At 44.6% G+C, this 139,774-nt stretch overlaps 15 protein-coding genes across 20 annotated transcripts in view; 9 read left to right on the forward strand and 6 right to left on the reverse strand.

The window, feature by feature from the left end:
* The first annotated feature begins 6,046 nt into the window (after positions 1–6,046).
* On the forward strand, positions 6,047–12,506 carry hao2 (hydroxyacid oxidase 2 (long chain)). Of its 2 annotated transcripts, XM_056579603.1 has the most exons (9): positions 6,066–6,154; positions 6,720–6,778; positions 7,155–7,307; positions 8,743–8,894; positions 9,267–9,556; positions 9,861–10,079; positions 10,714–10,872; positions 11,739–11,808; positions 11,999–12,506. In XM_056579603.1, exons 3-9 carry the CDS (start codon positions 7,177–7,179, stop codon positions 12,052–12,054), a joined length of 1,077 nt encoding a protein of 358 aa, XP_056435578.1. In that variant the 5' UTR covers positions 6,066–6,154; positions 6,720–6,778; positions 7,155–7,176; the 3' UTR covers positions 12,055–12,506. The 2 variants fall into 2 exon arrangements, with proteins under 2 accessions (XP_056435577.1, XP_056435578.1); XM_056579602.1 differs by lacking the exon at positions 6,720–6,778 and having other exon boundaries at positions 6,047–6,154; positions 11,999–12,505.
* A 536-nt stretch (positions 12,507–13,042) lies between these two features.
* si:rp71-68n21.9 (kelch-like protein 9) lies at positions 13,043–24,956 on the forward strand. The gene is made up of 11 exons (XM_056579598.1): positions 13,043–13,612; positions 16,009–16,062; positions 16,425–16,582; positions 16,809–16,987; positions 17,546–17,678; positions 18,527–18,723; positions 19,478–19,553; positions 20,069–20,662; positions 20,987–21,166; positions 22,210–22,323; positions 24,080–24,956. Exons 2-11 carry the CDS (start codon positions 16,058–16,060, stop codon positions 24,574–24,576), a joined length of 2,133 nt encoding a protein of 710 aa, XP_056435573.1. The 5' UTR covers positions 13,043–13,612; positions 16,009–16,057; the 3' UTR covers positions 24,577–24,956.
* A 1,654-nt stretch (positions 24,957–26,610) lies between these two features.
* Positions 26,611–29,411, forward strand: hsd3b1 (hydroxy-delta-5-steroid dehydrogenase, 3 beta- and steroid delta-isomerase 1). The gene is made up of 3 exons (XM_056579999.1): positions 26,611–27,197; positions 27,554–27,718; positions 28,207–29,411. The coding sequence occupies exons 1-3, from the start codon at positions 27,047–27,049 to the stop codon at positions 29,013–29,015; spliced, it is 1,125 nt and encodes a 374-aa protein (XP_056435974.1). The 5' UTR covers positions 26,611–27,046; the 3' UTR covers positions 29,016–29,411.
* Positions 29,412–43,152: 13,741 nt separating this feature from the next.
* Positions 43,153–53,713, reverse strand: slc40a1 (solute carrier family 40 member 1). The gene is made up of 8 exons (XM_056579869.1): positions 53,369–53,713; positions 53,148–53,215; positions 52,485–52,644; positions 52,045–52,160; positions 49,741–49,867; positions 48,833–49,078; positions 47,759–48,418; positions 43,153–46,909 (listed from the first exon to the last, which is right to left on the reverse strand). The coding sequence occupies exons 1-8, from the start codon at positions 53,400–53,402 to the stop codon at positions 46,587–46,589; spliced, it is 1,734 nt and encodes a 577-aa protein (XP_056435844.1). The 5' UTR covers positions 53,403–53,713; the 3' UTR covers positions 43,153–46,586.
* Positions 53,714–57,353: 3,640 nt separating this feature from the next.
* LOC130373188 (ASNSD1 upstream open reading frame protein-like) lies at positions 57,354–58,270 on the forward strand. Its single transcript, XM_056579491.1, has 4 exons — positions 57,354–57,554; positions 57,695–57,748; positions 57,909–57,984; positions 58,181–58,270. The coding sequence occupies exons 1-4, from the start codon at positions 57,483–57,485 to the stop codon at positions 58,219–58,221; spliced, it is 243 nt and encodes an 80-aa protein (XP_056435466.1). The 5' UTR covers positions 57,354–57,482; the 3' UTR covers positions 58,222–58,270.
* asnsd1 (asparagine synthetase domain containing 1) lies at positions 58,247–64,572 on the forward strand. Its single transcript, XM_056579489.1, has 3 exons — positions 58,247–59,665; positions 59,845–60,026; positions 62,946–64,572. Exons 1-3 carry the CDS (start codon positions 58,247–58,249, stop codon positions 63,190–63,192), a joined length of 1,848 nt encoding a protein of 615 aa, XP_056435464.1. The 3' UTR covers positions 63,193–64,572.
* Positions 61,568–66,130, reverse strand: zgc:136439 (uncharacterized protein LOC678627 homolog). The gene is made up of 8 exons (XM_056579490.1): positions 65,654–66,130; positions 65,302–65,391; positions 64,938–65,017; positions 64,707–64,822; positions 64,410–64,507; positions 64,008–64,076; positions 63,865–63,923; positions 61,568–63,594 (listed from the first exon to the last, which is right to left on the reverse strand). The coding sequence occupies exons 1-8, from the start codon at positions 65,843–65,845 to the stop codon at positions 63,474–63,476; spliced, it is 825 nt and encodes a 274-aa protein (XP_056435465.1). The 5' UTR covers positions 65,846–66,130; the 3' UTR covers positions 61,568–63,473.
* A 148-nt stretch (positions 66,131–66,278) lies between these two features.
* sympk (symplekin) lies at positions 66,279–88,593 on the reverse strand. The gene is made up of 27 exons (XM_056579488.1): positions 88,389–88,593; positions 87,848–87,965; positions 87,548–87,613; positions 87,088–87,141; positions 86,860–86,933; positions 86,332–86,458; positions 85,763–86,012; positions 85,125–85,295; positions 78,621–78,860; positions 78,010–78,161; positions 77,484–77,634; positions 76,857–77,070; positions 75,726–75,876; positions 75,000–75,235; positions 74,778–74,859; positions 74,411–74,524; positions 73,625–73,772; positions 73,026–73,186; positions 72,549–72,657; positions 72,145–72,245; positions 71,829–71,919; positions 71,360–71,461; positions 70,444–70,631; positions 69,972–70,148; positions 69,496–69,585; positions 67,191–67,601; positions 66,279–66,713 (listed from the first exon to the last, which is right to left on the reverse strand). Exons 2-27 carry the CDS (start codon positions 87,896–87,898, stop codon positions 66,540–66,542), a joined length of 3,885 nt encoding a protein of 1,294 aa, XP_056435463.1. The 5' UTR covers positions 87,899–87,965; positions 88,389–88,593; the 3' UTR covers positions 66,279–66,539.
* Positions 88,594–89,750: 1,157 nt separating this feature from the next.
* osgepl1 (O-sialoglycoprotein endopeptidase-like 1) lies at positions 89,751–93,554 on the reverse strand. Its single transcript, XM_056579457.1, has 7 exons — positions 93,110–93,554; positions 92,305–92,692; positions 91,827–92,031; positions 91,370–91,518; positions 90,977–91,107; positions 90,654–90,725; positions 89,751–90,117 (listed from the first exon to the last, which is right to left on the reverse strand). Exons 1-7 carry the CDS (start codon positions 93,316–93,318, stop codon positions 90,033–90,035), a joined length of 1,239 nt encoding a protein of 412 aa, XP_056435432.1. The 5' UTR covers positions 93,319–93,554; the 3' UTR covers positions 89,751–90,032.
* Positions 93,555–93,600: 46 nt separating this feature from the next.
* On the forward strand, positions 93,601–98,233 carry adat3 (adenosine deaminase tRNA specific 3). Of its 3 annotated transcripts, none has more exons than XM_056579460.1 (2): positions 93,601–93,665; positions 95,672–98,233. In XM_056579460.1, exon 2 carries the CDS (start codon positions 95,694–95,696, stop codon positions 96,771–96,773), a length of 1,080 nt encoding a protein of 359 aa, XP_056435435.1. In that variant the 5' UTR covers positions 93,601–93,665; positions 95,672–95,693; the 3' UTR covers positions 96,774–98,233. The 3 variants fall into 3 exon arrangements, with proteins under 3 accessions (XP_056435435.1, XP_056435433.1, XP_056435434.1); XM_056579458.1 differs by lacking the exon at positions 93,601–93,665 and adding an exon at positions 93,754–93,832; XM_056579459.1 differs by lacking the exon at positions 93,601–93,665 and adding an exon at positions 95,294–95,375.
* Positions 94,287–95,006, forward strand: alkbh6 (alkB homolog 6). The gene has a single exon (XM_056579461.1). It carries the CDS (start codon positions 94,287–94,289, stop codon positions 95,004–95,006), a length of 720 nt encoding a protein of 239 aa, XP_056435436.1.
* ormdl1 (ORMDL sphingolipid biosynthesis regulator 1) lies at positions 97,008–101,587 on the reverse strand. Its single transcript, XM_056579462.1, has 4 exons — positions 101,445–101,587; positions 99,918–100,097; positions 98,458–98,609; positions 97,008–97,958 (listed from the first exon to the last, which is right to left on the reverse strand). The coding sequence occupies exons 2-4, from the start codon at positions 100,089–100,091 to the stop codon at positions 97,823–97,825; spliced, it is 462 nt and encodes a 153-aa protein (XP_056435437.1). The 5' UTR covers positions 100,092–100,097; positions 101,445–101,587; the 3' UTR covers positions 97,008–97,822.
* Positions 101,588–101,779: 192 nt separating this feature from the next.
* On the forward strand, positions 101,780–118,025 carry pms1 (PMS1 homolog 1, mismatch repair system component). 3 transcript variants are annotated; one of them, XM_056579455.1, is made up of 13 exons: positions 101,780–101,863; positions 102,936–103,086; positions 104,008–104,190; positions 105,115–105,217; positions 105,656–105,819; positions 107,951–108,067; positions 110,639–110,761; positions 110,876–111,022; positions 111,329–112,152; positions 113,871–114,368; positions 114,619–114,749; positions 117,107–117,270; positions 117,373–118,025. In XM_056579455.1, exons 2-13 carry the CDS (start codon positions 102,955–102,957, stop codon positions 117,574–117,576), a joined length of 2,790 nt encoding a protein of 929 aa, XP_056435430.1. In that variant the 5' UTR covers positions 101,780–101,863; positions 102,936–102,954; the 3' UTR covers positions 117,577–118,025. The 3 variants fall into 3 exon arrangements, with proteins under 3 accessions (XP_056435430.1, XP_056435431.1, XP_056435429.1); XM_056579456.1 differs by having other exon boundaries at positions 101,803–102,055; XM_056579454.1 differs by lacking the exon at positions 101,780–101,863 and adding an exon at positions 102,063–102,633.
* A 12,762-nt stretch (positions 118,026–130,787) lies between these two features.
* mstnb (myostatin b) lies at positions 130,788–133,398 on the reverse strand. The gene is given in 5 exon segments (XM_056579887.1): positions 130,788–130,892; positions 130,894–130,946; positions 130,949–131,168; positions 132,152–132,522; positions 132,927–133,398. Coding segments are annotated over 5 exon segments (1,158 nt in total). The 5' UTR covers positions 133,336–133,398.
* A 645-nt stretch (positions 133,399–134,043) lies between these two features.
* LOC130373417 (small membrane A-kinase anchor protein-like) overlaps positions 134,044–139,774 on the forward strand; it is a 6,663-nt gene continuing 932 nt past the window's right edge. Inside the window, exons 1-2 of the mRNA XM_056579888.1 lie at positions 134,044–134,821; positions 136,051–139,774. The exon at positions 136,051–139,774 is cut by the window's right edge and continues 932 nt beyond it. Of these exons, the coding sequence (XP_056435863.1) occupies positions 136,395–136,685 (291 nt within the window). The 5' untranslated portion in view covers positions 134,044–134,821; positions 136,051–136,394 and the 3' untranslated portion in view covers positions 136,686–139,774. The remainder of the gene's footprint in view (positions 134,822–136,050) is intronic.

Raw genomic sequence — 139,774 nt, forward strand, 5'->3', positions numbered from 1 at the left:
ATTAGCAAGTGGCAAAACCTGGTGTGGATCTTCAGAGAGTTGGTTGCTCTTGAGCAATGAAAACAGAATGGATTCAGTTAGAGATGTGACGTGTGAGGGAATTCAGAAACCTCAAATGGATTTTCAGAGAGGCGGCTTCTTTCGCCCAATGAAAGCGGAATGGATTAATTTGGAGAACTGACTTGTGAGATGATGGTCTCTAGGGCGGTTTGACTTGGTTTTCACAAACTAGATTGCATTCGCACAACTTAAATAATTTGTTAGAGGATGTTGTAGCACATCAAATGGCTGATTGTTTTGTGGTTTCTCGGATTGATCGACATTTTAGTTTGGAAAAAGTTGAAAAATAATAATTGAGCTTATGATAAAGTGAAATTTGCATAGATTTGCTAGCGCCAACATCGGGGAAAAGCAAGACAGCTAACTATATGCTCTCATAAAACAGACATAATAAACCATATGTGCTTATGAGATGAAATTGTCTGTCAACCATCACTGGCTTGAGGTTGTTTACATATGTGACAAACACAATCTTGAGAAAAGTAGCCATGCATATTCCAAGAAAACAAAAGCCTATACCACATAGATGATTGAAAAAAAAGATGTGACATGGATGAGCATAATGACAATCTACTCAGACTGCATACATTTTAGCAATTTGCAACAATACCACTGTATGCAATTGTGGAATGCATTTATAAAGCAGGCAGTCTTTGACTTTGACTAGCCTTAACTCATAAATCAGTATGAGTAAAGTGAGAGGAACAATGAAGGGGGCTCCATCCTTCTTTGTGGCAGTAATAAAGCTCTCCCTGTAATTTCCTGACAGGGTGGAGGGCATCAGGTATACAGAGGTTTACAGCTCTAAGGGGTCAACTTGGAGTTAGCTGAGTCATGAGGGTTCATCTCAGTGGCAGCAGAAGAGATGTAAATGAGTGACACGTGGAACGTCTCTCAGAATGTAAGCCTTCGTTGACTGTGTTTTTTCAACACTTATTTTCTTCATATGCAAGATAATGCTTATACTTCATTTAAACTTAGGGTCAATTTCCTCAATATTGAATCCATTTAAATGTTCATAAATATTTGTTGATTTCCTAGATGCAAGAGGAAGGAATGGTAGAACAGGAAATGTCAGGGCCAAGTGAGACACATGTAATGGAATATCAGAGACGGCTCACAAGTGTACGACAACTGAATAAATGAAAATGGCTATTCAGGCTCAAAGTGTACTTGGATCCCCATTCCATTTAATATTTCACTCATACCACCACCATGTGATCTCTCAAGATAAGTAAGCCTAAATAGGCCTGTAGATATAATTATAAAATTAATTAATTAATGAATTCTGTGTCTCCCCAAGATTCAAAATAACTCCTGCACCAATGCATTTAAGTACCGGCGTGCCTTGCACCCTCCTGTGTCTTTAAATGGTAATAGTATTGCCTTCCATACACTGTACCTATTGAAACATACAGAATATTGCACTGTATATAGCACCGAAATGAATGTGTGAATGGTGATCCTTCCCTGTGTGTGTGTGTGTGTGTGTGTGTGTGTGTGTGTGTGTGTGTGTGTGTGTGTGTGTGTGTGTGTGTGTGTGTGTGTGTGTGTGTGTGTGTGTGTGTGTGTGTGTGAGTGTGTGTGTGTGTGTGTGTGTGTGTGTGTGTGTGTGTGTGTGTGTGTGTGTGTGTGTGTGTGTGTGTGTGTGTGTGTGTGTGTGTGTGTGTGAGATTGTCTGTGTGTGAGTGTCTCTGTGTGTGTGGTTGTGTGTGTGTGTGAGGGTGTATGTGTGTGAGACTAGAGAGGGCAGGGGGGCCTGCTGCTGACAGAGGGTTAACTGGTCCTGCCTGGGGGGGCATGGGGTGTGTGTGTGTGTGTGTGGGGAGGGGGGTTGGATGGTGTAGCTGCAACCAAAAAAAAGAAAAGAAAAGCAAAAGCGAATAGAGAGAGGTTTGCGGCAGCCAATCAGGGCGCAGGGCAGCGGACCTGGGCCCGCTAGGGTCACACTAGAGAGGGCCTAGCACGTCAAGCTACACAGCAGCACAGAAAAAGGTAAGAGACTTCTGTCTGAATTCAAATGCTCCTTTACCGTTCTTATAGAGCTGGTTAACATGACGCCCCAGGCTGAACGATGAGTGACATCTGACAGACGCCAGGGGATGTTTAGTTCCACAGGCCGGTTGTGTTGTTTATTGTGTCTGCCATCTGTCTGCCATCTGTCGGCTAGGCTAAAGGATACCTGTCTCTCCACCTCTGTGTACCTGTCTGTCTTGTAAACAGAATGAGTCTGTTTCTTGTTCTAGCTTCCCTGCTTACCACATCGAATGTCCAGGCCTAGCCAATAGTTCCCGGTGTGTTGGTGAATGTGGTGTAATATGTGAGCAGTGAGGTGGGTAAACGTGGTAGAGATGGACAAGGTGATAACAGAGCAGGTGTTTCTGGAACAGTGACGGGGACAATGCTGTGAGGAGCCATTCAGAATGAGCGGTTGACTGACAGCTGGTGGGCCCGCCTTTAGTTCAAAACAGGACAATGGAGGAGGTTTAGTGAATTGGTCCAACGTGACGTTTCCGTAGTTTATTTGAATGAACTCATTTATGATTTATTATTAATTTCTTTATTAAATGAATAATCTTATGAATGTGAATTGAATCCTTAGGTATTTGAATACCAAAAAAAGAATACAATATGATGCTATAGTGAATTACGTAATAGAAAACAATAGTATTGTGCCATGGATGCTGCATTAATTAAATATTTTGTTTTAGAAAGAAAAAGGTAAACAAATAACGACGTGTTTTACAGTATAAGGTTCTGCAAGCATTTAACAACTGTATGTTAAACTCATCACCCAATACACTAAGCTTAAAAATGATCTTGACTATCTTGATCTTGAAACTATTGAACGAATGTAAAGCATTGCAAGTGTTTGTGTGCATGCGTGTGTGTGTGTGTGTGTGTGTGTGTGTGTGTGTGTGTGTGTGTGTGTGTGTGTGTGTGTGTGTGTGTGTGTGTGTGTGTGTGTGTGTGTGTGTGTGTGTGTGTGTGTGTGTGTGTGTGTGTGTGTGCGAGTGTGTGCGTATGCGTGCCTGCATGCATGGCCGTGCGTGTCATTGTGTTGCGTGGGGCTCACCACGTTACTACCTGTACATTGGCTGAAATTCTATAGGGGCTATAGGGGCAAGAGACAATAGAGCACAGTACAAAACATTGACCGCCGACGAGAGGTTCTCTTTGTTTACATTGTACCTGCTGTGGAGGAAAGGCAAGTGAAGTGTAGTGTAGAGTGAGCTTGGGGGGGCGGTGCGGTCTCACACTGCCATCTTGTGGTCAAACCAGCAACGAAAACAAAAGATCTCTATGGGTTGCAGGATAAAATGAGACAAAACAAGATGTACATTAGTCATAACAAACCGAAAGTCGAGAAAAGGTTGAAAGGTAACAGTAAAAAGCATGGACTTTCATGATAAACTAGTAAGTCTAACGCTGTGTCAATGTGAGGCCAATCAATGCGTCTATATTTGAGCTTGGACAGGAAGGCGTGCTCTACCCTTTGGCTCTCTCTCTGCTCTCTGATCCACAGGTAATGAGTATCCTTAGAGTGGACGACTACTAAACAACAATGAGCATCGCAATCTGTAATAGGTAAGAACCCACACACCTGTACATATCTACACACACACAAACACACCTGTTTGGACCTGTGCACGCCTGTACACACCAGTATGTAGACTAGCTGTATGTCCACGTGCACACCTGTTTACCTGGATTTACCTGTGTATATACACCTGTACATACCCTTATGCCCCTTATACACAAGGTAACCGCTGTATATACCTGTAAACAGCTTTATAGAACAGTACACATCTGTATATATTCTAACTGTATAAACGTGCATACACCTGAATATATCTGTACACAGCTGTATATACCTGCACACACCCATATATGGGATACATAATCATACACAGGTGTATCCCTGTACATGCAGGTAAACAATGCCTGTCTGTTGGACAAAACACTTACAAGCCGATCAGAAGTACACCAAAACATTAAAGAATGCTCTTTTTAACCCATTTAATTAAGACTGTTTGACTATGGCGACACTATAAAAACAAAGGCAATATTAAGTCGGACTCTGTTACAGCAGAACGTATCACGACAAAACCAAACAGCATTCCTTGTGTTCCTTACTACAGAAACAATGTAGCAGTAGCAGTAATGTTTTATTTGTGCACGACATTTAGAGAATTATAATTACCGCAAATAGACGACGAGCCAGGGCCAGGACTCAAAGACCTAAGGCTGCCTTAGACAAACTATGAGGCAATGGATTATGTGATTTGTAATGTTTCATTAGTGAATAGCCTTCAGTATGTGTGATCAAGGCCTACATTCAGGATCTGAATTCATCTTGGTTCCAATTCTCATGTCAGCTCCCTCCAAGACATGCCGGCTTGACGCAGTTGAAACCCTTTAATATCTTTCTTATTATAGGGTCAATTGAGTCCTTCCCACCCCACAAGTATGAATCCCTCCCTCCATCACTGACACACTATGGTGGGAAACAAAACGTTAAACTCACAAGAAACAGCGGTGGCGTTATAATATAGATTGTGAATGTTATGTCAATGTAGCCTATGCATTTTCTGTGTGTGGGGGTTTGTGTGAGTGAATGAGTGAATGAGTGAGTGAGAGGTGAGTGAGTGAGTGAGTGAGTGAGTGAGTGAGTGAGTGAGTGAGTGAGTGAGTGAGTGAGTGAGTGAGTGAGTGAGTGAGTGAGTGAGTGAGTGAGTGAGTGAGTGAGTGAGTGAGTGAGTGAGTGAGTGAGTGAGTGAGTGAGTGAGTGAGTGAGTGAGTGAGTGAGTGAGTGAGTGAGTGAGTGAGTGTGCTTGTGTAACGCCTGAGCAAGCAAGTATGTAAATGAATTAAGTATAGGTCTAATTGGATGTAATCTTCAGTGTGCATGAGTGTTATGTCCATTCCTTTTTGCAGCAATGTGTGTGGGGTCTAGTTTGTGTGTGGCTGTGTGTATGGAGTGTGTTCTGTACATCACTATATTATGGGCTGTAGGACGCCATCTGGCCCACAGTCACAATCAGCACATTTTCAGCACGTACACAATAAGAGCAGGGTCACGGGCAGGGCTGGCTATGGAGGTCTGATTCCCATCCACACAAAAGCACTGCATTGGCTCTACGGATCGTCATGGAAACAGGGATATGTTTCTGTTTAAGGGAAGTAATCTGAATTACTGTGGTGAAATGGCACAGCTGGATTGGTGAGTACTTTCAAAGTACTAGTCATACTACTATTGGTGAGTAGTTGGTAGGATAAGATGCATTTTGTTTATCCCAGATTGGAAATTCCGGCAGTACTAGTGGTACTACTGTGTTGGAGACTAGTTGAAGAGTGGTCTGATACTACTGTGTGGTTGAGTACTTCGAAAATACTCGTGTTATTATATTGGTACGTCGTTTTAAAGTGGTAGTGATACCCATCTTATAGTGAGTAGTATTAAAGTGATAAAAATACGACTGTTTTAGTGAGTATTTTTTAAGTATTGGGTAATACTAGTGTATTGTTTTGTAATCTTTTGTTGTGATGTAATGTATGAGAGGGTATAGGACATGTGGCAGTGGGAGTGCTATATCGTTGAGTATTTTAAAAGTACTAGTGTTACTATATTGGTAAGTAGCTTAAAGAGGTAGTGATACTAATGCTATAGTGCGTAATTGTAAAGTGGTGGTGATACTAATGGTATAGTGAGTGGTATTAAAGTGGTAGTAATAATACTGTGTTGTTGTGTAGTTTATGTGATAATGATATTATGTATGAGAGGGTATTGGAAATGTGGTAGTGATACTGCTGTATTGGTAAGTAGTTTTTAAAGTATGTTTCATATTATTGTAGCCTTTTGGTAGTACTTGGTAATAGTTAAACATTTCTGCGCCTACTCCTGTATTTGATAGATGAATGCCGGTGTGGTTAGCTGTTTGTTTTTCCCCTGGAACGGTTTGGTCATGCAGTTGTTTTTAGATTAGCTTCACAGGGCAGAGTTCAAAGTCTCATAGTGAGTTATTGGTGAGGAAACCAGGGGCTCTGCAGCAGACTGGATCTGTCTATTTTAAAGGTTTTGTTTATATTCGAGGTATGTTAAATAACTTTCTTCTAATCTAATACTATAGTCTACTAAATGTTGGACTTTTGTTTCCCATTTTTACTGCTTATGTTTTATTAAAACAGAAATCTGTGCATGCGCAATTCATCAAGCTATACACATGAGTTATTGAAAGCCAACAAATTCAATACTTTAAACAGTTGAGCCTCTGGATGACTGCTTCTCCCTAACTGAAAGGTTGTTTGGTAGCTAGGTCAGTATGTTATACTATGAAGATGATGCAATAAGCCTCTTTGTTATGATGAGGATACGACTAGTGTGTTGCATCTCTTGCACAGTTAAACAGTCAAAAGTGAAAGGTGGAAAGTGATCTCTTAAGTCAAGTATGATCCTTTTTATTTATTAAGTATTCATTACACATATGTATATATGTGTGTGTGTGTGTGTGTGTGTGTGTGTGTGTGTGTGTGTGTGTGTGTGTGTGTGTGTGTGTGTGTGTGTGTGTGTGTGTGTGTGTGTGTGTGTGTGTGTGTGTGTGTGTGTGTGTGTGTGTGTGTGTGTGTGTGTGTGTGTGTGTGTGTGTGTGTGTTTATAGGCTGTCTTAGGCTGTATCAACGCTGCACTCTTTTATATTGGAACTATACTACCCTCCAGGTGGTTATTCCCATGATGCATTGAGATCTAAACGCATTGGAACTTAACAATATCTAACGTGATATCTACATTTAACCATCTCTAACGTGATATCTACACCTAACCATCTCTAACGTGATATCTACACCTAATCATCTCTAACGTGATGTCTACACCTAACCATCTCTAACCTGATATCAACACTCAACCATCTCTAACCTGATATCAACACTCTCTAACCTGATACACAAACTTAACCTCAACACATTATACCTCAACTTAACCGTTTCAAATTGCCTTTTAAACAAAACCATTTCTAATGCATCATGAGAAATAAAGTCCAGATGAGTCTGTGAAGCTGCTGTCCCTCCTAAGCTGCGCTCTGCGCCCCCTGCAGGGAGGGAGGGCGCTGTGCAGAGATGGCACTAGTGTGCCTCACAGACTTTGAGGAGTATGCCAAGGAGCACCTGTCCAAGGCCACCTGGGACTACTACGCTGCCGGGGCGGACGAGTGCTGCACCCGCGACGACAACCTGTTGGCCTACAAACGGTACTCTCACACTACTCTCAGGTCCATCCTCAGTCCGACCATCCTCTCCCTTACAGGGCTCTCAAGGTTTGAATTGAGTTCAGAGTGAGATTTTGTCGGGGGGGGAGGGGGGTGTATATTAACATGTGACTGCATACAAATGTGGTGCCATAAGGACATGCTGACTAATGTACGATAATAAGCATTATTGGCCCTTAACACTAATATTCAGAAACAACACTGCCTCAAAAGGCTATTGGCCTAAGCAACACCAGTAGAGGCATATACTTTTCCCTGAACTTGTAAACATTACAAACGTGCAAACAATTAGATATTTATGTGGCATTCAGTCCAATGCTTAAAATATATCTGTGGCATTCAGAAGGCCAATGCTGTGTTAAAGTGTGTGTAAAGTATGACCAAGTGTTTCTTTCTGTTCAATAGAAACAACTACATCAATCCCCTGTAGGAGAAATTTGTTAATGTTTGACCCTATAAAACAATAATGCTAAAAATCAAAACAAACATAAAGTCGCTTCCACCAATGCAAAGAGAACAGAGTAGGGGAGGGCGTAGCCTAACTTGTTTGTGAACGACCCGGAGAAACGCAACGTTAAATAGCGGTGCAAGTTGGTTGGCGCTATCTTGGTAATTTCTCTGAGTGAGAAATATGAAGTGTGGCGTGCGAGCGTGTGCATGGGTTGAAATGCGTGTGTCTCATGCCAATGCGTGAGACTTGAGAGCCCTGCCCTTATCCACCCATATATCCTCCAGTCATCCATCCATCCTCCATCGACCTACACACCCTAAATCCAACCATCATCACCCTATCCATCCTCTCCTTTACCGACCTATCCATTCATCCATCAACCATCCATCAGTCCATCCATCCTCTATCAACCTATCCATCCATCGAACCACAAGCAACTAAGAGGACCTTGCAACCTCTTAGATGCAATTCCCTCCATAGAGTGCCCCATTCAAGAAAAAAATATGAATCTGTTTGTATTTAGTTGTGATAAACTTACTGTCCATAGAGGTGAAACATTGGTCGAAACAATCCGATAAGGCTTATATTTTCATGAATATGCCACTCTGTGGCTCATTGGAACTAAGAAGTTGCAAATGCTTTTGCAAATGTGCTCTTACAGGAGAATTTAGTCCTCTTGCAGCTCCATCCATCCATCCATTCAAACAATTCATCCACTTCTTCACCATCCCAGCATCTTGACATTACCATTTTAACTAGGCCTACTACTTTTGTCATAAAAAAAATACCACTGATTATGGAAAGGACACAGTACAGTATACAGCACGGTATAATGCCCTTCTATTGTATATTAGAGATGTAATTCTAAGCTATGCTAGGCGTCAAGACTACATTCTGAATTCCTCCTTATGAATACTCCTCCTTATGAATACTCCTCCTCACTGTTTGCCTGTTGTGCCGCCTCAGGATCCGTCTCAGGCCCCGCATCCTGAGAGACGTATCGGTGAGTGACACCCGGACCACGGTGCAAGGCACCGAGATCAGCTTCCCGGTGGGAATAGCACCGACAGCCTTCCACTGCCTGGCTTGGCACGAGGGCGAGGTCGCCACAGCCAGAGGTAATGGACCGTTGTTAAAGTTAGTATTTTAGCTTGTGTGTATGTGTTCTTTGTAAATGGAATGTAATCTAAATGGTAGATCACAAATAGTGAGCCGGACAGATTGATAGACAAATTGAAGGATTTGAAAGGGGCACTCTTATATTTTGATGCCTATGGACTTGTTCCAAAGGCATCAAGGACGTTTTGGAACCAAGTGTCAACTGACAACTATAAGGCAAGGGTCAGGGCAGGCTCATTCATAACTCTAGTGCGCTAGAAAAATCTTGGGTAAGGTGTTCAGGAATGTGACACGGAAAAAATAATAACATAACATGTTATATCCATGTTTAACACCTTCAAAACGTTGCCACTCCTGTGTCGTATCTCCAGCCACGGAGGCGGTCAACACCTGCTACATCACCAGCACCTACTCCACCTGCTCCGTGGAGGAGATAGTCGCCGCGGCGCCCAATGGCTTCCGCTGGTTCCAGCTGTACGTGTACCGCGACCGCAAGCTGTCGGAGCAGATCGTCGCGCGTGTTGAGGCGCTCGGCTACAAGGCGCTGGTGCTGACCGTCGATGTACCTTACACCGGCAAGCGGCGCAACGACATACGCAACCAGTTCAAACTGCCGCCGCACCTCAAGGTCAAAAACCTAGACGGGATGTTCCAGGTCACGGTACGTCAGAACCAGACCTTCCTCTGGACGAGATACAATGTTCTGGAACAACACGTCTACTGTCTATTGGGCAAACTGGGTCGCTAAAGGGAGCTCACAATTGTATTACTTTTGTCCAAGGTTACATACAGCTAATTCATATACAGTACATGACAGGAGTAGAATCAGGATATGTTACAGTAATTGTATATTAACAGTAGTAGAATCAGGGTCAGCTATAGTAACGGTATATTAGCAGTGTTAGAATCAGGATAAGCTACAGTAACGGTATAAATCTGAAATAGAGTACCTATCTGTGGAACAGGAGTTTACGGATTCCGAGGAGTATGGGATCCCAGCCAACACCCTGGACCCATCCATTAGCTGGAAGGACATCTACTGGCTCCAGTCCCTCACCCGCCTGCCAATCATCATCAAGGGCATCCTGACCAAGGAGGATGCCGAGCTGGCCGTGGAGCACGGCGTCCAGGGGATCATAGTGTCCAATCACGGGGGGAGGCAGCTGGACGGCGGCCCAGCCACGGTACGGACACCTGTTGACTCAACTCGACTCACCTCTTCTGCATATAACCGACACTTACTGACCTACAGGTCACCTCCACCTCACCTACACCTCATCTACCTAACCTTACCTACGTCTAACACAGGCATTACCTGCACTGCGACTACACCTAACCTACATCTGTCTGTCCAAGCCCAATACCTGTTAGCTAAACCCAAAACCTGTATTCAAACCACAAAACATGTGATATAAACCACAAGACATGCTAAACTCAACACATTTGAACTAAAACCAACACCATTGCTAAACCTGTTGGCAAACTCTAAGATCTGTTCGCTAACCTGAACACCTGTATGCTGAACATGCCAACTGTACACCGTCCCACACCTGTGAGAGAAACCTGCTAGCTAAACCAAACACAATGTTAGGTAAACACCTGTTTGCTAAACTTGTTGGCTAAGCCCAACATATATTAGTTGAACCAAACACGTTTAAACTAACCAAACACTAAACACAAACAAACGGCTAAACCTGTCACAAACCCTGTCATAAAACCTTAGGCTACACCTGTTAGCTAACCCGTATGCTAAACACACCAACTGTACACCTAACCCAACACTTAGTTATACCTGACCCACACCTGTCTGCCCTACAGATCGATGTGCTGTCTGAGATTGTGGAAACGGTGCAGGGGAGGATCGAGGTCTACCTGGACGGCGGGATCAGGACAGGAAGTGATGTGTTGAAGGCCCTGGCCTTGGGAGCCAAGTGTGTGTTCATTGGCAGACCAGCCGTGTGGGGGCTTGCCTACAAGGTAACATAAGGTCGGGGGTTAAGAATGCATCTGTGTGTGTGTTTGTGTGTGATATTTTACTGTAGTGTTTGATTGAATGCCTAATGTAATAGTTGTCAAGGGTTATCGTTGGTTTAGTCACATTAATTACATGAATACAACATTAATAACTGCGTTCTGACTAAACTCCTTGGAATTTTCCGATTTCGATTCATCATTAGTTTGTTTTCGTGATTTTAATTGTTTAAGTTAAGTTTAGTGTAATGCGTGCTGTTGTTTATGTATGTATCTGTTGTTTGTGGTATGTGTGTGGCTTTTTATTATGTATCTATATCTTGGTGTAATGTGTGCTGGTGTTTATTGTATTTCTCTATAGCTTGGTGCAATGTGTGTTGCCATTTATTATGTATCTATAGCTTGGTGTATTGGTCTTGTATTTAACGTTTGGTGTAATGTGTGGTGATATTTATTGCATGTGGCTATAGTTTAGTGCAATGTGTGCTGGTATTTATTATGTATCTGTAGTTTGTTGTACTGTGTTATGGTGTTTACTGTATCTGTAGTTTGTTGTTTTATGTGCTGGTGTGTGTATCTATAATTTGGTGTTGTAATGTGTGCTGGTGTTTACTGTATCTATAGTTTGGTGTAATGTGTGCTGGTGATTACTGTATTTTTTGTTTGGTTTAATGTTTGCTGGTGTTTAATGTAAGCCTATGTATCTATAGTTTGGTCTAATATGCGATCGTCTTATTGTATGTATCTAAAGTTTTGTGTCATTTGTGCTGATGTTTGGGTCTTGACTATCTGTAGTTTTGTGTCATTTGTGTTGGTTTTTGGGTCTTGACTGTATCTATAGCTTGATGTGATGTTGGTGTTTGTTTCAACAGGGAGAGGAAGGAGTTAGAGAGGTCCTGCAGATACTCAATGATGAGTTTCGCTTGTCAATGGCTCTGTCTGGTGAGTCAACTCTGACAATATACTGATTTAATATAAAATTGATATATTAAAATAATATATAAATAATAATAATTTACATAAAATATAATCGGTTAATCTAAATATTGTCAAGTTTTTTCCTCTATAATATATTTTTGATATTTGAATACATCAAATCAGGCTTTAAAAACTTTTCTGTTTCTAATGGCAGGATGCAGGAATGTTGCGGAGATTAACCGGAACCTGATTCAGTTCGCAAAGCTCTGACCACCAGGGGTCGACAGTGAGGCCGACTCACACTGCACCACATCAGAACCAATATGTATTTAAAAACAACCACAACACATTAGACATGTGTTTAACATGAAACATGAAAATTAAGAATCATCGATGATCAGATCATGGTTATTAATTTGAGGCTTTTGAATTGCGGTTGTGGTTAGGTGAAGAGATTTGATTAAATATTGATTAAATACGTTTGGGAATATAGTTTAACATGATTACATTTCGGCATTAGGTCAAGCAGGGTACATTACTGCTAGGATGCAAATCATTTCCATTTAACTGAGGTGGCTGGAGAAAGTGCACACAATTGCAGAAGGCGCTTTTTTCATATGGACATACTGAGGATGGAGGATGGTGGACAAACTCAAGGAGGGGTGGGAGTGTTTTGGAGAGCATTTGTGGAAAAACAATAAAGTATTTTGCATTGTGAAAAACAGCGACTGTGGTGTTTGTTGACCAATGGTTCCAGTTTGATTAGGGGGCTCTTGAGGACCGGTCTGACCAAGTCGGATGACCAAGGGTCCGAGACAAACGGTATTTATAAGTAAAAACAGCGAGGGGAAGTCAGATTAAAGGGTGTGGTTCTTCATGTGAGACATTGTGGTTTAAAGACGATCTGAAACAATTGAACTGAAAGTAATATACAGTCTCCTACAGGGACGCAGCTCATAGTCATCCTAATTAATAAACAATAAATTATTGTAATTATTATTATATTATATAGATTGAGCAAATCATGGAGGGTAACAATCCTTTAAATCCATTACTTGAATTCAACCAGTAGTATTTAGATAACCTAGTGTTTTTACCTCTCAGGTAACCATATTGAACAACTTACATGAAACACGGCTAAACAGTATATTATTATCGATGAAATGTATAATTGAAATGATCAAAACCATCAAAACACAAATGAAAATTGTGTTTTGACGCATTAAAGTGCATTACAAGTTTCAAGTGCATTTTTTCAGTGGAGAGAGAAGTAGAGAGATGGTGAGGGTAAGAGTGAGAGGTGGTGAGAAAGTTAGTGGTAGAGAGAAAGAGAAGTGACACAGGAAGTGAGAGAGTGGTTAGCTGAAGACAGAAGAATATTCAAACTTCGTTGGAATCTACATGTCCTTTCTCTTAATTGGTGATGTGAGATAACATGGTGGTCTCTCTCTCTCTTGCTCTCTCTCTCGCTCTCGCTCTCTGAGGTTAGTCTTTCAAGACAAGCTCTCTGTTGGACGTTCAAGATCACAAACGAAGGCTTCCTCTCTCGAAGGTACACAAGCTAAAGCTCTCTCTCTCTGAGGTGCCCGGGTGAGGTCAGACTAAGGCTCTCTCTCTCTCTGAGGTGCCCGTGTGAGGTCAGACTAAGGCTCTCTCTCTGTGAGGTGGTCGTGTGAGGTCAGACTAAGGCTCTCTCTCTCTCTGAGGTGCCCGTGTGAGGTCAGACTAAGGCTCTCTCTCTCAGTGAGGTGTTCCTACGGTGCCACTGACTGAACGTCAGGCTGGAGGGGGGAAACAAGACCAGTCTGTTTCAGAGGATTTCCTTCAGGTAAGTTCATAACTTCATATTCATAACATGGATGTTACTAAGTAAGGAGATTTATTTATGTAGCGTCGTTCCAGATATGCAATCACAAAGTGCTTAGCAACTATTGAAAACTTTGTTGCTCAAAAACTGTTGTTTACATTCCAGGTTAATAGGATTCTGTGATGTAAAAATTTGTTGCAGTTTTTCATCGTCAGTGTATTGAGTAGAAGCAGAATACTTCACAACTGCTATCATTAAACATTTATTGACATGCTACTGTACCAGACTAGAGATAAACAGTTGAATGCCTTTTTTCTATATTAGTTAAAGGGGACATATTATGAAAACAACCCTTTTCCTGGGATTTGGGGTGTTGTTTTGGGTCTCTCGGGCTCCCACACACATACAAACTTTGACAAAAGTCTGTACATGATTCCTTGAGTGAGATATGCATTTCTGAAAGTACCCTGCCTACAGTTACCAAACGAGCGAGTCATTTTCGGCGCCCCCTCCTACGTAGGAAGGGGGTGCACACTCCCCTCTAATCAGAGCATAGCTACGATTTTGTGGACCAGCGGACGAGCGCTGGGCGGCGATGTTTCAGAAGCAGGAATATTCCATACAAAAATAGATGTCTAATTTGTCAGTTTGCCATGTGACTGCCTGGCAGGGAGCCCGGCGGAGCTGCCGGACTGCCGCCGAATCTCTGGCGGCAGTCCGGCAGCTCAGCTCCGGGAGTACAATCCCTTTCTCCTCCATGTCGTGGTTCAATATTGGCTTCAGAGAGTCAAGCCAAGTTCCTTTCCCCCAATTCTTCTCAATCATGGCCGAGATAACCCCCATTACGAGTCTTTACTTGTTGTGGAAGTACCAGAGACGTCAGACGCAGTCTTTATGATTCATAATATCATCCGAGGCGCACATAGCTTTTGGCCGTGATATTATATATAATATTATATAAATACCTATATATTATATTATATTATTATTATTATAGTATATTATATTAATATAGAGCTCCAGGTAGTCTGCAAACGGCAACAATCACTTCTCCTCTATGCTGTGGTTCACACTGACAGTTTATTGGTCAATGGGAAACAGCTCATTTGCAGTAAAGCTATTTGCAAGTAAACATAGTATATGAGTTACAGCAAACAGCTTCAAAAATATTCAAAAAGTTTTCTGGAACTCCTATACTATGTTTACTTGTTGGGAAAACACCATAATATGTCTCCTTTAATTGGAATATAAAACTATCCTTGACTAACGCATCCACAACACACAATTTTCAGATACACTTCATGCCGTCTGGGGATTTAATAAAGTTGTTTTGTATCGCATCCACAACACACAATTGCGGAAAGAAGCAAATACATGATGTTAGCTGGGACCTGGCCGTGCACCGCCAAATAAACGGTCTGACTGGTATATATCATGCTACATGTTATATCACAGAGACAAGTCATTGAGGAGAGGGTAGGAGGTTAGGGCGTGTTGCTCACGGATGACTAAAGGTTAGGCTGCAGACATTCAGGGTTGGATCACAGAACCTTTGACCCTACTCACTTTCTCGCTTTCCTGCAACCCTACAAAGTATGGTGAATGATCGGTCATTTGAGATTACAGTCTACATTGTGTACTGCTGTCTAAAGGAAGTGATGAGAAGAATGAAAGGTGGTGAAACACCACGTTCTCATTACGAGCATCATCTAGATGCGAAACATCCCCACATCTTCAGTGTAGCCCTCCTAGCCATTGCTGGAAAGGGGGGATCGATCCATCTTATTTTCTTTCTCAAGGTTGCATGGTTCTTCTCAAGGTGTACTTTTTTAAATTTTTGTCTGTTTATTTACTGTAAGACAACCACATCAACTTCGACCTAGAAACAGATTTCATTTGTCTTATTTCGTACCACATCAGCCTCCAACCGTCTGAGATTACGGGAAAGGATTCACAGGATTAACAAGAAAAACTTTGATCTGCTGTTCGTGTGTTTGACCATTGCACTGTACTAGATAATAGTATACCTCTTCAGGTGTCATAAAGATAAGACCATACCATCCCACATTGTATCAACTGTCTTTGCAACGGAGAATGACACATAAAAAAAAGCAGAGGATAGCAAGGAGATAAAATGCATAAAGACCTGGATTAAGGCGTGATTCTCTGATGAAGTCTCCAAACTATTGTATACTACAATGTAAATCTTTGGCTGCCGACCCGATGGGTTTTGAGGAGACTAAATCATTCATGGGACGCCTTGATCGAAGTTTTACAACCGAACGCCTCTGGACAAATGTATTTAGAAACGTTCAAACTCCCTTCTATGGGATTGACAAGATAAACATGTTGGAAATATTGCATGGGACTGACTTCAGATAGCTGTTCTATTTACTCTTCTCTTTGTCTGCACTCAGGAATTCTTCACATCGTGAAAACAACCAGCGTCCCAACGATGGCAATCAGATGGGGTAAGATAAGATAAGATGGGGGGTTAAGTAAAGGGATATGACCTAGTCTACTTTATAAAATAGACTGTTACCTAGCATGTAGCCTTTATCAGCTGGCCCGCATCGGCTAGCCTTCAACCTAGCCTATAAGCTAGCCTACGTTACTGTAACTGGCCTGCGGTGAAAAATGGCTTGCATAAGATCTACAAAACCATTAAATGTGCTGACAAATCAAAACTAATACAAACATTAACTATGAATGACTATTTGATACTTGTGGCACATATCAAGTAACATTTGTTAAAGCTGTTATCCCAACATAGTAAATGATGATATATATAAAGTCCTGTAGGGGATAATGACCTGCTCCGTGTCCTTCATAGCGGGGGTGGGAACGACAGTGGACCCAGCAGGCTCCACAGGACACTGTCCCGTTTTGGGAGCAGACACTCCCGGGACCCCCAGAGACAGGCCCGGGAGGCCCCCAGGCCGCCTCCAGAGGACCCACCAGCTCCGCCGCCGAGACCCCCTGCTGCCCAAGGTATTACCTACTGAACCCTCTTAGTATATGGTACATCATATGCTCAATATATTTGACAAATACAACACAAAAACAATGTTTACGAACCTTGTAGGCCTATTTATGATTCCCATGGCTACTTTGTACTCTTTAGAAACTAGGTCATGCAGCATTATCATTTTTTTAGACTATTCCAACAACATGAAATGAATAAATAACTTGACTACATGTCTTTCTGATCTCCCAGCTGAAAGGCCCGCTCCTCCGAGCCCAGGACCCAAGCCGGCACTAGCCCCTAAACCTCAGGCCTCTGCTCTTGCTGAGAGGCCACCCAAGCAGTCAACTTCTAAACCAAAGCCCAGGCTTCCACCAAGGCCTCTGTCAAAGTTGTTTACCAGCAACAAGCATGGTGAAAACCTCCTGCAGGTACAGTGGAAGCACACAATGTACTGTACAGGGATGGAAAGATAAATGGATGACTGGATGGATTGATAAACTAATCAATGGAAGAATGGATGGATACATAGATGGATATATAGATGGGTAGATGGATGGGTAGATGGATAGATAGATAGATAGATAGATAGATAGATAGATAGATAGATAGATAGATAGATAGATAGATAGATAGATAGATAGATAGATAGATAGATAGATAGACAGACAGACAGACAGACAGACAGACAGACAGACAGACAGACAGACAGACAGACAGACAGACAGACAGACAGACAGACAGACAGACAGACAGACAGACAGACAGACAGACAGACAGACAGACAGACAGACAGACAGACAGACAGACAGACAGACAGACAGACAGACAGACAGACAGACAGACAGACAGACAGACAGACAGACAGACAGACAGACAGACAGACAGACAGATAGATAGATATTGATGGCATGAGTTGGACAGGTTAATGATAGAAAGATGGGAGAGAGATACATGGCGGATACCCTTTGACAGCTGACTCTGTAAAGGGTTTGGATTGTTTCCGCGGCGACACAACCCTGTGTGATGTCATCCTGGTTGCCGGCGACGCCAGCGAGACCTTCCCTGTTCACCGGGTCATCATGGCCTCCGCCAGCGACTACTTCAAAGCCATGTTCACCGGTGAGACAACCGCTATTGTCCACACCTCCAGACACACAGTACTGCAGATGCACAGAGTTACACAGATCCACATCAAAGAACACAGTACCAATGAACTACCACAAACCCAGTCGGCATCACATTTACATTTTCTAACAGCTACCCAAATACACACATTACTACAAGCTTATATTAACTACAAGAATACACAGGAAAACAAGCTAGCACTACGTCTTTATATGAGCTGGATAGAGGACACAGGCGCCCACAGGGCTACATCACCCCCACCCCCAGTCCCCACTGAGACTGTCTCTGCCTGTGTCTGTGAGGAAAAGAGGAAGTGTGGACATATATTTGTCATGTGATCTGCATTTCTTTCAACAGTGACCCGTCCTTATCACAAAGCCAGAGAACAGTACCACATCTCAATAGTGAGTGACTGGTACAAGTCTCTCACTCTGTCTGGTTCTTCCTAAGTGTCTCTGAGGAACTGAGAACAATTATATTTATAACGCGATTAGACTACAGACACCCACCCCATTCATCACTTTAGGCTGGAGACGTGTAGCCTGTTTATATATATATATATATATATATATATATATATATATATATATATATATATATATATATATATTTATACATATATATATATATTTCATATTTAACTATTCTATTTTATGCAAATAATGTACTGATTGTGAATAGGTGCATAATACAAGATACATAAATTGATATGGCAATGCCAGTTTATGAATATTCAAATGAACAAATGATGTGCTACCTGTAACATGTCCTACCTGATGGATGCGCTAGAGTCAAGGCTCCCTTTTAACTCTGCTTTGTTTCTTCCTTCGGCTGTGAACCAGGAGGCATGCGGGAGCAGGAGATGGAGGAGATCAAGCTCCATGGCGTGACCAGGGCCGGTCTGAAGAACGTCATAGACTTCATCTACACCTCCAGGGTCAACCTCAACATGGCCAACCTGCAGGACACTCTGGAGGCGGCCAACTTCCTTCAGGTCATGCCCGTGTTGGGCTTCTGCAATCAGCTGCTGAGCAGCGAGGTGAGGCCCAGGGCACTGGCACTCTGATCGTAGCGCACATCTACATCACAGGCACACACAAGCACAAGACACTTTGGATAAATGACCAGAGGCTGAACATGAGGCTGAGAACAATCAAAGCATACAATACAACACACAATGATATGCCATATTGTTTAATAGTATGTTAGTGTAACACTAGATATCCATTCTCCCTCCACCCCAACATGCAGAATTTATGGAACAAAGCCCTCAGTGTGGCAGCCCGCTAGAACTACATTTTTGGACATCCTGTGCTCTCATTATTTTCTGTTCCTGTTTGTAGCATTCTGCTACGTGTATAGAGTCCTTTGGGCCCTTGAAAGGTGCTAAATTAAATTACTATTATTATTTCCAAATTTCACAGCAGTTTCAACATTTCTGAAATCCTACAAGGTGAAACTTGAAAAATGTCAGTCGTATTCACCTACTAGCCATCTGGGTACCTCTTGGTTCTGAATGCCAGCTGGGTGGGGGATTTAATGTGTTTAGAAACTAGACAGACGGTATGTGAAAAGGGCCTATGGATGCTAATACAACCGGCCTTATGGATGATGGATAAGTGAATGATTCATGTGTGTGTGTGTGTGTGTGTGCGTGTGCGTGTGTGTGTGCGTGTGTGTGTGTGTGTGTGTGTGTGTGTGTGTGTGCGTGTGCGTGTGCGTGTGTGTGTGTGTGTGTGTGTGTGTGTGTGTGTGTGTGTGTGTGTGTGTGTGTGTGTGTGTGTGTGTGTCAGATCACGGTGGATAACTGTGTGGAGGTGGAGCGTGTGGCAGTTGATCTGCTGCTGGAGGATGTGCAGGAGAACATAGGTGTGTTTTTATATTACCTCTTTACCTTACTCAAATAGTATCTGCATTAACTCATGAATGTTTGGACTTCTCTCCAGACTGTACAGTGGCGGTTTTAGGCACGGGCAAACCGTGGTGCCATTCCTCGATGACGTGTGGGGGGCGCCACGAGCAGTTAAAAAAAAATAATAATATGCGCCGCAAAGTATTTTATTTGTACTATTTCACTATATGGTCATTAGGCGGACGCTGTTATCCAAAGCTCCTTACAGTGAATTCAGATACATCTCATTAAGAAGCCGGTAGGGTAACGTTACCTGATTTCGGAAATGAAAAAGGGGGACGTTTGTAGTTGGACGGTACATCTATACACAAAATATCTATAATATTTCGAAAAATATGGGGAGGAAAAATATATATATAAAAGAATGGTGGTACATTTCAAAGGAAAGCTTCACACGGACAGCTTCAAACCCAGAACCAACAAATCCCCCGCCTGAACTAACTAACTCCTAACCCTAACCCTTCCCGTCCAGGTGAGTTTGTGATCCAGAACCTGTGTGAGCTGGTGCAGAGCGGCCGCTACCTGGAGCTGTCGGCCAGAGGCATGGCCCAGGCCCTGGCCAGTGACTCCCTGAAGGGCTTCTCAGAGATGGAGCTGTACGGCATCGCCCGCGCCTGGCTCAACCACGACGCGCCCTGCCGCCGGGCCTCCATCTACACCCTGATGCGGCACATCCGCTTCCCCCTCATGACCCCCGGCCAGCTGATCCAGATCTCCCAGTGCGAGGACGAGGGGGACGAGGAGGGAGGAGGGGCGGGGTCGGCGGCGGGCAAGGAGACGCTGATGCGCAGCGACGCGGCGTGCGTCAGCCTGCTGCTGGAGGCCAGCAACTACCAGATGATGCCCTTCCTGCAGCCCACGCTGCAGACCGAGCGCACGCGCATCCGCTCAGACGCCACGCACCTGCTGGCGCTGGGGGGCGTGATGCGGCAGCAGCTGGTGGTCAGCCGCGAGCTGAGGCTCTACGACGGGGAGAGCGGGTTGTGGAGGGCCCTGGAGCCCATGGTGGTCCCTCGCTACCAGCATGGGGTGGCCCTGCTGGGGGGCTTCCTCTTCATAGTGGGAGGTAGGAGCAGCAACCACTGTGCACTACTACACTACCTACCATATAGTGGTAATGAGTTAGGAGCATCCACCCCTGTTGGAGATATGGACAAATAGGGACATTCACAAACCTTCATCTTGCAACTCGAATGCCTAATTCTGCTCCCAGGTGCAGTGCCTCACCTTCTGTGCCAAGCGCTCCACCATGTTTGCACCTGTTAGCGAACTCCCCCACCTAGTGCTCTGAGAAGCTAAATATATAAACGTAAGCGAAAAGTAATAGATGTACCGCACGCAGACAACAACGGCTCTGACCCATTTCCTCCATCCTCCGTCTCCCCCTCAGGCCAGAGCACCTACGACACCAAGGGGAAGACGGCGCTGGACTGCGCGTACCGCTACGACCCGCGCTTCGACCGCTGGCTGCAGATCGCCTCGCTCAACGCCAAGAGGACCTTCTTCCACCTGAGCGCCCTGAAGGGCCAGCTGTACGCCGTGGGGGGGAGGAACCTGTCTGGGGAGATCGGTGAGGCTCTTTATAACCTGACCTTGTGATGCACCTCTCATCTGCAGCACGCAAACGGTCGATGTGTTGGTTTTCATTTCCACTGATTTAAAATGATTTTGGAGGCTTTGAATAATATTAAAAGGGCTAACAAAGGGGAGGCATTGTAAGCCCTGGGTTAAGTCTACACCTTTTCAGTTGATGTTGAGAAACCTGTTTGGTATACATGTATCAGAAAAGATAAGATACAATTGACTTTATTGTCCCCAGGAAAATTGGTCTTATCTGCTGCATTTATTATCTGCTAATAAAATGTAAATAACAAAAGTTTATTGACCATAAAGTTACACACTGCCCATCATCCAACACAACAAAATGATGTAAATGTGGATCAATGATACGTATGTTTGTATACGTATTCTCTTTATATTTTTACTCATTGATTTAATCCAAGTGCCCACAGAGCCATCATGTCACAGAGGCTGTGACATGATGATCGGTAAAGATCGGTAAAGATCTAAACCAAAGAGAAAACATTGGGTTTGGGTAAACAAAGCTTAACTCCTAACCTTGACCAAACAACACTATGGGAGCAGTTTGGGTAAGGCTCTCGACCCGAGAGATCAGAGACCAAACCAGCAATCTTCTCGTTCTAACAACCTACCACAGAGAAAACAGAGTTAACAAATAAAACAAATTCAGATCCAACAATCTAATATGGCGTCATCCTCAGGCCCTGCTGGTTTTACAAGGCCATGAGCTGGGCCTGACTCACTCAGAGATTTTGCTTGCCAGCTTTTTGAGATGGTATCTGTACAGTGTAGTAGTGCTCCAGAATTGCTCTGCACAAGTTTCAAGTACCTTGCCACAGATGTTGCAGGTCTGACTTCAGTGTCGGATTAAGTTACAGAGAACACTCTTTACATCAATATTAACTGATTGACAAGCCTTGTTCTTTTCCCTTATCTTGGTCATTTGTGTTGTAAAATCATGATTATCACAAATGTTTAATCCATCAGAAAGATATTTTCTGAATCCATCTCGATCTCTTCCTCCGTTTCCAGACAGCGTGGAGTGTTACAACCTGAAGAGGAATGATTGGACATTAGTGAGTCACATGTCTGAACCTCACTACGGACACGCTGGATCTGTGCACGGTGACCTCATGTATGTCTCAGGTAATGAAGGAACAGTTCACCTCTTGTATGTAAGTATACTGTGAAGACTAAACTAATACCAATGCAAAGGTAGTGCCCTGTGTTGTACTTATAAAAGGTATAGTGTAGTAGTAGAATAATATAATGTAAACAAACTTAAAAATGGTGCAGCAGCTAATAGTAAAATATAAAGAAATCTCTGTTTCCATACCCAGAGAGACGTAGCGTGTTGGATGAGCCGTTGGGAACCCCTTCTGGGTCCAACACAGGACTCAGTGCCTCTGGTCTGTGCTGTGGCTAACCCCGGGATCGGTTTACTAGCAACCCTGCATGGGAGGTTAGAGTGACAGGCTGTGAGAACAGAAGTGAGATACAGGAAGTAGCGAAGGCTGTGGTTAAAGTGGGTCTGAATGGCCTGGTGCTGTCTGAAGGGCCTGGCCGTCTGAAGCGCATGGCGGTCTTAAGCCACAGGTCCTGAATGTGTCACGCACCAAACTGCATGCAGAGGAAACACTACAGAGAACCGAGACCTTCCATTTAATGTAGCCACTATTGTTTTTATTTAAGGTCCCTGTAAGGCAAAAAGGAAAAAGACAAAATGGATATAAACAACGTCTTGTTTTAATTTCCCCATTGTTTGACATCCTTAGGGTGGTCTTGAAACAACAACAATAATATGTTGAGTAGAATTGACTGTTCAACTGTAAACCTCCTCATTGCACCCAGAATTTTGGAAACATAAGATATATGAATATCAAAGCAACTTTTGTATTAATTCAAATGGTCACCAAAGTCCCTGTGTGACTCCAGGTCATGGTGTATGAAGATTTAATCGTTTATATAAAGAGCAGCTTGTGAATAAAAGGGCTTAGGAGTGCTCTGGCATCAAGAGGCAGAAGCTCAATGGGAGCAGGTGCGTGAAGTTTTGTGCTTGTCTATCGGCCACACATTTCAGCCCACTTCCTTCCTGTTTACGCCAAATGCAACTGCATCTCTGAGCAGTACAAAGACCTGAGCGATGAACCGAGAGAGTGAGTCAGACTGAGATCTGGGTTTCCGCTTCTAAACGTGAAAAAAACCTTGAGAAAAGAGTCATGAACAAAACAAACATATGACATAATCCAGCAAGATACAACAACACATGGCACCAGAAGAGCCCTGCTATCTTGAAGAAAGAACCCAAAAAGAGGGGAAGCTTGGAGACACGACCAGGATTTGTTTAAAGTAGATCACCAGAGACAGGGACCGCTGCATTGTTACACCAGAGGCCACCATTCTAATGGCCTTGGGTGTGCATATTGATAACACATGCACAAACACACACACACAGTAACACACACACACAGTAACACACACACACACACGGACGGACGGACGGACGGACGGACACACACACACACACACACACACACACAATCAATGGACTATGCAATCCGCTGTTTAAATTATCTATTTTAGGAATTATTATATTAATCTTAACTTTAGAATTATAGCGTCACACATTAGATGGGCCACCAGCTGAATATGACTTGTCAAACTTACTAAAAACGGTAAACACTTGTGTTTTGAACTACACAATGCAACACAACAATTTAATTTAACACTGTCCTAGTTTGTGGATTAATTATCTCCATATATATCATAGCAGATAGCAGATGTTTGTTATTGGTCTAGTCAGAGCCCTGTTCGTCTGGGCCGCTCCCGGGCCAACTCTGATCACCATGCTCCTCCTCGGCCTAACCCTCCACGTGCCCCCCCCCCCCTCCCCCATCCCCAGGCGGCATCACCAGGGACACCTTCCAGAAGCAGCTGTGGAGCTACGACCCGGCGGCCGACGCCTGGACACGCCGCGCCGACATGATGGAGCTGCGGGGGCTGCACTGCATGTGCGCGGTGGAGGACCGCCTCTACGTCATGGGGGGCAACCACTTCGGCTCCACCAGCGACTACGACGACGTGCTGAGCTGCGAGTTCTACAGCCCCGCGGCGGACCAGTGGACGGCAGTGGCCCCCATGCCCCGGGGCCAAAGCGACGTGGGGGTCACCTTGTTCGAGGGGAGGGTCTACGTGGTGGGGGGGTACTCCTGGAACAGCCGCTGCATGGTGGACATCGTGCAGTGCTACGACCCCGAGCAGGACGCGTGGGACAGGGTGTTCAACGTGCTGGAGCCCCTCGGGGGGATAAGGGCGTGCACCATGAGGGTGCACGTGCCAGAGGACTGCGTGGACGAGGCGCGGATACAGGACTGCCCGCTGCCCACCGCCAAGAGCTGACTGAGGGGGGTACGTCTCAGAGCCAGAGGAGGGGGGCGACCGTGGCTCTGTTATCAAACTGCTTCCACAAAGAGATTACAAGGACGTTGACAGAAAAACACAGGGTTGGTGACACCCTACAGGATATTGTTATGTCTAACGGAATGTGATTGCCATTCCTGATTGAAAACATCAGACCCCACCAAATTCAGATTTCAAAGATATAAACTATCTAGAGAGAGCTCCTGTCTTAAGGTCCTTTTACATCAGGCGCATAATTACTAAATGACACGAACATGCGAGAAAAAGAAAGAAAAAAAAATGCGTTCAGTGTAAAAGGACCTTGAGTGTTTTGGATCACACACCAAACAAGATTGAATAAATAAATGTAAATAACAAAACCCCCAACGTTATAATTTTTTTACTATATCATTTACAAATATTTGTAATATATTATTTTGCTTTTTTACCGTAGCAAAATAAGAATATTTTAAATATATTCTTGATAACTTTTCATTCTGTTATAATGCTGTAAAGATCCATTCTGCCATTGGCAGAGTTTGGGTTGGTTATGCCTGCCGGAAGCTACATAAACAGCTAATATTAACATGCTAAATTATTCTGGGGTGGTGAATCAACTCTTGAGTTTTAATATGTATGTTGTCAGATATACTTACATGACTTATAACTTTTATAAATTATATTTTATTATGCTTTCAAGGGCAATTTGTTAAAATTATTCTATGCTTTTAACATTTAGTGTTACAAAAAACGTTTTGATGTGAAGGGAAGAAGAATAGTTAAATTCTTAGTTGACATAGGTTGTTACTCTGAAACCAGCAAGACATTTTTACAGTGAACTCGTCAATAAGCAAGGGTATTTGTTTCAGCTTAATGTAAGTCATAGCTTAACTGTAAGTGTAGTTAGAAGCATTGATTTGTTTATTCTTTCTAACAGTTGTCCGGTTGATAATGTAGAGATATTAATAAAAGTTGCATTACATTAAACAGCAGATCTACCTATCTATCTTGTTAAACATTTCATCATCATAATGTGCCGTGGAAAAATGTATCCAAATAACAAAAGTTTTACAACCTTCTTTACTTTATTCCTAATTAATTCCAAACACTTTCATCTGATTCCCCCTTGCACCATCAGACGCATTTATTACCATGCATATTAAGTCTTATACTGCCACCATTTCCCTGACTTCTGTATCAGGCCCATTGCTTAAATTGTCTAGCATACTTGCAGACATGGCCACTCCCCCCAACCTCCCCTGTATTGCAAATCAACCAGCCTGACTTACATCACTAGACCAGCCGCTGATGTAAGATAATGATGTTGCTGTGGCCTTGGTTCCTCATCCTTCAGTGGGGTGATAAGAGGAGGAGAGGCGAGATACGGACGTCTGCTAGGCCAAGGTCTACAAACAAAGCAGGGATCCGACCGAAAACACGTCCTTGGATCCCATACTGTCTTGTGGCAGAAGTCACCATCAACACAGCCATACTGAACCAGTGCCAGTGATACTCCTGTATTGTACACTTTACATTATTTTGGAAGGGTTTGTATTGTATTAGTAAATTAAACTAGACTCCACTACACATTTGAACAACCCCTCCTACTATTAATCACTATTTGACTAGCCATGATGCTTGCTTTTAATCACTAGAAGGAGGGAAACCTTGTTCTCTGTCAGATAACCCATCACCTTGAAACTGTTCTTTACAGCCTTTAACAGAAACAATGTAGTTTAGCACTTTTTTATGAAGCTTGCATTTCTGAAAAGCTTCAAATGTTCTTGTTATTGAATATCAGATGTCAATTTCACAAGTTTAATGCCCAATAAGGCATTTATCTGAAAAGTATCTGCATCTGCTTAATTGTAAACATAGTCATCACTGGACTTGCTTTCTCAGTAGAGATTTACTGAAAGCTTTAATAAAGTTAAAGTTGACAGTCTCTCCCATATGTCATTGATATCCTTCTAATGAGCCCATTGTCTGAATGATCTGTACACCCAGACAACGTATCTGGCCCGGGATGTCCTTGGTAGATACAAAACATACACAAGCGGTGCGCTGAGAGTGTTTGGCTCTAGACTGCAACAAATTCCTCCACCACAGGGGGACAGAGGGACTGTCCTCCATCCTCACTCTGGGACAGAGATGAATAAAAGGACAAGGCCACAACGGGAGCGGACAGAGGTCCCAGAAGCACTCCTTGGCTTGTTTAGCAGCAGCAGGAGGGATCCAAGCAGCGGTACAGAGACAGAGGAACCCTTTCACCCATCGCCAAGCTGTCAGTCCTGGGAAAGATACACTGAGCTGCAAAGGCTGGACGACCGACGAGGAGACAAAAGGAGATCAGGGAGACAAGGAAAGAGGGGGACCACAGCCAGGGTTCTGATTCCAGGTGCATGGTTCGCAAACACTACGTTTGTGGGTACACTCGTCCAGGGTCATACTGAGCACGTGCGGGCCAGGGATGTCTCTGAGTGGGGACGTGTGTCTGGTGACTGGGGCGGTTGGGTTTTTGGGACGGAGGCTGGTCAAGCTGCTGCTGGAGGAGGAGAAGCTAGCGGAGATCCGTCTGCTGGACCAGCACATCCAGCCTCAACTCCTACAGTCTCTGGAGGGTAAGACATTTTTTTAATTGAATGTGAATTGGAAACCAGCTCATAGCCATAGGTCTAGATGGAGGAAAGACCTATGGCATTTCAAATTAGATGTGAACAGGAAAGAGACATAGATGCTGGTGAGCTAATTCCTTAAATATCTTGTCTACATAAGGATGTTAAACCAATGAAAGGAAGTACAAGGTGTTTTTTTATGTTGTCTAGTCCAAATCCATACACCTAGTAAATTCGTCCTGATGGCTGAAACTTTCTTGCTTGAATTGTCAATAAATCTTAGTTAAATCAGAGGAAAGAATTAGGCAATAAGCATGTTTTTTAAATTTGTTGTTTGGTTGTTGGCGTATTGTTGTCCCCAGAGGCCCGGGGTGAGACCCGACTAAGTGTGCTCGAGGGGGACATCAGGGACAGTGACTTCCTGTGCCGGGCGTGCCGGGGCGTGTCCGTGGTCTTCCACATTGCATCGCTCATCGATGTCATCGGGGCGTTGGACTACAGCGAGCTGTACACCGTCAACGTAAAAGGTACTGCAGCGTATCAACCGCTCAAGGCTTTCTTTGGGCCTGATAGTCGCAGATAACTGACGCAATACAGAACTGGATTCCATTCCATTTCTGACAGGGGCCCACAATGACTTCCAGTGTCAAAGAAATGATAGCAATGGGCCCTTTTCAGTCCCGGAGTGGCTAATCGGGAGGACCGGGACAATTCCCTGTAGGGCAGGCTGACTTTTGGACCCCGCGAGGACCGGTGTTCAATTACTATTTTTATTTGTATTTACTTTTGGCCGCGGTATGGGGGCACCCCTAGTGGTAGGAGGCTCACACTGCGCCAGTGCCCACTTGGAGTTGTATTTAGGTCACGCGATGAGCAAATGCCCCCCCCCCCCCCCCCCCCCCCTCCAAAGGATAATATAACCAAAAGATAACCAATAGGTAATAACAAAAATATATAGGTAATAACCAATAAATAATCAATAACCAAGAGATAATAATCGATGATGTGTTCCTAGGCACCCAGCTCCTGTTGGAGGCGTGCGTACGGGAGAACGTTGTCTCCTTCGTCTACACCAGTAGCATCGAGGTGGCGGGACCCAACCCCGCCGGGGACCCCGTCGTCAACGGCGACGAAGACACGGCCGACGCCTCCACCCTCAAGTTCGCCTACAGCCGGACCAAGAAGGAGGCGGAGCGCCGGAGCCTGGAGGCCAACGGCGAGCGTCTGCAGAACGGCGGCCGCCTGGCCACCGTCGCACTCCGGCCCATGTACATCTACGGCGAGGGCTGCCGCTTCTTGCTGGGCCACATGGCCGACGGCATCGCCAACCGCGACGTGCTGTACCGCACCTCGGCGCGCGAGGCCCGGGTCAACCCCGTGTACGTGGGCAACGCCGCGCTCGCCCACCTCCAGGCGGCGCGCAGCCTCCGCGATGTGGACCGGCGCGCCGTCGCTGCGGGCAACGTCTACTACGTCTCCGATGACACGCCCCCCGTCAGCTACAGCGACTTCAACCACGCGGTGATGGCGCCGCTTGGCTTCCGCATCCAGGAGAAGCACATGCAGCCGTTGTGGCTGCTGCATGTATTTTGCTTCCTGCTGGAGGTGCTGAGGTTCTGTCTGCAGCCCTTTAAGCACATCGCCCCGCCCCTCAACCGGCAGCTGCTGGTGATGCTCAACACGCCGTTCAGCTTCGGCTACCAGAAGGCCAAGAGAGACCTAGGATACGCCCCCAGGTACACCTGGGAGGAGGCCCGCACACGCACCATGGAATGGCTGGCCGACCAGCTGCCCAAGGAGAGGGAGCGGCTCAGGGCCAAGTAGCTCCTCACATGTGGTCAATAATAGAGGGATCCTGGATGATGGTCAAGACAAGCCACCGCTTCAGTCTCAAAGGGCTTCAAAGGTTATACGACACCCCTCTATCTTGGAGCCCGCTAAAGGGATCCCCAAACCCCAAGAGAAGAAAAACTGGGAAGGAACACAGGAGAGGAAGCCAGCCTTCCAGAGTCTGTAAGGAGTGCGATAGTAAATGAATGTGCACACTGTGTGCCACACATAGTAGACATATTTAAGCAAACAAAGGTTAAAGTATGATTACAATTTTAGAAAGAAATTATTAATGAATTCATAATCAATCATGAATATGGGCTATGTCTTTATTCTACATGTCAAAAATCTATTTGTTTCACTGTTTGAATTCAAGCTATTAAAAATGCATAAAATTGTTTCTCCTTGCACAATTCTTTATTTTTAGTCTTGAGAGACTCCCTAAATACGGTAACTTCTGGGAGTTTGCTGCCACCTATGGGTTAAAAAACAGCTGAAGGCACCTCCACACATTTCCAAGTAAACTCGGTTTGAGGGTTTTTTCAAAGAAAGACAGTTGAAGGTAAGGTCAACGTCTCACAAGATGACTCATCATGTGCACAGACTTTACACATAACCTATCAACCTGGCTTTACCTGCCTCCATTGAATGCTGAACATTAGAACAAATTAGATGAATTTGCTTCCTTGGATGGATTTTAATGGAATAAATAGCTGTAGTATAAAAAGTGACATAGTGCTCTGTAATATATGTCTTATATTATCTTGAGCCAAGCAATCAATTTTAACAGGAACAATTTCAACACTTCGGTCAACAAAGGATGAGGATGTGGATAATGGTTTATCTTACTGAGAGACGTATGGCGGTAGCCTAGGACTGGTCGATCGGCTGTGTTAGTGGTGACCCCTGTTGGTTAGCTTGGACCATCGCTGCCAACACATGAGAGACTGAACAGGTAACCAAAGAAACAACAGTTCAGAAAAACACGTGGGAGCAGAGCCGTTAGTGAGAGAGCTGTTACTGCTAGTGTGCCACACACACGCACACGCACACACACACACACACACACACACACACACACACACACAATTTATAATATTTTACTAATGTGCTTCTAAGATGTATACATTTTACAAGTACACACATAAGGAAGGCTATTCCAGGACTGTACAAGCAGTTCTGAATCTGTCATAACCACAACAAAGGAGAGTTGGATTTTTTTTGTATTGCATATATACAACGTGTTCTGCACATAACTTTATTTAAAACCAAGTGTGTATTTATTAACTTCAATCAATGCAGTAATATACATTTTAGTTATGGAAGACATTTAGCCAAATTACCCCAACTTTTATTGCAGTGTATCTCTTTATCTAATCTAGTCTCCCAGATGTTAGGGTCTATGACAGGTGAGTCATCTCTGGAGCAAGGCATCGGAAGGGAAGTACTGCTGGCCCAGACGCTCTGAGCTGGATACTATTGGAGTGCCCTGCTGTCGGGGTGCATCTGGAGAGATGCATTCAGCTGAGCCAGCAGGGGGGCCACAGAGCTGGTTCTGCTGGGGGTCGGCCGCAAGAAGCCGGGGGAGAGGTAGCTCCGGTCTGGGATACTCTCTGAGGAAACCCTTCCGCTGCAAGGCAATCTGGTGTAGGCCTACTATCCAAGGGAAGTCATCAAAGAAAATGTTTTATTCAATGTATCCCAACATCCCCAAAGTAAACATGGTGAGCAAAAAAAAGGGAGGTCTTGCAATATCGGGAGTTGAGCAACCCAATGCTCCCCTAGGTTGGCATCCCGGTCACAACAGGCCAGAATGTGGATGAATCATTGTAAGTCGCTTTGGATAAACGCGTCTGCTAAATGCCCTATATTTACATTTAAATATAAGTGTGGAAGTGGCAGAGATCGTCGAGGATCGCAGAGTCTCTGCTTAGACACTGGTAGGCAAGTTAATGACGTGCGGACGGGCTGGCCTTGGTAGAAGCACAAAACCAGGCTACGACAAGGCGAAGGGGAAGGACAGGAGGGCCATGATCCAGGAGGAGGTGCGAGTCAGTGAGGAGCCAGCCAGCCAGATAGTTGTAATGCGGTAAGCCTGAACAAGATGGGAGCAAGCGGCGGAGAGAAATGTGTCATGGCCCGCGCTTTGGAAAGCAGAGCCCCACCGCATCAAGTTCTTGATCTAGATAGATTCTAGACTCTGTATGACACATCTGAGGGAAGGTCGAGTCCCCAGCATGCACTCGGTGCCAAACACTGGAGCATATCCTGAGCTCGAAAGCCCTTTGGGAGGAGCCATACTGTTGGCGTCATGACCAAGTCCTCGAGGTCATTGCCGACATCCTCTGCAGCGGAGTCCACCACTGCAAGCGCGTCCGCCCAGCGAAGAAACTCTCGCTTACATCAGAGCTGTTCAGAAGCCAACAGCAACTTCCAGGACCTCGTCCTCCAGTCTGCTATCAACAGCAGAAGACTGTCACCGCACTGAGGCCGGACGAGGTGAGGCTCTTGGAAGCCTCAAAGCAGGTCATTCTCTTGGAAGTACGTCGAGCTGGGGGAGCGGTGCCGCTCGAATGGGTGGCGAGCGGTGAGCCGATCGAAGTAGAGAGCAGAGGGCTTGCTGGCCAGCCCTCCTGTAGGGCAGTCACCATTCTGGGAATCACAAAAGCAAGCAATTGAAGGGCCACAAAAAACTTGTCAATGAGGCAGCTGAAGTTGCCTTAAGGTGGCGGTGGATCAGGAGAGGGTAGTCATGGTAGAGGTAGCGCTACCTGGACACAAGCTTAGACTTTATCAATTCTTGCTGGGTCACCTGTGTGAGGGCGTCCGTTGCAAGAAACAAAGCACCTAATGACCCCAAGACACAACACTGAACATGTGTCCAGGTGCATCACAAGATGTATTCTACAAAACTGTCTTTCAGTAACTATGACATTTAATCGCTATGACAACAACAATAATGTATAATGCTCATCATCATACATTTTTTATATAAAGAACAAAGGAAGCAACTTACCCACTTGGGCGACAACCAGAAGTCCTTTGACTAAACACTGATCTATTTTATTCTTTGTATGTTTGACAACTGACAACTGTAGAGGAACAGGTGTCTTACATTGGACGCTGTGGATAAATACAATTCATAAAAGCAAATAATAGGTGTATTTTTTGGATAAATACGTTATTTAGTCTATAAAACTATAGGTGATAATTTACAAGTAACGTTTATTTTACAAGGAACATGATTGTAATGGCCTGCACTGCACACAAAAGATTTATATTTGTGCGGTAAAGCAACAACATTTAAATGCACCAGGGCCTAATTCTGACGGCTCTGGCCTGCAAATAAATCACTTCAGTGGTCCATACTGGTAAACTACATTCATATACCTAAACATTATCGCTAACCGGGACTGAGTTGATCATTAATCCTGTGAGCAGCAGCCAGTCGGATCTACAGGACAGTGTTTACATGCACAGCGGTACGTGAATATAATGAGGTTGCTTTGGATACCACGACGGTCTGTTTGACCGTGTGATGGTGGACCCCCACTTAGGCCCTGCTGCTCAACCGGAACCCGGAGAAAACTAGAAGCCAGCTGCAGTTCTACCCCCTGCAGCGACACAAGCAGCTGTAGACATAAGCACCACCGTCTCCACCATCAGCCTCCTCTCCGCTCAGAAGACACGACAGCACGGATCTCCACTGGTCGTTAAATCCAAGCGCCTGCACGGAAGCATGCTGCCCTGTAGGTGGCAGCACACTCACACATAGGCATATAGACCATATACATCTTATAGATAGACGGAGCATTGGCTGCTGGGACCATAGACATCTTTGTCTATGGCTGGGACGCGAGAAATACGGCCGCCATCTTGGAGTGGTCAACCGGGAGCAGCAACAGCAGCAGAAACAGGATGCCGGGCTGTTGTTCAGCGTATTCCTGCTCAAATCGGCGGACAATCCATAATAGGAATCGGGGGATTACTTTTCACAAGCAAGATTTAACATTACCGTACTATTGGTATAATTAGTATTGAATAATAAAACACGCCAAACCATGTGGCCTTTATCATAGCTACACGTATGACAAGAAACCGCATGAAAATCAGTGGTATTCAGTGAGGTATGATTAATTAAATGCGCTGACAGTTCATTGCTCCAGCCAAACGGATTACACTGAGTGGAGCGGATGACCACTCCAAGATGGCGGCCCCGCGTCTCGTCAGCGCCAGTAGGCGGTAGTATTCGATGCTCCGTCTATCATATAAGATGTCTATGATATCGACAGTCTAGTTTCTGTCTTTTGCAATGGTGCTGGCGGATACGTTCGGTTAGGCTGAGGTGGAATCTAAAATAAAATATAATTAAAAAAACAAACAAGGTCGGGTCCAAATAAGTCAGAATAGGCCTACAAAAACAGAAGAGAAAATAGCTGTATCAAATTGCTAAAATATTAGAGACTATAGCCTCATAATCTGCCAATTTAAAATTATTGATTCACCTATTGATAATTATTTCCATTCATATTTTAAGGACATGAACAAGATTTGATTTGTTTGTGTGTGTGTGTGTGTGTGTGTGTGTGTGTGTGTGTGTGTGTGTGTGTGTGTGTGTGTGTGTGTGTGTGTGTGTGTGAGGGTGTTTGTGAGGGTGTGTGTGAGGGTGTTTGTGTGTGTGTGTGCGTGTGTGTGTGTGTGTGTGTGTGTGTGTGTGTGTGTGTGTGTGTGTGTGTGTGTGTGCGTGTATGTGTGTATGTGTGAATGTGCGCCCCTGTCACATGAGAAACACTTCTCTTTCCAGGTTGTAGGTCTTCTGCTCGAGTTTAAACCAGTTTTTCACTCTGGTTCAACAGGTTCTTACAACCTTGGGTCATGCCCAGTTCAGCTTTTGCTGACCACCACCATCGCGGCCCCCCATGACGCCCTGATTAGCGAGATGTGCTCCAGCCGCACCGGCCCGACCACCTCCGTTGGTCCCGTTCAGCCTGGACAGACACTTCAAAGTGTGGCAGCGGACCCAGCCAGACCCAGTCCGACCCCATCGCCGGTCAGCCGTCTGGTCCCAGCCAGAGCCAACACCAGGGCTTTGGATTTGGGTTAATTAAGTCTGGTTCTGAAAAGTAGAGTTTGATGTTTTGAACCATGGTAAGGACTTTGGTTTCGGAGAACCTTGAGGTTTCCACACCTTGGGTTTCAGCTGTGGGTGTCGTGTCGGGCCCGAGCTGGATCAATTTAGCTCTTATCTCTCTAAAAGTTTTTTGTTGCTTTTCTGAGTTGTTCCTGCGCAGACCAACAGACATTGAGTTAATGTCTTTGAATGTGAATAGGAATTAATCACAGTTATGGTCTCAAAGGGCTTTGTTGATGTTTGCAAATCAGCAGCCCATTACAGTCATGGAGGGGTTGGTTTTATACAAAAAGGCTTTGGTTTAAGGGGAAATTACTTGGCAGAGTTCTACGGTTCCCATGCCGATGAATCAGCGCTTCCTTTTGATGTTACCTCCATCTACTTTCCTCAACGTCTTGCACTTTTTAACATGTATTTTCTTGAATGTATATTTAAAGCAGAATGCATTTAATAACATGCTTAAGTATGTTGCAGACCACCTCATTTTATATATATTGTATATATATATATATCATTACACTTCACTGGGTTAACACATTACATAACTTCAACACCTACACAGAATAACTTAGTCTAAGTAGTCTAGGTTAGTACTTAACTAAGTCTAATCAATGTAGAATTCTACATTACCTTGTATTTTTATCTATACTGTGTATGTACTGCATTGGCCCAACCTATTTGGTCCTAACCTATTTACTATTCTTTGTTTTATTTGGACCTAAAATGTTCAAGGCACAAGTTGACTTTTTTTGCTGGTGTTTGTTACTCAGATTTATATGTGCCCTCAATACGGGTGTGATAATGTGCCATGACGTCTCCATGGGGTTTAAGACGAAGCAGAGGAATATTTCCCAGCTTGTTGTTTTTCTGTTTCTTGCTGTTTCATTCTCTCCTTTTCTCTGTCTCTGTCTGTCGCATTTCTTTATCCGTCGTCTCTATCTGTCTGTCTAATATTCACTCTCTCCGTCTTAACCACCAGGGGCTATCCAGTAAGACCACACACCCATACACTTGCAAACACAGAGACATACATCACACTCACTTACTCACTCATTTGCATGCTCACTCACTGTTGTTGCACCAAATATACACACACTCTGAATAACATTTTAAACAAAGAACAGAAGATTATTTTATTAGCACCTTGAACTGGGGTTCTTAAGGGTTTTTAATAACAGGGGCAGGATAGTCAGTTAAAGTGATACGGGTGTTTGATCCCCAGCCAAAAGCTATTGGGTTCAATTCTTAAACTTCAAAATGCCAGCATGCAGCAATACGCTTCTAAACCCTCTGCTCTCCAGGGGCAAGTATCTGAATTCACTCTAGGATTTGGTTTGGACAAAAATGCAGTTCTATCACCAAATCTACTGACTTAGCTTTTTCCTAGTAATGAGCTGTGGCAATGTCTGGTAGCCCTCTGCAGCTGTGAAAACATGGGGTCTCCCACCTGCAATTGACTCCCAAAACCACTGTACCTTCATAAGTGAAGCCCTTTAGTATCAGATTGAAGTCGCAAGAACAGACCAGAGCTGTTAATACACCCCCTCCTCAAACACACACCCACACACACGCACAAACTCACGCATGCATGCATGCATGCACACACACACACACACGCACGCACGCACGCACACACACACACACACACACACACACACACACACACACACACACACACACATACACACACACACACACACACACACACACACACACACACACACACACACACACACACACACACACACACACACACACACACAAACACACGATGACAAGCTAAAGCAACCAGCTGTTTACTGTCTGCTGTGTGGAAGGCAGTTGCTTCATCGTTCACTGAATATCTTTGAGCAGTAATTGACCTATGACCTCCTTGGCGCAAAACCAAAGTGGTCTCCTACTTTCAGAGTACAGACGGAGAGGGGAGCAAGGGAGGGAGGGGGATAGCCATTCTGAAAAAAAAAGAAGCAGAGAATGTTCTGCTTGCCGGTCGAACTTGGGTGCATTATGCTGACACTTTCAACCCCCCCCCTCCCATCCTTCCCCCCCTCTCCAACTTGACACAGAGTTAACGACAAGCTCACTAGTTTCTGTTCTCCTTGAGTGATATTCACCACATCACTCTGCAGACATGAAGAGAATATGCCTCGAGTGCAGCAGCTCTTCTCCATAGGAGTAGGAAGTGGTATTTTCAGAAGGACTCAACATGACTGTGCGTTTTATCACTCATGTGTATAATACGTTTGCATCAATCCTAGGCATAAAGCGAAGGCTTTTTCAAGAGCGGCTTCTAAAAGAGATGCTCAAAAAAAAATGTATATATATAAGGTTAAAAAAATACGCCACGTGTTGCACGATTGGACAGAGTGGCTAGAGAAATCATAAAGTTAGTAAACATTTTATTTATTTTTTTACAACTATTTGTATTGTGTTTTTTCAAATACAATACAAAAGACCCAACAAAAAACAAGACAAGGCACATTCATTTTTTTTTTCAAATATGCATACATTAGTGATACATTCTGCTTGTGGTAACTGACTATTTTTCATCACGGCATAAAAGGGAAAGGAAGGAGTATTAGGAATCGTATGTTAGCACACTTAACGGTCCCTCAAGGAACCTCTTTCACAAGATGAACGTGTGTTGTGCAAGGGTTATTCATCGAAACCAAGGCCAGTCACTCCTCTGAGGCAGTGCGGAGAGCTCAGAATAAGCGTTAATGGAGCCATTACAAACATGAAGGCCCTATTTTCTGCTTTGTTTGGACGCGAAAAGGAACCCACGTGGGCCCCGGCCTGGCCTGTAATCTAGCGAGGCAGAGAACTTTAAACATGCAGTGGTTATCCACTGTTGTTGTGACAGCTTCCCCATGCACCTCGTGGCAACCCTGCCCCCTATAGGTGCCTTTGCTACGGGCCTCTGAGTGGGCCTCCGACCATGGACACATGGTGGATGTGGATGTTTCCCTGCCTTGGCCCGACATAGCAGAAGACCCAACATTGCTTGAATCAGAGGAAATATGCGTGTGAGGCGTGGGTAGCCTGTACACGCAGGACTGTATTATGTTGTGTGTGTGTGTGTGTGTGTGTGTGTGTGTGTGTGTGTGTGTGTGTGTGTGTGTGTGTGTACTCCATCAAAGTTTGCATCAGCTTTTGAAGTCACTGTGATTTGTGTGTTTTAATGAGAGTGAGACGAGCCTCATTCGTTCACATGGTGTTGTCCAATTGCAGTCTTGTTGGAGCGGTTTAACTAGATCTATTGTGCTTCATTTTTTTTATAAAACATATTTCCATTGCTGGTTCCTCCTCCCTGGTTCCTCTTCCTCCCTGGTTCCTCCTCCTCCCTGGGTTCACCTCCTCCCTGGTTCCTCTTCCTCCCTGGGTTCTCCTCCTCCCTGGTTCCTTCTCCCTGGTTCCTCTTCCTCCCTGGGTTCTCTTCCTCCCTGGCTCCTCCTCCTCCCTGGTTCCACCTCCCTGGGTTCTCCTCCTCCCTGGTTCCTTCTCCCGGGTTCCTCTTCCTCCCTGGGTTCTCCTCCTCCCGGGTTCCTCTTCCTCCCTGGGTTCTCCTCCTCCCTGGTTCCTCTTCCTCCCTGGGTTCTCCTCCTCCCTGGTTCCTTCTCCCTGGTTCCTCTTCCTTCCTGGGTTCTCCTCCTCCCTGGTTCCTTCTCCCTGGTCCCTCTTCCTCCCTGGGTTCTCCTCCTCCCTGGTTCCTCTTCCTCCCTGGTTCCTCTTCCTCCTCTGGCTCTCTACAGCAGAGGGAAGCAGCCTCCTGGACATCAGTCTGCTAGCTGGCTGATGACCACACACACAGCTTAAGGTGGACCTCCAGCACCATGGCTCTCTTCTGCGCCAGGAAAGCCGGCCAGTCGCCCCGGGAGCCCAGAGCCGCCTTCACCCCCTCAAACTGATCCAGGTTCCCCTGTTGTAGAACTCCTACTGCACTCCACTGTCCAGCAATACACACAGCACGCATAGCAAACATAGCACCAGATTAGATATAAAGGTACTTTAGTTATTGATGGGAGATATGTGGCTGACATAGCGGAGAGTAGTTAGGCATGGCCTTTCCTCTCCCAGGGGGTGCTGTGCATGGTGCAGGGTGACACGGGCCATTGTCGACCCCCTGTGAGGACAATCCGGACGGCTGAGAGGGCAGCAGCCAGCGGCTCAACTGCCCCCAGCTCCACTTCCTCACCCACAACATGGTAGCACCACCACCTTTACCTTGTTTACCTGTTACCATGGCTGCATTAGAAGAACTGAATTCACAGCCTACCCCTAATCGCTAGCCAGTGCAATTAAGATGTACGCGTCCGAAATGGTAGCAGAAGTTCGGTCATTTTTTTTCACTTTTCTAGATTCCCTGTTCACCGATTGAAAGCATGCGCTCTAGCAGATCATCAAACAAGGCTCCACATAGCTCATGAATGTGCTTTGGGCCATTTCCTGTTTTGGACCTGGAAAACAAGCTGATCTTATGGCCAAAATGCACCGTCACCAGTATATCTCCCTGTGGGAACAGAAAACCGCCAGCGGAGGGGGAAATGGAGAGTGAGAAAGAGGAAGACCAGTCTGTATGACGCTAGCTAGACGCTGCAGCACGAGGGCCGCGACGGGGCAAGTTCTCCCCGGAGTCCAGCAGAGGGAATTGAGAGGGGTGGTCACCAAATCATGACTGTGCAGAAACTTTGTCTAGGCATACACACAGAGGCAAACCTGAACATACACACATTCATATTGATATAAACACACAGATGTAAACTCACTAAAACTTTCAAATGTGATAAATTAACGTTGAAAGTTTTAAACACATTTCAACATTTAAAATCCTGCAATTTACCTAGTAAGCCTTAACAGTTTTGGAGAAATGTGGGCTATTTTGTCTGACACAGCATGTAGTTCAATGTAGGTCAACTTGCATGGGTCAAAGCTGGTTATATAAGTTGCTTAGTGATTATATTGCAATATTTGTACATAGCTTTCAAGCATAGCTTACGTCTATCCATCAGCAAGAGTGGAAATTGTCCAGTACAGTAAGAAGTGACTTGAGTGTGTAGAAAACACACCAATATTATTTCTAATAGTTCGTTCGTGTCATTTTGTCAAGTCACGTGTATTTGTACAGCAGTGTGTCACTACTACAGTTTTCAAAGGGCTCCCCAGGCCGACATTCCAAGGCTGATGGACAACTTACCCCTAAAGCCCTCAGATGGTGTCTGGGCGGGTAGAAAAAAAAAAGTAAAGACGCATTTCATAACCTTATTTTATTCCCCCCTAAGCTTTTCTGCTGATGAGGAGAATTTGTTAGTTTTTTTGTCATGTTTCGTAACATATTGGCTCGCCCTTCAACAGAGATTCATCCCATAGCCGTGGTCTTTTGTACACCAGGATACCAACAGCTTGGAGTATAGGGGCGATACTAAATGTATTTGTTTTGAAATGAGGCACATGACGATAATGACATTGATTTGTCTCAGTACTATGGTGATCTGTGCTCTCTAAATTATTTGTATCAACTGTTAACCATGAAACTATTAGCGCAATCATTTGTATTTCCCAATAACTCTCTTTGGCTGAGGAGTCAAGTAATGTTCCCAAATATTTCAGTTTTGCATATTTTCATTTACATAGACATGAACTGAATTGGTCTTTATGATATAGATTGGTGTACGTTTAAAATAAAATGAAATAGATGACCTAAAACATTTTATTGTTCATAATTATGTTCAGCATCAGCAAAGTCACAATTAAAGTGTGGGACTGAACCGGAACATCAACATATTATATTACATGCAGTAAAGTTGATGAAATGTGTTTGCTCTGAAGATCATTTCCTTCCCATTCTTAAATGAGAACTAATCCAGGCACAGGCCGACTCAATACCTGGTACCATAAGGCTTTTATCATCCAATATCATTATGTTTCACATCCGATAGATCCGTTCCAAAAGTCCCTTTAGATCATTTACATAAATTCTTATCAGTTTTCCACACACTTATCTCAAGCCCTAGTTCCTTCGTTGAAGACATTGGACTTCTTGGATGTAATGTAATTAACCCCTCTGTCACACGCGCATTTCTCTCTCTCGAAAGTAAAAGGGTCTTGTGCAATCGTTCTTCTGCATTTAATTGATCGCTTGTTTCCTGTCTTGTGGGCCAACACGAGAATTTTATGCAAATTCCTCCGTTGCATGTCGAGGTAAAGTCGAACGACCACCAGCCTGGAAGGAGAAGAGGGGGAGAGAGAGAGAGAGTACTTTGTGTGTCTCAATGAACCACAAAACCAATTGCATCATTGACATATTTACTACTTTGTCGGTGGTGTTCTCAAAATCTCTCAGATTCCCAGTATGGTATAATCTGGGGCACGAGTCCATGCTGGTCGGCGAAAACCCGCGCCTGGCCCGCGTTCCCATAAGCCATGCAAAAAAAAGTCACTTTTTGTCTTCTCAGTGTGCATGAAACTCTGGATCATTGAAGCCGGGCTTAAAGTCAGACCACTGAACACAGGCCCGCTTCAATCTCAAGGTTTTTTCTTTCTTTACCTTTTTTCTCTTTTTTATCCCTCATTTGGAATGTGACCATGTCGGTGTAAGCAGCAGCTCAAGTGGGCTCACACAGAGCTGGCGGTAGCCCTGAAACGTGTTTGTTCTCTATGGTCAGCCATTCTCAAACTGTTTATAAACCATGTTTATAAGCCATGGAGAGCTTGACCCTTCATCCTTTAGGGCCCAGACTGAATAATAAACTTTACTCCAAAAAAGAATATGTGCACACAGGTACCCTAGGACAGGTAGGCCGAAAATGATTGTGGTTTAATACAGGCTTGAGATCGCTTTAGATATGTTGTGGATTGTGGGTTCTAAAGAGAATCGCAACAAATAAGACAAAAAATCTTCAAAAATAATTCCTTACTCAAGCTTTATGTGGGTCAATGGGGGTTACAGTACCGCGTTACAAAGTAATGCGTTAAAGTAACAATATTACTTTTTTGGGTAACGTAGTAAATAACACATTACATTTAAAATATCGGTAACTGCACTACTTTACTAAACTATAGTAACGCGCTTTCTTGCGTTACCCAAGCCGTGTTTGCCTGCGTGTAAAGTCGTCTCATTTATAAACGTTGGTACGCACATAACGGGGCTGAAATTGGCGTACGTGACTTTCCACGCCAAGGTTGTGATCTATAAAAAACCAACTTGACGGGAAAATGTGCGCAGCCCTAAGCAAACTCTGACCCATGCGTACGCATAGTTTAGAGGAAAAGGAGAATTGGCGACACAGATGATGTGGTGGTGAACTGAAGTCAGACCGAAGAATTGTAGAGTGAGAAGAACGATTATGTTTTATCATCGCCCTTCATAAATTTAATTTCAACCCGTATCATGCGTTAAATCTATGTAATCAGAATAATTTAAGTCAACTGCGTTATTTCTAAGACAGTTATAACTCCAGAAACATCTCCTTAGAATAGAAAAAAAAAAAAAAACGCTATATTTAATCCCGTCACTCACCAACATGTGTCAATAACATAATATTTTTATGTGACACTGTAAACACATAGGCCTAATCAAATGTCAATCAAATCCCAAGTGTGGAAAACCAAGCCACACTCCTCATCACAATCGTTGTCCGTTACTCTTGATGCTTTTCATGACAAATCAGGCATTAAAAAGGGTTTATGTTCAAGAACATTTTACGTGGGTGATTACAAACTGATTATCCAAGGTGTTCTCGGTCAGTCTTATTACCGTAACCCTATAAATACAGAGGTGAGCACCGTGGTAATGCTGCACCATATGGCACTTCGGAGGGAGAGGGTCTTTAGGGACCATAACAATTTATTGGTCGGCTATAAAAATATGTAACTATGTCAGACCACATCTTTTTTAATTCTGGGACTGTGCGCTCCGTGCAACTGACAAGAGTTCACTGTTGCAGCAATGTTGCCACTCACTCTGTTTTTTGTTGTTGGTGATCCCAATCCCGTAGGCCTACTTGCATCTGAGTCTGTTTTATATGCAGATCCAATTCATGAGGTCATTTGCATTGACCATTTATGGTTAAAAAGGGGCAGACAGAAGAATTGTAGATTGAGAAGAACGATTAGGTTTTATCATCGCCCTTCATACATTTAATTTCAACCCGTATGCGTTAAATCTATGTAATCAGAATAATTTAAGTCAACTGCGTTCTTTCTCAATTATTAACTCCAGAAACATCTCCTTAGAATAGAAAAATTCTCTATCTTTAATCCCGTCACTCCTGTCCACTGACGGCGCGATTACATGGAATAAAGCATCTGTCCAACATGTGTCAACAACATAATATTCCCTGAAGAGAGGGTCTTCAGGGACCATAACGATTTATTGGTAGGCCTACATACAAATATGTAGCCTACCTTTATGTCAGACCACTTCTTTTTTAATCCTGGGACTGTGCGCTCCGTACCACTGACAGAGTTCACTGCTGCAGCAACGTGTTGCGACTCACTCTGCTTTTTGTTGTTAATGATCCCAATCCCGTGACCGCCGAACAAAATTACTTTTGGGGCCTCCACCTCACCCACTGTTGTGGTGCGTGCATGCGTTCTGCCTGTATGTCTGCAGTGCCTGCTTGCCTCGGCACGTTGCCATAGCGATCGATTTGATTGACGTCTGCTTGTGCGAAGGAGTGTTCAAGTGTTGGAGCGCAGAAGCAGGTGACACAGAAAACCGGCTGGTTGCAGGGTTCATTGTAGAAGACATGCTTCCCCTGTCGACTATTGAACCAGATTTAGAAAAATACTAGGTAAAATACCCGCCACTCGCAAGCCAACATCCGACAGGAAAACATTTTCCCATTACCTGAACAAGTGTTAGGCCTATACCGACATGGAATCGAAGCTCAAAATATTTTTCAAGTCCTCCCTGGATCATGTGTCCACCACCGTGGAAATTTGGTCCGCCAACAACAAAAGTTACTTAGGAATGACATTGCACTGGATAGACAGCATTACTTTAAAACTAGAGAAGGCTGCTCCATCTTGTCTGCAAGAGGGTGAGAGGAAGACACACTTACGATGTCATAGCTTGCGAAATAGATCAGGTTCATTCAGCCTTTGGACCACATAAAGTAATAGCATGTGTCACCGTCGCTTAAGTGCATTTCTGTTTTAATTGTATGGGATAAAGTGAACTTTTTATATTTTTCATTGACCACTTAATTCTTGTTCTCATGTTTCCCAAATGCTACTGATTGACCTCACCGTAGCCTACTTTATCCTGTTGTTTGTGAATTTTAGGCATTTCTTTGTGCAGACAGGGATATTGTTCTTTCATATGGTTTTATATGCTATTTTGTATAGATTTATACAATAAACACTTAGTCATGATAGGGCTACGATGTTTGACCATGTGTCTCCAGTAAATTAAGAAACGGGAAATTAAAGTAATGAGTGGTGATGTTACTTTTCAAATGCAGTACCTAGTAAAGTAATCTCATTAAAATTGACAGAAGTAACTAGTAATACTTTTTTTTTTTGAGTAACTACACTACACTGTCAGTGATTGTGTTCAATGTGATGCATTGACTGCAGATTCTTAGGTCTAAAGTGTCAAAGGCCATTCGGTGAACATGTAAGCGTGTAACGCAGGTTAAACCAGTCAATCAAATGAAATAGCTGCACAGCCCAGTCCCCGAATCAATGGTTTGAGAATCGGGTTCGACTGCATCATGGAAAATAATTGTAACTTGAGAAGCGAGACTTGCGTGTTCTTTAATACGATTTTCTTTATTTATGAGACCTCATGCAATACATGTTGTATTTACTGTTCTCTCATTTAATGGAGTGCAATCGTTACATATACATTTTATTCAATCAATGCAGCAGTTATTTTACTCATGTTTACTAATGATTTAAAGATCTAAATAAAAAAATATCACTGAAGATATTTGCTGTCAATATTCAAGCACTATGTTACACTCGATATTACTTGATTTCTTACTTTAATGATAAGCCTTTTGAAAGAGCATTGCTTTGTACACAGCGGGCAAAGTCAAAAACAATATCCTCTGGCAAACCTTAATTAGAAACACACAATATTAACACTAGTTTATAAAAACAGATACAAAAACGTATTTCAACGTGTTTCAACAGCATTACATGATACAGCATTCACAAAAAATATTTGTACATTTTTCCAAAAGTGTACTCAATGCTAAGAATGGATTGATGGCTGATTCAATTTGTTTGATAGATATGTAGTAGTTGTACTAATGTTTGCTATAAGTGAATTCCTGAAAAAGACCCCTAACAATATGCTATGTGGCTTTGTCCCAATGCATGTTAAAAAACTGCTTAACAACCCAAACTCTGGCTTGTTTCTTGGCAAATGTACACTCTTATACACGTTTGAAAAAACACCTGACTGGACCTGTCCTGACTGCGGTTCCAAAAGTCTGAAGAAAGGCCCACTGTGAGTCCACAGGTGGCTTGGCTAAGCTACGTTTTACCACAGGAATATTTGTGCACCGAGTCGCCCAAAGACCTTGCCCTTTTAGACCAGCTCAGGTTATTCTGTGGGGTGGGGTGAGGCGAACCAAAGCTACCACCCACACACATGTGCATGTATGTGGAACTAAGGCAGGCTGAGAATAATAAGGCTTCATAAACCACGGCAGACTGTGATTGCTTGTTAGTCAGAGGTGGAGGCTGGCACTAGCTACTTGAACAGCTATTGCGCTCCAATGGGTTCCTGTATGACATTTTAAGTCTTTTTTTGTTTTGTTTTTGTCTGAAATTCTGTTTAATTTAAAACGCTTCTCAATGGCTGTAGAAGTATTGTATATTATTGGATTTTGTTGTAGTCTAACCCAATCATTTTGAGGTTTAACGATTTAACATTCGATTGGTTATCCATTTACTTTAACTCGATTTCGATTTCTATCGCACACAAATTGCTTTCCACCTCGGATGAAGAGTTACAGTTACAGTATCAAGGATATTAAAAGCCTCTTCTTAGTCAAAAGTACAGGTCCACAGAAGGTGGTAGTCCCACTGGACAAACTGGGAAGGACTGCCTTCTGCCAGCATGCGAGCAGCGCCGTCTGAGGTAAACTTGGGATGGCTGCAAGGTTAACCTGGTATGGTACAATCTTTATATTCTCCCTCTCTCTCTCTTTCCACACCACAGGGGGGGAGGAAGGGTTTATTGGCGGGGGGGGGGGGGCAATCAGGATTTCAGCCTTGTGCAAAAATATGTTCAATGAAATTCCTGATCGTCTTATTGGGGTTCAACAATTGATGTATATTGCTTAAAGTGCCTGTGTAACAACAATCATCATGATTAATGATCATCTTAAATGGACGAACAAAAAAATAAAACAAAATCAAAGGGGTTTGAAAAAAAAAAATCGATTACTATGTAAACTACATCGAACAATTAAGTACAATCTCAATAAGAAGTCAAGGAATATATCTTAGGGACAGAATGAGCCTATCAGAGAATTAGAAAAACTACATAGTGAAAATACACGTATTTGGAATGCTTTAGACGGACTGACGGACTTCCCTCACTTCCATATATGCCATATAAGGACTTCCACTTTGGTTATTGAGAGCTCTGCTAGAAATGGATGCATAGGAACGCTTTCCATGATACAACCGCTACCTGCAAGAGTACAATACTGACGACACATCAACAAAAACCTGCAGTTTGCATTTACAGAATAAATATTTTGCATAACCCTCAATAAAATGCTTCATAAAGACTCTAGCCCCCAGTTTATTGTGTGGCTAAGTTAGCAGCGTCACCCTAGATAAGACAGCCCCTTGTTTTTTTTGCTCTCGGTTATCGGTTATGGAGACCTGGGACTGTGCTATCCCAGAGTAAGCTCACAGAAATAAATAGCTTTAGCACCGTTGAAGTCACTATCACTATTCTATCATTTTTGTGAACTATTGCTGGGCTGTGGTTATCCCAAACCGCTCTACATTCAACCAACAAAGCTAGCCTGGGAAGACAGACCGGCCTAGCCTCTAAGGTTACTTTATCCTGTGTCTCTCTCAGCACCTTGGAGAAAGGTCTGGGTCCAGATCTGTTTTCTAACTATGGGTGGGAGCCCATATCAGGGTCACACGCATGTTGCTAAAAGGTCCTTGCATTGGAAGCATTAGCTTGAAGAGTCGAGAGTCGTAAGCCAAACTAGCCAAACTACAACCCTGACTAATCCACACTTTTGTGGTTAGTTTCTATAAGCACGGGATTCTATGGAAGTACTTCTAAGAGTTAATGCTAAATCAATTGCCCAGCTAATGTTAAATCTGGGGTGGCAGTAACATCCCAATACAAGCAAACCGATGTTAGTCTGGTGTGTATATAAAGAAAGGACAGATTGAGCTATAAGGCTATTATGAGCTATGTACCCAGGGACGAGGGCCTTCAATAGGCGTTAAACGGTGGTGGGAAGTGAGGGGCTTTCTACTATCGCCTCAATGGCTTTCTGCTCCGGCGAGCAGCAGAGGAAGATGCGAGTGCCCAGGCTCTTGAAGGCAAACCTGAAGTACATGGCGTGGCCCATGGCCACGAAGGACACAGAGATGAGGACGAGCACGCCAAAGGCTTCGGGGTTGGGTGCCAGGATCACCATGATGAAGTGCAGGAGGTCCAGGAGGTAGTTCATGGAGTTCTGGACGCCGTTAATCACCCCGCGCTCCGACTCCGCCACGCTCTCTTGGATGAGCTGCGTCACGGTAAGGTCGAACGACCAAAGGCCTGGAAGGGGAAGAGAGTGAGAGAGATTACTTCATGCATCCTGAGGGAAATGTCACCAAAAAGGAAGAATAACTTCATTTTTTTAGAGTTTGGGTTGTAATGTTAAATATTGGCAAATTAGATTCATATGCATATTTTTCACAAAAATAGACATAAAATATCAAATATATGTAACGTAACTATTACCAGGCTCAAATGCTCGGATATTGCAGGTTAAAGTGAAACATGAAAAATTTAGATGGGGAAATTGCATGGCGTGGAGGCTAGTGGTTAGTCTTCTTTTCCCAGTTAAAGTGACAAGATTACCAACCACGTTTTTTGGTGCAGGTAGTTTTAAGAGCTGAATAAACAATGAATTGCAGCTACTGTAGTAATTATGACTGTAATGATTGGTGTCAAAGATTGCAGAAATTGCAATGACAAGCAGAGATGGCCATCTACCCAGTGTTGTAAGGGGTGTAAAGGTGTGAGGACATCCTGTTTTTTAATGCTGAGACAGTTTTAGGAAGTCATAAATACCAAACAGTTGAAGGAGACAATAAATGTTGTTGTTATTCTTTAGACTTTTGCAGGCAATTAAGGGCAAGGTGCAGATAGGGCATTTGCAAGGGTATTATCGCCAAGTCACAAGGGTTACTGGATTTGATCCCCATTTTCCAGGAATTCTTGAGCAAAATGCCCTTACCCCCTACCTTCTCATCAACAACATTAATTTTGAATTCACTGCAAATCTCTTTTTGGTTAAAGGTGTCTGCTCAACCACTGAAACCATAAACCAGTCAGTTATCTCAAGAGCAAAAATAAAATCTTAAACCCTAACAACTCAACCCGATCCACCACGTCACTCACCAAGTCGCGCGGCGATGACCCCGGCGAACAACAGGCAAACAGACATGTAGGACTGCAGCGGCGGCAGCTCCTCCATCGGCGGCACCATGGTGGCGTTCCCGGACAGGATGTCCCCGGTCAGACCCTGCATGAGGCTGTGGTCCGCCTCGGGCAGGGTCCCCCGGTCGCCCACCAGGTGGCTGTACAGGTCCAGGAAGGGCGAGACGGTCAGGTCCAGGGGGCTGCCGGGCGCGAAGACGGACGCCACGCACAGCATGAGGCAGGACAGCTGGGCCACGCCTGAGATGAAGCCTGTGCGGATCAGGCCGCACTTCTTGCGCACCCAGGTGAAGGCCACGGTGCCGCAGATGCCCGCGATGGCCGAGGCGCCCATGAGCAGGCTGAGCACCGAGCCGTTGAGGCCCTGCGTGTAGGCGTAGCCCGTGGTGATGCAGTCGAAGCCGAGCACCGTCATGTACAGGAAGGACAGGGACATGCCGGCGAAGAAGATGTTCTGGTTGTAGTAGGACACCCAGCCGGCCTTCAGCGTGCGCAGGGGCTCCGTCACCTGGTAGCAGCAGCTGGTGTCCTTGGTGGAGGGGGAGGGTCGGGCCACCACCACCCCCCCGTCCGTCATCAGGGGCTGGGAGGACTCTTCGGGAGTCAGGCCGTTCTCCATTTCTAACCGCGGGGAGACGAAGGTGGGGGGGAGGGGGTAAGCAGGGACAGTGTGTGGTTTGTTAAGGGGTTTGTCTCCCCGCCCAAAAGTCGCTGAATTTTACCACCAATGTCAACATTCACTGCAAGCCGTTTTGGGTGAAAAGGGTATAGAGTAGGTGTTAAGTTAACGAATAGATAGGTTTCGTCAGGCACGTAACCGGAACAACCTCCAACGATGATTAACTTCACGGGAAGCCCATGAATTGAATATGAAGGTAATCATGCGTAACTATCATCAGCCTTTTTAGGATATGTATGTCCCTGTAACCTTAAGACTTTCCCAAGTATTTTTATATTATTTTATTAAAAACATTGAGATGAATCGAAGCAATGAGCTTTGTGGTGAGCATAAGTAAATCAAGGCATCCTGGTTACCTCTGGGTGAGTTGAGCTGCTTGAGCTCCTGTTCTTGCTCCTTCTGTCCTCCCTTCACTGCCAGCGCCGGGGTCTTCTGGTAGACCTTCCAGAGCAGAGCATACTCCAGACACATGGAGCACAGGTTCCAGCCGGAGATGAACCCGCAGCCGATGAAGTGAGAGCCAAACGCCATTATCTGGCCCACCAGCATGGGGGCCAGGATGTTGGTGAGCTGATCGATGATCCGCACCGTGGCGTTCATGTCTTTTCAGACCGTAGGAGAAAATAGATTTTAGGGCTTGGTTCGAAGTTCACTCAGTTTTTTGGGTGTATGCTTTGATTGCTTTGGATAAAAGCATCTGCCAAATGTACATAAGTGAATGTTGGAGTTAGGGGAAGGGTTCAATGTGGATTTAGGGAATGATATCAATGGAGTCTCTCAAATAGACAGTCTGTCAAAAAGAAATCCCGGAAAACCTTGATTCCGGACTAATGACGTCAATTTTGAAATACGTTACTGCGATCCATTCAACTGGTTACAAAGGTTTTCTGCATTGGTACATTTGATTATGAACCTATCACAGCAGGTTGTAAAACACAAAGCAAGTTGATCGAGTTCAGTGGAGCAGATAAGAAAATGTAAACTCTGTGGCTGACCTCAACAACCTGTGAATTACAGAATTACTGCCACAGAAGTATCAAACTCATTAACATTCCATAATGCCTGGAACACATTGTCGTTGACCAACGTGACGGCAAAGGTCGTAAACATAAGGGCAAAATCGACAGTGACTCAGCAAGGGTTCAAAGTTCAAATTTCCCTCGCACATGTGCTCTCATTAATGATGGTCATGGGGAGGGGCGTATATCAGTCGTGCAGATCGTGGATCATGTTTTGTGTGTGTGTGGTTGTATGTGCTACTCACCGGCTAGCGTGCTACTGTCCTGCCCAGCCACCACTACCACCCAGTCCCTCTGGATGGTGATGGCTGTAGCTGTGCTAGCAAGGTTAGCGATGTTAGCGATGGAGATCACCATGATGTAGCAGGCAGTCTGAGAAGGAGGAATTAGAACATCATTTTTATTTTCCTTCACTTATTATTTTTGTTCTTATATCATATATCATATATTTGTTCAATATATAAATATTTAATTCAGATTAAAATTACATTTACGGATACAAAGCCGATGGTCCATTGTTGCTGTAACTTTCAACTCATCAAACTATGCTTTAGTATGTTTTTGAAAATAAAAATGTATAATAAAGTAATAAAGTAATGCTAATATGAGATGGAGAGAAAATTTCCTTGGTGGGATAAAGAAAATCTCTTCAAATAGAGAACACATTATGGAACTGGCAGAATTCTGGTCTAATACCAAGCATGTGACTGTCAACCCAGTAGGGCGAATAACTGGATGGCCTAATCTCTTAGCATATTTGTCTGGAAACGGCTGCCTCTAGAATGGCCAACAAGCACAGGACAGCATGGTCCCACTACCTCGTCCCTCCCGTTGTTCTCTACTGTAAAGAGAAGAGGGGCTCTGTTGGTGGTCGGCATGGGAACAATTTCGACCCAACAGGCCCCAACATGGTGTACATGTGTCCCTCTCTCTCTCTCTCTCTCTCTCTCTCTCTCTCTCTCTCTCTCTCTCTCTCATTCTCGTGTCTTCTGTGTGTATGAGTGTGTGCGTCTCCCTCTGCTCTCTCCCTCTCTCTCTCCTTCTGTATGCCTGTCTCTCTCTCTGTGTGTGTGTGTCTCACTCACTCACTCACTCACTCACTCACTCACTCACTCACTCACTCACTCACTCACTCACTCTCTCTCTCTCTCTCTCTCTCTCTCTCTCTCTCTCTCTCTCTCTCTCTCTCTCTCTCTCTCTCTCTCTCTCTCTCTCTCTCTCTCTCTCTCTCTCTCTCTCTCTCTCTCTCTCTCTCTCTCTCTCTCTCTCTCTCTCTCTCTCTCTCTCTCTATTTCAATTCAAAGGAGCTTCATTCACATGGGAAACATAAGTTTACATTGTCAACTTAAGTGTGAAATATAAACTAAAAATGAACATATATATTTAAAGGAATTGCAATCAAATATACAATTAAGTGTAGGAAAGATGAACTTTAAAATACAAAAGAAAAACTCTCTTTCTCTGTCTCCCTTGCTCATGTGACCGGTCCTACAAAAACATGCTGACTACACAGCCGTGAACAAGACACTTGTTCACTCTGTCTCCTATTCCACTCCTCCCTCCTTTCCTCTCCCTCCCTCTCTCCCTCCACCTCAACAAATATTCAAAATGGCAGGCTTTGCTCCCTCCACTGCCTCTCTCCCTCCCTCGGTTCAGGTCATCATGGGATAGTGAGCATGGCCCAGTCCATCAAACAGCACACCCAGGGGGCTATTACAACACAAAGCCGTGTCATTGTGATTTCTGATTAAATACTTTATTTCCCCTGCCATTTAAACACTGAATCCTATCAGATAAAGCTGCATCTTGATCATGTCTCTCTCTCCCTCTGTCTCTCTCTCTGTGTTTCTCTCTCTCTTTCACACTCTCTCTCCCTCGGCCCCTGCTCTTGGACAAGATCCCTCCTGTCTAATGAGAAACAAGTCTGACAACACCATTATTATAACACCACATGTCAGTTAAGTTAATTTTGTTTAGTTAGTTAACCATCGACTTTGTCCCCTACTGCTGCACACAGAAGAGAGTGACAGAGAGAGGCAGAGTCAGAGACAGAGACAGAGACAGAGACAGAGACAGAGAGAGACAGAAGAGAGAAGAGAGGCAGACAGACAGACAGACAGACAGACAGACAGACAGACAGACAGACAGACAGACAGACAGACAGACAGACAGACAGACAGACAGACAGACAGACAGACAGACAGACAGACAGACACAGACAGACAGACAGACAGACAGACAGACACAGACAGACAGACAGACAGACAGACAGACAGACAGACAGACAGACAGACAGACAGACAGACAGACAGACAGACAGAGAGAGATTTTCTCCTCCTGACAGACAGCTGAACATTTCACTGAACGCCAAATCAGAGCTATAAAGGCCCATTCACATGACCACGTTCCTATCAGCGAGTCATCATACCAAGCTTCAACCTGAGGGTCAGAGTATCATAAAGGTATAGCAGAACGTAAATGCCTCCGCTGCACATTCACTCCTAGATTAGCCAATATATCGATTGAGGGGGAGAAGGATAATGTCTTACCAGAAGCCAACCGTTGTACATACTGGCAAGCTGGTCTTTATACTGGAAAATGACCATTAGGACGATGCCACATAAGATAACACAGGAGTTCTGGACCAGCAGTGAAGTCTGTGCCACTATGGGGTTAAAAATGGGAAATGTACCGTAAGGGCCAGAACAGTAAGCCAAGTAGGCCTAATAGCCAAGCTGTATGAAGATTTTCTACTCTGTTATTACATATTATTAAGAGATCTATTATAGTATCATTCAATTCAATTCAATAATATATATATATGATAATAACATTCATTAAAATGCAACTTAATTTTTTTAATAATAGGAATGACAGAATTAAGCAGAGTAATGGTAACTAATTATTTTTCTACATAACCATTAATTCCATCTATTCAATATTTTCCACTCTTGATCCTGACAGACACCTAGCCTGTAAACGATCCTACCTTTGAGTCTGGGGTTCCGGTCCACCCAGTCCCCTATGAGGGCCCCCAGGAGCAGCACTGAGCCGGCCACCACCAGCCCGTACACGGCTGTCAGCAGCAGGCTGTTGCCGTACAGCTCCACCAGGAACACCGCAACGGCGAAGTTCCACATTCTGTCACCCTGGAGAATAAATTAAAATTGACTTGTATTCATAATGGATATAGACAATAAATATTATTAAAAAAGATATTAAAAAAAAAAACGAATCCATCAACATGAGTGTCCTGTCTGAGATTAAACAGGATAGTGAAATACAGGCTAGATCTATCTTTATGAATAAGGCATATATTTATTTGTAATCATTATAAAATTTGCATTTTCTTTGAATATCCAGTTTATTGTGTGTGGGGTTGCTTTTGTGTTTGTGGAAGATGGACCAGAGAAATTTGTTAAGCATTGTTATTGCATAATGTTTTAAACTTGACACCAGTTGCTATTTCTGGGTGATAGTGACCATAAGTGCAGCCATGTATTATCAGATTGAAATCACGAGAAAAACAATTGTCATGTCACTCTGTCCTAGGTTGACATTTATGAGACATAGGTCATTTTCAAATGACAAATGACCGATATTCATAAGGAATCCTTCAAATGACAAATAATACAAATAATAAATATCTTACCCATGTTGACAGTGCATGTCCCATGTAAATAAGGAACTTTGCAGATGTAAAAAAGTCCCGAACAGATTCTGAAATATACAAAAATACAATACAAAATTCAGTTAAAAATATATAGATGTATGTTCATTACAGCAGACTGCTGGCCGTCCAGGTTTGTGCAGGATGCAAAGCAGCAACAGAGAAAGACATTGCATGCAACTGGAGAAAGCAATAACACCTACCACAGCATGTTTTCTTTGGAGCAGCGTTATCCATTGTTATATCGTCCAATGATATTTAGGTCAATACGATGTTATTATTATTTCTTCCCTTTTGTCAATGCGGCTGGTGATTTCGACGCGATGGGGGTTCTCCCTGCAAAGAGATGTCAAGAGAAACAAATCCACAGATCCTATCCTATCTTTTCGCCTCTCCAAACTTAGCCAACACTGTAGCTGAAGTTGGAAAGAAATATTTCAGCCGTGGAGGCTTGCTAAAAATGAAATACAAAGGCGATTGAAGCGACTCCTCAGCTCTTCAGTTGAAGCTCTCGCTACCACTAGTCCACTACAGCCTCTGTTTACCTCCTACCCGGTTATACGGTGCAGGGAGGGGCGTCAAAGTCACGTGATGCGTCACTGAGCCGCAACACAGAGTGGGCCCTCCCACTGTCGGACCCTTGGATCAAAGAATGCCGAATAAGAAGTACCATGTAAAGCGCCCATTGTTGCAGAATAGAGAGTGGGTTCCGGTATTACAGTGTTATACACTATTCTTTTGTTCTCAATTATGTCGTAGGCTAATGCCCTAACAGGTTCGAATTATCTGCATATGAATGCATATGAATAAAAAAGACTAGAACCCGAACTTGAACCAGCAGTTGGCCTAAACCAAAAAGCGCGCGCAAGCTATAACGCACACGCACACGCACACGCACACGCACACGCACACGCACACGCACACACACACACAAGTTGGCTGCGGTGCTCAACATGAATGTTTTAATGTCTGTGTCTAAGATGATATATTTATTGTGGTTACACATGCATTGTTTTGTAGAAATAATGAAATACAGAAGTGATACAGAAGTACTGCAGTTTAAAGAAGTGTTAACTATTTACCACGCAGCAATTGGCAGCAATGTCTAAAATAAAAACTCCCAACTTGACCGTTTCTTTATCTCAACGTGACAGCAACGACCTCTGCCCTGGTTTTGGCTCTGCGTTCAACCTCAGTTGGAACCCATGCAGCCTACTACAAAACACACTTTTTGGTACGTTTTCGGTGAATCCTAGCTGTTGACATGGTATTTCTTCACCCTCTTTGGGGACCGCATCGATGAAAGATAATAAGAAAAGCATTGGTTCATGCATCTGTGGATGATGTGTTTGGTTTGGTTGGAGGGAGGAGAGCACAGCGGGACTGGGTGGAATCCGAATCCGGTTTCATGAGAAAGAGCTCTCATAGACCACTCAACCTAACCCACCTAACTAGAGGTATAAAATGAAACGTGATGACCATGATAAACATGAATATTGTTTTGATATCACGTCGTCCATAATTTAGCAAGTGGTGATGCTTTCATTTATTAGTTATTATAGTTGTTGCTGTTCTCATGGGGTTTAACTAAGCAGTGGCAGGAACTAAAGCAATACATTTATAGGTATTTCATTTGATTCTTTGAAGAAGCCAAACCAAGTGGCGCCAGTTAAACCCGATCCTCCTCCTTAACACAGATACAGACCCACAACCACTGTGTGTTGGAATTGAGACTACCATTACCTCATTCGGCTTCATTTGGTTTGAATCCTGAAGAAGCCATTCATTAACAATAACCCTTTGCATTAGCTAGAGAAATCTGAAACCACATAAACAGGCCAAACCTTCCCAAACATACAGTGTTTAAACATTCAGAATCTGTTGAGATTGTGGACATGCCAGGACCAGAATCATAATAAAGGCTACATCACATTATCCATGTTCGATGAAAATGTGTGACCTGTTTCATCTATAGGCTGGCCACTTTTAAAGGCTTAGGTGTGGTTGGCTCAGATCTTACGAGATTCAAAACAAACAGACAAATATTTGCTTTACTCACCTGAACCTAAACAAGCGGAATCCAAATATTTACAATGCCTGGGAACACATGTTGATGAATTTGATCAAGAAAAAATGAAAAAGAATAACATCAAAAAGGTCTTTGAACATACAGTTTAACATTCCTTCATTCAAAATCATTAACCGTCAGTGTCATCTATTATTTTCACAAATTGCTTAATTTTTATGTACGTATCCTAAACGGTCTAAACGTGTTATTATGTATGCGGTCACATTGATTGAGTATTCTTTTTATTGTTTGTTCTGTTTCCAACTCACAGATCTCTATGTTGTGAGAAGCCACAACAGTTGCTGACCAACAAATAACGTAAAAATACCATAGTAAGAAAATAATCCATGTTGTTAAAAACCATGAAGAGGGTATATGGAACCCAACCTAAAACAGAGATGGTTTGTGGAATATTTCAGCCACATGATAACAATAGCCTTATCTTGTCACACATTGAGCTCTATTGGAGGATTTGGTCAGCCTGCTGGGTTCCTATTAAGGCCCCTTGGGTCCATTGAGCAGGTAAAAACAGATTACCTGCCACCCTATTAGTGGGTAAGTGTGTCATCGGCGGTTCCCTCCGATCAACTGCTGTGTCATCCTTAGCAGTCATGTGACCCGGCTCGGGTATATCTTTGCTGCACATAGCTTCCCATTCAGGTCCCGACGACAGGAAAACAACAAGGGCTGCTTACGGCAGGCTAAATTTACACTCCTCAGAACCGAAATACCATGATGACATGTGTGTGTGTGTGTGTGTGTGTGTGTGTGTGTGTGTGTGTGTGTGTGTGTGTGTGTGTGTGTGTGTGTGTGTGTGTGTGTGTGTGTGTGTGTGTTCTTAAATAACCCAACTGCACATCGGTGAAGGGATGGGTAAGGTGGAGGTCCGGATGTAAGCCGTGGTATACACAAGACTGGACCTGATTCTGGTTCCTTACTGTGGGTCTTTTATGGAAAAGACATAATGGTCATGTTTTTTGTCTCTGCAGTGTGTGTGTGTGTGTGTGTGTGTGTGTGTGTGTGTGTGTGTGTGTGTGTGTGTGTGTGTGTGTGTGTGTGTGTGTGTGTGTGTGTGTGTGTGTGTGTGTGTGTGTGTGTGTGTGTGTTTGTGTATGTGTGTGTGTCTGTGTTTGTGTGTGTGTGTGGGTTTACTTACTGTTGCGATAGAGTTAAAGGTTACGTAGGGATGTTTTCAGTGTGCTCAACAGTGCCGATGACCCCGATAATGCAGCTGGGTCAATATGATCATGTCTTGATTCAGGTTAGTTATTGGAGGCTGGATACTGTCTGGTATTTAATGGTGTCATGGAGTCCGAATGAGCACAAGCTGAATATTCTGAAGGCTTTAAATGGTAAATTGACATGTCATGCCAAAAACAGACAATATCGGTTAGTGAAAACCGGTTGTAACCTCCGCAGCCACAGAGAGAACAAAACACTGATAATAATAACCACCTTGGTGGTTATCTGAACGTAACAGCGAGTGCGGCCATATTGTTCGTGTGGTTGTAAGACTGATGTGTGGCTGAGAGAGCTTTCCTCTGCCAGACAAAGAAATGATAAACACAAACGGTCATCGTCTGGCATTGACAACATGGTAAGGCCTTGCCCGAAAAGACAGTCCTCATTTCCTGGAGATAAGTGTAAACAGCTGTTTCAAATCAATAATAAAGTACCACTGTTGACCAGGTGTGTTTGTTCATCTCACAATAGACAATACAGGAGTGGTCCAAAGTCAGTGAAATCTTCGTTTGGTCTAATGCGTATAGGATATCACATAGCACTGGACCAGGCAATGATTTGGTTGTAAATAAACCAGAGTAAAGCATTTTGATTAACATATTTATTTAGATCATAGCGAGTCCCTTAGCACAGAGATTGTCAGACTTTGGGTTCTAAATTATTATCAAGCAATTCGTTTAAAATGTACTAAGAAATATGCTCTATAAAGAAATGCCACTATTATTATTATTATTATTATTATTATTAATATTATTATCCTTTATTATTATTATAATTATTATTCATTACTATTTCGTTACATTTTTGTATACAATCTCAAGATCCAATTTGATATTTAACTCGACCAGAAGAGGGCAGCAAACAGAGTCCACCCGACGTCCTCGGCCCTACAGCCTTCCGGAAATACACTCGTTGTCTAACATGTGTTTACTTGCTTACACAGCAATGGCTGTCTAACTTCATAATCATACAATTCTGCTAAAGGGTTGGATTACGTAAACCAAAAAATGACTTCAAACAGTCGAGAGGACGAGATTTCTGAAGCACATTCTGCGATCAAAGAGGAACTCAACAAGAAGGTAAAACATCCTAACCCCTAATAACCCATATCTTGTCAATCGAATGCTGAATGTGAACATACTACTCAATTATAGAGCAACGTTTGAGCTAATTTAAGCCAGTATAGTTTAAAGTCTTTACTATTGAACTTAATCTGCAGATAAAGGAGCAGAAGATTGTCGTAGATGAGCTCTCAAATCTGAAGAAAAATAGGGTAAGTGGATATTTAATAATTCATTGTTTTTGGTAGAGCAAGTGGTCACAAAATGACCTCTTACTGAGGTTATAACTGTCAGGGTACTAAACTTGAATTTGATGAATTGTATGCATATCTAGATTCATGTTTTAAAAACTGCCATCTGCAATCTTTCCAGAAAGTCTACGTGCAACAACGCAACAGCAACATTTTCTTCCTGGCTGACAAAGGACAGATGCTTGGAACAAATAAAAGTTTGTAAAATTTAAGTTTTCAAATGTTGGTTGAAATGACTGTGTGGGGTTTCTAACTTATAACAAACTGCATGAATAATCTGGACACTAGTGAAAATTATTTTTTATAAAATGTATGTGTGTCCAAGTAGCCATGTTTTTTTAAACGTAAGTATTTCTAAGTCGTTAAACCATATATTCATCTCTGCCCTTACAGAGGAATTGGACATCTTGAAAAAGGAGCTGCAAGATATGTAAGCCCTATCAAACCTTCACCTGCACCATGTGTGGCATCTTCTGTCTGCTCAGCTTCTCCCCCGTTGAGTCTCCCACCGACCAATGGCTTCACCAAAACCTGAGCAGGCGAGGGCCCGACTCAACCCAGGACCTGACCGTGACCCACGCACAACCCTTCTATCGATGTCTGTTCTCCGCACACGTGCTCCACATGCGGGGCGCCCTCACCCCTCAGCCGGAGCGAGACGCCGCTGGGAACGTACTTCTGTGGAACGGGGAGATCTTCAGCGGTATCGCAGTGGCGCCAGAGGAGAACGACACTCGCGTAATGGCGCGTCAGCTCTCCTCGTGCGATACCCCTGCCGAGCTTCTCTCAGTGGTCTCACGCGTGCGGGGGCCCTGGGCATTTGCCTACTACCAGCAGGCCCAACACTGCCTTTGGTTCGGCAGGGACTTCTTCGGGAGGCGGAGCTTGTTGTGGCAGTTTGACGCGGAGGCCGAGGCCTTGACCCTGACGTCGGTGGGGGGCGACTGCTCTCTGACCGGTGCGGACCCCTGGCTAGAGGTTCCCGCGGCGGGGGTGTACCGGATCGACCTGAAGGCGGGACGTGTTGCCGGGACGGGCGGTGTGACGCTGGAGGTTTATCCCTGGGCTACGGGAGGGTGCGGGCTCCCGTCCCCTGAAAGCGTCCCTAGCAACTGCGTGGCAACAATGAACCAGTGGGGCCTGGTCCTACCATCGCCCGTGTCCCCACTCAACATGCTGCTTCCCGAGGTCGAGGTGGGAGTACTTCCGTCGTCTCCGGCTTCCAGTGTTGTGGCGACGGATCTGGAGGAGGTGCTGGCGTCCAGGGAAAGGACCGGCGAGGTGGACCACCTCAACGCCGTGCTCAGCGAGGCGGTGCGGCGGCGCGTTCAGGCCTTGCCCGGCGACATCAGAGACGAGTCATTGACCGACCACGCCTCCGTGGCGGTCCTCTTCTCCGGGGGGATCGACTCCATGATCCTGGCGGTGTTGGCGGACCGGCACGTACCCGCGGGACAACCCATCGACCTCCTCAACGTGGCCTTCAAGCTGCAGGAGCCCAAGACTCAGAAACAACAATCCACAAAGAAGAAGAAGAAGAAACCCGAAACAGACCAAAACAAACCGACGACGGACTCGGCGAATGTCCCCAAGGTCTCCGAGATTTCCTCGCCGTTCGACGTCCCGGACAGACTGACGGGGCGGGCGGGGCTGCTGGAGCTGCAGGCTCTGAACCCGGAGAGGAAGTGGAACTTTGTGGAGGTAAACGTGACGCAGGAGGAGCTGCAGGAGACGCGGCGGGAGCGCGTGCGTCACCTGGTGCAGCCGCTGGACACGGTGCTGGACGACAGCATCGGCTGCGCCATGTGGTTTGCGGCGCGGGGGGAGGGCTTCGTCACGCAGGACGGCGACCGGACGCCGTTCTCTTCGCCGGCAAAGGTTCAATACAGTTTCCAGTATTTTTATATGAGACATAAGGTTCAAGGTTCATAGGTTAAATTCCCTTACTGACTTGCTGTGTCTTTTTCTACCCTATGAAGTGAAAACCCTGCAGGAGTGAACCCGATCGGGATCACAAGCTTGTTGTTCATCTCTGGTTCCTTCCCCTTCTCCTCCAGGTCCTTCTGACGGGCATCGGGGCAGACGAGCAGCTGGCGGGCTACTCCAGACACAGGGTCCGCTTCCAGACCTCCGGCCACCAGGGGCTGGTCCAGGAGCTGGGCATGGAGCTGGGCCGCATCTCCTCCAGGAACCTGGGCCGGGACGACCGCATCATAGCGGACCACGGGAAGGAGGCCAGGTGGGTTGTCTTTGGTTAGTTATGTATGGTATTATGGTATGGTATTATCTATGGTATTTCTATGGTTAGGTCTCTCTTATGCTCACTTGACACAACGGGCAGGAATCAAGTGATTGTTGTAAGTAACTGTAGAAAGTGATTCAAATCAAGGTTCATGTTCCGAAATAGACCATTGAGCCAAGATGCAATGTTCACTCCTTTTATCTGGGCCTCTGTCCAGGATGTTGGTTCCAATTTTGCATGTGATCCTGTTGAGCCGGGTACGGTTGTTGAAGGAGATATTGTGGTTGACCTTTGTTGAGCCGACATGTGTGGTTGTTGTTGATGAACTACCACTGCTTGCATCATTGGGTGAGCAACTTGCTATAGTTCCTTTTCCTCCCAGGACAGACAGTTGTTTCTTAATCAGATTAATCCGTATCATCGCTTTTTATGCAGCTGTGTCTTTCAGTGTTGTGGAACATGTCTTCTTTATGGCTGTCATAATCTTAAATTAGTTAAAGTAAACAGTTCTCGCTTTCTGTGTACGACTGCTTGTACTTTCCATGAGGTCGGGGGGTAAAATTGGGTTGGTCTGCACTGAGGGAAAGGAAAGTAATTTTTCCATGCCTGACAGCCTGTACATCCTGTCTGGAATGGCTCAGGTGGTCTGTCTGTTATGTTGAAGGGTGGGTAGTGCAGTTGTTTGGTTAGCTGTTCTTGGTGTAGTCCTGGATGTTCCTCTACTACCAACATGTGGTGTGTGTGTGGTTCTTCATAGAATCCAGGCGTGGGTACATTGCAGAGGCTTTTCGACGAGTACAAATGCGGGATGGGTTTTAGTAGACGGGTGGTGGTCGTCTCTGGATCTGCTTTGCCATCAACTGTTTTGCCGTACTTTATATCCGTCTTTTTTTGGCTTGTGCTTCCCATTGTGACAAGCATCGGTGATGTGTAGCTTGTCCAAACTGAATATTTGCACGATTTTATATATATATATCTCACAAAATGTCAAGAACATGTTGATGCAGTGTTGGTGTTTTTCATCCCATGAACCGTCCTGTAGCCATGGTGTACAGGATTTCTTGGTCCATTACATCCATTTCTTGACAGTGGTGTGTTGAGGATGGGTGGGGGTGGAGAATCTTCCCATAAGTTGGGGAATGGAGGAGCTTCCCAAATGGTGGCCATTTTTAAGGTCTTGCTCTATTCTATAAGTTCTAGTTAGTCTAGATCAGGGGTCACCAACCTTTTTGAACCTGAGAGCTTCTTCATGGGCACTGAATCATACGAAGGGCACCCAGTTCTATACACTCTTCTGAAATAACAAATTTGCTCAGTTTGCCTTTAGTTATATATTACTATCAATGATTAATGATACTCATCTATGTGAAGACATGTTAATTAATTAAATCATGTTCATGATTTCTCACAATAATTATCAACAATGACTTAAAAAAGGTGGGAGAGAGTTGTTCAAGAATGAGTAGTGCTATTTTTAGAACAGGCCTGCGGGCGCCTCATGTGGTCCTTGCGGGCGCCATGGGGCCCGCAAGGCACTGGCTGTTTCCCAATGTCAAGGAAGCATGCTCAACGGCCGCCCTTTTAAGGACGCTACGTCATCGAACGCCGACAAGCACTGTTCCAATGTTGAGGACACTCGAAATACGCCCCCTTTTCGGGTCCTTCGTTTTTGAGAATTCCGAGATTTTTCAAGGATGCATCGCTGCATCCTAGACGAGCCAAAACTACCCACAATCCTCTGCGTTCACTGGGCGGGTTCTTGAAAATGGCAGAGAAGTACACGTTCAAACGAAGTGAAGTTATATTAGTTTTCAGAAATATTTTGTGCCGTATTGCTTTTTATAGATTCATCATGTTAATGCAAATAATCAAGCCTAAAGGCCTGTGCCACTTTTCAAACGTTTTTGCAACTTAATGATACGTTGCTATATTTTGCATGGACGTAGCTGATGTTAAACACCACTGTCACCAATGTCAATTTACTCGCTCACAAGATTACATTATTTATGTATACCTATTTATGTTTTACGTTTTTTTTAGGGTCAGCCCAGCAAACAGAGGCTTTTGTGCGCCTTAGGGTGGCGCACAAACATTTGTTTGCCGGTGGAAGGGATAGTGCCACTATCCAATGTTGTAAAATTAATGCACAACCGATCATTTGCAATGTTTGTAATTTTTAATGAACGTATATAATTGTATTTTATATGATATACTGATGTGTTCAAAGCACTGGTAGATTGTAGGCATATATGAATGAATGAATCAGATCATATATCCAAATAAATACACGTTTATCATCTCTTTCTTTGTCTTTTTCCCCCTGCATAATAGTAATCAACCGTACTGTAAATGTGATGCATGAATTAAGTTCTCAGACAATTTCACTTAGTTTTATAAAAATTGAATGGATTTTCCTTTTGATAAAGACAATTCGATCAACCACAACAAAGCTTTTGTGACTTCCCCAAAGAGGCTCCATGCGAAGGAGACATGACCGCATTCATAACAGACAAAAGTCAAATAAATATCGATCAGCTTGATTGCTGATCGATATTTATTCATAAGCGCACATGTGTTTACAAGCGGACACGCAGTATTAAAAAGCGGAAGCGCTTCCACACTACCAAGTCGTTCCCAAAGTCAGACGTTACAAACGCTAGGAAGCACTCGAGCTAGCACTCTAGTCTCATCTCCATAGGACGCGACTAGCAAGGACGCTTCCTAGCAAGGCTGCAGCCTTCACTTTGGGAAACAGCCACTGTGTTTGTGACCCCTGGTCTAGATACGTAAATTGTATTCACCTTCATAAAAAAATCAACTCCTCCAAGGTTAATCATGATCCCATGATGCATTCTGAAGTAAGCTCCCTATTATTCTAGTATTGACTAGTCTGTATCCACTATTTTCGACCTGCAGATTCCCGTACTTGGACGAGGACGTGGTGGACTACTTGAACTCCCTGCCCGTGTCGAGGAAGGCGGACCTGTCTCTGCCCCGCGGTGTGGGGGAGAAGCTGCTCCTGAGGCAGGGGGCCAGGGCCCTAGGCCTGGGACCCTCCGCCCTCCTCCCCAAGAGAGCAATGCAGTTCGGCTCCCGCATCGCCAAGATGGAGAACAGCCACGAGAGGGCTTCCGACCGCTGCAACCGACTGCTCAGCGCTTAGAAGACAATCTCAGCCTGTGTTCTTTAATACATGGGATTCTATTTTTATTCTGATGAAATTCTGTCATTATAAAATTACATGCATTAGAATCTGTTGTAGTAACCTGCCATTGTATGGAATATATATATATATATATATGCAAATCATATTTACAAATAACCCCAAAATTGATTATTATTGAAGCAATCTTCACTATGCTCAGATATGAAATTTCAGGTCCAAATGAGGTATGCGTGTCGTGTGATTGTTCCGACACACAGCAGAATAAAGATTTTTTTTCTTTAAACCATGTAGGACTCGACATTCTTCAGCTTTTCTTTGAAATATAGATCGCATTCGATGTAGGAGGGCAGGTTTCCAACGTCAAAACGTCCAGATATTTCGTGGGTGTAGACCGGGCTCCTGAAAGGATAGCTTATTGAGTTATCATGAACATATTAAAACCTATGTTCACAACTTTTGCTAGACTAGGGGCACCTTCACACCTGGAGAAATCTTAAAACACCATGGATTATGCTTAAGTCATATATTTGCAGTTGAAAAAAATTCAACTTTCTTTGTGATATTCATCAATATAACATACTTGGTTTATCCAAAATGGGACGATCATTTACAGGAAATATAACCTACTGCTGGTTCAAATACAAGGGTGGGAAGAAGTGTTGAAACTACCTTTGAATGAGCCAAGACACAAAGTTTCCCGGGGCATCTCTGTCTTGAATAGGTAAATCCTACAGAGGAGTTCAGAAATGTAGGTCTTAAAAGAACATTCTAGTTTATTTAAGGAATAAGGGATTGATGATGATGTGACTTGCCTTCTTAGACTCCAGAAAGTTGTCCAGGAGGGGGAGACATTTCTTAGAGAGCATGTAGAAACACGGACACTGCAATGTGTTGGAAATGAAAATCTGATTGTTTAAAAGGCTTCAATATAAGTATCAGAACGCTAAAGAGGAGGAATGTGTGCACATGTTCATGATTTTACTGGGATAACACTTAACTACCATACTAAAAAAACGAATTGAATAGTTTTATTTATCCCTTGACATTATAGTATGCATGTAAATATGTGGTTGCTAAACCATCAATCCTAATCATCATACTATCAAAAAACTAATCAAGACAACTTTTCAGGCATGAAAATTTGGTAAAAACATCTAGCTATCCAATCAAAGCTAGCCTGTAGATACATACTTCTTGTAAACCCCTGAACTTACTGCTCTCCTGGACTCTGTTTCAGCAGCAGTGGGTTTCTCCTTCATACACAACACTCTGAGGTCCTCGTCTACTTCTAGAATACCGTACTTGTGGGTGTCTGGGAAAAACAAATGTAATCGTAAATCAAGGAATACCACTGCATTAGCGACCAATACAGGAGAAGATTGTGATACATATGCTGATCAGGCACTGTTCATTTTGCTGTCGTCCATTGTAAGTAATCAATAGTTCCCAAATGTGAAGACGATGTCTCAAAGCTTTTAGTGTTATCCGTGTGGTATGAAAGGACAGCTCACCTTCCTCTTTACACTGGTAAGAAAGAACCAGACTGTTGTCCGCACACTGCACCAGAAGTTCAGAAAATTTTCCTTCTACTGTTTTCAGGCTGAAATCTTCAAGGAAAAGCGTGTCGCTATTGGATAGGAGAATATGAGGGTGTTTAAGACAGAGTTGGAGAAAAAGTAAAGAATGTGTTTTTGTTACAATATCATTTGCTGTTGTCAACCGTTCTTTCCGCAAAAACGTACCCTCCAATGACTATGACGTGGTCTTCAATCTTGAAGTGCTTTATAGTAAGCTGCAGACAGGCCACGGCACCAAGACGATCCTGATAATTAAGTTACTTAAAAGATCATCCTGAACAGTTGGGAAAATGCAGGCCTATATCTGACAACACTTTAAGGGATCATAGTTTTCACTGGGATAGAGAAAACAATGTTACATGTTCTCTGTAAAATGCAGCTATGAATGATAATGATGTAGGCTTTATAAAGGGGCATTTCTACCATTGAAAACTGCCCGCTTTAAGTGTTTGCACCCTGGTCCCCACGGCCTGTGCAGGCCACCGTTCAGGGCCGTTTAAATGGGTTAGAAAACACCTTGATGGTTTACCTCATTGCTTCGTGTGTGATCGCTGAGCACCTTCACCAGTGAGAACTGGGATGCCCACTCCTCAAATGCCTTGTGGTAAACAGCATTGGTCTGCGGGGAAAAGTAATTCATTATCACCAATGATGAACATTTTAAAATTACATTGTGGTACAGTACAGACATACGGCCAAATTGGAGTTGGTAGAAAAGCCATAATGCCATTATGGCCATCTAGACAGGACGTATGAGCCATGGTGGTATAAATGTTTAGTGGGGAGCATCAAGTCTGACACAGAGAATGATTTACATGACTTTCCATATCTTTAGTTAGGAGATTCCAGCGTTACAAGTCAAAATGTGAATAACAACTTACGACTACATAAATGCCCTCGACACATCCAGAGAGAGTCAAGGCAGAGACCCAGTGGGAGATGAGAGCCCGCCGCCCCACGGGGAGCAGGGGCTTGGCGACCCCCGACAGATGCTGGAACCGACCGGTACCGTCGCTGTCCACATCCCTCTGGAGCCTTGTCCCGTAACCAGCTGCAAGGATCACGGCTTTCATTGGGAGACACCCTGGACAGTAGACAATGTATTGTAGCACTGGACCTGTCTGTCCTCGGTTGGTAGGAACCAAAAAGACCTGCACAACAACTTATGGCAGGTTAACTAACGGCAAAGAAATTTCACACAACTTGAGGTAATCACAAATGTGCCCGTAAGATTAATCAATGACTTGTCACAGACGGAGTTTTTAGTCTCATAGCTTCGTGAAAGTTTGAGTTTGAGACGCGGACTTCAGCCCTTGAGGAAACACTAGGAAGTTGTTATCGTCACCAGTTCATTCCACAATAAAAGTCCCCGATTATTATTCAAAATAAAATCTGCACCATTGATACATTTTTCACGTTGAATAACATGGTCCATTGTAATAACCAATTATTAATATTGTTCATCTTCAGATAATGGTTATACACACACGACACATATATACAAACACACACATGCACGTTTATTTATTTACATTCGCAAGCAGTAAAAACAAACTACTGACAGTAAAATATGAATAAAACAGACAATTTCGGTTTGATATTTTTATTCGCCTTCTCAAAATGAAAGAAAGGAAAAAGCGAAACATACATGAACTAAACATTTCTTTCATCAAAATATCATTTTTTAAATTTCGTACAAAACAACTAAATATGATCCAAAAGTAACCTAAACTAACAAACTCTTAAATGTTTTCCTTTGTAGACAATTTATTCAGGCTCTTCTTCTCCGCTCCCATCCTTTGACTCTTCTGCGCGGTCTGCATCGGCATCTTCGGTTGGTTCATTCAACTCTGACAGTTCAGGATCAGCCGTCTCCATTGGTTCTTCTTCTGTGGTTTCTGCTGGAGGAGTTGAAGACTCCTCTGGCCTTTGCACCTCAACCTACAAACAATATAAATAAACAATGATGTGTAGTTTCCTTGAGTTAAAACTGTCCTGAATAATATTGATAGTGTTAACACTTTCGTTAGATTTTTTTTTTGGTATGGCCTTCATCACTACAGCCTTGGTTTAAGCCTGACATTCTGTTTTACTTGGAAAATATTAAAACAATGGGTTCAGGAAAGTGGAGTGCCTAGGGCATTTGACTCCCTGACAAAAGGTATGGGTTTGATCCCCAAAGATGAAATGACTAAATAGATAACTAATATAAATTGCCCTTTGTTTATCCCAGAAGATAAAAGTGGGCAACACAGAAGTTAGTAGAGGACGGTCATAAGAATTCAAACAATCAGAATGTACAATAATTCAAATATAAAAGATATACATAAAGTATGAGTCCTTATACACAAGATATCACTATCAAAAATATGCCAGCTAGCCTCATGAAGTGTATTCACAGATGAACCTTGATCCTACCTGGGTCACGCTAGGGTCTGGTTTCTCCTGGACCCCCGTGTCCAGCCCTCCCTGGTCCATGGGTTCTTCCACGGGTTCGCTGGTCCTGAGGTCTGGCTGCTTCTGTTGGACTGGCTGGGGATGGGACTGGACAGGGGGGAGATGTGCCTGGACAGCGGGGAGATGTGCCTGGACAGAGGGTAGGTGGGTCTGGACAGGGGGGAGGTTGGACTGGACAGGGGGGAGGTGGGTCTGGACAGGGGGGAGGCGAGCCTGGACAGGGGGTAGGTGGGTCTGGACAGGGGGGAGGTGGGACTGGACGGGGGGGAGGTGGGACTGGACAGGCCGGTCTTCCACCAGCGTCACCTTCACTGGAGGAGGAGCAGCAGCTTCTGCCTTTAGTGGGGGAGCTTGAGCAGGGGCCCCTTCGACCTACAGGAAACGAGGGGTCAGAATGAGGGATACCTTAAGGTTCTTAAACCCCACCCCCTCCCTGAGGATCGGTTCATGTATTGACGTCAAGTCGCTGTTGGGTTTTAACTCCTAGATGATTGTGTATGTGTGTTAGTGTATGTTTGTGATTGTGTATGATAGTCCAAAAGTGGTAAGGGTGTTGGCTCCCCAACAAACAGTAAGCATCCTTGAGCAAGCTGCCCTAGCCTCTGCATGCTCCATTTATAAAACAAAATATTTTGAATTCATAGCAGCATAGCAATGATAAATATAGTTGCGAGCAGCAATGTGGGTGTCAAGCATAATGGGACTCGATAAACTAATTCCGCCGGACGGATGTAATCGGCCAGGCTTACATAATCAGCTAGGCGGCTACATGACGACCGTCTCGGTAATCGGTAATAACGACGGCTGGTGGGATGAACTAGAGCATTATGCGAGTACGTGTCAATGTTTACTAAATGGAAAAATGATCCTACCTAGTGGTAAGGGCGCGTTATCGTCTGCCCGACAGAACAAATGACACAATGTAAACAAGCATCCGCTCTAGACTATTAGCCAGATTTGGTTTGGATGCATGAAGGCCTTGCGGAGAAATGAGCTCACTTCCTGTTTGACGTCCCCCTGAGGTCAAAGGTCACCAAATTGTTTGGATGTCCACAGAATGATGTCATGAGTCTATGTACCAAGTTTGGCTATGATATGTTAAAGAGTTGGTGAGAACAGGTTTACTTCCGGTTTGGCGGCTTTGTCGTCAAGTTTGGTTGGCTGTCACGGCTAAACGGTTTTGAATTAGAAAAGGCTGTTTGGCAGATTTGATCGGCTTGGTCTGAAGATCATATAGGGAAAGTTTAATGATGATTGGACATAATTTGTGGCCTGTGGATATGTAATGTTGATATTGACAACTTTCAACATGGCGGCCAGGCTTTGCCGTCAAGTTTGATTGGCTGTCACGGCCAAACGGTTTTGAATTTGAATGTAATATTGATCTAGACAACTTTAAAAATGGCGGCAAATTTCTGATGTTGCCATGGGAAATATTTTATTAGCTATATGGGGCGGTCTGACAGTATCACCAGACATTGAAAATAAGTTTGAAATATACTCATGTGAAGAGAGAGGAGTTAAAACACGTTTTCATTAATTATAGCTCCCCCTGGTCGATGGTCACCAAAAAAGATGTCATGGTTCTATTTACCAAGTTTGGTTATGATGTGTGAAAGGGCTGCTCAGATACTTGCTTACTTCCTGTTTGGTGACTTCGCGGTCGAATTTGATTGGCTGTAGCAGCCAAACAGTTTTGAATTTGAAAAATCTTTCAATGTTTTCTATCAAGTATGGCCTGAAGATCATGTGTGCCAAGTTTCGAGATGATTGGACAAGATTTGTGGTAGGAGCAGTATTTTGAAGGTTTCTGACATAAACCAAGATGGCGGAAAATCCATCATGGCGCAAAATGACGACATAGGGTGCGTTGAACTCGGCTTGGATCAAGGAATCCAATGATACCTTGTTTGTGAATATTGGATCAATGGGTCGAAAGTTATAAACATGAAAGCATGTCCAACTTTGACCTGTTGGTGGCGCCAGAGATGATGAGCTAGCGACCTCAAATTAGCTTCATGTGCTAATGGGACTGGCCTGAACTAGTGTGCCAAATTTCACATCTTTTCACCAAGGCGTTCTATGGGCTGCCATAGACTCCCACTGAAGGATAATAATAATAATAGGAACTCATACGAAAACAATAGGTTCGCTGCTTGACACCCAAACAGCATGTAACTTAATTGGGTCGGTAGGTTTCACAGTCACCAACAGACATAACAGTAATCCGAGTATAGCTATTAGAAGCAGTGTTCCCCACGGTTACCCGTCTCTCCACAGGGGGGCCCACAGGCATGACCGTAGGCTGATCGCTGGCCTCCAGGACGCCCATGACCGAGGGGGCGATATGGGCTTGCTGCGGAGCAGGAGACAGAACCCATCAGCAACACCACACAGTACAGGGAGCAATGTATAGTCTAACACCTTTATAGTGGAGCCGGACGATGGTCTACTGCTGTGCTAAACTGTACACTTATGCTGATCCATATTGGCTTTTGTTCCATTGAAGGTAAATGTTTGACCAATTGAATCAAGAAAAATACCATTGCTAATTTACATCTAACCATTTTAAAGCAGAATCTGAAACGTGTGTAGCAGTGATAAGCACGATAGAAAGCAAATAACAAAAAAAAGAAAATGGTCAGTTGCCAACATGACCACAGCTTTACCACCGGAAATGGAAAGTGGCTCATCAGGTGTGTGTATTTGCATATGTAAGTGCATGTGTAACTATGTGCGTACCTGGTGGGGGGTGAAGGAGTGGACGTGCTGCAGCAGCGGGTCCCTGAGCTCGGGGCAGCGGTCGAACACGCTGGTCAGCTGGGTGGCGGGCAGCTGCAGCAACACGGAGAACGACTGGGGCTTGGTCCTCTGGCAACACTTCACGAAGCCCTCCCACACCTTGGGGTGCTTCCACACCTGGGGAGGACCAGACACACGTTAGGGACGCGATTAGAAGACTTTCCTTTAGGCTTCTGGCTTCACCCGTCTATCCACAACAGATATTGGGAGGCACCCCCTAATAATTAAAAAATATATTTAATAATAAATGTTAAATAATATACACAAATAGTTATTTATTGTTAATTTCATTATAATTTTTAAATTATATCTATATTATAATCTTTTATTAGCATCATAAGAATATTATTTTTATCAATAATTATAACAATTCTAAACCCTTCCAGCACCGAGGTGGTCTCGGCGGGCCCACCTGCTTGACGATGAGGCGGGACAGGATGTTCATGACGAAGCCGCCCAGCCGGGGGTACATGCTGAGACTCTGGATGACGGTCCGCATCAGCAACATGGGCAGGGGGTTCTGCTCCATCAGCTGCTGCATCACCACCGCCAGCACCTCCGACGTGTACACGTTCTTCTCCCCGTAGCACAGGTTGGTGGCTGGTGAGGGGAGGGGAGGGCGGGGTCAGTATCAGGGCACTTTATGGTCCCAGCCAGGAGACGTGCAGAAGAGTTTGGCGTTCTTATTTTGTGAATGTTCTGGATATTTGTTGTGTGGCATCAGAGAACAAAAACTTTAAAGATAGTTGCGTTACAAATATATTTGGCCTTGCAGTGTTCCTGACTCCTTGGTTGAAACCCCTTAAGCAGATCATATGTCTGTATATATTTTAGAGTTGTATTCATATTTTAAATGCACCTTATTAATCATACGAGTGTCCTGTACTTTCTGCCTCACACCCATATTTTCCCGTCTGGGATAGATAAAGTACCATCTTATCATCATCTAATTTTATTTAATATAGACATGATCGTGATCGCATGCAGCCTCTATCAAGCATAAGAAAAATCAACAATGGGGGAACGTGATTTGGTTTTCATAGGGAATCAAACGGAAACCAAAGAAAGGTGTCAGGTGCGGTAATAATAAAAAATAATAATTCATTAATTTTCTATCGCGCTTTTCAATGACCCAAAGACGCTTACAAAATAAAACACGAAGAGGGACATGACAATCAGGGGGGACAAGCTTAAGACAGCACAACAGAGAACAGAAGCAAGGTGGAGTGTGATAATAGATAGGGATAGGGATAAGGGTGGTTATGGGTAGGGGAGGTCATAGGCTTGGGAAAAGAGGTACGTTGGTAACGGGTCGGCTTCAGTCTAACCTTTGATGATGGACTTCATGTCACACTTGGTTGAGTCGATGTTGTGCAGAGAGACGAGGAGCTCCCCTGGGGTGAGGGGCGACATCGATGAACTGCCTTCACCTGGAAGACAGAAACCAAAACAATGCACTGAAACGCTTGCGTTGTTGATTCATGAAAAGTTGTAAGAAAAATGTTAATGTACGGTGAGAATAATAATGTAATAAAGACATTCCAGCATCGGCCAGGCTAAATGCAGTGCAGGAAAGATAAAGTGAAGTATAGTCGGGCGTAGGGGGTTTGTCTCCCAGTCAAAAGGTACTGGGTTCACAGCCCATTATCCGCAGCCTAACCTGTAGGGACCTGGAGTGTGATGCCTCACCCTCCCCTGCTAATGAATGACATGAGTCTACAAGGTCAAAGCAAGTCGCTTGGGATAAATGTGTCGGCTAAATGACTTTGCAAGCAGCAAATGAACATGTTATCTTACTGTGCTGTGTGCCCAGGAGCCGGTTGAACACCTCCTTCACCACGATGGGGTTCAGTTTGATCAGCTTCGGGAGAGCCAGGATCACTTCTTTCTGAACAGCAAAGAAACCAAAACAACAGAGGAGCAGAGATATAAAAAAAGGCAATTAAAACATAGTAGAGGGTTAAGTTGGGCATCACAACAGCAAGTACAGTGGGAACGAAAAAATAAATAAATAAAAAGTATACAAAAGGATAAAGTACAGAAAATCTATCAATCAACACTAATGAACACGTAATACGTTATGAGGTTAACGTTATGGAGGAGGACAGCTCACCTTCTCCAGGCCATTGATGACGGGGATGAGGAAGCGGACGTCAGGCACTCGTTTGTGGTACAGGTCCCTAACCCTCTCCACCAGCTCTGGCGACGGGGGCACTGCAGACACATAGCGGGGGGTCACTCTCTGGAACAGCTTTGCTTTTAAAAGGACGTGACTCATATATTTTGAGAATAGGTGTATGACAAAAAACATGAGGAAAAAGTAGGGTTTTCACAATCTGAAACCAACCCTAGCGCTTTGGTCTGAAACCTAATACATTTGGATTGAATACATCAATATATATATAAATACATTTAATGAATAGAGTCAAATGTTATGTTGTGACTGTGGCGATGTCAACCCAGGGTGACATCCCTAAGCAGCCACCGACAGCGAGCTCGTTTGTGAGCCTTCTTCACCTTTGTCGGTGAGGATGTGGAGGCAGCGGGTCACCAGCGTCTCCGCTCCTTTGGGACACGTCTCCACCAGCAGCAGGAGGTCGGGGGAGTTCATCCCCATGCCACGGATCTGCAGCACCACATAGATGATGAGTTGGAGACGAGCAGATGAGGAAAAACACACAAGGGCAAAGAACCACGGACGACCTCCAGCAACCGCTCCTCAGCAAGGCCTTCTATATGAAGCCATGGTTGTTAAATACTATTGTTGCTTGTACTAAAGGGAAGGACTACATTAATAGTGATGGTATTCTGCTGGCTCTGGGGTTCAACTCCCAGCCCGAAAGGTACCGTGTTGGATTCCCAATGTCCACAGCCTATTTGTAGCCAAATTCAATTATTTGCTTGTGCTAAAGTGTCTGTCATCTACCAGCTGGAAAGGGGGCCGGGGTCGATCACATAGGATGGAAACGAAGCGGGGAGGACCAGGGGACTCACGGGCTGCTCGATGACACGCAGCACGCTACGCTTGATGTCGGCGATGGCCTCGGTGTAGACGGAGGCCAGCTCGTGGACCAGCCTGTGGTTGAGGGGCAGCAGGGAGAGGTAGAGGAACAGACACTGCCTCACCGTCTCCTCCGTCCATGGCGCCGCCACCTCTGGGAGGGGAAAACAAAACATATAATACCCCAACACATCGACATCATGAGGGGTGGACGCGAATGGAGGAGCTACTGAAGGGGGTTTGCAGTATTTTAATAGTTCTGGACTTGATTCAGATCGGCTTGAAGCATGCACCTGAACATGCACCTAACAATATATTTTGTGCATTAATGCACAACCAATCTATAATGCAATGAACTATTATTATTATAAAATGATGCAAGAGCGAATCTAGGTTTGTCTAGAATCTAGCTCCTACAAAATTGGGCCTGGTACAAAGAGGCACTTGCATGAATTTCATATTTTCCAGGAATAGGATATTAAATAAATCAGTTTATCCTCACCCCTCAACTCAAAGCAACAATTAACATACGCAACTGATTATTTTGTTATCTCTGGAGCCCGAAAGAGACAAACACAAAAATAGTCCCAACCCGTGTCTTTGTCGGCGCCGAAGAGCAGAGAGGGGGGGTTGGGGTGGACCAGCAGCTGCATGTAGTTCAGGGCAAACTTCTCGATGTAGTCCCGTAGCTGGTCCTTCTCGTACATACGCTTGATGAACTGCAGGGCCATGCTGCGAACCTACACAACCAAGGAACCCATCACAATAAAACTTCAAGTCACCCAACAAGATATTTAAATGGTAGCGCTCCACAGCAAGCTGGAGCCAAATGGCTCAACTTGGGATAATGTATACAGTTATTATGAGATATTCTAGATCCATCAATTAGTCAGTCCCTCCAGAAAAACATGATTATGCGATCGCATAATTCAACGCATAATCAGCCAAAGTTGGCATATTCATGCAGGGGGGCCGCATTTTTTCAAATATGCCGCACTTTTACCGCATAAATTGCAGATTTCCGCACAAAAATATCTTAGCAGAAAGTTGAAAAATATTGCGTCTACTTCACACAAGATTTCATCGCATGTTTTAAGAAAACATGCCGCATTATCAAGGATTTTTGGCCGCCACAATCACAAAAAAACACAGCATTTTTCTGGAGGGACTTATTAGTTGGTCAAAGAACTAGAGCATGTGCAAGCTTTTGGATGAATTCAAAAATTTCCGGGGGCCAATCAACCGGAGTGTTGTTATTATTGGATGGTGCTAAAGCTAGTACGTATGCTCACGATGGCTGAGCGGGTGATGATATCAGAGCACACGCTTGCAGGAGCCAGCAGGAGGAGCCAGTGTCCGGGGCATGGGCCATGCTTACCTTCTCCTTCTCGTGGGAGCTGAGGTCAAGCAGGACGTGGAGGTACTGGAACTGTCTCGACGGTCGCTTGACGATGAGCTCCTTCAGCGTGCTCATGCCCAGATATACCCGGGACTGGAGCACAGTGCACATGAGGTACGGCATGTGAATAATGCAGCAAATCTACTTTGAAAGCCTTTGAAATAAATCTGCTGTATCAGATATTTTAATGCCATATGTGCATGCAGACTCCGAAACAAAGAGCTAGAGTGGATGGCAGGTAGCATCATGTCTTTCTATAAAAGCAGTGATATGAATAAATCGTCAGTCAGTGCATGGTACAGATCTCAGGACAAGTTCTGTTGTGGTGATTTGGACTCCAGCTCACCTCGTCCTCACAGTATCGCCGGATCACTTCCAGCGCCGACTCTGTAATGACGGGTGCTTCCAGAACCAGCTTTGTGAAAAGACTGGAAGAGAGCAGAAGACCAGAGAGGGATTACGGTATTAACGGGAAACAAATAATAGATCGATAATCAGATGAATGGTTCTATTCCAAGAGATAGATATAGAGTTTTAAATGCAGATGCCCCTCAGCATGGCCCCTCACCCGTCCCTCTGCTCGGGCTTCTCCTGCAGGCCCGACAGCAGGGTGTAGAGGCAGTGGTCGTAGCCGTCCAGCAGGCCCTCGGGCAGCTGGCTGAGGTAGGCGTTGTACTCCTGGTACAGCAGGGAGAAGGCCAGGTCACTGCGGCTGCGGATGTCCTCCAGGATGAAGGCCAGCACGTCCTCCTTCATCATGCCCTCGAACTGGGTCACCAGCCGCGACAGCAGCTTCACCCGGATCTGGTGTGGGGCGAGGGAAAGGCGGTTCACACCGTTGAGCCACCAAGGTGAGGCAGAAAATACTGAATTTTGGGCTTTGACTGAAACAGTGTACGCAGGGTACTTAGCCCAACTAGACAGACCTTTCCCACACAGCCCAACCCATTACAACTCTCTGCAAATCAACAATACCAGGTCTCGCATCGTTAAACGAACAGCCCACACATCAGTGACTATATTGAGTACCATATCAGCTCATTTAGAAACCTCTCATCTGACTTATTTATTTCATCGTTATAGCCCTTGTGTTGTATTAAGAACATTTCCATTTTCTATGCTCCAACTCATTTAGAAACACAGACTACCGCTCGCATGAAAAAATACAGACTATTTGTGGATTAATATTGATAAATTGATTGTATGCCTCGATTTCTTTCGAGGCATACAATGAGGACAATTTGTCATGTTGACAATGACAAAATGAGGCGTGCGGCCTTGGACCCCTACTCACGTGGGCCATGCCGCTCTGGGCAATGTTCTTCTCAGAGTCGAGGATGCGTTTGACGGCCCCGGACGTGAGCTTCTCAATCTGGCCCTCCAGCAGGGGCTGCATCACGTCCGCCAGCCGGAACACCTTCCTCTTGCCCGTAGCACCCGGCAACCTGCAAGCAATCAGTCGGTTGGTCAGACTTCATGTACTTGCAAGAACTAATTCTCATTGGTCAACGAATGTAACTAAACACTTTGCAGTCAATTATTTTTTCAATGACGTTTTTGAGTGATGTATGATATTTGTGTTCAAAAGTACAATTATTATATTCATGGCTCAGGAGTTTCAGTTATTATAATTGTATGGTTTAGTAGAGTAGACTTGTAATACAAGAAGTCAAATACACCCCTCACCCAATTTAAGGATGAATGCTTATCTACTCAAACTTTACTCAAATAATTACTCATAAAATGGTTATGCTCTATAATATCTCTACATATATATTTAAATAAATACATTCTCAGGCCAATTTTACACACCAATTAAATGTAATGAATATATTAATTATTATGCATGTTGAAATATGCAAAAATATACCCAAGGGAATCAGGTTGAAAAACATCAACAATCAAGAAATAATAATATATATTTATTACAAGGCTCTTCTCAATGCTGTGGAACGCGCCGTTCACTTGCATGGGCCTTCCCGACATCCGGCAGTGAATAATTTTCTTGATAATTGACCTTTGCTAAGCATAAAATGACCGCTGTCATCCCACTGATTCACGTCTATGGTACCACTCCGCAAGTAGTCCGGTAATTTATCAACCCAATTTCTCTGCTGATCAACACTACCAATTGTAATTGTAAGAAGACACCTTATGAAGTTATTCTTTCATTTTGGCAAGTAGCCGTGTAATAAGCGGGATGAGTACCAGAGACGTGTCGGTGTCCGGTTTGCCCTGTCGGGTGCATATTCTCCCGATAATGACAGGCGTTCTATACATTATCCCTTACATAAGCAACAACAACTACCATGAGAACCCTGCAAAGCCAGTAAAATGAAAGAAAGACTCGGGACAGGGGAGAGCCATCAGGACTAGCGTCAGGTTCAACTGTACAGGGGCACTGAGGAGGAGCCAGGGGGCGTACTTGGGCTGTGTGGAGGGCAGGATGGGCTCCGGGAGCTTCTTGGTGAGCGGCACCTCGATGGCGGCCTGCTTCTCCGGGTAGGGGGTGCCCACCACAGAGATGGCCTGGCCGTGGGCCATTGGCAGCTTCCTCTTGATCAGCATCTCCTGGGACAGCTCGTCCTCCCCCAGGCTCTCTTTGGAGTCCCCCTCCCGTGCACGACTCTTCTCCAGACCTGTGGGGGAGGGGGAAGAGGTTTGTTAGTTAAATCCTGTTCATTACGCAAACACTATGGATATTCGTTTCACTTCCAACCGAGTCATTTAGGGTTCACCAGGGTTCGATCCATGAACGTAGGATTGATCGTGAGGGATGCATTTGAATCCGGATTTGATTCACAATGAGAGGGAATACTGACCCACTGTTGACCCAGTCTCCGATCTATTATTTTGTTTATTAAAATAAGCAATACATCCTCACACAAGTTTTAAAATAGCGATACATCATCACACAAGTGTGATGATTCCGATTTCTTTCAATGTAAACTGTTCAACATTCATCCATACAGCGTTGCATCCATCACCCCTCTGGGCAGCCATCCCACCCCCTGTCACCAGAGGGTGCTAACACAGGGGAGCAGTCTCTTACCTGGGCCGATGCCCGCCGCCGTCATCTGCGTGGCCATGAGCCGAGCCAGATGTTTGATCTGGGCGTCGGTGCCGGCCGACTCCACAGGTGTGTAGGTGGCCTGGAAGGAGGCGGGCATGACGTCTGGCAGGTACACCATGCTGATGAGCACCTAGCCAATGGGAACAGAGGAGAGGTGAGATGAGGAGGAAGTGTACTGGAGGAGGGGGGACGGTTGAAGAAGCATACTGTAACGGTCAAAGAAAGTAATTATCAAGTCTAAAAGAGTGGATGCATTTACAAAATGTTACTGGAACATTAAAAGTAACCGTTACATAATATATTTCAAGAGAGTAGCCAACTATCTAATGAAGGAAACTGTTGAAGAAACTAAATAAACTGTTGAGGAAAGTCACTAAATAACAAAATTAGCTAAAGAATGTAGCTGAAGAAAACAAACTATATAAATCAATTAACCAATTAACTAAAGTAAATAATGCAATGGTCACTATTTAAGTGCTCATCCTAACTCTGCAGAGTGTCTGACCAGGTTGGCGACGTTCTCAGCGTTGAGCAGGGGGTGGAGGAAGTGGGCGGTGAGGTCGATGGCGGTCTGGGCGGCGGGGGCGGGGGAGGGTTTGGAAACCGACATTGCTGCTGGCTCCTCCTTCTCCTCGTCATCCTCCATCAGAGCAGGCTCTGAACACACACGCACATTAACGACAACCGTATCGTCATGACAACCACATGGAAGATGAGCCAAAGTCCAAATGTCCCATCGCTGTGTACTATTAACTATCCAGAGCGCCTTACAGTGCACTAAGGAGCAGGCCGGGGTTTGGCATCTTGCATCTAGGACGTCTACAGGTAGACTGCGGGATTGAACCAAGGACCTTTCGGGAGGGAGTCACACACCCGAGCCACTAACCAAACCAATTCTAAAATCAAAAAGCTTGACCATTTTGAATACTATTAGCGTTAACCAAAACAACATGTCATTTCCGCACTCTTTCAACCAAACTTTCCTCTGCAGCTTTGCTTACTATAAAGGCTGAAAATATTTGAACATACGCAAACCTACATATCACTCGTTCTCTCCCTCCCTCTCACCTCGAGCCCATACGTGAACCCCATCCTCTCCATCATCCGACCACTCACCCATCTTGATCTTCTTGCCCTCGGTGTACTGCTCGGTGCGGGGCCTCTTGCGGGGCTCCCGGGGGACGGGCGTGGCGCGGCTGATCTCGCTCTGGGGCATGCCCAGGTCCAGCAGCAGGGTGCCGATCTGGGCCTGGAAGTCCAGGCTGCAGGGGTGCTTGAGCACCGCCACCAGGTGGATCTTCAGGTTCTTCCGCACGCTGCTCACCTGGGACTTGGCCAGCGTGGGGGGCAGGTTAGCTGAGGAGAGGGGTGGGTGGGGCGTGACAATGTTAAAAGATAATGTTACATTACTGGGAGTTTTTAAGTTTGCAATATAAGTGAAAACTGAAATAACTGAAATGAACCAATGCATGTATTTCAGGTTATGCCTTGGACTCCAGCTTAACTTTAAAATATACCTATTCTTTCATATACTTGATCTCACTTTCAGACCTAATCCAAATGGTGATTATTTGATGTGACATATCATTACAACCATGTTTTGGTTGTAATTTGGCTTCTTCAAATGATTCAATGTCGTTCTCCTTGTTAAGCACAGATGATTCATTTGCATTACCGCAGTTCTCAAACATAGTTTGGCATGCTTTTACTCAAACAAAATAATATACTTTAAAGACGGTGTGACTGAGTTCACGTAGTGACAGTTGGGGGTTACTGCTCGTTGTGACTGTGTTCCCATACGATGGTTAGTGGTGGTTGTTTTGCGTTATCATTTTACCGTAGCTGAACTTTGGGTAACTTAACGTAATCCCTGGTTCTTTGATAACAGAGTGAGGTGTTTCACTATGGGAATCGCCTAGGCGTGACCTACTACTGGAAGCTCCAATTGCACCACGTCTGTCCTTGACAGACAGGTCGGACTGTGCCACAGGGTCCCGCCCCCTGCACTTATACAGTCGACCCGCCCTCCTCAAATCATTCTATACCGGTTTCTTTCCGTGTAAATGCAAGGAGGGACGTGTTGGTGAAACACCTCACTCTGTTATCAAAGAACCAGGGATTACGTTAAGTAACCCAAAGTTATTTTTCTAACTTCGTTCAGTGTTTCACTATGGGAGATATAGACCACTCCCGTATTGCATATGTCCCCCGAAGCTATGCAAATTCAGCCAGGCAGCAAACATCACTTTGAGTCTGGTGAGATCGTCTCCAGCACGGCTTGAGAAACAGAAGGCCCTGAGACATCCACCCTATAAAACCTAACAAAGGTGTGAGGCGTAGCCCAGCTCGCCGCAGCACAAATGTCATGCACCGACACTCCCCTGAATAAGGCCCATGAAGTAGCCATACCCCTTGTGGAGTGGGCCCTCAAGCCATGGGGGGGCTGCAAGCCCCTACTTTCATAAGCAAGAGATATAGCCTCCACAATCCAGTGGGATAGCCTCTGGCGGGACAAAGGCTTGCCTCTATGGGGAGTGGCCCAGGACACGAACAGCTGATCCCCTTTCCGAAAAGCAGCTGACCGACTCACATATACATGTAGGGCCCGTACCGGGCATAATGTATTGAGTCTCTGCTCCTCCGCAGAGGAGAAAGGAGGCGGGTGAAAAGCCGACAGTTCCACCGTGAGACACCTATAGGTCGACTCAACCACCTTAGGCACAAAAGCCGGATTGGGCCGTAGACAGACCTTGGAGATCCCCTGAGCAAACTGCAAGCAGGAAGGACGGATAGACAATGCCTGTAAATCACTCACACGCTTAGCTGTGGTTAAAGCTAAGAGCAACACCACCTTCAGCGACACAAACTTCATCCCCACCGTCTCCAACGGCTCAAAAGGGTGATGAGACAGGGCATCCAGCACCACCAATAAATCCCACAAAGGGACCAGGGGCCTGGAAACTGGGAGCTTGCGACGCGCCCCCTTCATGAAGCGACAAACCAAGGGATGCTGCCCTGCAGGCTTATCCCCAAAGCCAACATGACAAGCTGAGATGGCCGCCAAGTACACTTTAATCGTGGAAAAGGCCTTACCCTTTTCCAATAATCCCTGTAGGAAACACAGTAGGTCCACCACGGAACACTGATATGGAATGGCGTGCCTCGAGTCGCACCAGTCCTCAAAAACCCGCCACTTGCCACTGTAGAGCCGGCGAGTGGAAAGGGCCCTTGCATTCTGAATGGTGTCAACGACCTGTGCAGGCAGGCCTGCCGCATTCAAGTTCCACCTCTCACGGGCCAAGCCCAGAGCGCTACGCGGTCCGGGTGCGGATGGTAAATCTCCCCGCTCGCTTGGGAGAGGAGATCCCTGCGCAGGGGAAGGGGCCATGGGTCGCCCACCAGGAGTTGCACTATTTCCGCCACCCAATGTTTGGATGGCCACCGCGGCTCTATCAGGATTAGCGACAGACTCTGTTCTCTCACCCTGGCTAGGGTGGGGGAGATCAGGCTGAGAGGGGGGAAGGCATATAGCAGCACGTTTGGCCACGGATGGGCCCGCGCATCTACCCCTAGGGGAGCCCTTACATCTGAGAGGGAGAAAAACAACGGGCACTGAGTGTTTTCCAGCGAGGCGAAGAGATCTACGGCTGACAAGCCGTATCTCCGCCATATTTGTCCCACAACCTGTGGATGAAGAGTCCATTCCCCGTACAGGGGGTTTCCTCTGGACATAAGATCTGCTCCTCTGTTCAGGACACCCGGTACATGTGTCGCCCGAAGAGACAGAAGTCTGGTGCTGCTCCACAAGATAATTTCTCGAGCTAACTCGTGTAGTTTCAGTGAGCGAGTGCCGCCCTGCGGGTTGACGTATGCCACTACAGTGGAATTGTCTGTCTTTACCCAGACATGGCGGCCATGGATATATTGCAGGAAGTGTTTTAGAGCAAGGAACACTGCCCAAAGTTCTAGGAGGTTTATGTGAGCCTGAGCTAGATCGCGACTCCAGGTGCCGTTCACTGCTCTGCCCATCATTGTCGCACCCCACCCTGACAAGGACGCGTCCGTTGTCATGGTTACCCTGGACGACACCGCCCCCAGAACCGTGCGCACCGACCACGGGCGGAGAGCGGTAACACACGCTGGTGTTACTTTCACCTTGCGATTCAGGTGGCGACGGGAGCACAGACGTAGTGCTGCGACCCAGCGCTGAAAATCTCTCATCATCAGAAGACCCAAATGTACTACTGATATCACCGAAGCCATAAGGCCAAGCAGGCGTAGGCATAACCTGAACGATACGGTCTCTCCCCGCCTGAAGAGGGAGAGACACTGCGTGAGAGACGTTAGTCTCCTCTCTGATAGTGTGACGCGATAAGAGAGAGAGTCTATGTGGAGACCCAAATATTCCGCACATTGTGCGGGGTCCACACGGCTCTTTTCCCAAATTATGCTGAATCCCAGAGTCCTCAGATGATTTACCACCGTAGTAGAATCTCTGCCTGTTCGCGTGAACTGGAACATATCAGATAATCGTCCAGATAAGAGAATATTCTGATGCCGCCGTTTCTTAACGGTGACAGTGCTGCCTCCACACACCTGCTGAACACTCTCGGGGCCAACGATAGCCCGAACGGGACCACTTGGTATAGCCCTGTTCTGAAAAGCGAACCGGAGAAATTTCCGGTGTGCGGGATAGATGGCAATGTCAAAAATATGCGTCTGACAGATCGATCGTTACAAACCAATCCCCTGGACGGATTGAACGACAGAGCACTTTGTGTGTTAACATCCTGAACGTGTATTTGCGCAGGTGTCTGTTTAACACACGGAGATCTAATATGGGGCGAAGGGACGAGCTCCCTCTCTTCGGAATGAGAAAATAACGGGAGTAAAAACCCTGTTGGGCTTGCTCGTTCGGGACAGCCCTGATCGCTTGTTTTCGCAGCAGGGACGATATTTCGTCCTCTAGGATTCGTGCCGAATCCCCACTGGCCATAGAAACCAACACGTTGTTGAATCTGGGTGGTTTCATAGCAAACTGCAGTCTGTAACCCTGGGAAACCGTAGCCAGGATCCACGGGTGAACTGCGCATGCGCGCCACTGTTCCACTCGCGTAGCGAGCGGGCTCATGTGATCGCGCCCCAACGACGTCACCCTCGGGACGCAAGGGGAGAGGTCTGCCCTCACAGGAGAAGCGTGAACTCTCCCCATGAGAATGTAGGGACCAAGACATTGTTTTATTTTGTTTTGGTTTGTGCATTTCACCCTTGGCTCTGGGCCTGGTTGCGAAAATGCAGGGTTTATTGTGTGACACTGGGAAAATGCTTGGTGGCACTGTGTCAATCGTTGCCCCTGTCTCAGTTCGCCCTGAACGTGAGGCGAGAGAGACTGAGAAAGGGCCCCTGGAGAACTTGGACATATCCAGGTCCCTGAACCATGGAACTCGGGGCTTTGCTCTACCCCCCCAAGGTTTATTTTCTTCATGGGAGGGGGAGAGAGAGAAGCTGGGATTGCTAGGTCGCACGCTTCCTCTTCCCCTCCCCGGGGTGGGGAGAGCGGTTCCTGGCTGCCGCAGCAGCGAAGGAGTGTTTGCCCCATGGCCTTGGGTTCTCTGACCTAGGCTGTTGGTCGGCCTGTGGGCCAGCTGTGTGGGCTGGTCTGTAGGCTTTCTGAGGCCTGTTTTCCCCCTTGTTTTCCCCTTGCTGCCGCCGCGGCGGCCGCAAAGCCTGACCTCGCTGGCTGGGGTGGGCGGGGAGCCTGTTTTCGGGGAAGGCAGAGATCGAAGGCCTCTCCTTCCTGTTTCCTGAGAGTGCTGGTCTCTCTCATCTTTTCCAGCGCTGGACCAAACAGACCCTTGGTTGGGTCATATGCAGCATCCATGACCTCGGCTTCCTGCGCGTCACTCAGACCGGAGAGACTGAGCCATAACGCTCTCACCCGAGACTGCGAGTCCCATGACTCGACCACAGCCCTGAACTGCGCCCCGTGAGGAGCGTAGGACCAGGTCATTGACGATGCAAATTTCATCGCAGAGGGCAGGGTTGGGTGACCCAGAGTCTAGCTGGCGACCCATTTCCACTAGGATTTCAGCCTGATATGCAGACAGTAGTGTCATGGCATTGAGCGAGCATACCGACTGTGCTGCATATTTATACATCCTCTGGTAAGTGGAAGCGGTGAGGCGGTCCATCTTACCAGGCAGGGAGATGCCTGAAGAGGCGGAGAGAGAGCGACGGTTTGGGTGGAGGTGGTAAGCCACTGAAGGCTCCACAGCTGGGGGTTCGGCCAGCCCCAGCTCACCCATCCCGTGGATCTCCAGCTTTGAGCAGCCCTTGGTTGGAAGCTTGCTCTTAAATGGGCTGGACCAGTAGCGGCTCATTTCCTTCATGCAGATGAGAACTGCTGGTAAGAGCTGCTTAGAAGGCGGCTGGGCTGGTGGGAGCCTCTTGCCGTCGTACAGGTCTCTCTCTGCCCCTTCAGCATCAGGGGCTGCAGGCCATTGAATGCCTAGTTTTGCAGCGGCCCGTTTGCACACCTCGTACAGGTTACCGTCTACCGGTTGTACAGCGTCAGAGGCGCTAGGGGGTCTGGACAGTTGGACCGGAAAAGTGGAGTCGTCCTCCTCCTCCTCAATTCCGTCCATGTCGAGGAAGTCAAAGTTGGCGTCGCCGTCGCCCTCTGCGTCCTCAGCGCCCGGTTCCGCCTCGAGAATTAAATCATCGAATAGCGGGGGCACGAGCGGGGATGCCGCCTCCATCATGTCCGCCCAGCTCGTTGTCGCGTGGGACTGATGGGTGCTCGTTGAGGCTATAGCGGGGGCACCCGCCAGGCAGGGATCCTGGTTGGTAGCCACCGTCACCCTTAGCCTCCTTTCCAGAATTTTCTCCGGCATCGATGTGCAGTGAGCGCATGAATGCGGGTCCGCTAGCGAAGCTTGAGCGTGTTTAATGCCCATGCACGCTATGCACATGGGGTGGGGGTCCCGGCCTGATATGGAGGCCCCACATGACGCGGGGCACAGGCGGGATACAGCCTCCCTAGCCTTCGGCTCCGACCCTTTGGCGGGGTTGGTGGGCGAAGGCATACCACAGAGTTCACTCGCCGTGATGCGTTCGTTATACTCCGGGTGTTTTGGCTCAGCCAACAAGCTAATGTGTACTGTGCCGTGGTAAGCTCGCCTTGATGCGTTAGCCGATAAGCTACAGCGTAAACCAGTGACACCTGTAAACAAATACAGGGTAACCGGAGAAGCAGCTCGCCTTTATGCGGACACTGCCCAGCGGGTGTAGTAACAGATAGCTTCTTACGAAGTTATTACGACTGCGTTCGGCGACGGAATCCTTGACGGCCCGTCTGTGAACTGTTAAGCAGTTTAAAGCTAACCTAGATGAGCTGAGGGAGCTTGAGTAGCTTTCTCACGGGAAGAAAGCGAGAATGATTTGAGGAGGGCGGGTCGACTGTATAAGTGCAGGGGGCGGGACCCTGTGGCACAGTCCGACCTGTCTGTCAAGGACAGACGTGGTGCAATTGGAGCTTCCAGTTAGGTCACGCCTAGGCGATTCCCATAGTGAAACACTGAACGAAGTTAGAAAAAGAACCACTGTGGTTGACCACCTTACCATGGAGGGTCTCGTAGGCCTGCACCACCTGGGACATGAACATGGGCCTCTGGCGGGCGAGCGTGGCCAGGGAGCCTAGCGCCGTGGTCAGGTTGATGCTGGAGATGGCTGGGTGCACCATGAACTTCAGCAACTGCTCCAGCGCTGACTTCCCCTCCTCGCACAGCATGACTGGGGGAAACCATACAGAATCAGAAAGACATACTGTATAACATATTAATGTATGCATGTCTTATGTACCAATGAGTAGTTCGCACAAGGTCATCCTGGCCATTTAAATTCTTGTGTCACCAATTAGGCCATAAACAATATAAGAAATGACTCACAGAATACTAAATTCATTTTGTAAATTGTATATATAATTCAAGTTATATATTATTCATTTGGGTAATCTACAGCACCATGGCCATAGCTAAACATCCTATACTACCATTTGTACAGTCAATTCTTATACATGAAGGAGCAGGTAGGGGTTGGGGCATCTTGCGCTAGATTGCTGACAGGTAGCGAGTAGACACTGGGGAGGGATCAAATCCAGTACCTTTAAGCTGAGAGTCAAACCCCCAAGCCACTAAGACCCCCCTGCCCACATCCCACGGGTTGTTTGCCATCACGGCAGCTCCACGCGAGCTCCTCACCGTAGCGGATGTAGGAGTGGTCTTTGGGGATCTTGTCCAGGCTGACGTCTGCGTCCTGTCGCTTGGGGACGTCTGAGTCAGACGTCCGCGGCGACAGAGAGATGATGAGTGACTCGGTGAACTTGATGGCGTGGGTTCGTACACCGTCGTTCTCAGAGTCCAACAGGGCGAGGACGTCGCCCTTCATCTGCGTGAGCATGTCCCAGCATGCCTCCTGCATCTCCGTCACCGCCTTGGAGCGAACCATCCACTGGGACAGCCGGGGAGAGACAGGATGAAGAGTTAAGAAGGAACTAACCTTCTAAGACAGGGGACCACAACCTGTTCTTTGATTCGAGAACAAAAGGAGAGAAGAAGAATGTATTAATTGAATGAGACTAAAAATAAATATGCCGTTTGGTGGCCCGTCTCACAATACTGTGAGTGCGTTCATTTCCTAGCATGGGTGGGAAACCGGGATGAATACTCCTAACCCTGGAAGTGGTAGTACCAGCCAATGAGTACATAGGAACAATGAGGGCCAATGACTCAGGCATGCGTCTCATGGTAGACCCATGCTAGTGCCGTACCTGCAGGGTGACCTTGTAGAGCTGTGTGAGGGTGAGGATAGCCTTCTTCACCACGTTGACGCTCTCGTCCCGCAGCAGCATGTTCAGGTTGGCCACCAGACGCAGCAGCAGCTCGTTGTCACGTTTACTGGAGAGGAAGCAGAACAACATTGGACCAATCACGAAGCAGAGCTTATCAACATCAGGAAATATAGTTGCAGACAATTGACCAATCACTAACCAGAGCGTCTCCAAATCAGGAAGTACTGCACCATTTTATTTTAACCTTTATTTTAGCATGAGAACATTTTGAAACTAAAATTTCTATTACAAAATGTCCTGGACAAGACAAATTAACACATGAAACTGACCAATCATACACCAAAGCTACTCCACATCAGGAAGTACAGTTGCATGAGATGGCACAATCGTGTATCAGACCTAGTCCTATTATCTACCAATTATGTAAAATATGAGATGTACAATGTTGCCATGTAATGCGGCCAAAGCAGAGTGACAGCAATGGATGGAGGTTCCCTGTTTACCCACCATGCCTCTTCAATGAACCCAATGACAAACTTCCTCACTTCCATGGACTTGTCCGACTGGAATGCAATCATCTCCTGCAAGATAACAAGGAAACCCCTCAAAATGATTTGACAGTTTCATTTCAATTCAGCTCAGCGTCACGTCATGCCAAGGCAGGGCACGATTTCTGATGAGCTTTCATGTTTAAACATTCACATGGGAAACCCACACAATCAGAGAAACACTTACGTCCAAAAAGTTATCAAGCAGGGATGGATCCTTGTTGATAATAAGCTCCTGGACCTATTGACAGAGACAAAATCATGTTAAGGACATTAGGATTTACTCACTTAGGAGATCATTTTTCCCAAAATGACTTCAGATACATGACATTGAGAAGTAGGTAGGGGTTAGGGCCTCTGGCTCAAGGATGCCTACAGGTAAGGGGTTTGACAAAAGGGTTTGAACTCTGCACCATTTGGCTAGGAGTTCAATGCTACTAGCCACTGACTAGACTATCCTATGACTCAAGACAAAATATTGGGGTGCAATCCTATTTGAGGAGTTACAAGGCATCACTTATTCTAGGGTACTTTGGGTCCAACGGTCACACCGAGTCATCTTCATCGTCTATCTTTTGGGTCCCAAGATGAAAAAATCAACAGAAGGGAGGATTAGATAGATTGAAGGGAAGACGTTAATAGCACACCTGTTTGAGCACCGTCAGCTTCTCTTCTGTCCCCATCAGAGCGGCCTGGTTCAGCAGCTCCACCACCTGCAGGAGGAAACAGAGAATTATTAAAGCTGGCTCACTATGGAAATGATTGGTACAAGTGTAAATACAGAAAATATAGCGGTGTTTGACAAATGACGTGGAATGGGTAGAAGTCATACAAATTCTTAACTATAACAGCAGCAAGCATAAAAGTGGATGTTTTTCAAACTAGCAGGATTTGCCCATGATCCACTTAAAGAACCAGTTGTTACTGGTTGATACAGAGCAGCCTACCTTCTCACTGGTGGTCATGTCGACCACATGTGGCACGTCCTCGTCCGACATCCTTCTGCTTGGGTGGTAGCGGCTTTAGAAAGTCCTGCACTACCTTAAACCATGATCTTCAATATACCTGTTGAAGACACACACACACACACACACACACACACACACACACACACACACACACACACACACACACACACACACACACACACACACACACACACAAAAAATAAAGTAATACGTTACTTAATGTGCTTAAATTGTCTGAAGGGACATTTTGCGAGAACGCAGTAGTTTGTCAATCCTACGCGGGAAACTAGGATGTCACAGCAGAGGTATAATAAAATAAATATCAGTATAAATACATTAAAGTATTCTAAAGATTACACAGCAATATTTAGACTCATTGGTCCAGTCGGTCCATCCATTGCACCATGCAGGATGAATACGATTGACACACTATTAAGAAGGACATTTCAACAACAGCTCATAACTGCATCACATATACATCAGTAGTTACGATAATTTTAACTAGGGGACGTATTCTTACCTTGCCGTTAAACGGAGTTTTGGTTTGGTCTATTGAGTCTGGTAATATATTTTCAGTGTAAAGAAGGTAAAACTGATAAATGAATGTTGCTGTTCTGAACAGCAGCATCCATTCACTCACTAACTGCTTCCTGTTCGTCCTCTTACTGTTCTCCACCGCCGCATGGTGGATGGAGGATGTAATGTGCAGAATATTTCTGACTTAACGTTGAATAATACAATTCATAAAGAGCTAAAAAGAAAAGAGCCAAACGATGTATTCTTTATTTTATTGATTGATTTATACAAATATAAAAAGCTTTTACAATAAATAATAATAATAAATCCTTGAAGTCGACATGATAAAGTCTTTATCACCATCTGCTGGACGGATGCTTAAACTGTGTATATTATTTTTTACTCAGAATCGAATAACTTTAGTGGTCCCTGTGAAAATTGTTTCACTTACATATATTCGCCTCAAGAAAACCTTAGTTATTATAAACGTAGGTAAAAAAAGAAAAATAAAGAAAAGTCTGGCTTGGCTAGACATACAACAATGTTGTTGGAGTGGGGTCTGTCAAGAGATGTTCTAACCGTTCTTTCCCAAAGACTGGTTTGCGACCCACATGTGGGTCGCGGGAGATTTTAATTGGGTCGCCAAATAAATGTATATTAAAATAAAATAAAATAAATAAAACCTTTTTTTATTTTTTACAGAAATACCTTTGCACTATTTTGGCATCTATCTCTACATTTTCAGCTTTGACTGTCTTACTTCTTGCTGCTGAAAGTCCCAAATTTCTCCCCTTAGGGATTAATAACGGTTTATCTTATCTTATCTGAGCGAATTGATTGATTGATTGATTGATTGATTGACTGTTCGATAACAATAGCTGCCCATAAACACACGCCTACCGGTTCGGCATGAGCATTTAAGAAAACTTTTAACAAGAAGCATGATTTTGATAGTACTGTACTATATTTTATATTGGGTCGCGATGGTTTGTAATTTAAAAAAAAAAGGGTCCCCAGAAAAAAAGTTTGGGAAACACTTTTCTAAACTATTTGATTGAATGCCTACCCAGGCAGGTCGCTTAGCCAAGGGCAGCGTCTGAACCCTTGTTGTCAGCAACGGGTTCAAATCTTTATGGAAAATAAAGTGTGTTGAAAACAATTACATAATCAATTTCTCTTGTAAATGGCAACAATAAGTTATTAATGAGGAAAATCCTGTGCAGGATACGTATATATATGCACTTAAGCATTTATTGGGCTTGTTAATAGTTATATCTTAATCTTTTTGTGCCTTTATGGATTGGGGAAGGGTGAAGATAGACAGTAAAATAGGTTGGAGGAGAGGGAATGACGTACAGGACCAGAATCAAGGCTGGGTCGACTTAGTGCACTTGCTTTCATAACGATTAGATTCAAGTAATTGAATACAGTACATGGAAAAATAATGCCTTTATTATTAATGCAATTACATATATAATGCAATTACATATATATGTGCATTATTGCACAGAAGATGATGTACACATTACAATGGCAGAACATATCTGCACAATACAGATATGTTTTACAAACAATTGGGCGTCACCACGTCTGAATCGTAATGAACAAGGTAGAAAGGACTATGTTTATTGGTGAGGTGTCTCCGGGTTCAGTCGGGTATATTCAGCCTCACTTGGGGTAGTTTGATGTTTGCTTCCTTCACGTCTGCTGTGATGTCAACCCCCAGGGGAGCCCTGCGAGAATACACATGGAGCTCAAGAGGACAACTTGTCTGACATTCATCAGCCAATCAGTGTGTATGGCGTGGGTGACGTTTTAGAAAACTATAAGAATTAATCATGAATAGTTTCCTAGAGTTTGTTATAACTCTAGGATACAAGGTGTCTATCAGCTGATACAATTGCATTTCAACCATTTCATATGCAATTCCGTAAAGTTTGAAATGAACCTCTATGTTTAAACGAGACATATTATATCACCAGGTGTGAGTGGGATTAGCCTTACAAGTCGTTTCGAAAATCTGCCCCATATGACATCGCTAGTGGGCGTGTCCACCTAGATCTGTGCTGGATGTATCCAGCACACATCTAGGTGGACACGCCCACTAGTGATGTCATATGGGGCAGATTCTTGAAACGGCTTGTAAGGGTAATCACACTCACACCTTGTGGTATAATAAGTCTCCTTTAAAATAGTTTTTTCAAAGGAAAGAAAATATGCATGTGTCAGTGCATTGCACAATATTGTCTCTTAAGCCCTGTTGACTTACTTCGGCTCATAGCTGACCTCCTGGTCAAAGGGCAGAATCCCCCTCCCGGCCCTCAGACGCTCAACGCCATTCCTAGGAAAACACATCACACACGTTTGAATAACACAATCGTAGAGTAGCGTCCAATTTTGGTGCCATAAGGACAGCAGGAAATTTAACTCAAGTACCCGTTTCCCAACTTGTATCTTATCAACAGAGAATGTTATTAATTACAATCCAAGTACATTAAAACTCTAAAAAACTGAGAGGTTTGTGGGGTTGCATGACATCTATTTATATCTAAATAATTCCAATTAAATCACGGCCTCTCTGGCCGCACACACCATGCGATCATGACTCCGTTGTCTGTGCAGAGCGCGGCGGGAGGACAGAGCAGCTGCAGTCCGGTGGTGTCGGTGATGACCGTCAGAGCCTTCCTGATGTACTGGTTACTGGCCACGCCTCCGGAGACCACCTGATAGACTCACACAGATAGGGATAGCAAATACAAACAACCACAACAACACAACGTTATCAAAATTGGTTTAACAGAACTTTTCCCCATTGATAAGCTTTGGAAATTAGGTAGATGTCAAGGGCACCTCATACATAGACAAGAGGAAAATGTATTATATGCAAAAAAATAAAAAAAGAATCTGTAGAAAAAAACAAAATTCCACAAATAAAACAACTAACCAATAATACAAATAAAATAATTAAATAATAGTGTTTCTCACCAGGGTGGGGTTGCTCGTGGGCAGAAGAGCCTTGGCTTTGCAGAACATGATGGCACGGTGTGTGCGCTTCGCCAAGTGACAGGCAATGGTGTGCTGTGTGGCAGCAGCGATGTCATTCACACACGACAACACCGCTCCAGGCTCTACACCTGTAAATACAATGCTATGATCTGTGGACAACACTGTACTGTACACCTATGAAGGCAACACTAGGATCTGTGCAAAACACCGTTCAGGATTCTACATTGGTCAAGACAAAACTATGTTCTTCAGACAAAGCAAACACACTCCTCCTGTAAAGGTTTATTATTGTTAACTGTATTTATCTTTGATGGGTGTTCCTAGATGCTCATATTTGCATGTTTTCCTATTTGCAGTAAGACCTGGGATTGGGATTCATAGATCTTGAGAATCCTGACGTTTTTGAATGCTTTCCACATCTCCAGTCGTCTCTCACCTTCCACCTGCTCCTGTTTCTTGATCACCATATTAACCTGATTGCGCAGGCCTGCGAATGAGAAGTTGCAGTCGTAATGTTGCCCCATAGGCGTCTTGAAGGGGAACTTGCTCCTGTCCCCATCCCTGGCCAGCAGCTCTAAGGCTTGCCCTCCACTCAGCCCTGAGCACCTTGGATGCTTTGTTAGAGACAGACGTCTTGCCACCTTTGAATACATAAATATAAACATATATACTATACACATGACCTCAAACAGTGAGAGGGAAAATACAAATATAACACATATCGTACGCTTTATATATAAATCTTATATTTTGGGGATTAGGTGTCTTTTTTAAATATTTAATCTCCAGGAGTATTTTTTCACTTAAATATCTTGTATTGCATTACTCCATAGCAGACAAACACCCCCCGCCCAAACCCCTTGTATGTGAAAACTTTCACATACAACCCCTTGTATGCCAAAAAAATTGCTTACTTTATCCAGGGTGTCTCCTGGGGCTTCATCTAGCGCTTGACCCAGAAGGAGGAAGTCATCGATGCCCCTGGCCAAGGCCAGGAGCGAGTGGCCCCCAGAGATGAGCAGAACAAGGAATGGAAACTCAATTGGTTGCAGCATTCTGACGGTCAGCGCATGCGCCTCCATGTGATGGATGGGAATGAACGGCTTCCTGTGCTGCCTCACGAACTGGAGGCTGAAATGCAGGCCGATGCCTAAGCTCAGGGCCAGGCCAGGCATTATTGTTGTGGCCACGGCCGACAGCTGCCCAGGGGTCACCCCGCTCCTGTTCATAGCCTCCTGCACAACATGAGCGATGTGTTCTCTGTGTAGTTGTTGAGCCACGGTTGGAATGATGCCGCCAGTCCTGTAGAAGACAGGTGAGACAAAAAATATGAAAAAAAGTGTGACATTTACAACAAAACAAAAGGATTAGGAATAAGCTTAATGACAAACATGTTCTCATGTGTGGTACATGATGAGGGAATGAGCTGTCTAGCTCAATACCATGTGCAGAATCCCTCCCCATCTTCAAAAGCCCTACCTTTAGAGGGAACATCTCACAAGCTCAACACTTGGCTTATCTGTGTTATTTCACTTCATTCGTCTAGATAGAAACCCCTTGTTATACTTTCGCCTGGTATTGTCGTGGAATATAGGAAAAGTGATTATCATGGCCATTCTGAAGGCAAGCAGTCTGTCTTGTTTTTTTTAGATACCACCAGGTATTTGGGCCCTCTTTGAAAATGCTTTGATTTGTTCTCGAATTACGCACTCAACTCACTTCAGATGCACTTCTTTCTGAGAGTGGAGGAATTCTCCTAGGACGACCCCTGTCTCGTCCATTACTGCTGCGCCGGTGTCATCACAGCTTGTCTCGATGCCCAAAACCAGTCTGGACGAGAAGGCTTGTATACACGTCCGAGAAAAGCAATGCTTGCGACACAACTCTGGTAGCTTTCGCAGACATGATGTCTTGAACGTGAACATCATAAGTGGGTGACTCGTGTGAACCACTGTACATACAAAATGCTTTCACTGTACAGTTAATATTATATAATTTCCTAATATGCCTTTCAAATAAATAAAAAAAGCCGATATAGGATGGCGTTGCATTAACACAATGTCGTAATCGTAGTCTCATTTCAGAAACATAAAAGGTCGAGTTGATTGCACTGAGCTGCACTTGCATGCTGCCATTCTGTGTCTCATGTAAATAATGTCGTCTAATAACAAGTGAAGAACCAAGGTTCCGTACATAAGTAAAAGGAAGGCCACCGTTCAGAGGAGGGACACAATCATTTCTGATAATTCAAAATCTTGAAGAATACATTTGTCTAGTAAGTGTGGTAACATTAATTAGTCCTACTTTTCACTCACCATTAAAAAAAGCTTTCCTAGGGGAAAACATAGATCGTTGCACACTGAGGAGACCATGCGAAAGCAGTCAGACGAAGACATATGTTGACTCGTTTCCCGTATTAACTCAACATCTTGGTCCAAGGAGGTAGTGTACATTTAACAATATTACAGATTTAGCTAGAATGTAACGTTTATATTGCTTCAGATTTCCTTTTAAGGCGTTTTTTACACATGGGCTCTGTAGGTAAATAATGTACACCGGTAGCTATAGACACGTACAACCAGCTTGAGCTGGAGTGAACTTGTGTATCTTCTATTTCGATAAATAAGAGAGGCGATATGTTTGTCATTTTATTTGAAGGAAGCTCAATATTATATCTTATGGAAGAATAATTAACGTGCAATGAAAACCACGAGAGTGAAAATGAATCCTATATTTTTCTTACAGACCACTGCGCACAAGTACTTATGACCTATTTCGTTCACCATTTTCAGTTTAAACTCTATCAATTTAATTTATAAAATAGACTGAGGTGGCTTGGTTTGACGGCAAGCCAATCTACTTTACTCTCTGCAGTTAATGTCAACTTCCCCAAGGAATGGAGCATCAAGATAATATCTCGGAGAAGTTTAAAACATTTGTTGTACAAGATGCGCCACCAACGGTGTACTACATCCCCGACTTCATATCAGAGGATGAGGAAGCCTATCTCCTGGAACAGGTCTACAAATCCCCAAAACCAAAGTGGACTCAGCTGTCTGGCAGACGGCTTCAGAACTGGGGTGGACTGCCCCGCCCCAAAGGAATGCTTGCAGAGAAGATGCCCGACTGGCTTCAAAAGTACTGCGATCAGATTTCCTCTCTCAAAGCTTTCTCGGGGAAAGCGGCCAACCACGTACTGGTGAACGAGTACAAGCCTGGAGAGGGGATTATGCCCCACGTGGACGGCCCCATGTACCACCCCACCGTCACCACCATCAGCCTGGGCTCACACACCCTTCTGGACTTCTACAAGCCCCTGAGCAGCACCCAGGAGTCTGGGGAACCTCAGACGGAGGAGAGCCGCTACCAGTTCTCCCTGCTGGTTCGCCCCCGGAGCCTTCTGGTCCTGCAGGACCACATGTACCAGAGCCTCCTGCACGGCATCCAGCCTCGCTTCCAGGACACCCTGACAGACGCGGTGCGCAACCTGCCCTCTGCTGCTGAGGCTGGGGGAGCTGTGGCGGGCGACACCCTGCCAAGGGGAACCAGGGTGTCCCTCACCATCCGACATGTGCCCAAAGTCATAAAGACTACGTTTCTCTTGGGGAAGAAGTGATGGACAAAGGACTAATCTCTATAAGCTTTTTTTTGATTTGTGATTGGTTTGGATGTGATGTTATGCATTTTGTCGGTATGTCCATTGATAATCCTTGGTTTGGGGCTTGTTCAGCTTATATTTGCGTAGTCCTAATGATTTTTGCTTTACTACACGCTGCTTTTGATCAGACAAAAGATCATGCAAACGGTAGAACACGCATCATTCATGTGCATGATCACTGTTTCCTTTTTACTGAACTATCTATTGTTATGTTTTAACTTTATATGCCCACTTCGCTCAATTCAAGCGCAACCTGTATTGTAAAATATTTTGAGAATGTAGTACTTAATGAAAATTAATTACAATTCTTGTTGCTGCAATACCAAGGTAATTTCTGTCTGCCTTAATGAGTTTATTTACCAAAGTTCTTTACACACTATATAAAATATGGTTTTGTTTTAATTTAAATGTTAGTTCCTAAAGATTAAAGTTCACTGCCACTCTTCATCTGCTCAGCCTCATATCAGTAAAATAGTTTATAGGGGAATAGTGTAGGCACAGGGCCGACCTACAGGCAGGAAAGCAGAGGAAAACGATGTTGTGCTATGCTAACATCCAAAGTTTCTCTGAGCCACTGCTTTGTTGTACTGACGATTTCCCATTTCTGGTGTCAAATAATCCAGAATTAGGCAGAAAACCGACGTCATGGAGCCACAGTCAAAGCGCAGGAAGGAGGCGGAAAGCGACAACGCAGACTTTTGGGTGGCACTTCCTGTTCTGTCGGACCAGCAGTCACAAGACACCGAGCTCATCCCGGCGTTCGCCGCACCCATCACCGACAAGAAGGAGACGTCCCGGCTGATCAAGGAGCTCCGCTCTCTCTACCCTCTGACCGGCCTCACTCACATCAAGAGGGTGCGGTCACACAAGTCGGCCGACGGCCTTTACTCTCCTCAGGTGCTACTGTGTCTTGTCAGCGACGCCCCGGACGTTGACCTTCACAGCGAGTCCCTTGCCATCGAATCCTTGCTGCCCCCCGATATTGTCGGGCTGGAAGGACTGGGCCTCCCTTTCCTGGTGAAGATCCCCGCCTTTCCTCCCCTGACCAGGCCCCAGTTCCAGCTGGCGAGTAAGCACTGGCCTACCACCTTCCACGAGGACAAGCAGGTCACCGTTGCCCTGCGAGGAGAGCTCTTCGGCGGGCCCCAGAAGGCCCGCATGCAGGGGTACATGGAGGCCGCCCTGGCTGCTGCCAGAGCGGCCGCGGGTTTGGGGTCGGGGCAGGAGCCAGTGGGGGCTGCAATGGTCGACCCCAAAGAGGAGAGGATCCTAGCGGTGGGACACGACTGCCGTGGCGGGAATCCACTCCATCACGCAGTCATGGTGTGCATTGACCTTGTTGCTCGCGGGCAGGGCGGTGGAGCGTACAGTTTTGAGAAATACCCCGCTTGTACTGCCGCAATGTCCCCCACAAGCAGCCACTCTAAACCAGCTGCAGAGAGCTCGAAAACGATCGCCCGGGTTGTGGAAGAGGGGCAGCCATACATATGCACTGGGTACGACCTCTATGTGACCAGGGAGCCTTGTGTGATGTGTGCGATGGCCCTGGTACACTCCAGGATAGGAAGGGTCTTCTATGGCACGGCCTCTGCCGATGGAGCTCTAGGGACCAAGTATAAGATCCACACTCAGAAAGATCTGAACCATCGCTTCGATGTGTTTAAAGGGGTCCTGAGCCAGCAATGCAAGGACCTTTATGGGTTAAAAGACCCCATCAAACACTGAAAGAAGTGGCTCTCTATTTTTAAGATATGATTTTTGTTGGATAATAGCCTGGGACAAATACATGCAGAATTACATGATTTTGACTTGGATCTACCATGCTGTAATTAAAAGATTTTTGTACCCAAATAATCACTCTATCATCCAATATAAAGATGCCCTTACCATATCTGCTCCTGTTTGCTAAATGGCTATATTACCACCTGAAAACACTATAAACAGCAAACAAGACTTGGTGAACAAACAATATACCAATGCAAGAATGAGGGCCCAAACCATTTTAATGATGTTAGTAATGCAAGAGTAATAGTAATGAATGGGAGACAGACACAATCATGGCAACATATGCTGCAGACAAAATAGCTACATGGACATATGTACATAAGTTCATCCACTGGATTAGTAATGTCTGGCAGCATGACATTTTATCTTTCCTTTTTCATACAAGACATGTCGCAAAGGAACGTTACAATGGAAATAGCCTGCCCTATTTGATTTAACAACAAATGCTAAATGATTCACAAAGAAAACCAGGCAAATAAAGAGTATAATTTTCTCCACTCGTCATGAATTGGATTGGACACCCACCACATAATGATGAGCGTACTGATAGACAAAGAACCACAGGCTCCTACGCTTAAGAACACATCTTAAAAAATACATTTAGGACATCTTCAGGGCTACAAATTCGGACCCAAACTTAGTCGTTGCGTCAGCATCTTGTGAAATAGAGAAGAAAATAAAATAGAACAAGGAACAGGGAACAGGGAAATTTAAATGTCACTTCTGAAACTGGGGCCAGCCCAGGCCAACAACAATACATTATTAAATATTCACTTCAAGTTAGTTATGCAAATGATATTCTGTTTTCCACCAATCTACTCTTTCCTATGTTGGTTTCTCTCCTATAACATCACTTTTCACCCAATATATTTACAGCAGTGACATTGACAAGAACTATACAAAACAGCTTAGTCCAGGCATCAGTGCTGGGGCGTATGGGGAGGTTAACTAAACGTTTCTTATAGACACAATACGTTCTGCGACTCCATTTAATACTTGTTTATGCCAAAGATTCTGACTCCGTGTAGTTGTGGCAACTTTGGAATTAGAACGCTTAAAAGTGAGACGGTGTTTACGACAAAGTGTGTCGTGTCGTACTTTGTATAGAAACTGGCCAGGAAGTATCTGTGGAGAAGAAAATAGAGAATTGTTTGAGACTTTCAATGGAAGACAATAACCATCAAGGCTGAGTGCTAGGCCACAGGTCCTTCCGTCCATTCACAAATAGAGATTTTTTTTTTTTATCTCAATAGGCTTTTAAGGTGGTCTTTCAAATGTATGTTTGGCTAACCTTTTAACAACAAGTTTTTCTTTATCAAGTGAAGTAAAATGTTTAAGTTTTGTCATCTTGTCAACATTTGAAAACATTCAAGTTCCCAACATGATAATAACATAATAATTACACAACTTTTCAATAATATGCACATTTTGTTTTATATTCTTGCATTAAAACTATATCTAAAACAAATAATATAAATTGAATATGTATAATAGCAGATAATAAAAACAATCGTGGTAGAAAAAAGCAATACTTAAGGTATATAATAATAATCTACCAGCGGTGAAGTATAACGTCTGAATAAAAGTGTGTTAAAGTTAAAACAGTACAACCCAAAATACATACAGAATAATTGGGGAGATGGTGAAGAACTTTCTGGATGAGGTGAACTGCACACCGTAGTCCAGCTGCTCCCAGTGCGTGAGTAGCCTGGCCTTGCCTTGGTCTGGTGTCTCAAATGGAGTGCCCTTCACCGCATGCATGAACACATACATCCCCTGCACACACACACACAGAAAGACAGATGGACAGACAGAGAGATGAAAAAAAGCCATCGTTAGCCGAGGTTACATCACTAATCAACAAGGCAATGCTAAGAATCGAGCATACAAGGTGGTCCGCCTAAAGTGTCCAAAATTCACTGTCAAAACCTCATTCCAGGATATTCTAGTTTGGAATCAACCAAAGACAGACTTTTGGTTTACACACACACAGACATACATCAGCGCTGTATTGTTTTGAGAACAATGGGTCCCAGTTAACGCAGTGGACCCAGCTGTAGCAGTTAATAGCTTTTTCGTATTCCCTGATACACAATCCTCTCCAGATGCTCCAGGCCTCCGCCAGTGAATTATGTCATGCACAACTTACAAAGGACAAAGACATAGCCAAACTGATAAAACTTAGTCTGGTTAACACAAATCAGTTGTCCATTCTGGGGTATTGTAGGAACATGGCTGGCTGTGTGGAAGAGTACCCGCTCCATATGTGGATATAAAAGGGCTGTTATGAAAACGCAACGGTTCTTATTTTAATGGGATTACACACTAACTATGCATGTGCTGAGTAGAACTCATGTGATAAGTTCTACTCATCACAGGAAAGTCGTGGTGTGAAGAATAGAGGGGGCGGTCCAATGGGAACTAGACACAGAACTAGTGTTATGTAGAAGGCAAAGCGGGCACAGACTATCTGTTAGGTGTTAATTGGGGTGGTAATTACTAGGCAAGACGAAGAAGATGTAACGGCAATTATTTTTGTATTAGATTAATTAAGGCTGGTTTCCCTCAAGAACCAATTGACCTCTAGCACCATTTTAAAATGATTTACGAGAGACTAAGTACAAATAACGCACATACAATTTGCTTAAATTATGAATCAAATACGATTTTGGAAACATTGCTTTGTATATCCATCCTCTTTATCAATATTGTGCAATGCTTGCTAGTTTTTTTAAGTAGTTAGACAAACATCTCCATTTTTGACAATATTCCCTAATAGGGAATCTCACACGAGGCCACAAAAAACCTTTGACCAAAAAACCTCCCCCAATCAATGAATCAAACTTTATTGACATTGTGCTTTTCATGGAAAACTGAAATACATGGGAAACAGAATTACAGTGATACATTTGAGAGGTAGCTCTAAGCCAAATAGACCACTACTACTCGTACTACTAAATCTCAGATCCTAGTGGTCGTTTAAGGGATTTGTGAGATTACGCGCTACTTCCAGCACAACCAACTCTCAGGACAAAGAAGTCGTTTGGACAACAGCGACGAGAGGAGGAAGAAGAGGCGACTTACAAAATTGTGCAGAATGTTGGTTAGCGTCCACACCACAGGCACGCTGAAGAAGGGGATACTGAGCAGCACGACGTGTAGCATCCCCACGCCCAGGGCATACGTCAGCCAGATCCCCCGGCTGTTCATCACCCGCGTGTTGGGGTTCACCTCGCTGTGCGCCACGCCCACATTCATCCTGGTCTGGAGTAGCAGGACCCACAAAGATAAAACGTTGGTGTTGTGAAGAGATATTCATAGCTGCCATCAATTAACATTCAACATTTATAATCCAGCCATTTTAGCAGATGGGTTCCTTTTTTCAAATAGTGATTTACGGTGTTTATGTTTCAGACATATTTCTGTGAGTAGCTGGTATTGCTTAGGGATGCCTAGAGGTTAGGCAGCAGGTATTGGTGATTAAAACCAAAACTTTTTGGCAGGGACACATTTCAGTTAGGACTACAATATTCAGTCTTCCCTTACAAAAAAATGTCCAGCATGGCAGCTGTAATATGTATTTGCAGAAGGGTAAAGACAGAGCATTCTGTATGAGTGTGCCAGGAGACAATTTTTGCATTTATTGACATAACAGAAAGGCAGAATGCTGATCCTAAATACTGGAATACAGACACACTGGAGGCACTCAACACAGCCAATAGTCGTATGCAAAAAATGATGCCCGAGGCGAACCATCAACTTAAAAACTTTGTAAAGATAAGCCTTTTTTTGTGTGCGTGTGTATGTGTCTATATATCTATATATAGATATAGATATATAGATACACACACTGCACACGTTAATGCAATGACCTAGTTGTCGCCATTCAAAAACCATAAACCCTTGTGCTTGGTCAGGTCTGATAACAGAAAGACAACTTGTGAAATACGTTTTAACTTTGCCCTCTGACTGACTGGACTCGAGTAAATAAACAAGGAATGCAAATTCAAAATATATATGGTTTCGTCAAATGAAAACATACAATTTTAATTGAAGAATCTTTTTACATATTTCAATCCACATAATTGGGGGACATTGCCTAGGGCACCAAATGTACAAGTCCTTCCCTGGGCTGATAATTGTACTATTTAAACCCCAAAAAACAAACAAACACTGCATGACCTAAATAATGAACCGGTAATGGAGATGACATGTTTTATGGGGCAAATTCACATAGGGAGTCCAATGGGAGTAGCCAACTATTAGACTGTTGTATCACCGTCATGCAGTAGACCTACATGTTGGCATTTAAAAAGGGTTGCTGTAACCTAGATGACACTGGGAAACTTTCACGCATTCTTCAAATAGACGGATGGCGAGTTAAGTTACACAATAAACGCTCTACTATGTTTAGCACAACATTAGGCTATATTTACACGTATAAAAGTCCCTATAAACATTAGCTATGTCGTTTTCAGAAAATAGCCCTAGCCTCATAACGTTACCCTCAGTCTCCAGAAAACCGGGATTTTGCAACATGGGTGCAAATAACAAAATACCACAAACTAAATCCTCAACACTCAAAAGGACATGAATGCAACAGTGACATACCCAAGTAGCAGCCAGGAGACAATGAAATTATGTGTTTTTCAAAGACCAAACCCCGCTAGAAGAAAGCCAATCTCCTTGTTTAGAGCGCACAGATGACCCGTAGCTCGGCGGCTTGGAGACGCACTGCAAAGGAAAAGCGGAAACCGGCACTGGGACCAATGTTTCCAGATTGGGCCAGATTTCCCGCCCAATGTTGCAAGTGTTGCCAGATTGTGAGGGAAATATGGCCCAATCTGGCAACACAGCTTGGGACCCACTCGCGTGTAACCCCTAGTGGCCAATCAGCAACTCGGGTATTTCGGGGGGCGGAGGGGGGCGTGGCCTAAGTCTTGTTCATTTCCGCCGTCTTGTTGTGTTAATGAAGCCCCCACGAGGACCTAGGCGCGCAGATCTGATGTTGTGAATGCCACCTCTGCAGAGTCAGTATTGTGCAGTTTATTTGTTGTGCACATTGCGATTTTACCAATAGTTTTCGCATTAAGTGCATTTCAAAATGTAGCTTCGAACACATCAGCTACTGCGATTGTTTTGGTTCGGCATTTCATACAGTCTGTGGTCAATATGATCTAGTGGTAGTTTATACGGGACCTGTTGCACTACTTCCACTTTCGGTATTTGCCTTTGAACTATGAACCTCGTTAATTTGAAGTGATATCAAATAGATATTCTATTGCAATTGTGTTAACTATGGTAGATTGACATGCTGATTACAGTACGCATTTACGGTTAAGGAAACGAATCAAACAGATACAGATGACTTTATTGATGCTGAATGTTATACTTTGTTAGAGTTCTTTTTCTCAAGCAAGAAATATCAAAATTAATAGAATATATGAACCCAACAAGCAATCAAATTTCATTACCTGTGTCTATGTTTTTGGCTTGAGCTGAGCAACTGTAACACATTTATCTTCCTCTTCCAGAACACTACAACTAACTAATTGAACATTAGTGCAATGTCTCCAATTACCTAATTGTAGTGGCAGAGCCTTAATGCCCTAAATCAGAAGTCTATACAGTAAAGTCACACAACACACACCCCCATGTTATGTACTGGTACTTAAGTTGTTTTCTTTTTTTCAACCTCCCTTTGTGCTTCATATCCCCGTGAAAGGGTGTGGGCTCTGCCAGCACTGGTTGGATGAAACTGGTTCTGCATGCATTTGATAAAGAACCGTCTGGATGCATGGTACCAAAAAGCTCTAAGTGTACACACACCAACACGTGCATTGCAAGAATTATTTATCTGCCGTCTGTGTTGAGTCTAATTAACCACCACCAAACCAAGACACAAAATAGATAATTATAGATAATTATTATTTGTACGTAGCCGCAGTCAAGCTACAATGTTTCACTTTGCTCTTCCTCTCGTGGGAATCCCCGTTGGGATTTGGTTGCATGTTTATATAATTGTGGTGTCATTATTTATAATGGGTTTGTGATGTCCAACAAGCTAACTTTTGTTTGACGACCTGCTGTTTGCTCTTTCAGGTGTCCAATCAGCAGCAGCATGAAGCCCCTCCCCCCCGACACGGTCAGGCTCCTCTCCAGCGCGCAGGTCATCACGTCTGTGGGGAACGTGGTGAAGGAACTGCTGGAGAACTCGGTGGACGCTGGAGCTACGAGCCTGGATATAAAGATGGTAAGCTCTAACAGGAGCTGTCATGTCCATGAGGTTCTGTGGTTCCCCACCTCTTTTGGGCCTCGGCCCTGACCCTGTTTCCCAAACATCTTCGATTTCTGTGCTTCTTCTTCCCCTCACACATCGTTCTACCCCTGTTAGCTGTGAGCTTAGCTTTGTTTTGTTTGGATAATTTCTTTAGCAACACTCAAGTCCCAAGGCCCGGGTGCGTTGTGGTGTTGTACTTGATTTGTGTATTGTGTTCACCAGTCCCAAGTAAACCAATGTTCACCATCATTCGTTGTTCCCATTATTTTATTGTAACACCACAACCTACTCCTCTATACCCATAACCCAGCCATTTGTACATCCTTTACCTCCCCCACCACCACTAGAGAGTGGGGTTGTAACAGTAAGTTCTAACAAGAGTTGTCCTGTCCCGTCCATGAGGGGCGGTACTAGGGTTCCCCATTGCCCCAACACTTTCGATTTCTGTGGTTCTGCATCCCCACACACATCATTTTAACCCCATCAAGATCTCCCCATCATATCAATGTCTCGGTGCATGTATGCATCTTGCACCAGAAATCATAAATGGATCAATCTGGCACCTTCTCCTCAGTCAGGTAAGTACTGTAACAAGCAGTACTGAACAGCCTTTTAAATATTTCAAGGCTGTCTGTAGCAGCAAGGCACTCGTGGTTATAGGTTTAATTCCCACCGAATGTTCTTGGTTTGAACCTCAATGTCTGCAGTAGGCGTTCTTGAGCTTAGATGCCTAACCCCTACCTACATGACCACCAACTTACAGTTACTGAAGTGCATGGCATATTTACATGCTTGGTTTTTCTATCTGAATAATGGGAGAGATTATGAATTAACAACAACAGCCTCAATCTCAATTAACTCACACCCTGTTCTGAATGTCCCATTCTATACTAGGAGAACTACGGCTTGGACCGGATTGAGGTTCGCGATAACGGCCTAGGAATCCAAGCCTGTGACACGGTCGTCATGGCTGTGCGACACTATACGTCCAAAATCAGTTGCCACGATGACCTGGAGCGCCTGGATACCTACGGGTTTCGAGGAGAGGCCCTGGGGTCCATCTGTGCAGTGGCAGAGGTCAGGAGCCGGGAGAGACTGTATTATATTAAGACGTATCATCTTCGGTGATGGTTTGAATTGAGTTCAGATGTTTTGAAATGAATTTAGAGCCGGTTAAAAATTTTATTTGGTCCTATTTATAGACCAACTGACATGGCAAATGCTATTATCCAAAGCTAAATCCGGCATTAATCACCTAAACATTGCACAATAATTCCCCCCCAACTAACCCATAGCACTGCTAGGTGAATATGGTATATTCAGATACATGTCATTAAGGAATATGGCGCATATGGGGTTAAGGGTCAATCCCTACATTAGGGATTGAACCAAGAACCTTTTGGCTTTTAGCCGAACACCCTAACCAACCAGTACACAATCTTGTCCCCTAAGTAGATGTACAGATACATTGAGAAATGGGCCCTTCTCATGAGGAGTGTAGTTGTAGTTCCATATACTATTTAGGCATTGAGTAGTATTTTTTTGTCCAAAGTAACTTCATTATTAAGGTACATGTTATTGAGGAGCAGGGATGTTGATCGCTTTATTTATGTATTTGTTTTTTCGTTACTCTTGCTTAGGGATAGTAATGCATGAGTATTTCCCTCAGGACGTGAGTTATTCTTCTTCTGCTCAAGGCCATAGTTTGTTAATGACTTTTAGGTGACCTAGAGTTTATGATCATAAGTGGAATTATAAATGATCAATAAAATGATAAGCAGACTCATTTGTGTGCAGAAGAACTTTGTACTCTTTAATTATTGCACTGCAGTTGTCATCAGTCCAGGATTCAGTCCATGATGAACTGATTAAGATATGATACAGCTTCCAATTTTGTGCATTATATTCAACTGCATTTGTTGTAGATAATTCTTTATTTTCTACATGATTAAAAAATATTATTTTTTCATACTGTAAAGATCTAATTTTTTCACCCTTCAGGTATCCATCACCACAAAAACCGTTGGCGAAGACATCAGCACCCAGTACTCCCTGGATGTCACAGGGAAAGTGGTGTCGCAGAAGCCCTCTCACCTGGGACAAGGCAGGGATTAGAACTTGCTTGCCATCTTAACAACCACATACACATCAGAGTGATAGGACTAAATTAGCCACAGGGTGGTTTTCTGATTAGTTTCTTTTTCTCTATAGACAACGTCACATTTTTTTAAAGAAAGGGGCTAATAACTGCAGTTCTTTTTATTTATACACTTCTTCTCATTTAATTTATTGATCACTTTACATCCTTTTTTAAATGCTTGGTACATTTGATATCAAGACCTTCAGAATGTGAACCATAAATTGTGAAATGAATTGAAGTCCATCTAATTAGTTATTAGATTAATTTACATAATTAATTGCATTTCCTTTCCTCCTGTGACATGATTCTTACTCCACTGATTGGCCTACTACTCTTATTTTTGACTGAGCACCTCGTCACAGAATAATTAGATCTCCTCCAAATGGTTTCTCTGTTCCCAAGGCACCACGGTGACTGTTCTGAAGCTCTTCAAGAACCTCCCGGTGAGGCGACAGTACTACACCAACGCAAAGAAGTGCAAGGAGGAGCTGAAGAAAGTCCAGGACCTGCTCATGGCCTACGCCATTGTGAAACCAGACCTGAGGCTTACGCTGGCTCACAATAAGGTACGCTGCCCAGCTCAGAGTGATTTACATGGATGGCCACTTATTCACGCAGATGCTTAAAAGATAATTCAAATAATAATAAAAAATGTCATATTTTCCAAAAATATCCTTTACCATGGAATAGAATGTTTCGATTGGTTTGTGATTCTGTGAGGATTTTACTTTACTTTGATCGTAAATAAATAATGTTTTAAGGAACAGATTTGTAAACTTCTTCAGTGTCTTTAGAAATGTGTTAAAGCCTTATTAATATGTATTAGAAATAGATGAGGGACTTTCTCAAGCTGGCTGAGAAACTTTTGAGCCTAACCACAAGGTGTCCTCCTCTGTCTATGTATTTCTCATGGCCCACATGTTAAGCTACCCAATCAGACTTGATTTACTAGCAGGGTATATATATACACAGGTGACCTACTCAGTAGTTAGGCAGTTAGAGATACTTCGGGGTATATTTGTTATCAATCAATCAAACTGTATTTATATAGCACTTTTAGTGCAAAACGACAATTCAAAAGTGCTTAACCAAGGAAACCACACAACAATAACATTACATTGGTGTAAAGTAACATATTAATAATAACAAATATTAAACTGTAGTTCAATGAAAGAAACACATTTGTAATATGTTGTAAAAAATAATAATTTTCACTTCAGCTGGCATACAGTTATGGCGTGTTATTTGTGTGCATGTATTTTCAAACAATAGGATGTAAATGACAAACAGCTCTTTATGTATGATGTATAAAACCACAACCAGAATGCAAATATTGTGCAGACGAATGTGAAAAGGATTCAAATTGATGCTTTTCCTGATCTGTTTTTAGGACTGTATTGTGTATTTCATTAAAATCCCCAGAGACATAGACTTAAGACTATGCAAATTTCACATCGAGTGCACGTTCAAGTGCATGTCCCCAGGGGCTTGAAGATAATAGCTTTTCATAGACTGTGTGTGAGTAACAGCATTTGTAAACAAATCAACGGGAGTCAGTGGGCTCATTTCCTCACACAATTCCCCCTTCCCAGAGATAAGATGAAGACATAGCATACACACACGTACACCAACGGTAGTCTGACAGTGGACCCCGGCGTTCTGATTACCACGCTTGGGTTCCTCCACCTAATAACCCTCTAGTCATTTGATTGAGTTTCAGGCTGTGGTTGGTTTGTACACAAGGGGGGCTGGGGGGGTGTCAAGGAAGGGAAGTGATGGTCAGGCTGATGGGGGGAGTGGGTGGAGGACACATGACCACTGTATATCTTTCATTAACATCGTCCTCCAGCGTGTCAGGGGGTGAGGGCGAGGGGTCAGGGCCCCCCTCCTCCATTTTGGACGATCAGCACCCCTATCTTGTATCCCGAACTTAGCTTTTCACCCCCGTGTCGCGTTTCACAGCTTCTCCGAGAACTGTTTACAGGAGCGATCCGTTTACATGTGCCAAATTGCATATTTCATAGCGAGGCGGGCTGCAGAGGGGGGGGCCATGGCAGAATGCGTGCTTTCAGAAATCAACACCCAGGAGATATACTAACTGCTTGACACCCCACGACAAGCCCACCCGGGGGTGTGAAAATATGCGACCTGCGTTTTCTTTCAGAAGGCTGCAACTCAGTCGGGCTCCTCTCGCGATTAATCCCGCCATGCGTGGCCCAGTCTCGTCCAACAACCACTGCAAGCCTAAACTTAACTGTTCGAGACCCTAGGCCCCACTTCACCAGCTGCCCGTAGGCAGCATGGGACACACAGAAGCAGATATGCTGCATTATATTATTTCATGTTTTCTGTGTTTTGCTCCACAAACCCGGTCAAGCCTCTGCAAAAAGTGGTCTGTGTTTGTTGCAAATGTGCTGTCAATTTATCATATCTAAATATATATATTTTTCTATCCTGCTACAATTGCTCAGCTCAATAAAAGAAAATGGATTAAATTTAAATAAAAATATAAAACACTGAAGGTACAGTAAGGCAGTAGAAAAATGGACATTTACAAATAAATTAAAGGGAATATATAAAGTGCATATGCAATATATGAATGAATAGCAATCCAAATTATTCTTGTTACCTGAAGGCAGCGAAGAACCCGGTGGGGATGCAATCTGGTTGTCATGCCGTTTCTCCTGGTGTTCCCAGGTGGTGATGTGGCAGAAGACCAGGGCGGCTGATCTAAGAGGCGCCCTCCTGGCGACACTGGGGTCCGGCGTGGTCGCCCACCTGCTCCCATGCCAGCATCTCCAGGAGCAACCACAGGTCAGCGGGAGAGGGAAGGGGGGGGAGGTGAAGAGGCTCTTGGGCAACTATCGTTTCAGCATTGTTGCACTCAAAATATTCTCAGTCGCCGTAACAGGAACCGTGAAGTGACGATCCAGGCTTTCTATTCTCTGGTAACTGGAATATTAGTGCTACAGAGATGCTTGGGGGGGAAATGCATGTTGGAAGAACCCAGTGGCAATGTGTACAGGGAAAAGACAAATAAAAACAACAAACATGATTGCAGCAGAAGCGTGCATGGCAGCAGTGTTCGCATGGCGTTGAATCTAGGCCAAATGTCTTTGCCAAATAACGCAGGGACACCGTCCTATAACAGGAGTTTAGGTTTATCGTTTTAACTATATTTCCAAAAGCAGATTTTTGGGGGTTTTATCGTATTTATAGTGCCATAGTGAATCGTTAATGTGTGAATGTCATTGGCTATTAGCTTGGAGTTATATGTCACCCCTGCTGACACACATCTCTCGCTCCTGGCCTGCTCCAGAGCTCCCATAACCCTTTGCCCTTCACCACAGGCCTTTATGGCAATTATGTTGCGGAAGCCTCACACAGTGACCCCATATAGAAAGAGAACGTGCTAGTTATGCACGGCTGCAAGCTAGTAACCACAGTGTGAAGGCTTGGTTGCCAGCCAGATAATGTGGCTCGCCAACAATTCTCTCTCTCTCTCTCTCTCTCTCTCTCTCTCTCTCTCTCTCTCTCTCTCTCTCTCTCTCTCTCTCTCACACCCCCCTTCAATAAATGTTCTTCTCTATTTTTGTATTTTATGTGCATGTTCTTCTGTGTGTTTTCCTTTGTTTTTTTAAGCAACCTTTGAAAGGTTTTCAAAATAGTCTTTCACTCCCATACTCCTTTTCGTTTAACAAAGAGATTTTTATTTGTTCTTCAGCCACGCTTTCTGTTCGCCGTTCACAACAGATGAGCGTCAAGCGGAGACGGGCTCTTTCTGCCTGGTCACGGCGGGGGCCACGCAGCGCCCTACCTGCTGCCTGGCTCGGAGCTAATCCCCCCTGACACATGTGGAGCACCCAACCACACCCCCACACACACACCTTTCACCCTGGTCCTCCTTGTTGTTGTCATCTCGCTGCAGCACTATGGGGCCCAGTAAGGGCAATAACCTTTGACCTCTCGCCGCTAACCTGCTCCACTTGTAGCAAAACCAGAGCAGCGCTTTTCTCTTCTTCATTGGCTGTTTTTATTCTCCTGCTTCTGAGCATGGTGAATGGTGATCACAGAATCCAGGTTCACTATCCCTCAGGGGCCCTGGCTTGGGGAGAGAGAGGGTTAGGTTGTACGAGCCCGAGTCCCGGGGTGTGCAGAATATGGCCCTCTCAATCCTGGCAACATTACTGCACACAACCGCTGCTCTTTGGGGAGGGGAGGGCAAAGGTGCCCCTGGTGCTCCCATAAAGTGACCCTAATGAGAGGGAATAGAGAGAAGCATATGTGGCTTGACCTTACAGCGGAGCGGTTATTAACTGCATTGGCTGGGATCACAGCTAATAATGAGCTCTGGGAACATGTGAACAGAAACACAGTGGGGCTGCTCAGCCCCTTGAGTCTGGAGGAAATTATAATTGTCCATATTTTTAGACTGTGATCAGCAGAGGTGGAATAGCGTAGGAAACAGAGATGACTGCGTCACAGGATGCTGGGTTTTCATTGGTTGGTAAGCTTTGTTTTGGTTGGGAAGATGTAGAATCAGCTGGCTGGTTAGACTGCATTCGGACAGTGGAGTAAACCTTTAACATTTTCCCTCTGGCTTTATTTATGGTCTCTCATAATTCATAATACTGCATTATGGGAAATTATTTATAACATTTTATCAAGAATGCTATTTTCTTATGAGAGGGACAGCCAAACTATACTCACTGCGCTGTAAGTGGAGTGGAAGGGCTGTGTTGTACTGGTTAAAGTGCGATTTAGAGCCAGTTTTCAAACATTCTGATTCTCTTTTGTTCATACTCCCCAATTAGCCCTTCCCTGTGCTATTTTGGCAGGGTATTCTTTGTGGCAAAGAATTTTTGATACTTCGAGATATTGGTCTTAATATTTTCATCTGAAATCTTTCCAGCCCACTGCTATAAACAAATATAAATAATGTCCTGTGGGTTTTTAAAGTTTGCCCCTAGGATGTTTAGAGATTACTAATTGTTTCTGAGACATTATTTCGGTTGTCTAGCCATTCACTGTTTTGCTGGACAGCCACTGTTGGGTGAAAATGTGCAGTTTACTTGTGATTTGAATGCATGGTGGGAATTTCACCATTGACTCCCAGTTCATATTACTCATAAAACAGCAAATGCAACGGATTTCATTAAAGGCTCATCAGACTCATTCGCCATAGGCTCAATCACCATCGTGTTACCTTATTCGGCAATAGATAAGAGAAAATCTGTGAAGAACTTTGTGTTTACCAATTTAAACTAGTAATATGAATTTAACTATCACTATGTAATGTTGTAATACACTAAATTCCGTAATGTAACCGATGGTACATTTTTGTGTATTCTCGTAATTTCTGTTATTATATTTTTGTTTGTTTAGATTTCATTAGATGGTTTCTTCCCCAAACCTGGAGCGGATTACCTCTCTACCAGCTCCTCCAGCCACGACAAAACGTTCATATTCATTAACAACCGGCCGGTTCAGCAGAAAGATATAATGAAGGTAATTTAAACGAAAACATAAAGCATGCTTATGAACGCCTCATTTCCAAACGTTTATGAAGCCCAACGTGACTCAACTCCTTATGCTGTTTTTTTGACCCTGCTGTAAACGCAGCTGTTGCGTCAGAGCTACACAGCCCAGTACCCGTCCGAGTCCAACCGGAACCGGTACCCGGTGCTTGTGCTCCAAATCACCCTCCCACCCTCCTCCATCGACGTCAATCTAACCCCGGACAAGACCCAGGTTCTCCTTCACAACAAGGTATCTACCCAATGTTTCATACTGTTGACTGGAGATGGATGTGGAAGGCTTTAAATGTGTTACTAGTAAACATATTTTACAATGTAATGCAATAATAATCTGGGTTGGTATGTTCAGACAGAAAGTAAATCAGGTAGTCCTCACTTGTAATGTGTTTCCAAAGTATGCAATACGTCAGAGCAAAAACATTCATTGGTCCTGTGGGTTTGAGTTGTACCTCAAAACCTAGCCTAGTGAAAGATGAACGTGATTAGCATTAGCAACACGCTCTGGCTCGCTCTCATCCTCTCTCTCATCTTCATCCAGGAGGCTGTGCTGGTCGCCCTGGAAGCTCTGCTGGTGTCTCTCTACGGCTTTCGCTCTCCTAACGATGCCACACCTGCTGAGAGAGACTCAACATACAACCAGCCACCGAGTCCTCCCCAGGCTGACACTTCACCGGCAGAAGGAAACCCCAGAACCTCAGAGAGCGGTGTCAAAGGCCTGTCTCTCGACGCTGGCGACGAGGAGGATCCCAAAACAATACCGGAGGGTCGCGTCCCAGCGCCATCAACAGGGAACCTGAGAGGCGACGGGACCTCCCTGGACCACCCGACCACCACCAACAGCAGCAGCTCCTCTTCCTCCATCGCCGAGGACTGGATCATCAACCACATCTCGGGGGGCCTGCTGGGTGAACCTCATGACGACAACGCCACTCTGAGCGGGCCCGGCGACGCCCAGGGGGAACTATTCGGCCCCGTGGCCGTCGTGTCGCGAGGGAGCGCCGCGGACGGGCGTCCGACGCTGTCGGCGGAGAGCTGGAGCCGCGGCGTGGCTCTGACCCACCCGGCGTCCGGAGCGCCCCTGCAGCCCGTCCAGATCCACCGGTCCGGGGACGCAGCCAGTGGCCCGCAGGGCAGCCCCGGCAAGAAGCTCCTCCTGAACGCCGTCACGGAGAACCGCGCGTCGCTGACCGCGTACGACCTCATCAGCAACCGCACGGCCCGGGCGCCGCTGTCCGCCGCTGCCATGCACGAGAAGGAGGCGCGGGCCGAGGTGCTGCGGGAGAGGCCCGCCGCCAGCCTACAGGAGGTCAGCGACGGCGTGCAGGAGAGGTGGAAAAACCTGCGAGAGGAGGAACGCACAAAGTGAGTTTCCAGACCCGTCCGTCTTCCAAGGCGTTCTTTCCATGGGTCGGGAGGGGGAAGGGCAGGCGGAGGAGGAGAGGTGGGGACAGGGGTGGAGGAGGTTGAGTCAATACCAGGCCGTATATCTTTATTTTTTCCAGACAACTGCCCCTTAACTTAAGGTAGGCCGTGATGCTTTCCACCTGTAAATCAGGTGGAATATCTTGTGTTTCCAATTTATGCCATGGGCCTGAGGAATTCAGGTGTTGGGCATCTGCCACAGGTTTGATATGAATTTGGAGTTCTGATATGCTTATGTGTCTGGAGTGAATATTCTAATAATTCCAATATAACGCGGGAAAAAATATTACGGTAGATTGCTGATCCTGTAGGAAAAAAAAAAAGGTATTTCTAGAAACATTCAAATTAGCCAATTTAAATTACCGTTTTCTTCATCCTCCTGTTGATTTTCCCACAGAAACAGAAACTCCATCTAGAGTTTTCCTTGTGACTCAAACAATCCCTTTTTGCTTCACACTCACATTGGAGAAAACACATAGGTCATCATGGTACCGAGCATTTTGTGTTTGCGTCAGCTCTTCTATGAATAACGAGTAGGAATAAAGGCAAAGGGAGGTTTGAAACCTACCCAAGCACAAAATGAGCCCACCACTTGCGTAGACTCACGAGCTGAGTGCCACCGACCACAAGCCGATTCCACTCTCACTGGACAGGTCGTATCAAACCATATATCAAACAGGACTATTAGTGAATCCTGTCACAAAGTAATTAGTGACGTCTAACAACATCCAGATGTACGCGGACACGCCAGTAAAAGAAAGAGCACACTGTATGCATCTTCCATCCCAGCTGGAATAATGGAGTAACAGCATTAGGGTGCACTGAACGCAATCGAGGCCAATTATAATTTGGACCTAATTGTATGGAAGGAAAATGTGAATCAGCAATAGCTGCGAGACTTATTTAAGGTATGGACGGGCTTATGGAAAAAGACATCTGTTGAGAGTCCTGCCTTTCCTTACTGCCCTCTCGAACATGAAATAAGATGCGGCAACTATTTGGCTGCTTTCACCGCCACCGTTAAGTAGCACACCGATTCTAGGAGTTGGGCTTCACGGTGCTTCATGAAGCGTCTCAGCTGGTATGATAGACTGTGGAATAGCACATGTCAATGCCTGCCTTAGAATGTATACAAGCGCAAAAGGTTGTCAAACCTTTCATCCCCGCAAGAAAAATACGGCGAAAGCGTATATTGCGCAGCCCTTAAAAATATTCTCGTAGCAGCTCCTATATATTCATGTATACTATGCTTGTCCATGTAGTGGTCAAATTATCAGTTCTGTAGAAATGTGTGTAGGGGGGAATTCAATATACAGAAAGTAGTTGGAAGTCCACACTTAGCATAGAGGTAGTGTTGGCGTTCTGGAAATAATGCGAATTTGTCAACATCCAAAGATTTCATCAGTTCATCAACATTTAAAATACAAAAGGGTTAGAATACTATTTTGTACTACTTTGAATACTATTCATCCCAAACACGATGAGTTTAAAAGATGGGTACTTTATATATCCCTGAAGGCAAGTAGAAACCCAGGATGGGGTTTCAGTAAGTTTTGATGACATGAAAAATAAAAATCCTTAAGACATTTTTTAACCCAGACCAGAAATTCGGGAATAATGATGACTTGATCATAAACCCCCTCTCCCTTCCCCTGCAGGTACGAGGAAAAGGCCAAGAAGCACCTGGTTCACCACGGCCAGCGCACCATCCTGGCTGCGGCTGGAGGGGGCCGGGAGGCCGAGAGCCCCTCGACGAGTCGCCAGCAGGGCCTGAAACGCAAGGCCCCGCTGGCCAACCAGCAGCTCCTCGACCAGCTCTTCTCCCCCCAGCCCCAGAAGAAGAAGACACCGGCGAAACCCCCCGACGTCAAGCCCTCACGCCCCCTCCCCTTCAGCGTGGCCGGCCTCAGGCAGGGGCTCCGTCGCCTCTGGTCCCAGAGCAGCGCCCCCCCTCCGTCGGGCCCTGCCAACGCGCCGCCGGGCCCCCGGCTAGTAAACCGGCTGGCCCCTGCGAGTGCCTGGGTTGTTTTATGTGGACGAGAGCTCATGTTGTTAAATCCATTTCGGGTGGAGGAGGCCTTGCTGTTTAAGAGACTGCTGGAGAATAATATACTGGCTGCCGTGGCTCTGCAGAACCCTATACAGTTAACAGATGGGTAACGTATCCCTCGCTTCTCGCCTACCTGCCAAATGCCAGCCCGCAGTTGCCCTGCTCCTAGCTATAGTGGACGGGGTCATTCCATTTTCTTTTGCATGTGTACGGGATTCAGGGAGATCAGTTAGTACACATTTTGGCCTAACGTTAACACACAATAATGCTAATGTTTACATAAAGTCGACGTAATCCAAATTCCCCAAAGATACAAAAGATTTCAGCAGCTGCTTTTGTTGTTTTGTTTCCCCTAGTCTTCTCGGGGGGAGTGAATACACTCAGGCCTTGTGTAACATGGCTCAAGGCATCCCTGAACTCCATGGAGGAGTCATCTTGTCTGATCCCAGACTCTTGGCTAATGGGTTTAAAATCAGATTGTTTCCAGGTAAACATCACAGACCCGTCATCATTTTGTAACACTTTTCACACATTTCACGTTTAGTAAATTATTGCATGCTTCGATCCAAAGTGACGTCAATGACCGGCGGACAACAATCTATAAATAATTATCTTGCAATAGTATCATGTGCAAGTTAACAACTGCTTTCTGTTTTAGAGAGAATAATGAAGGTCTCTTTCAAGAGACATTTTAATATTTTCAGACAGCAGTGATTTAAAGCGTTTTTGAGCTGCAGCATTTGTCCATCAGGACAAAATACATGTCAAACAAAAGTCTTGAGTAACCCAATGCTGAGTAACTTCCATAATGGTGCACATTGCACTCATAAGTGGTACTTATGGTGCAGCACATTCAACAAATTCCACCAACTTAAAAACAATTGAATGCATAGATTACAAATTCCATACCCATTGTTGTTACTCGTTTTCATGAATATAAAAATGAACATTCTACAGAAAAGCAATAGTTGATGACGTAACCGGGCCAATCAGGGGCCGGGTCGGAGTTGATGACATAAAATAACGGCTTCCGCTGGCAAATCAATAATGCTGATAATAATCCTGAAGAAAATAGTGGTTATGTAAAATTAGTAATGGTTGCACAGCCATAATCGATTTATTGCAGAAATAGACCCAATAACAAGTATTAAATAAACAAGAATAAGAGTATGACCTAGCAGAGTTTCTCTGCGGAAAAGACGCTTCGCCGTTCTTCGACGGCCACGGGGCCGAATAGTTCCCCTGGGCGTCGCCGGGCCCGCTCAGAGTGGCGTTGTCATCAAGAGGTTCACCCAGCAGGCCCCCCCCCGAGATGTGGTTGATGATCCATCATCTGTCAAGTAAAAAAGCAAACTCGGCAAACATATTGACACCATTACTTTCTACGAGTTACCTTTACCTTTACCATTGCTACATAGTTAACGTTAGCATCAACATCTCTTTACCTAACAAATATCCACTCTAGTAGCATGAATAGAAAATCATAGGCAGGTTTTTACTATATGCCCTTTGGGGTATTCTACCTCTCCTCCACAATCCCCAACATTTTCCATATAATTTCCTTACTGCGATTAATAAGAGGTTAGCATCCACTATCCCAGCCCTCCCTAAGACCTCCCTCCAAAGCCCCTCCCCCAAAAACACGATTAGCTCGCTAGCCTTAGCAATAGGTCTACGAACAATTTGAATAATTAATTGCTGTTTGGATGTAAACAGAATTTCAACAAATATGACAAATGTTCCTCAAATATATTGCCTACGAAAGCTTTAATTATTGTGGTGGTGATTTTTGGCCTTTACTTCTTTACGGAAAATTAAAATAACTAGGTCAACATGGGAGTGAAATAAATGTTTGATTATGTACGTTAAACATTCACACCTATGTCAGCTTCACAATAATAAAAAAAAACTTTTTCACATGCAAAAAAGTCTACACCAGCCAACACTTTCTGTGGCGTTACTTATCCCTTTGTCCGCAAAGGGCACACAGGGAAGCCTACTCTTCCGACGTGGGCTGTTTCTGTAGCCTGAATCGGTCACATCGGTTGACACTGGCCCCCAAGCCAAACACTGTGGTGGAGCTGTACCCCCCCAGTTTGCAGGTGATGAGAATAGTTGCCCTTCAGGACACACTAGGAATTTCACATTAACACTGCCAGCCCCGGTAGGGAGTGTGAGGGAATCTGAAGGTAGCCGTGCGCGAGGTGGCCCCGTCACACTGGCCTGCCGGCCGGTGTGGTCTGTCTGTCTTGAGACAGTGGCTCAGGGAAAAACCTAGGTGCACGCTGCTGTTATTCTTTTTGTTGTGGTTGTAAAACTGCATCAGATGTTTATTTTCTGATTTAAAGAGTTTGTTTTGTGATCGGTGTTTTGATCTTAACGTATTTCCCATGTCCGTTATGTATGCTCTAGTAGTAGGTTAATGCATCAGGCACAACTATACAACTCTTGACATTGATGTTAAATTGTTAGTATCTAGCATGTGTAAAAAAGCACCAGCAAGGGAAGTAATCATTAGTGCTCCTCGCGCCTAATGCATAAAAAACATAGTTACCACTGGTACATTTCTAAATTTACTCTATGAAAAAAGGGGAAGCCATGTCTGAGTCGTGTGCTGTTATTCCTCCCGGAGAGGCACTCCATCATCCTCTCTGCAGGATGGGGCCTCCCTCTCCCAAGCCAGCTTAAGGCTTGTAATACTAATTTAACACTCTATTTGGCCCACTGCTGTTTGTCTTGGTCCCCAAGCCACGTGCAAAGCACAATATTTATTTATCATTCTTTCCTGCAGATGTGAGTGGTGTCTGGAGTGCACTGATCTGTTTTTCTGCTTGTCTTGGCCAGGCTCGCCGTCAGCAGCCCCGAGCCGGCTAGAGGTGACCGCGCTCGCAGACTGCGTGCCCTTCCTTGGAGTTGAGGACCTCAGGGAGATCCTCACCGGCGTTCTACGCCGCACCGCCGCGACTGTGCAGGACAGCCGTCCCCTCAAAGTCCGCAACTACCTTCAGGTGAGTAGACGACTTTTTAAAAGTCGTCGACATAATAAAGTTATGTTCTCTTGCTTGATTTTATACTTCATGCTTCCAACACTGCTGTTTCCTACTTTTAAGGGAGAAGCTGTTCGGCTCGCCCGTCAGTTGCCTAGCAACATGACGAGGCAGGAAGTGGAGGAGAGTCTGTCGAGGATGACACAGCTTCTTAGGGAGGACAGCCGGACTTGTATCCACGGGAGACCGTTCCTTCACCAGCTGTCTGTGGTGCCTGGCTCCGAGCATGAGGCCAAGTCTCTGCTTCTGCCCATTGAAGAACTGTAAAGATCTGTAAAAATGCTGAGCTATATATAAGGAGCTGTTAAAATATATATATATATATATATAATATATATATATATATATATATATATGCTCATCTTTGGAACTGTAAATAACTAGAAAAGTAATATACAGAATAGTTTTGAGTTTTCATACCGTACAACTTGTTTTTTTCGGAAATACAGTTACTGTTATACAATACTATGTGTTTGAAGTAATGGAATAAATGTACTCACAAAAAATGTAAACTGTATCTGTTTGTACTAAATCAGATTCTTCAGATTCTACACCTTTTGCTGATGGCAAAAGAAAACCATTACTGTTAGTACAGTGGAGGCTTTGCAAAGCATACCAGAGGAATCAACTCAACCTGCCCCTTATAAACAATCAACATTGTCCTCACTTAGCAACACCCATTTAAGTACCAACAATGTGTTTGGCACAGAGTATCAATGCACGCCATGCCAAAAACTCCAGTGGCATTCTGTCAAATAGTGCGGTGGCACTGGGAGCGCCCCAGCTGGTCCTGGATGTACATTTTTTGCATGTTAAGCAGCGTATTGAGGGACACCAGCACACATGTTTGTTTGTTTCCTGGTTTAAAAACTCATAAGGGACTTTAAATAAAGCTATGTGGTTGTGGGCCATGCAGGCTGTCATTTAAACTTGACAGATCAAATGCTGTGGAGAGGCGTGTGAGAGGTGTGTGTGTGTGTGTGTCTCTCTCTCTTTAGATATAGGGCTTTGTTTAACAAAGCCTTCCATGTCTAAGGACTCTCTGAGACTTAGAGCAGTGCTCTGGCCCTCCAGTGGTTCTGTGACCGACCGGTGGGGGTTGTTTTGGCCAAGGACCTGTCAGATATTTGGAATGAAGTAAAATAAGCCTATCTATATATATATTGTTTTCACTATCATCATTCCCCTCTAATGTGTCTTGTGTCAACGCATGCTGACATGCATTGACTGTAATCTTTGAGATTTTTTAAATAAAATAATTATCGTGGTTATCCAGCAGTTTTAACAGTGAAAAAAAACAAAAAACACTATTGCAGATAATTTGTCCAAATTATTGAATGCTCAGCCGTAATAACATGATTTAGGGCTATAAAATGACGAATCATGTGATGGTGTTTAATAGCTGTGCAACTGTAACAGTGGCTAGAACCTGGGTATGGTTTTCTGTGTGGAGTTGACATGTTCCTGCCATGGCCGGCTCTAGTTTCCTCTCAGCTCCGCCAAGACATATACTTGCAGACCACTTATGAAACCTATCACCTGACGCTCTGCCTAGCCTAGCTTGGGTCAACGTATTTGAAACCAGCATATGATAAGCAATGGGTCGGTTGGAGGTGGGTCGTCTCCTCCCCCCGACCCAGCCTACAACTACGGAGGGAGATTTGTGGTTCTCATATATATATTGGACTGCTGGCCATTGCTATAGAGTCATATGCATGAGAACCATGAGACCTAACCTGCGTGTTGCAGCTTTAAACAGAAAAGCATTCTGTGAAACAAAAAAACAGTTTTTTTGTCAGTTTGAACGTAATTAGCAGTGACAAGGTTATACTGGGAGAACAACAGTGACCTTTGCAATGCCTTGTTTGATTAGTTTTTTTCCCCCAAGGCCATCACTTGACGCCATGTCTTGACACGTTTCCAAGAGCTACAGCGGCGTATCTCTACCACTGCTGATCCTCATTGTGGTGCTGTCGGAATGGGTCCCAAGCTGGCAAGCTCTGACCCCCTGCGGTGCATGGTGCCAGCAGCTACTACCCATAATTCCTTTCCCTCAATTAGTGGCAACTGTTGGGCGGTTCGTTCTGGCAGATAGTTGTGAATGGTCTCTGGATGCATTAAATGCCTCAGAGATTTGCTCTGTAATTTCAACCACAAAGTGAAGCAAAATCCTTCCCACTGCTGCTAAAGTGTGGCATCGCCCCTTCCTGCAGATACAAGCCCACTGCTGGTGAGTCACTGGACACCGGGGGATGTGTTTGATGGAAACACAGTTTTAAGTCATTATGTGGTTATTTCCCATCTATGTCGTTTTGCCTGCCAAAGGGAGGGAAGCCCTCCAGTGGACGCTTCCAGGTTTGATGGAGGAGACTGGAAACAATTAAGGCGTACAAGTTGATTAATATTGCTCTGGCTTGGTCATTTTCAACAGACCCGGGGAAATTGGCTTAGGCGTTTTAGATTTTGGTTTAATCGATTCGCTGTATGGTCAATGTCTTCATCATATGTTATAAAACAAGTGTTTATACATGCCGATATACTTTCTTACAATCCTGACAAATTGAAACTGTAGTTTAAAACTGTTGTGTGCCACATAGACCACATTCATAAAAGCAAAGTCTTATCGTAATTCCCTCAAACTCTCAATAAGGCCATTAATAAACATTTCTGATCTGGTGCGTGTCTCTGCCCCTCGGTTGCAGATGTTCAGAGAGTTGCATAACGTTAGCACCTACACAACTCATTAATACTGACACCCGATCCCACCTCGGAGAGTAGCGCAACCAAATCTCTCCTCCTATGATAATATTATAGTTACCACAGCGAAAGGTCAACCCGCAGCACGCGGCTTGGTTTTCATGGCCTCTGCTGCGAGTCCACAGATGGCTGCACCACCACCACCACCACCACCACAGGGAAAACACTCTTAAGGTCCTGCGGGGGTAAGGGTATTAGCCCATGCAGCCTCGGACATGGGCCATCATCCACCCCCGCCTCCCCGCCCACCGCAAGCTGCGCCTTCCCATCTCTCTCCAGCTTGGAGTCATTTTGGGCCTTCGGTCCCTTCTGGATCCCCCTCTGGTTCCTAAAACCATTTTAAAAGCCTCGTTCACGTCTAGAAGTGCCTGCAGCAGCAGAATGTGGAGAGGTACGTGCTGCCCGATGGCTCCCAGGGGGCGTATCGCAGGGACTCTGGAGGAGGATTAGCCCGTGATCATCCTGGGTCGCATCGGCCACGGCGTTCAGAAGGTCAGCCATGGTTCACTTCCCCAGCTGTCATTCATACCACCTGTCATTGCGCCGTTTCTGTTTTTTTTATCGCCTACAGGACCTCGTGGATGACGAGGGCCATGCGATCATCGAGGAACGGAGCCTCGAGTTTCAACATGGCAAACCAAAGGTTTTTTGTAGAACCAATATAAATGCTAATATAACATTTAACAGTGTACACATTCCTGCACACACCGCATGCATACATACCTGCATTGAACATTGAACATTTCCAATGCTTGCAACTCAGCTGATGTCAAACATCGGGCAACTCACACACCCAATTGGCCAATCCCCTTTTAACTTGTTTAAGTACAAATCCAATGGCTAAGGCGCCAGCATGGCAGGGTATTACAAACCTAATGTGCCAAGCCACAGCTTCTCAAGTGGTATCCAGCCAAGAGGGCCAGCTGTACCCCGCTCACTCAACAGGGGAAACCAAACACCTTTAACAAAGTCATCAAATCCCAAATAAATAGCGTGAACTATATTTATCTTTATTCCTGCTCTATTTTGAGCACTGAGACGAGCAGTAATCACATATGGTACCTTGACCTGAGGTCTCTCGCCCGTCGGTGCCGACCCACTGTATCTCATACTGCCGACATATAGAATAGAGACATAGGTGTGTGTTACAAAATCAGCATGCTGTGTTTAAAGGTGCAGGCAGCTTGTATGCCTTCAGTGTCATCAACTCCAAGAAGACAGAGAAACAGAAATCAGGTCTTTTGGGTAATGTCAAAATATGAAATGCCATGTTGGAAATGAAAGTGCAAGCTGGTGGGACATGAAATGCTGTTGCTATTATAACTATGAACCACGGCAACGCATAGAGGTTGCACTCCCCCACACAGCACCTTGGCATTGCTCTGTCAATGTAAACGATGCCTAGACACCTCATGTACGGAAGTGTGTGCTGAAAACGTTAGAATAGCCGTTCATTATAACAAAAAACTTTCACCAGCTTATAAAGATCTTCTGAACCGAAGAATTGTAAAAAAAAACGTTAGGTAACAACCTTAAAAATGTGTGTCATCACGAGTCTCCAGAAAGCCTCCCGCTGCCCCTTCAACACCACGGTTCACACACGGACCTCATCACGCCTTTAAGAGCCACAAACCACAGGAGCGTCCCCTGGGGAACTATACTGTTCACAGGGCGTCACTCCATTTTCTCCTGCTGGTAATTTAGGGGGCCTTGTTGCGACCGAAACGTTTTCTTTTTGGCTTCTCCATTGAAGAAGTTTAGTATGTTACAACAAGCCTGGGGCCTCACGTTAATGGCGTGGGTATTTAAAAGGCATGGGTTTGCAAGGGTGGGAGAATTTACAGCCACACCACATTCAATTACACGGGTCAGGGACTGCCCCCCTGCTGGGATCAGGGAGTGTAAGTTTTTTCTTTTATTTTTGATGACTTGTCGATTTATCGAGCAACTTTCAATGATTTGTTCCATGGTGTGTGTGATTTGGTGGATAATGTGTTGGATTATTAGTAAATGAGTGATGGGTTAAGGGTTAAGCCTGCATATTACAGTTTGTAATATTGTATTGTAGCCTACATTATATTGTTCCCTTATATAGGATCCAGCAGTCTTACTATGCTATAGCAAAAACTGAAAGAGGGGGATAATGCCTTGTTTCCTGTTTTGTCACTCAACAATAGCTCAATGTGTATTTTTACCGAGTTTGTTATCGTGGTTAGCCAATTACGTGCTTACAGATCCCCGCCTCCATCAACATGATTTGTCGAAACAAATATGAAACGGAAGAAACTCAAATTATTATCTGAAGTCTCATTTTCGAGACAAATTGTTGCCTTAAACCCTGCATTACCCAACTCAGTTGCTGTTAAACAATAGTTTTAGGAATCACAGCTTTATGTCTTCATTCCGAAATGACCCGTATCCATGCAAAGCTCTTTCCCCCAATTGCAAAGACATTTTAAAGGTCCCATATTTTACCACCAGGTGTTAGTGTAATTAGCCATTACAAGCCGTTTTGAAAATCAGCCTCTTCTGACATCACAAGTGGGGGTGTCCAGCTAGATGTATGACGGATGGATGAGCAATGTTTGCTACAGTCCAATAGGAAGGCTGATCAATCCATCACACATCTAGGTAGACATGCCCACTTGTGATGTCAGAAGAGGCTGAATTTCCAAACGGCTTGTAATGGCTAGTCACACTCACACCTGGTGGTATAATATGGGACCTTTAAGGCATTTAAAAACATGAGAGAGCGTCATGTGACACACCCCTAGGAAGATTAGATTCTCAGCTTTTTAATCTAAAAAGTGAGCATGTTACAAAAATAGTAATGTATTTCATAACTGTGCGCAAGCACAATCACAAGCACAGTGATATTTTTCATGTCATTTGATATAGACAAACTATATATCATATGAAGGCTGAAATTCCTACATTCCAAACCATATGAGACTGTGACTAAAACTCGCCAAACTGGAGGCAAAAGAAATCAAGAACAAACAGCACTGATTTCTTACCTTTGTTGTTTTTGTCAGGAAAATAGTGCTTGATCGCATAAAACCACCATAAACTGATAATCCAGTGTCTGGGCACTATTTTACAATTAATCATAGTGTTTACTCTCAATGTATAGCAGCTAAGAGAGGGTCTCAGACGAAATACGGAAATTTCCTTCTATTAGAACATTTTCGTCACCATCTGGTGGCCGTCAACTGTCAAAAATGGTCAAATGGGTTCTCAAGATATCTCCCTATTACTGTCTCATCAACAAACAGTCCGGATTAAGCGAAAGTAAAGAAACTAATTTTGGTTATTTTTAGGGATCCTTTCCTCCAAGAATTTATAATTGGAGACTCTCAGTGGCAAAAGTGACATATATTGACGGGCGCTCTTGTGCTATAGCACATTTTTATGTATCACATCTTTAGCATTATCGCTCAATACTGGATCAATTTAAAAAATGTTTTCCACATCAAAAACTAGGGGTCCACGCTTTTAAAATCCGGAAATGTTCCTTTAACTTTGAGAAGATTGTTTGCTGTTTTGACAATTTGAAATTTTGTAATATACGAAAGAGGCATATTATTTTGAAAGATTACGGTTCAGGAGAAGTTTATCCATTTAAGTGATTTTCATTGCTCAATATTCAATATGTTGAAATAGATAAACATTGTGAGCATATTTGCAAGTTGGATTTCCTTCCATTTCATAAACGTAAAAACCCCGTCACCAGACAGTCTGTTAATTCACCAGCAGCTACATTTACGCTTGGAAATTCCCTCTTGTCGTATGAACGCCACTCAAAGTTGTGGTATAATTAATTGTTATCTGTAAAAATGCTCCATAAACATTGTGGCTGAAGGTCAACAGTGAGCATGTCGAGCTGGTCTTGACACATACCTGATGCTACACAACATCCGCTGAGGGTGGGGGGGGGAGAATGGGTGTCGGGGCTTCACCGGAGGTTTCCATCCCTGGTCTTTCCTCACTCTCCTCAGAGGGACATCCATTCTTCATCTCTGTCAACCCCTGGTCCCCCCTGGGAGGCTATGCTTCATTGGTCTGGACCCAGGCCACTTTTTCTTTATTTCCTGGGTCGTTAAACCCCTGTGCACAAACAAACATCATCCCTCTGTCAAGCCTTTCGTAAACACACATCTGGAGCGGACAACAGAATTGTCAGGTGTCCAGGCTTCCAGTAGCTCCTTGAAGCCATAAATCATCCCTCGTTTTCCTAGATGCGCTGGTGTTATTTTGGAATCGAAATGCCGGTTCTTCCAGGGCCCTAAGTAGAAAAGCAAGCGGAGCGCAGACGGCAGGGATAAATCAGTTGGGAAGTGAAGACAGGCAGCCTCCCATTGCTGGCCATCTGGCTCTCACTCTTTCCCAGACCGGCTGATTTTATTGATTTTCATTGCTTTCCTTGGACCCAGGAGAGGTTTTCACGAACAACCTGTCATCTTGTCTAAAAGTATCCTCCCCTTGCGGGCCGTTTAATTGATTACAATTTGCGCACAGGTACCTAGAATATTATGTACTGATAAGATGAGGAGGCTTCCCTCAGGGCAACCTGATTTACACAAGTGGATGTTTAAGTGGGCTTTGGGCAGTGTGTACAATGGCTACTCTTCGATGAAGGTCATTGGATATTTCCAAGAAAAATAACTGTACAGTACTATGATTGGTTCTCATTAACCAATTGTATTTCGGTATGAGTACCAACCCCTCTTTTCTTAGCTCTGATATAGTGGTTTATACGCTGTGCCTGCTTTGCTTGGCAAAACAGTTCCAGAACAGAAATCACAGCCGTGTTTTATTTTTCCCCATTAGTGAGTAGACTTACGTTTTAACAACACACAGTTGATTACGGGCGCAACTTTTCCTTTGGCCTTTCTAGTGTATCACAGTAAAGTTATGTCAGTGTATATTTATTTTTCTGTGATACCATGGTCACCTCCATTCATATCTTCATGCAATGATGACCAACAATTCAACCTTGTTGCTATTAAGGAATTCCCTTTCCTACCGAGCAACTTGTCAGCGCAAGCCTCACCGTCCAGATAGATGACAGCGTTGCGCATCTGTTTAAGAGTCCAGATGTTTTTGAATGCACCTGGCTACAACCTCCTTCCCCACCACCCCACCCCATCACATTGCATTACTTCCAGAGAGGGTATCCCCACTCGTTTGACCAGATGGGGGGAGAATCTTAATGGCCTTGCCATGGATTCTTGAGTCAGGAATATGTGCTCCTTAAAGGGCACATCTAGTACCAAACCTTCTCTTAAAGGGCCTATATTGTGCAAAACCTTCTTCTTAGAGGGCCAAAATCGTACAAAACCATCTTTATAAAGGGCTTTCATCATACGGAACCTTCTTAGAGGGCCCATATCGTATAAAGCCTTCTTTTAAAGGGCCCATATCGTACGTAACCTGACCCAGATCGGTCAGAACCTTCTTCTTTAAGGGCAAAAATCATCATCAAAGTCTTTGCGTCTTTGTGAAAAGCATCTTGCTTTGTTGTCCAGTTTTGTTAAATGGCACATGAACACAGTTTTTCAATAAATTTGAATAGTATCTTAGAAAATAAGGCATGAATTATAACCAATGGAAAAGACCTTTAACGTAATAACATGTTTGAGGTTTTATAATGGAGATGCTCAGGATCTTGAAAAGAGATTACCAATATTCAATGTTATTTTCGGGTACATAAATGTAAAGGCCATCAGGAATCACTCTGAATGATAGTAATATCACCATATGGGCCCATTCATTTTCTTTGTCTGTACATACCTGGCATTCTATGATAGAACTAAAATTAGCAAAATGCATTCGTTCATACTACGGCATTTGGATGATGGTATCATAGTCATATCAGGGTAAAGTTGCTCCCGGTAAAAGATTCTGAGTCATCTAGTCTAGCTGTAACTTGAGCAAGATGACGCTACCGGCTCATTAATAAATCAACAACACTTAACAAATTTGGAGAAAAACATAAGCTAAATATAAAAATAAGAATTTGACCAAATCAGCTTCATAACCCATGTGTATTTACTCAACATCTTGTGTAACAGAAAAAAAAAAGGCCACTGAACAATGTTCTGACAGAATCTGTAGGTCACACATGACTTTCTGACCGAATCTTGAGAAACAGACAAATTGCCATCAATCAATGTTAATGATGGCCTGGTTGTGCTCACCGGAGCTCCGCGGGACACACGCGTCTTTGTCTCCGTTAACGCCGTCTCCAGCTGTGTTGGACTACTCCCTCACCCCCACGGTCCCTTCTCCTTCTCGCTTTCACTTCCTCTTACCTGTCAAGAGGTGGAATGTCGCTGGCCGCCGGGGCCCTCCAGGGTCCTATACTCCTGACAGACGTGGTGAAGATCGTCAGGCCTAATGTTTCCCCCTTATATATCCCGTCGATGCCGAGAGCACTGACACAATCAACTGCTTTACAATCAACTTGAGGAGTGAGGACCTTGCTGGGGAAAACATTAATGAACCGCTGTTTCCTCCCGGTGACAGCCCTGACTATATTAAAGTATTGCTTCTGAGTTGTCTTGGAAGACCAGCGTGTTACCATCTACAATCTTTTTTTCAGAAGTTACTTTTTTTAATGCTTTAATGAGCAGGTTTGGGTTAGGGCATCTGGCCCCAGGATGCCCTAACCCATGAGGACATTGGGGCCTAAACCTTCTGTCTTCGACATCCTCAAAGCAACACTATCCTACTCCCACTGCCTCCAGTATACATTTGCTAGATTCTGGGTTGGGATCATCACTTGGTAATTTCTAAGAATAGGCAGCATTTAAGTTGACACAATTCACAATCTCATTATAAGTGTTAAATGGTCATGAGAAAGGATGGGATGCAATATTACTCAGAAACAATACAAACTTTAACCTAATGGTAGATGCTTTATACATTCATCCAGCATTTTGAAATGACTGGATAATGATTTGTAATCATAATTTCAGTTACATTATTTTTAATCAATCTTGATGTTCTTAATTGTTCTTAATAGGGAGTGTTATCATTCCTATTTTTCCTACGATGATTATCATTATCACTGCTATGAACTGAGTTGATCACCAGTGTCTGTGTCCGGCTCAAATATAGCACACGTGGGAACAGTACACTTCTAGGAAGCGGTGCTTTTTCCAAGAACTGATTTTCCAAGTAGATTTTTCCTAAAAATGTCCAGATGGTGCATAAATGGTCATGATATATGCACACACAGAGGTTATGTATCTGCACGTAGCACGTACTCAATAATGCAGAGGCCAATTTGTTCTGCAGAACTAAGTCGTACTAATAATTAGTGTGTGTTATTATGATTTAATATTTATAGGGACTTATGCCATATTTTCATTTTTGTTAAAACCTGTTATTAATCTTATTCTACTGCTGTAATGTTCACCCTTTGTTCTGGGGTTGCATTCAGGCTTGTTTTTTACCGACATGGGGGGGGGGGGGGGGGGACGGACGACGACAGCAGGGACAGAAACATGAGCAGGGAACGGAGTTAGGGTAGAGGTTTATCAGATCGCCCTGAGATTCTGTTCCGGGTCGGGTGGACTTGATCACCATGGCAACGTTTCAGATCTCATCAGGAAAGGTAAGTGGACGAGGTCAAAACACTCATTAGCCTACAATATCTTCAGTGTAACCAACAAAATCCGGATTTGATGGATTAAAAGTTGTTAGGGATGGCGCCAAATGCAAAAAAGCAACGAGTTCACATCGTTAAAAAAAATCTTTCTATTTTGTAGTTTAGCAGAAGCTTTGATCAAAAGTGACTTGAATTGCGAATATCGATACATGTCCTGAATGAGCCAGTAGGAGTTTAGGTGTCTTGGCCAAAGATGCCTAAAGGGCCTACAGGTACAAACAAAACATTGACAATCCGATTACCATTCATCCAAGCAACACTCAAGCCTACAATACCCTGTTGTAGAATGACATGTCTTTCTACAATGTCCTACTCCCAGAAACAAAGTCATTTTGAAAATAAAAAAAGTATATCTCTGCTGTGGAAGTCTTTCTGTAAATCATGTAGGTTTCCCATCAGAGGACAATATTATTAGTATTTCAAGTGTGCCGGGAAAAACAGATTTGTGTGATGATCTCAGAGATTCTTTATGATGAAGAAGCGATGATGTGTTGCAAAGTGCATACAAAGACTGCAATGAGAGTTATGGAGATCTTTCACTATGGTAAAAAAAAAGTTGTTAGGGATGGCGCCAAATGCAAAAAAGCAACGAGTTCACATCGTTAAAAGAAATCTTTCTATTTTGTAGTTTAGCAGAAGCTTTGATCAAAAGTGACTTGAATTGCGAATATCGATACATGTCCTGAATGAGCCAGTAGGAGTTTAGGTGTCTTGGCCAAAGATGCCTAAAGGGCCTACAGGTACAAACAAAACATTGACAATCCGATTACCATTCATCCAAGCAACACTCAAGCCCACAATACCCTGTTGTAGAATGACATGTCTTTCTACAATGTCCTACTCCCAGAAACAAAGTCATTTTGAAAATAAAAAAAGTATATCTCTGCTGTGGACCAGTAAATGCTGTTAAATTAAGTGTTTGTGCTTACCACACTCTGATGTCCTGATGTTGCTGTTTAATTACCACTAGTCAATCCTTTTCATCAACTTTGGATACAGGTCATTAAGGATCAGGCAGGGTTAAAGAAGTCTTAAGTATTAGTACGGGTCAACTGCAAACATGGGAGATCAAACCCATAACACCCTTACCACTAGACTACCCTGGTGCTTTATGCAAATATAGGCTAACTATCCTGCCCCACAATCTATTTCAGAAAGACTATCAAGATGTATTCTGGAATATAAAATATATTTGACGAGAACAATAAAAAACTTGAAGAAACAAAACTAAACAAATAAGCTAGAAACTTTATTTGTTAAACGCATATACACTGTTGCTGTTGTACATCATTCTTGGCTAGGTTGTGGTCTTACACATTTATTAACAGTGGTCTGGAAAAGGCATCTGCTAATGGAAAATGGCATATGTATACAGTACAAATCAGCAAACATATCAAAATCAATTTTTACAACTTTTTTTAGCAACCAATTCCTTCTATTGGTGTGCCATAGTGCAAACTGTGGTGTTTGTAAAACAGAGTTTCCTTTGATTTTAACATTCATACATCTCTTATTGATTTATCTGTCTTAAACACATTATATTTTCTGTAGACTGCATTCGTCTTGCCTTCAGTTCAAGTCTTTCTGTAAATCATGTAGGTTTCCCATCAGAGGACAATATTAATAGTATTTCAAGTGTGCCGGGAAAAACAGATTTGTGTGATGATCTCAGAGATTCTTTATGATGAAGAAGCGATGATGTGTTGCAAAGTGCATACAAAGACTGCAATGAGAGTTATGGAGATCTCTCACTATGGTAAAACATACCTTTTCTGAACATGCACACCTTTATACAAGTTCAACATTTTGGATCTTTCCAAAAATGTAAAAAGAAAACAAAAGTTAGATCTTGAAAAATCCCAAACTTAGGTTGGGGAAATGACCGGCAGTGGAATAAAACAATGCTATGGACTATTGAACAAATGTAAAGTTTGGGTTACCTACACTAAAGATTTACACCGTGTTTAAGATTTACACAGATTTACTCTTTCAGGAGTGTTTCTTTCTTTGATTTTTTTCCAAGTGCTTTCAAAAAGTCCATGAGGATTTTCGGTTTTCCTCTGAAAACCAACATTCATACAAACGACCATTAAAAAAAAACACAACAGTGGAGCTAAAGTCACATAAAGCTGGTGAGAAGGGGACGCAACAATCAGATGATGTTCCTGTATATGTGATTGTACATGGATGTATTCTGTCGGCACGTTTATACAGACGGAGCCCAGACCAATGCAAGAGAGACAGAGAGGGAGAGCGAGAAAGAGGGTAATTAATCATTTTCATAGTTACCGTTGTAACAAAAAAGTCCACTCTTTGAGGCTGTCAAGTTATATTGTTCCTGCAAACCTCTGCCTCGTCAGTCTATGGAGTTTATACATCACAGAGATAGAAACATGAGGGGAAAAAAAGAATGTGATATGAATGAGAGTTTGTAACACTCAACGGAAACCAAAAGAAGAAGGGGCACCTTTGCTGTCTCCACTACACTGCTGGGTTCTACACAAGAACCGGAGGAAGGAGAAGAAGAAGAAGAAGAAGAAGAAGAAGAAGAAGAAGAAGAAGAAGAAGAAGAAGAAGAAGAAGAAGAAGAAGAGAAGAAGAAGAAGAAGAAGAAGAAGAAGAAGAAGAAGGAGGAGGAGGAGGAGGAGGAGGAGGAGGAGGAGGAGGAGAAGAAGAAGAAGAAGAAGAAGAAGAAGAAGAAGAGAAGAAGAAGAAGAAGAAGAAGAAGAAGAAGAAGAAGAGAAGAAGACGAAGACGAAGACGAAGAAGAAGAAGAAGAAGAAGAAGAAGAAGAAGAAGAAGAAGAAGAAGAAGAAGAAGAAGAAAGAAAAGGAGAAGTAGAAGTAGAAGAAAAGTAAAATTGGCAATGGAAGATGTGTCAAAGAGTCTTGGCGATTGGACTGAAGCACAGCCCTCCTTCGTCTCCACCCCGGGCAGGGCTCCCCCTCCCTCCCTCCCTCCCTCCCTCCCTCCCTCCCTCCCTCTGTCCCTCCCTCCCTCCCTCTGTCCCTCCCTCTGTCCCTCCCTCCCTCCCACCCCCTCTCACTCACGAGCAGCCGCAGCGGTCTACGACCATAGAGGGCAGCTTGCCGTAGATGATCTGCTCCTTGCGGTTGAAGTAGAGCATGTTGATGGGGGACATCTTGGTGGGGCGTGCAGCAGGGCCCAGCGTTGCCCCGGGGGCTGGCCTTGTGCACCAGGTGGTGTGGGGGTACTTCTGCAGGTACATGTACTCACACTCCCCGGAGCAATAGTTGGCCTTGTATCGCTTGGGCGCGATCACCCAGTCCCAGCCAAAGTCTTCAAAGTCCACTGTGAGGGGGTAGCGGCAGCACCGGGACTCGGGGGAGTTCTCGTCACAGTCCAGGCCCGAGTCCCTCCGGGTGCGCTTGGGGCCCTCGGACACCTGGACCTCCATGAAGGGTTGCTGTGTTGGGGACAGGGAGGAGGGGGCAGAGAGATGGGGGCCATCGGATTAGAACTCACTTGACTTAATATGCTCTAAAATAAGGAAGGTTAAGTATAGACCTATAACCCCCCCACGCACACACACAGACACACATAAGGTGACTGGGTTTGGGTTACTGCCAACGCGCCCTAGAATGTTCTTAAACCTTGTTCTTCTTTTTTTCTCCCCTCATTTGATTTGCTTGAATTGACGCTTGACCAGACACCAGTTTATGAAACTCTACCAACCAGTGCTCTGAAGACAACAGAACATAGTGGCTTTTGAAGCGGTGTGTGGTGTGTGACTGATTGTAGACCTACTGTTAGTGGGACTACTCATGGGAAACTGATAGTATGCATACTGGCGTGTGTAAAGGCAATTACTCTGATTATCAGAGACCCACCAGAGCACAGGGAAATGGGAGGCAGGTGCACTCTTATGTAATGGGCCAATGAGATTGCAGATTATTGGTGCACTGGGCTCGTGTCCAGATGCAGGGTGCGTCTTTGTGGGCCTTTTAAATGTTAATTCCTCCTTCCTTCTCCTGGGCAACACATGCCTGCCAAGCCCCTCGCTGGGAGTGCTAAAGCCCTGACCCAGCATCTCCCAAAGCTTTACGTAATACTGCAGTATCGAACCCGAGAATCAAATCAAAGGGACCTATAGTTATAGTTTGGGAACAGCATAATAAGGCTGGTGTACGGTTTTGTAAAAAACATTATCCCGCTGTGGTGACACAGGGATTGCGATATTTGCCACTAACTAAAATAGAGCTTTACTGTACAATACTGTATATAACTGTCTGCCTACTATACTATCAGTGTTTTGCAGCATAGGCCTAAGAAGTAATACTTTGATTAAGGTTTACAAAACATTACTGCAAGAAACTAAGTCTATTTTTCCTCCTGGTAATATGAGAAAAATAACGATTTGAATTTGGGGCAAATTTGGGGCCCACTCACCAGTCCTTCCTCCCCGGGCTCCACGGAGGTGGCCACCAGGTCGTTTCCCTCCGCGTCATACGCGTTGATCTCGATGCCCCAGTTGGTCTCCGGCTGCCTCAGCCACACGCTCAACACTTGTTTGACGTCTATGCTTTTCCATGAGCTGACCCCGGCATTCACGTCGATCTTCAGCGAGCGGATCCCTATGTGTCGGCTCCCGTCCGTGGAAGGCATGAGGCGGGAGATCTGCAGGAACACCGTGGTGTCCTCCTCCGAGGCGCGAAGGTGCACCCAGAGCTGGGCGCGCAGGATGCGATTGGCTTGAATCTTTTGGCTAAAGGAGAAAAAACAGCACCTCGGCGTCCGGTTGACCTGGACCACTGAGTCGGCTGTATTGTAGGGGAGGGGAAAGAAAACAAATGCCCCAGTTTGTTATGCACTATAATTACCAAACGACAGTCGGTCACAACAGCCAACTGATTCAATATTGCCCAAATCTGGTTGAGGACTAAGCGCATGGTTTAAGACTACGTTTTAATAGAAAATGCATAGATCAAAGCTGTTCACCATTACGTAGCGCATTGTTTAAACGTGTGCAATGATGTGACTAAAATACAACAACAACTAGGACAGAACGACGCAAGTATCACGCCATATCCCGTGCGTAAAAGTGCGCTCCTTGTCATCGCGTCTAGTTCTCAACCTCGATAACCCACGTTAATAATAATAATAATAATAATAATAATAATAATAATAATAATAAGACTGAATAATAAACGAACACGGGACTCACGCTCGGTAGCTATCAACATGATCGTCTCCGTCACCGCGTGCTCGTCGTCCTCTTCGATAAGTCCATCTTGATTGTCGTCACCCAGCACGTCGTACTGGTCAAGCAGCTCCTGCAGCGGCGGCGCCTTGGGCAGCAGCTGCTTCATCACGTCGCGGCTGATGTTCGGCGCGTGTTTCAGCCGCAGTTTGCTCAAAATCTGAGACTTGATCGCGTTTAGCCTCATGGTCTTGATCTGCTGGCGGATCTCGCAAGAGGAGCACTGCTCCGCCTCCTCCGGGACGGCAGCAGCTTCGGCCGCGGCTGGAGCGGCGGCGGTGGGCGCCTGCTGGTGCGTGGTCTGATCTCCCAGGCCGACTGGACCCAAAGCGATCAACAGGCAAAGGTACACCAGGGTGTGAGGCAGATGCATCGTCTCACTGGATCCCTTAGTGTGTGTGTTAAACGAAGGGAAGCGTGTGGTGGATGGATGATGTTGATGATGATGCGCACTGGCACGGCCTGGTGCTTCATCAGCGGCGCAGCTTTTATACTCCCAACTTTACCCACTTTTTTGTGTCGTCCAAATCTATGATTGGCTGGACTGGCAACAATGAATCTTACCGACTTTTTTTTTTTTCTCACCGTCGACCCATTCAGGGATAGCGAACGGTTAAGTCTCCGAACACGTGCCGAGCGTGTCCGCTGCTCGGATGCGTGTTTTATTCATTACCGAATCACTGCAGGAATGCGAGCGCTGCACTGACAGTCCCGGGACTTTGTTGATGTTATGCAATTTAATTAAAAGCACTAATCCCACATCGCCATTCCAAAGCTGCAAACGAAACTAATAACATAACGTTTTGTAAGTAGCGTGGCTATAATAACAACAATATCACAGCGATTATATCCTTAAACCGTACAACAAAAACAAACATTGCACCTATGCATTTATCCTAAAGGTTGCAATCATGTAATAGGCCTTCATATACGTTTGTGTCGCCAAACGTTCTTAACTCATCCGGTTGGGTAACACATACATAGCGGTGCATTACAGATCAAAATTTAAAAACAAAGATAGCCACTATATCCCAAATCTATTGTAATCCCATTGAAGACGCTGATAGTGGAGGAGCTCGACTGCAGGCTCCTGTGGACAAGACCTCTGCTGCTCCCTTGTGGCCACAATCTGTCGGTTCACGTCCGCAACGCGACGAAACCATCAACAGAAGCCGATGGTTTGAGGAGTTCACCAAGATGTTACCCTATCTACTCCGTTTCTGATCAAAGAATAATATTCTGCATTAACTCCACCTTGGTGATTTTATTTTTTTGTTGTGTAGTTATCAAGTTGTATAGTTTTAATATAGTTTATTCTCTTCATGTGTCAAGGCATAACAATGAAAACATGTGGCATGCTACAGCCACAAGAGGGAGCTATTGCAAAAGCCCAAATGTTCCAGACTCCATGCGCGATGCGCTCACAGTGTTCGTTTACAATGGACTGCTGCGTAAGATTAGGACCTGCACGCTGGAGCTGGAAGGAGATCATCCTGTCTGTCCTGCCTGGAATCATGTCCTAACCGTGTGGACCCACCTCGCCAAATACCTGTAGTCCTCCAACTCTGGCGGACTTCAGGATTTCTTGTTTTATCACAGGCCATTTGGAATTACAGGTATTAAAAAATAACCGCATGTGAAGCAATTGGTCTACGATCAATGATGGACGTAAACTTGGATAAAACCTCGCTGGGTGCACGATGCTGGCTTTTGTTTCAAGTTCATGCCATGCCTGTGTGTGTCTGAAGTACAAGGAGAATGGGAGTCTCGTGATCCCACGATAACGTCTGGATGTATTTACTCCCCTATGCGACCTTGAGACTTCATTCTGTAACCTTTTTGCTGAGAGGAGACCAACTGTAAGTTATTTATTCATTAAAACTTATTTTATGTATAGGTATATACATTACAATTCATGTTATGTACTGAGTGAGATAGGCTTTATCACACTAGTGGACATAGGCTTACAATTGTAACAATAATTATAATACGTCTAATAATAATAATAAAAAATAATACAAATAATAATTATTGTTATTATCATCATTATATATTCCAATATTTCATCAACATAAATACTGACGTACGTTATACCTACATTGTTTTTATTGTTTGATCTTTTGTGTATGATATGCAACATGCATGCAAGTCAAAGTTGACCGCTCCATAGACCTGTTATCATGCCTAACATGGTGACATTTCCTAAATCCACGTAGGCCTACAACGTAAAAGCTTTTTCCTCGTTGAATTTTACAGTAGACCGACTAGCCGGTCCCCATTATTAATCCACAATAATGTCCACAATACGCCGGTTTCTCAATTAAGTGATTGTTTCCGACTTCATTAATCACTTCGTGAAGTAACCTGTCACACTGAATCATGTTAGGTCGTTTCTACATGAAAAGCTCTGAACGTCTTCGTGTTACCAACCAATCAGTGGCCGTGGGCGGTACCACGCTCTCCGTGACCAACCAATAAGTGATGGTAGATGCTCGATCCAATGGTCCAAGCCCTTCTTGTGATAGAGCCATGGTCCGAAGCTGATCTATAATGGGCGCCACAGGTCTCTGTTTGCAGCCAATCATTGATGGTGGGCGATACATTCGATTATCAAATCACTCTTTTGGTCACTGATCGGTAACTGATCGGTTGGTAACTGTACGTTCGGACCCATGGATGCAGTCAACCATAGCCTCATTGGAGAGGCTCAGGCTTTGACCTGATTGAGACACGGTTTTATTACAAAGCAGAGGGATTCAGGCATTCGATTTTGTCTGGCCTCCTATAGGCCAGGGGAGTGAGTCATGAAACCCTCTCTGACCCAGCGGCGAGGACAGATGATGTCATGATGTGCTGAACAGCTTGTGTATGAGAGACCTCCTGACCCAATGAGGGGTCAGCAAAGCTCAACGCCACGGCGGAACTCTCATCCGGGCTCTGTGATTGGTCAGCAGTCTGGACACTTAGTCTGTCACGTAGGATCCCACAGCCTGTGGACATCACAGCCCTCCCTCTGTATCACTAACAATCTTTAGGCCGCGTTTGAATGACAATAAAAGGCTTGTCTCTTTTCTGTCTCTCTCCACAGTCTAGGAAGTATTGAAATGCAAGCCATCTAACACGAGCAACACACACGCCCAAACAGACTCCTGCGGAGGACCATCCTTCTCCATGCAGACCGCCAGAAGTGTTTCGCTCCTGTTACCCACGGCTACGACGCAGACACAACTTCCTAACGTTGTTTTTTAAGTCCATGAAAGAATGACAGTCAGAGATCACAAGAGGGGCCAAGGAAGTTGACATCTGTTGGTTTGGACGTAGTAAGATATCAGCTCAAAACATAACGACAAACTAAAGTATTTCTAAAGTAGGGTCTTGGATACAAGTTTCCTTGTTTCACTACCCCCCCCTCGATGCGACAACCCGCAGAGTATGGGGTGTGTCAAATCCAAGCGGAGTGAATCGTCTGAGGAGAAGGCCAACTCTGCAGAGCAGTCCGACGGTGAGGCCAAGGGGAGGTCGCGGGGGGAGAAGGCCTACCTAGTGCACTCTGAGACGGGCTGCGACGCGGACCCCGAGTCCTCCACGGCCAGGGTCAACCCGGTAGTGCTGGAGTACGCCCAGAGGCTGTCGGAGGAAATTGTGTCGCGGGCAGTGCAGCAGTGGGCCGACATAGATAGCCGCTACAGCGACATCCCCTACATCGAGTGTGACGTCCCGTGACAGCGTGGGCTGGAGGACGGGAGTTCCCCCATCAGCAGCTGCTGCTGCTGCTGCTGTTGCTGCTGCTGCTGCTACAACTGGCTGAGGTCCATCAGATGTCACCAGTTACCCAGCTGAATCCCGCTCTTTCTCGACCGGGACATGGGTGGCCAGATTCACGTGAGGATTAACACCTGGATTAAATCTGACCCCTGCCAGACCCACCGTAGTATTTGTTTGTCGTCATACTATTGGATATTAGAATAACTTCCGGATGTCCCCATACTGCCTTGCCATGGTGCTCACATGACACTTTTTGGGAGGGAATCTTGAGATGCGGCAATGTCTACCTGCTGGGAATGTGGGTGTACATGTGTGTAAAACGGCAGAGGCAGGACACACAAATCTATTAACTGCTGGCCTCGCCAGTCGAATCTGGCTGAAGCAGACCCTCTATAGCCGGATATTACCTTCACTAGGATCCCTTCCATCTCCTAACCCCTGTGTGGGGATTAAGAGTGCCAAGATTTCTATGTACGGTAGTTGCCATCGATTGCTTAGTTCGACCCCCAACATGAGGTCTACTGTTGGCCATTGGCAATCGCCATGGGGCCAAATCTCTCTCCTCTTACCGGGAGACTCGCTAAAAGGGGAGAGCAAATGTTCGGGTCACAAGTCCTTTGGGCTGGGGAGAGAAACAAGGACCAGACACTCACCTCACCACCGGCTCAGCATCCGGCTGGCTTGAGAGACACTTTGTGGGGGCAGGCTAATGGCCTCCCTGGAGATGTTGTGGTGTTGCCACATCAAGGCGCAGCCTTAGTTCCAGCCCCTGCCTAGTGCACTCCTAAGAAAGACCCCAGCAGCACAGATCATCCGTCCGGTCTAACCCCATCCCAACATGGAGCTCAAAGTAGGTCACTTAGTGGTGGTGCAGGGACTTTGGTGTAGCGCTGCACCTGCAGGAACTGAACTTGAGTTTATGCTGTGTGCGGTTGACAGTCCTGCCGTCACCTCTCATACAAAGAGCAAAAAAAAAAAAAGTGGCTTCTTAAAAGAATAGTAAGAAAACAACCCTTTTCATTCCAATCAATTCTGTGTTGTCTGCGGACCAAAGAGGGATATCTGCAATCTATGCTGCAGGGGGAAGCGGTGGACATATGCAACCATAAACGCCTGTGACACTTTAACAGCTCTTTGAAATAGTGTGGTGCTATGATGAGACAAGATGAGGATCAGAAGGTACAGCGGTTCCACTGGGACTACAAAAATGGTCACAGCTGCCAATATCATTTATCAAGTGTTATGATGAAGCACAATGCATCCTAGCTAGTTCAGTGGGCTGATGTAGGACGTAAACATCAGTTCACTAGAGAGCAACCTCTTGGAACCTAAAGGGAAAAGCTGATGTCAGTGGTATTTACGTGTGTGTTGTTTGCCAAACCCAATATGTACTCTAAGTCAAAGAATGACCAACTGCCACCCAAACCCCTTTAAAATAGACCCTGCTCTTGTTAGAAATGTTTTAAATTTGCGGTCGTGATAACAAGCCTGAAATGACTGGTACCAATATCAGCAACATAATTCACTACAATAATAATTACTAAGCCATAGAAACAATAGTGGGGAATTATATCCAGTTGCCTTATGCCCAGAACTTGGCCTTTAATTATTCTTGTAAACACAAATATGTCATTGAACTGAAAATATGCAGATTTCATTGACGGGTATTATTTACCAATGAGGTTGATAGAAAAACCCAAGCAAATGTGGTTATGGTATCTCAGATCTCCCATGAAGAGAACCTCTTTTATGTAGAAAAATATTGATCTTGTCGTTTGTGATTCACCCTTTTCGTAAAGGTCCCATGGCATGCCACCAGGTGTGGTGTGATTAGCCGGTACAAGCCGTTTTGGAAATCTGCCCCTTATGACATCACAGGTGGGCGTGTCCACTTAGATGTGTGCTGGATAGATCAGCCTACCAGCCTACCCAGTGAACTGTAGCAAACGTTGCTCATCTATCGTCACACATCTAGGTGGACATGCCCACCTGTGATGTCATAAGGGGCAGATTTCCAAAACGGCTTGTAGCGGCTAATCACACCACACCTGGTGGCATGCCGTGGCAGGACTTTCAATAATAACTTTTCAAATCCTATGTTTAAAAATCCTATAATGTTGGTGAACGATTTAAAAAACAATAATTTAAAGGGATTTGATTCAGAAAATGTAATTGTGCTTTAGTGAGCTAAACCGCCCTGCATTCAGCATTTACAAAGGCGGACAAAAAACAAACAATATTTGCACTAATCTTGGTTGGGTAATTAATCTGACTCTCCAAAACACAGTCAGAGAAACATGGAAATAAATGTAAAGATGACTTACCATGACACAATTCTGCTCAAAGCCACAATACTAATTAGATGTAATGTGTGTTGTTCCAAATAAATAATTCTGCCAGAATAATTTAATTATTTTATTTTTCTCTAGCTTTTTCAAAACATGAATGGGAAACATGACATGGTATGCAAGGAGGGTTTACAGTTAGTTGTTTGCTCAAAATGTTGTTTTGTCCTCGCAAATACCATAGGTCTACCAACGTCTCATGTTCCTATCTAGCGAACCTCTGAATGGTTGGAAGCTTTGTCCATGTTTTAGGCAGACTAATTTTAGGCAAATGCAGTGATAGAAGTCTGTCCTCTAGGCTGGGGACCGCAGGTTTGGAAACAAAGTCCTACATTTTGGCTAACTATGTTGCAGGCATTTTACTATTCACCATTAATGTCAATACCGGGAAACCTGTTAGTATGGTGTGTGTTTACAGCTAGAAAAACAGAAAAAATATTTCACCAGTTTGTTTCCCGGTCAAGTGTAATACCAAAAGAGGTTACTTATCATGTCCAGTTTTATTGTTGAATAAAGTGTTGACAGGATGAACACAAATTGAACCAGTGGCATCAACGGCCAACAGAAAGCATAGTGCTCATATACAAAGCCAAGTAACTAAAGGACAGTGGGTATAAACTTCACCATGAACTTGGGGCCAACCTTTTCCGCTAATACATGCTAGTTGGGTCGCGCTGTCTGAAAGAATGCCTGGTTGGTTTT

This window comes from Gadus chalcogrammus, chromosome 20, assembly GCF_026213295.1.
Source record: "Gadus chalcogrammus isolate NIFS_2021 chromosome 20, NIFS_Gcha_1.0, whole genome shotgun sequence".
Lineage (NCBI taxonomy): Eukaryota > Metazoa > Chordata > Actinopteri > Gadiformes > Gadidae > Gadus > Gadus chalcogrammus.

Excerpts from the sequence above, each read along its gene's own strand:
- asnsd1 (XM_056579489.1), top strand. The coding sequence starts at position 58,247 with ATGTGTGGCATCTTCTGTCTGCTCAGCTTCTCCCCCGTTGAGTCTCCC. Across the intron at positions 59,666-59,844 it reads CGTTCTCTTCGCCGGCAAAG|GTCCTTCTGACGGGCATCGG; the intron begins GTTCAATACAGT and ends CTTCTCCTCCAG. Across the intron at positions 60,027-62,945 it reads GACCACGGGAAGGAGGCCAG|ATTCCCGTACTTGGACGAGG; the intron begins GTGGGTTGTCTT and ends TTCGACCTGCAG.
- pms1 (XM_056579454.1), top strand. The coding sequence starts at position 102,602 with ATGCATTTGATAAAGAACCGTCTGGATGCATG. Across the intron at positions 114,369-114,618 it reads CCTATACAGTTAACAGATGG|TCTTCTCGGGGGGAGTGAAT; the intron begins GTAACGTATCCC and ends TGTTTCCCCTAG. Across the intron at positions 117,271-117,372 it reads AAGTCCGCAACTACCTTCAG|GGAGAAGCTGTTCGGCTCGC; the intron begins GTGAGTAGACGA and ends CCTACTTTTAAG.
- hsd3b1 (XM_056579999.1), top strand. The coding sequence starts at position 27,047 with ATGTCTCTGAGTGGGGACGTGTGTCTGGTGACTGGGGCGGTTGGGTTT. Across the intron at positions 27,198-27,553 it reads ACTCCTACAGTCTCTGGAGG|AGGCCCGGGGTGAGACCCGA; the intron begins GTAAGACATTTT and ends TGTTGTCCCCAG. Across the intron at positions 27,719-28,206 it reads GTACACCGTCAACGTAAAAG|GCACCCAGCTCCTGTTGGAG; the intron begins GTACTGCAGCGT and ends ATGTGTTCCTAG.
- LOC130373188 (XM_056579491.1), top strand. The coding sequence starts at position 57,483 with ATGACTTCAAACAGTCGAGAGGACGAGATTTCTGAAGCACATTCTGCG. Across the intron at positions 57,749-57,908 it reads CAAATCTGAAGAAAAATAGG|AAAGTCTACGTGCAACAACG; the intron begins GTAAGTGGATAT and ends CAATCTTTCCAG. Across the intron at positions 57,985-58,180 it reads GATGCTTGGAACAAATAAAA|AGGAATTGGACATCTTGAAA; the intron begins GTTTGTAAAATT and ends CTGCCCTTACAG.
- alkbh6 (XM_056579461.1), top strand. The coding sequence starts at position 94,287 with ATGGAGCATCAAGATAATATCTCGGAGAAGTTTAAAACATTTGTTGTA.
- hao2 (XM_056579602.1), top strand. The coding sequence starts at position 7,177 with ATGGCACTAGTGTGCCTCACAGACTTTGAGGAGTATGCCAAGGAGCAC. Across the intron at positions 7,308-8,742 it reads AACCTGTTGGCCTACAAACG|GATCCGTCTCAGGCCCCGCA; the intron begins GTACTCTCACAC and ends GTGCCGCCTCAG. Across the intron at positions 10,873-11,738 it reads TGTGGGGGCTTGCCTACAAG|GGAGAGGAAGGAGTTAGAGA; the intron begins GTAACATAAGGT and ends TTGTTTCAACAG.
- si:rp71-68n21.9 (XM_056579598.1), top strand. Across the intron at positions 18,724-19,477 it reads ATCAGCTGCTGAGCAGCGAG|ATCACGGTGGATAACTGTGT; the intron begins GTGAGGCCCAGG and ends TGTGTGTGTCAG. Across the intron at positions 19,554-20,068 it reads GGATGTGCAGGAGAACATAG|GTGAGTTTGTGATCCAGAAC; the intron begins GTGTGTTTTTAT and ends CTTCCCGTCCAG.
- ormdl1 (XM_056579462.1), bottom strand. The coding sequence starts at position 100,091 with ATGAATGTGGGCGTGGCGCACAGCGAGGTGAACCCCAACACGCGGGTG. Across the intron at positions 98,610-99,917 it reads CCAACATTCTGCACAATTTT|GGGATGTATGTGTTCATGCA; the intron begins GTAAGTCGCCTC and ends GTGTGTGTGCAG. Across the intron at positions 97,959-98,457 it reads ACCATCTCCCCAATTATTCT|ATACTTCCTGGCCAGTTTCT; the intron begins GTATGTATTTTG and ends TCTTCTCCACAG.
- osgepl1 (XM_056579457.1), bottom strand. The coding sequence starts at position 93,318 with ATGATGTTCACGTTCAAGACATCATGTCTGCGAAAGCTACCAGAGTTG. Across the intron at positions 92,693-93,109 it reads CAGAAAGAAGTGCATCTGAA|GACTGGCGGCATCATTCCAA; the intron begins GTGAGTTGAGTG and ends TGTCTTCTACAG. Across the intron at positions 91,108-91,369 it reads CCACGAGCAACCCCACCCTG|GTGGTCTCCGGAGGCGTGGC; the intron begins GTGAGAAACACT and ends TGAGTCTATCAG.
- slc40a1 (XM_056579869.1), bottom strand. The coding sequence starts at position 53,402 with ATGGATAACGCTGCTCCAAAGAAAACATGCTGTG. Across the intron at positions 48,419-48,832 it reads GCAGCTCAACTCACCCAGAG|AAATGGAGAACGGCCTGACT; the intron begins GTAACCAGGATG and ends CCCCGCGGTTAG. Across the intron at positions 46,910-47,758 it reads GGTCATCGCCGCGCGACTTG|GCCTTTGGTCGTTCGACCTT; the intron begins GTGAGTGACGTG and ends TTCCCCTTCCAG.
- sympk (XM_056579488.1), bottom strand. The coding sequence starts at position 87,898 with ATGTCGGACGAGGACGTGCCACATGTGGTCGACATGACCACCAGTGAG. Across the intron at positions 74,860-74,999 it reads AAGCCCGAGCAGAGGGACGG|TCTTTTCACAAAGCTGGTTC; the intron begins GTGAGGGGCCAT and ends GCTCTCTTCCAG. Across the intron at positions 71,920-72,144 it reads TCATCAATGGCCTGGAGAAG|AAAGAAGTGATCCTGGCTCT; the intron begins GTGAGCTGTCCT and ends TTTGCTGTTCAG.
- zgc:136439 (XM_056579490.1), bottom strand. The coding sequence starts at position 65,845 with ATGAAAGCCGTGATCCTTGCAGCTGGTTACGGGACAAGGCTCCAGAGG. Across the intron at positions 65,392-65,653 it reads TCGAGGGCATTTATGTAGTC|ACCAATGCTGTTTACCACAA; the intron begins GTAAGTTGTTAT and ends TTTTCCCCGCAG. Across the intron at positions 64,077-64,409 it reads AAACAGAGTCCAGGAGAGCA|TGTCCGTGTTTCTACATGCT; the intron begins GTAAGTTCAGGG and ends AACACATTGCAG.
- adat3 (XM_056579460.1), top strand. The coding sequence starts at position 95,694 with ATGGAGCCACAGTCAAAGCGCAGGAAGGAGGCGGAAAGCGACAACGCA.